General features: G+C 38.6%; 1 protein-coding gene and 1 long non-coding RNA gene across 6 annotated transcripts; one reads left to right on the forward strand and one right to left on the reverse strand.

Moving 5' to 3' along the window:
- Window positions 1-5,197: 5,197 nt before the first annotated feature.
- Window positions 5,198-27,215, reverse strand: FBXO33 (F-box protein 33). Its single transcript, XM_070358783.1, has 4 exons — window positions 26,446-27,215; window positions 10,439-10,549; window positions 9,125-9,810; window positions 5,198-7,255 (listed from the first exon to the last, which is right to left on the reverse strand). The coding sequence occupies exons 1-4, from the start codon at window positions 27,054-27,056 to the stop codon at window positions 6,984-6,986; spliced, it is 1,680 nt and encodes a 559-aa protein (XP_070214884.1). The 5' UTR covers window positions 27,057-27,215; the 3' UTR covers window positions 5,198-6,983.
- Window positions 27,216-27,340: 125 nt separating this feature from the next.
- On the forward strand, window positions 27,341-98,224 carry LOC138984438 (uncharacterized). 5 transcript variants are annotated; one of them, XR_011461731.1, is made up of 9 exons: window positions 27,341-27,607; window positions 38,792-38,868; window positions 40,621-40,748; window positions 40,926-41,017; window positions 62,531-62,800; window positions 69,065-69,360; window positions 71,658-71,762; window positions 77,950-78,034; window positions 98,021-98,207. It is a non-coding gene; the product is annotated as an uncharacterized lncRNA (long non-coding RNA). The 5 variants fall into 5 exon arrangements; XR_011461729.1 differs by having other exon boundaries at window positions 71,658-78,034; window positions 98,021-98,224; XR_011461728.1 differs by lacking the exon at window positions 98,021-98,207 and having other exon boundaries at window positions 71,658-81,104.
- The last annotated feature ends 45,955 nt before the right edge of the window (window positions 98,225-144,179 follow it).

Consider the following 144,179-nt stretch of genomic DNA (forward strand, 5'->3'; position numbering starts at 1 on the left):
ATAAACAACTGGGAAGAAATAAAATAATAGAATTTAAGGATCATTTTCAGTTTTCCCCATTTATTCCTTATGCCCAGTTATACATCCTAGACATTTTCTCTTTTGACTTTTTTTTTTCCTTTTTAATTATGGTGATTTTAGAATTTTAGAAGATATACATACAATCTATGAACTTTTATTAATTTGTATGTGTATTGATTCCTTGAGATGAAAAATTGGGACTTAATGTACTTGTACTATTCTCATCCCCATTTTCCTTTCTTCTTCATGTTTGATATTTATCCCAGTTAAAGTTTTCTATTGTTGCTTTTGTAATTTTTAATGTATTTAAACCTCTATTAGTATATCTCTCTTTTTAAAATTATTTATTTTTGGCCATCCTGGGTCTTTGTTGTTGTGTGGGCTTTTCTCTATATTTTAGGAATATATCCCTAAAGAATTATCCTTTCTCCCCTGTCCCCAAATACTGTGTCTTATAGGGTTGTTATGAGGACTATATAAAATACTTTATTGTGAAGTAGTTAAAATTATGCTTGGTACACAGTAAATATTCACTTTCTATCAGTCATAATATTTCTTAGCTAATAACTGTGTTTTCTTAGAAAATTTCACTTATTTCTTGATTATAATCCATTCTTTTAAACACAAATATTTATTTTAACCATCTTGTGTGAAAAGATTTCCAAGGTATATTAAGTGTTCTATTAACTCACTACAGAGATATTTTGAATATATTTTTATATTGTTTCAGGGTCATTGCATTTATCATTACATTGTATTTAGAGCTTGTTACGGGTTTGTTCAGGTCTATTTCAAGTTCCTTCACAATGACTTATCATTAGTTATATTGTTTTTGAGGATTGTAAACTTCTGCCTTCCACACTCATTTGTTCTCTCCACTTCTAATCTACTGGAGACCAAGAAACAGACAGACTTATCAGAATTATGCTGAACAGAAGAACAAATGAGCTGGAAGGAAACACGTGGCTCTACTGAATGTGATGCCTTTTAGTACAGGGAATAATCTCCCAGAAACCTTTTCTATTCCCTTGTGGATTCTTGGCCATACTCCAAATAGCTGAGGTTGTTTTCTGTAACAATTATGTAAAGAATACTCCTTTACCTAGAGAGCAAATTTAACATTTGCCTTAATTTTTTTCAAGAAAAAAAAAAAAATGTTCCCGATACAGTTGTCCTCATGCTGTAGAGGTAAGTACTCTTATGAAAAGAGTGTGAATGGTGTTTTGTTTTTCTGGTTAAATGTGTTTATGTATAGTATATAGGTTTATTTTTCCTGCCTTTCAAAAATGTACATCAATAACATCTTTATACATATACACACACACACACACACATATATCCTTTAGAAGCTGGATTTTTTGAGATCCATCATGTTAATAAATGTAGGTCAAGTTAGTTCATTCTGACCACTGTGTGGTTTTCCACTGTGTGGCTTTGCCACAGTAACTCTATTCTGTTATTAATGGTCATTAGGTTGCTGCTGCTTTTTCATTGTAAGTAATGTGGAAATAAGCCTGTTAATATTTCTTGTCACAGAAGCTATAGTTTGCAGACTGGGATACACCCCCTGAGGGGCTTCCCTGGTAGTAAAGAATCTGCCTGTGAATGCAGGAGACACAGGTTTAATTCCTGGGTCAGGAAGACCCTTTGAAGGGAATGATAACCCACTCCAGTATTTTTGCCTAGGAAATCCCATGGACAGAGAGAGGGCCCTGGCGGTCTACAATCCATGGGGTGGCAAGAGTCAGACACAACTTAGTGAGTAAGCACCAGCACCAGCCCCCTGGAGTACGGTAAAATATCTCCAAGTGTTCTGCGGGTATGCTTCTAGGAAAATTCACAGAGTTCACCTGTGTATTCTGCCTAGAAAGAACTTGTCAACAGGGTGCAGCTTCTCCTTTCCTTTTCTTCGTTTTGCAGGTAACCCTTCTCCCATGTATGAAATGAGCACATACCTTTAACCTTCTAGTCTTATGATGATGCATCAAACTAAGATGTGCAAACCTATGGAGCTAAAGACACAGTTTGAGATATTGGTGATATTGGTGTCAGTGATGAGAATAATTAATGATTGTTTTCAACTGTTGACCTATATAAAATAACTTTTGATAATAGGACAGTGCTTTCTTTGGTCCTGAAAACTCAGAAGTTGAATGAGTGACATTGTTGTAACAAAACTTTCTTCTCAGCTACTTATATATGTGAAACAAATTTTTTACCACTTGTGTTTATAAAAATGAAAGTAGAAATAGAATGGATGATGGACCAGACTCATTTTCAGGAACAAGTAATAATATTTGTATTTTTGATCAATTATATTTAATAGGTATAAAATCTAGGACAAAAAATGTAATGGCTTTTAAGGAAAAAAAAATCACATTTTAAACTCTGTTTTTTGTTGCAGAAAATATGTAAGTAATCAATTAAAAACTAACAAAAGTACTAGATTTGCATAAAAAGCTGTGGCATAGTTGAAAAGGATATATGTAGCAGTCTGGATCAAATCAGAAGACAAAGCACACAGTAGTTTGAGCAGGAAAAGCTTAATATAAAGAATTATTACTATGATAATAATTGTAAAATGTGAGGAAACTGCATGTGGCCCCTTAAAGCTGAGGGGACAGTCATGGTAGGACGGACTCGGGAGGGTTTCAGTCGTCTTTGGTGGAGGTGTGTTTCAGCCTCCAGGACAGCAGGGATCACTGGTTCCACAAGGCCTGAGCCAGTCTGGAGATGCTCAGCAAGCAATAGGCTGAGCAGGGTGCAGGTGGGGAGGAGGCCGACAGCAACTGCTGGCACTGCGTGTGCAGTGGGAGTGTGGACACCAGGGATGGAGAGGCCTGCAGAGCCAGTGTGGGCCACATGTGACATGCAGGGCAGGGAATGGGAGTCCAGTGCATGCAGGAAGCACGTGCTTCACAGCCTATGAGCTGTACAGCAACTCTGGCTTCTGTGTGAAGGACAAGGCAGGCTGAGGCTGCAAGGTAGCAGAGGGACCACGGCTGGGGGAGGCTACACCGGAAGTCTTACATCCAGGCTGCCTACCCTGGAACCTACACGATAAACTTTGCCTTCTACCACGTCCCCCATGGCGCTTACTGAACAACACTGTTCTGACTTTAAAGGTGTGTTACTCATAGGAGCTCCATTATTGGAGAGCATACATTGAAGGGTGCATTCAGAGCTGAGGCAACAAATTAATAACTGATTTATAGGGTTAAGGGCGAAAATGATGTAAATTTCCAAATGAGCAAGAGCTTATTGCATTTTAAAATAGATGAATGGTAGTAGGTATGGAATCAATCACCCTGGTATTGTATTTACCAGAGTGGTGTGTACTTGTAATTGTACCCAGGCACCCACTTCTCCCTTGCCAGATGCAGTGTTCCACTGTTCACACACAGACGATGGGGATCTATGAAGCTGGGAAAGAAGTATGCTCCAGGTGTTCGAAGAGCAGGTAGGAAGTCCAGATATGAAATTCCATATGTAGCTGGTGGGTGTGAGGAGCGGGGTGTTGGGAGCTGGAAGTGGGAGCAGGGCTTCCTGCAGGCCTTGAATTGCTTCCATATAAATCAGGTATTTCTGTGTGAACAGTGGCTCAACTAGCAGCAGAGTTACGTATGTACAAATTAGAGTTGCATTCATTATTTTGAAATACTTAATAGTGAAAAAAATCACTTGAATTTGAAAATTAACTTACATTATGTAAGAAAGCTCAACATTACACTTACCATTACATTTAGAGCTGTTAGATTTTGTAAGTATAATTTCAACTGCATACATGTTTGATATTGTGGATGGTAAGGTTTAAAAATTATCATCCATTTGTGGGGTGTTCCTCTTGGTGGGAACATTAAAATTTTTAATAGGTTATAAGTTAGAACAGTTGAAAAGATTTTACTTGAAAGTTCTATACAAATAATTATTTCCATCAACCTTCTGCATTTCTCTAATTATGTAATGAAAACAATGATTTTTTTTTTTTGGCTTCAATTCCTTCTGTTATATCAGTGTGCTGCATAATATTTTCTATGTGTCAGCATATGAAAAAGCTTAGGAAGCTTTGATACAGACAATGTAGTGTGACTGTTGGGTATTATTTACACCTACTGTATGTTACTCCATCCGTTTCATTTAATGTTACTAGCTTCATAACAACCCAGTCTGGTTCATGCTATTGGATAAGCCACAAGCAAGTTAGGTGCTGAATCTATGTGTTCAGTCGTAAGCACACTGTCCTTCCGAAGCCCCGCCCTACCAACTCCCTAACTTCTCTATTCCCAGGGTGGTGGAGGAAATAGGAAAGTAATTTTAGATATGCAAATTTCATATAGTTTAGTAAGTTGTGTTTTGAAAATAAATATTTGTCTATAAGCTGTCAGACTAACATCAGCTGAAACTTTCAATGAAGAATCAGTTTTAGGCAAATCCCTCATATCACAGATGAGGAAACTGAGGCTCAAGAATCTGTGCTCTGCTCATGTAGCATTAGTCAGAGCTTAGTGGAGAAAACAGGTTAACACCCCCCAGTTTAGTGCTTTACTACATACAACTTCACTTATGTATATATTCATTGACTTTCTTTTTTCATATATTTTAGGTATTGTTTTAGTCTTTTATATACACAGACATGTTGATTCATCCAAAGGAGTTGTATCCACGAAATGAGGGCGCAATAGATATAACAACAGTTCTTTGTGAACCCCAGATTATTCCATGATGAGGCAGTGCTTGGAAGAAGTGGTGTCTGGAATGATTAGAGAAGGAAGAAGGAATGACAGCTGTTTGTCTTAACAACCAAGAATGGAGATTACAAAGCTAAACTAAAGCAGTATAGAAGTTTAAGATCTATTTAGTACTGGCATACTGAAATGTTTTTTTTTTTTTTTTCCTTTTCATCCAGTAGAAGAATTTTTAAATGTAGGTTCCTATAGTCTATAAATAATGTATTCTAAATACATAATACACTTGGATTTGGTGGTAACCAGTCTGTTTTATATTTTGCCACAGTGAGTTAAAAAAAATCAAAACTCTCCAAATTGTTCAAATTTAAGCTTTGCTGCACCAGACTACCAATAGGAGCTAACATGATTATACACATTGTTAAGATTACTGTAGTTTATTTAACACTAAAGGTTTTTCATGCTTCATGAACAAGAAAATGTTACAATGATCACTTTTTAATGCTTTATTCATTGATTAAAAGAATATACATTTAACATAAACCATACAACATCAGTCATCAGGTCAAACATTCAGCTGGTTTCCTTACAGTTTCTGTCAGGAGTTATTTTATCTGATCACATTTATAAGATAAAATCTCACCACATCTGGCATTTACACACCCTGTGCCAGTGGATTCACACTACTGATGTACATAAAAAATCTGCATGGTATGTGCTCACTGGAGACAAAACAGTGCACACCTGTCAAAAGGTCATTTTAATATAAGATGGTAAAACCATTTGTAAAATACATATAAACTTTTTCCATAAATAGAATCATATCTGGACATCTGTTGCATAAATTGTGTTTCCAAAGCTTACAATAGAGCAGCCAGGTCTCAGCACTGCTGGGCACCCACGTTGGCTACTTACTTTATTATTGCAGACTGTCCTTTAACATTAAATGCACAACATTCGTACCACTTAAAACTGGGGTCAGGTGGAAGTCTCACAGAGACCACGTCTGTACCGCGGTTGCCCTGAAACAGTTAAGTCGGCTTTTAAAGCCTCTCAGATATAACAAGGTTTTAAAACATACTTCATGGAATGTTCTTCATTTATCATAGCAGCTCATACCTGTGATAGAACAAGCGTTCAGTTTTTCCGTTTTTTTCCTTTACATTCACTATTCACAGTGAAACAGGTGCATGGTTTTTTTTTTCTTTTTTTTTTTGTTTTGTGTTTTTTTTTTCAGAGATCTGAGGTTGCTGACTGAGCCACAGCACAGCTGTGTACCACAGGTCGAAATTCGACCTTAAATATTACAATCTAGCAGTATCTGGCTGGCCACAGTGGGCCAGCCCCTGCCAGCATGTGGGCACTTCTTCAGTTAAGTCTATTCTTTGGCAGCTGACACGCGCGCTGACAGAGAAAAATCCAGTGACTTGTTGCTAGGGATTTCACGACTAATGTTTGTTTGCAAGCATGTGTGTTTACAACTCTGTGATTTCATGATATTCTTTTAGGAGGTTTTACCCTGGAATATTATTTCTTTATTCCTCCACTATTTGAAATCTGGGCTAAAAAGCTAACTTGAATGTATAATGTAATTGATGAATTAAATTATGTCAGATACAGTTAGGAAAAATCCAATAATTTGAGTATTCATGTTTACACAAATGCATTTCAAAAAGGATTAAGCAATGTTCTAACCTGCTACTATATAAAATTCAGAGTGGTAATTAATGATAATTGACTATTATATATGTAATGAAAGTTAAAGTCTTGGCTTTTCTGTTAAAGATGACTCATTTGGGATCATAGTATCCTCCCTTCTTCCATTTCAAATAAAAATCAATGAAATGCTATCAGAATGAATGAATGCAGTGCATTGCATACAAATCCACCAGGCTATGGATATATATCTATATATGTATAAAAATATTTTGGCTCCTGAGCTCTGACACACAAAGAATAAAAACATCAAAAGGCAGAGTAACTCAGTGAAAAACAGTTAGCCAGCAACCTCAGACAACCTTCGGTTGTAGATTCTTAAGGTCTGGTAACAAGTCCATTAACCGTGAAAGCCCTATACAGTGTCACTTTGAACTTCTAAACCAATACCCGACTATGTTCTTTGATCAAGAAGTAGAATATACACATATAATTCTATAAAGCTAATACTGATTAAACACAGCACAAAGGGGTTAATTCACACTACTGGAAAAGAAAAAAAAAAACATAATAGGACCCTACTTGCAAATGTAACCACAGGAATTGTACGTTAAAAAAAAGCTAAACGTCTTCGCTGAAGCTCTGCATCTCTCTGTAAAAATGACGATTTGGTTCAGTGAAGACACTGAGTGATTCGATGTCCATGACTGCATGCCAAGGCTGACCGAGGCCCAGGGACACCTGCTCAATAAGATTATGCACTGGATCCACATCCTGGTCGGCCAGTTCACCTTGGTCAAAATCAATGCTTTCTTCGGTGACTTCAAGTACTTTTAGATCAGAGCCACGAAGACGAGCAATGGCTATGAGGTTGTGTGCCCACACTGTGTAACCTTAAAAATAAGCAGAAGACAAGCACTGTCATTTCCTTGTATTTTATTTTGTCTATTTTCTACATCTGTCTTTTCCACAAATTTGTATCTCACCACTTTGGGGTCCTTTTCCTTTAAAAATATGCTGAGATCTGTGGATTCTTTACCACTGCCAGGGAAGCCCCAGTAATTGTTTAGCTCAGAGAAAAAAAAAGTCTAGAAGTCTGATATTGTCTCCAAGAACATCACTGCAGCTGGTGAACAGATAGGTGCTGTAAGTGTATTCTGGTATCAGCACATTTAGTAAAAGTGAAGACATTTAAAGTGTAATTTTATAGCTTTTGATTAACAGTACATAGTAAGCTGGTATTTTTCATTAGTAAAAGGCATCTCCTACGGTGCTTCCCAGGTGGTGCAGTGGTAAAGAATCTGCCGTGTCAGTGCAGGAGACGCAGGTCCAATCCTTGGGTTAGGAAGAGCCCCTGGAGCAGGAAATGGCAACACACTTAAGTATTCCTGCCAGGAAAATTCCATGGACAGAGAAGCCTGGCAGCATACAGTCCACGGGGTCCCAAAGAGTTGAGATGTGACTGAGCACCCTGTGCGTGTGCGCGCGCATGCGCGCGCGCCACACACACACACACACACACACACACACACACACAGTACTTCACAGTCCAAAGTTATAAAGTGACACTTTAAAGATAAATTGTTAATTATCACTAGCAAATATAACGTTTTACTTAATAAGAGAAAAAAGCTTTAGCAAATTCTCTGTTGACCCAATGGTTAGGTTTCAGCTCTTTCACTGCTGGGGCCTGGGTTCGATATCTGGTTGGGTAACTAAGATCCCAGAAGCCTCTCAGCAGAGTCAAAAAAATAAAAGGAGCTTTAAAAAGACTAACTTAATTTTAAATATCTTGCTATTTCTTCATCCTATTAAAAAAATCCTAATTTATTAACTTCAATAGTGATCTATTCTTTGCTATTACTTCCAATGACTGGCCAAATTATAAAGCAAAACTTGAAAAGCAAGATACACTCCCACACTCAAATGCAGCTAAAAGATTAATTTCGGAAATAATGAAACATAATAAATTTAAGTTGTTCATGCAGACTTTCTAGTTTATATTCTCTATCTCACAAGTTTCAGAAAAGAAGTAATATATTCTTCTAACTTATAAAAGGAACTCTGTCCAAATGAAAAATAGTTCACATTCAGATGAAAGGCCTGCCAGAAAAGAGCACTTTTCAACCAACAGAACCATCATTTAAAAAATGTTGTACAAATTAAGATGTTGATACCAAGAATCTAGAAGATGAGGCAGTGAGCATGAAAGAAATCATACTTTCTTCTTCCTTCTGTGTTATGTTTTTAAGAAGAAGAAATACATCTGTTGTAGGTGAATATGTAAGTTTTCTTGGATAATTTCAAATGCCATTTTTGTGAAGTACTATTAATCACATGGTGAAAGAAAAACAGTAATACGGGAGCTGGAACAAAATAGGGTAGAAATGTGTCCTTCCACTTGAAAGTGGTATATGTTACACATGGTATACATTATACATGTTATACACATGTTTCTGCTGCTGCTGCTAAGTCGCTTCAGTTGTGTCCGAATCTGTGTGACCCCATAGACGGCAGCCCACCAGGCTCCCCCGTCCCTGGGATTCTCCAGGCAAGAATACTGGAGTGGGTTGCCATTTCCTTCTCCAATGCATGCATGCATGCTAAGTCGCTTCAGTCATGTTAGAAAGTATAAAAAATCTGCATATCAACTTGTTATAAGAGTTTTTGACAGTATAAATGTCAGTGCTATCTTTTTTATTGGTATAAAATATTTTAGCTGTAATAACAAATTCAAACTATAGCAAACAAAAGTTACCTACCATGAATTGCCAGAAGAGAGAGCTTTGTGCACCTCCATGCTAATAAAACCAACGGATCCTCATTTCGGTTGTCACTAAGATCTGGAAAACCAGACGTGTCAATCATATCATTCATTAATATAAAATGAGTGAGGAACTTGTCGTACTGCCTAGATATAAGATCAACAATAGCTCCTGAAACACAAGTGATGTAGCTGTCAAAATGAATCCTCTCTAGTGGTATACTGGGTTTCAGAATCTTTAACATATCTTCACTCTTGATATCAAAAGCCATAATATAGACCCGAAGGCTGGTGCTCTTTCTTGACAAGGCTTTCCAATGCTCATCATTTGGCATATTGTCCAGAGACTTGTGCATCACGGAAACATTGTGAACCAGGAGAGAAAGTCGCTGCAAAGGCACATGGTTATTATCGGTTAAGACTCTAGCCATCTCAGCTGTAAAGTCACAGAAATCCAGGGCAAGTGAGCGCAGATTCACAAATCGCTCCAGTTCTGCTGCAGTGATAAGGGTGCTGCTACCAGGAGTATTGTTGTCCAGTAAACTCAGGTGCTCCATGGTGTTGGCAATAGAGTTTGAGAGAGATGACAGTGACGTTGGGGTTACTATTTCCAGCATAAACCCGCAAGACAGCCATTTCAGTTGCCTACTATTACTCAGTATTTCTTCAAACAGTTGCTGAATTCTGTAAGGAAAGCACATGCCACACAATCCTGTTAAGACTTAGCTCTAGGTGGCTCAGATGGTAAAGAATCCACAGAATCCACCTGCAATGCAGGAGACATGGGTTCAATCCCTGGGTCGGGAAGATCCCCTGGAGAAGGGAATGGTAACACACTCCAGTATTCTTGCCTGGGAAATCCCATGGACAGAGGAACCTGGCAAGCTACATTCCATGCAGTTGCAAAGAGTTGGACATGACTGAGCAACTGAGTACACTCATTTGACCCACAAGTAGTAATATCATTAAAATTCACATAAAAATGTAATACATATTACACATATAGAAATATGTTTTTCAAGTAAAGGAGCATTTTATATCAGTAGAGAAGAAAAGACTGATGACTTACAATTCATGTTATAGCAAAGTAAAGTAGAGAAGTTAAGTTTTAAATAGCAATAATTACACAGCAAATTCTTTGTCTTAAAGATTGGAATGGTATGTATTGATCACTATTTCATTGTTAAGGCATTTCCAGGGTACATGTTCTTTTCAGAAAAAAATATCATTACTCTTTGGACAGTATCTTAAAATTTCTCAGAAAAATATTTTTATTATTACAGAGTCCCTTTCCATTAGCTATATAACTTACTGTTTAATTTTTTTGCCATCAGGGTCCACCTTGCTGAGGTATGTATTTGACAAACTTCCTTGCTGTTGTAGAATGCTTATGTCTCCAAAAAGGCTAAACTTCTGGAGGTTCCTATAAGAAAAGTAATTTAAAATGACTGTCTAAATAATTAACATAAAAGTATAAATATTAAAAGTAAACATATGCAGAAGAGATATTCTACAGAAGTTTCTACCTTAATAACTTATTTAGAATCCAACTAAGTACCTTCAGATTGCTTTTAACATACAATGAAAAACAATGCGATATAGGAGAAAACAGCATAAGCTTTAAAGACTAGAGCATAACAAGTAGTTCAGAACTCAAGGTTTTAGTGACTATGGAAAAGTATTCTTAAAGTTGCTGGAATTCAACTTTTTATCAGTAATAATAATACCTACCTTAAAGGTTTAGGGATGAATAAATCACAAAATGACATATGAAAGAACATTCAAGCTTCATATATATATATTGAAACACTGAAGCATTCAAGTTTCATATATATATATTTTTCATATACATTTTAACTATAATATAAAATTTTTCCAAACCAGTTAAAATTTCCCAAACCAGTTAACTTAATGCATTAAATGTTCTAAGTGGGGCACTGCCCTGGAGATATCTTCTCAGTAAGAAATATTCTTTAAAATATAGAGAACCTTCTCCAGTTTTGTGATCAAACAGAGGTTACCATTAAGAGGTAAATTAAAAAAAAAAAAAAACTATGTAAAAAATCTGTAAATAACTTTAGCTACCAAACACACTTTTCTATATAGTAAAATTCTAAATACAGTAGGAGAAAGGATAAAGATTAAAAATACCTAAATGCTAATAATAATGGTTAAACAACAAAAATTCAACCGAGTAAATTTAAAGATCAAATTAGCTTTATTAAAAGAGTCGTTAATTGGGCAGCATCCTATGTAGCAAACAGAAAGGAGCTCTGCAGAGATATAGAAAAGGAAAGGCTTTTAAAGTAGAAAGGAAGTAGAAAAAGTAAATTATTAGTAAATAATGCACTGTTCCAGGCAATAGTCACCCTCCTAAAGGGAACTGAGAAGGCAATGGTACCCCACTCCAGTACTCTTGCCTGGAAACTCCCATGGACAGAGGAGCCTGGTAGGCTGCAGTCCATGGGGTCGCTAAGAGTCTGACACGACTGAGCGACTTCCCTTTCACTTTTCACGTTCATGCACTGGAGAAGGCAATGGCACCCCACTCCAGTACTCTTGCCTGGAAAATCCCAGGGACAGAGGAGCCTGGTGGGCTGCCGTCTATAGCACAGAGTCGGACATGACTGAAGCAACTTAGCAAAGGGAACTGAAGGGACTATATGGCAGATTGCCTCACTAATGCTGACCTGGTAATTTCAGGCTCACTGATTAAAGGTTACCATCCTGAGGCAGATTGAAACCACAGCTGTGCTAGGTATTAAGTCTTAGTTTGGTGACATGGGGTTTAGCATAACTGACCATTTTGGGTCTGCTGTTTCCTTTTTAACATAACCATTAGAGAATTACATCTGTAACTAGAAGTTTGGGATAACTATAATAAGAAATGTATAACCCACAAAAATGATAAAAAGATTTAAGTAAATGAAAAATAACATTTCTTAATATTATGACATATTTTCCCAAATTAGTAACCTTAGTTTCACTAAAAAGTCTGATTATTCTAAAACTTAGCTTGAAGAAATCTTAAGAAAGAAGAACACAGCTGGAAGAATCAGGTTCCCTAACTTCAGACTATACTACAAGGTTGTAACAATCAAAACAGCATGGTACTGGCACAAGAATATAAATATAGATCAATGAAACAGGACAGACAGTCCAGAGATAAACATAGGCACCTATGGTGATCTAACTGATGACAAAGGAGGCAAGAATATACAATGAATAAATGGACAGTCTCTTCAGTAAGTGATGCTGGGAAAAAATGAAAATGGACAGCTACATGTAAAAGAATGAAATTAGAACATTCTCTAATACCATATACAAAAATAAACTCAAAACAGATTAAAGACCTAGACATAAGACCAAATAATGTAAAACTTAAGAGGAAAACAGGCACAACATTCTTGGACATAAATTGCAGCAATATTTTTTGGATTCAGTTCCTAGAGTAATGGAAATAAAAACAAAAATAAATGGGACTTAATTAAACTTAAAAGATTCTGTACAGCAAAGGAAGTCATAAACAAAATGAAAAGACAGTCCACAGAATGGGAGAAAATATTTGCAAATGATGCAATCCACAAGGGTGCAGATAGCTCATACAGCTCAACATTTTCCTAAGAAGACATATAGATGGCCAAGAGCACATGAAAAGATGCTCAACATTGCTAATTATTAGAAACATGCAAATCAAAACTACAATGATTTATCACCTCACACCAGTCAGAATAGCCATCATCAAAAAAATCTACAAGTAATAATGCTGGACAGGCTGTGCAGAAAAGGGAACCCTCCTATACCTGTTGATGGGGATGTAAATTGGTGGAACCACTGTGGAGAACAGCATGGAGGTTAATTAAAAAACTAGAAAATAGAGCTACCATATGATCCAGCAATCCCACTCCTGGGCATAATCTGGAGAAAACCATACTTCCAAAATATACATGAACCCCAGTGTTCACTGCAGTACCATTTATAATAGCCAAAACATGGAAGGAACCTAAATGTCTTATCAACAGATGAATGGATAAAGAAGATAAAGTATACATATACAACAGAATATTACTCAGCCATAAAAAAGAATGAAATAATATCATTTGCAGCAGCATGGATGGATGTAGCTTATCATACTAAATGAAGACAGAAAGACAAATATCATATGCTATTACTATATGTGGAATCTAATTTAAAATGATACAAATGAACTTATTTACAAAACAGAAACAGACTAAGATTTTGAAAACAAACTTATGGTTCAGTTCAGTTCAGTCGCTCAGTTGTGTCTGACTCTTTGCAACTCCATGAATCGCAGCACACCAGGCCTCCCTGTCCATCACCAACTCCCGGAGTTCATCCAGACTCACGTCCATCGAGTCAGTGATGCCATCCAGCCATTTCATCCTCTGGCGTCCCCTTCTCCTCCTGCCCCCAATCCCTCCCAGCATCAGTCTTTTCCAATGAGTCAACTCCAACACCACAGTTCAAAAGCATCAATTCTTCAGTGCTCAGCCTTCTTCATAGTCCAACTCTCACATTCATACATGACCACAGGAAAAACCATAGCCTTGACTAGACAGACCTTTGTTGGCAAAGTAATGTCTCTGCTTTTGAATATGCTATCTAGGTTGGTCATAACTTTCCTTCCAAGGAGTAAGCGTCTTTTAATTTCATGGCTGCAGTCACCATCTGCAGTGATTCTGGAGCCCAAAAAAATAAAGTCTGACACTGTTTCCACTGTTTCCCCATCTATTTCCCATGAAGTGATGGGACCGGATGCCATGATCTTCGTTTTCTGAATGTTGAGCTTTAAGCCAACTTTTTCACTCTCCACTTTCACTTTCATCAAGAGGCTTTTTAGTTCCTCTTCAATGTTGGGAGTAAGGATAAATTATCAACCTGAGATAAATAAACACACATTATTATATATAAAATAACCAATAAGGATCTATGGTATAGTACAGGGAACTCTACTCAATATTCTGCAATAATATTATTAATAATATTCTTCAACTAATTGCATTCTTTTTTAATCCTATTTTACAAAGTCATCATCCAGATCCAGAGTGAAGTCAGACTGTTAAGTACTTATAATTTAGAAACTGAGGCTACAGACTGCTCTCCTACGCTCTACTCGTTCAATTATCAGATATGTACTGTATCAGTTACATGAAAAGTTATTGTGGTTAAGTTACAAAGGTACATGAGTTTAGATTCTTGGCGTGGAAATAAAGGTTTTATTTTAAAAAGGCTAATTAAAAAATCAGAAGAGACTAAAGAAGTATTGACAGTTTTGTTAAGTGTATTAATGTTATTTTGGTTGTATGTATTGCTTGCTCAGTCACTTCAGTCGTATCTGACTCTCTGCAGCACTATGGACTGCAGCCTGCCAGGCTCCTCTGTACATGGGGATTTTCCAGGCAAGAATACTGGAGTGGGTTGTCGGGCCCTCCTCCAGGGGATCTTCGCAACTCAGGGACTGAACCTGCATCTCACACACACCTGCACTGGCAGGTGGGTTCTTTATCATTAGTGCCATCTGGGAAGTCCTAAATGTATATGTTCAGTTCAGTCGCTCAGTCGTGTCCGACTCTTTGCGACCCCATGAATCGCAGCACGCCAGGCCTCCCTGTCCATCACCAACTCCAGGAGTTCACTCAGACTCATGTCCATTGAGTCAGTGATGCCATCCAGCCATCTCATCCTCTGTCGCCCCCTTCTCCTCCTGCCCCCAATCCCTCCCAGCATCAGAGTCTTTTCCAATGAGTCAACTCTTCACATGAGGTGGCCAAAGTACTGGAGCTTCAGCTTTAGAATCATTCCCTCCAGAGAAATTCCAGGGCTGATCTCCTTCAGAATGGACTGGTTGGATCTCCTTGCAGTCCAAGGGACTCTCAGGAGTCTTCTCCAACACCGCAGTTCAAAAGCATCAATTCTTCGCTCAGCTTTCTTCACATGTATGTCCATAATTTTCAGAATTTTATATTGAAATGTGTAGTATAAAATGAATGACATCTATATATTGGATTTCCTTTCAAATACTTTAGTAAAGATAAATGGTTGCTGAATACTGCTCTTTCTCTAGGAAAACTAGTTTAGGATTTCAAGACTATCAAGAACACAAATACTCCTCTGCTCTCTGCAGTACTGGCAACATGACTGGGGCTCACCCAGCCCCATGATCATGGTGGTAACTCTTCTGCGACTTTGGTATGGAGAAGGTGTGTGGCTTGGGAAGGTGGATCTAAGCTATAGATCAAAGTTTTTTGCCTCAGGTGAGTGCTTTTCTCCTTTGCCTTGAACCAAAGTTGATTTTTTGAGGTTTCTAAGAATGAGATTATTTTTGGAAGTTATCAGCAATATGTGAATAACAAACCAGGTTAAAAGATGGCTCAAGTGTCACCCCAGTTTCCTTCCTTTTCCTTGCCCATTTCAGAGATGTAACAGAAGAGTACACAAGACAAGTTCCTGGACAGAAAAACTGATTTACCTGACCTAGTATTAACAGTGATAAGACCAGTGATTTGGAGCAAACGAAAGGAAGAAGCCTTATGCAGAGTACTATGCGATTGGTGCAAAAGTAATAGCAGTTTTTCATTGCTGAATTTTGCCATTTGCTATTCCAATGCGTTCTTAAATAAATGTGGTTATGTTATACATTAATGTGCACTTCTCGCTTTATGTTTTTTGCTTACGACTAATTATTTGCTGTGTATTTTATATTTATTTTAGACTAGGGAAATGATGTTAGACAAAAAGCAAATTCAAGTAATTTTCTTATTTGAGTTTAAAATGGGTCATAAAGCAGTGGAGACAACTCACAATATCAACAATGAATGCACTTGGCCCAGGAATTGATAATCAACATACAGTGCAGTGGTGGTTCAAGAAGTTTTGCAAAGGAGACCAGAGCCCTGAAGATGAGGAGCATAGTGGCTGGCCATTGGAATGACGATGACCAGTTGAGAACAATCATCAAAGCTGATCCTCTTACAACTATATGAGAAGCTGCTGAAGAACTCAATGTCAACCATTCTACAGTTGTTTGGCATTTGAAGCAAACTGGAAAGGTGAAAAAGCTACATAGGCTGACTGAAAAAAAAAATCATTGTTTTTGAAATGTCATCTTCTCTTTTTTTTTTTTCACACAACAGAAGGAACCACTTCTTGATCGGATTGTGACATGTGACGAAAAGCGGATTTTCTAGGACAACTGGCCAATGACCAACTCAGTGGCTGGACGCAGAAGTTAACAAAGCACTTCCCAAAGCCAAATTTGCACCAAAAAAAGGTCATGGTCACTGTTTGGTGGTCAGCTGCTAGTCTGATCCCAATTGTTTTCCACGACAATGCCTGACCACATGTTGTACAACCAATGCTTTAAAAGTTTAATGAACTGGTTTATGAAGTTTTGCCTCATCTGCCAATTCACCTGACGTCTAGCCAAGTGACTACCACTTCTTCAAGTAGCTCAACAACTTTTTGTAGGGAAAATGCTTCCACAACCAGCAGAAGGCAGAAAATGCTTTCCGAGAGTTCACTGAATCCCAGAAGCATGGATTTTTATGCTACAGGAATAAACAAATTGATTTCTCATTGTCAAAGACATGTTGATTGTAATGGTTCCTATTTTGATTAATAAAGATGTGTTTGAGTCTAGTTATAATGACTTAAAATTCATGGTCCAAAACCGCAATTATGCTTGCACCAATATAATACTTGCTTCTTCTTTTCACTTAGTCTTACCATCTTGAACCTACAGCTTTTATGTGGGTCAGACTTAAGCAAATTTCAAGGAGTAATGGGTTTACATGAAACAGGAAAGCGAAGGAGGAGAAAAAAATCCAAGTGACTGCAGTGAGGAAGGCCAGGAAGTTTTTGGGGAAATTCGACAAATTGATTCTAATTTATGTAAGGCCTATATGAGCAGAGCACTGGTTAAAGACAAGCCATGCTTTCAATTTCTTAAATAAATGTGGTTATGTTATACGTTAGTTCCACTTCACGAAATTAAACACACAAACAAACAACAACTATCAAAATACTCATGACACTTTTCACAGAACCAGAACAAATTATCCTAAAATTTTTATGGACATAAATCTAAGACAAAGGAGAGAAAAATATATTGATACAATGGAGAAAAGACAGTCTCTTCGATAAGTGGTCCTGAGCAAAATGGACAGCTACATGTAAACTGAAGTCAGAACACTCCCTCACACCATACATAAAAATAAATCCCAAATGATTTAAAGACTGAAGTATAAGACATGACCGGAGAAGGCGATGGCACCCCACTCCAGTACTTTTGCCTGGAAAATCCCATGGATGGAGGAGCCTGGTGGGCTGCAGTCCATGGGGTCGCTACGAGTTGGACACGACTGAGCAACTTCACTTTCACTTTTCACTTTCATGCATTGGAGAAGGAAATGGCAACCCACTCCAGTGTTCTTGCCTGGAGAATCCCAGGGGCGGGGGAGCCTGGTGGGCTGCCGTCTATGGGGTCGCACAGAGTCGGACACGACTGAAGCGACTTAGCAGCAGCAGCAGCAGCAGCATAAGACATGACACCATACAACTTTTAGAAGGGAACATAAGCAAAACATTCTCAGACATAAACTGTAGCAATACTTTCTTAGCTATGTCTCCTAAGGCAAAAGAAATATGGCCATCATCAAAAAATCTACAAACAATAAACGCTGGAGAGGATTTGGAGAAAAGGGAACGTTCTAGCACTGCTGGTGGGAATGTAAATTGACACAGCTACTATGGAGAACAACACGGAGACTCCTTTAAAAACTAGGAATAAAACTACCATATGACCCTGCAATCCCACTACTGGGTGTATACCCTAAGAAAGCCATAACTGAAAAAAACAAATGTACCCCAATGTCCATAGAAGCACTATTTTCAATAGCTAGGATACGGAAGCAACCTAGATGTCCGATGACAGATGAATGGATAAAGAAGATGCAGTACTATACACAATGGAGTATTACTCAGACATAAAAAAGAACAAATCTGAATCAGTTCTAGTGAACTGGTTATAACCTAGAGCCTGTTATACAGACTGAGGGCGTCCCTGGTGGCTCAGCGGTAAGAGAGTCTGCCTGCAATGGGTCCATGGGTTCAATTACTGGCTTGGGAAGATCCCCTGGAGAAGGAAATGGCAACCCGCTCCAGCACTCTTTCCTGGGAAATCCCATGGACAGAGGAGCCTGGCAGGCTACAGTCTATAGGATGGCAAGAGTTGACACAACTTAGCAAGTAAACCACCACCATCATACAGAGTAAGTCAGAAAGAGAAAAACAAGTATCGTATTTAATGCATGTATACAGAATCTAGAAAAATGAAACTGATGAACCTATTTTCAGGGAAGGAATGGAGACTCAGAAAATGGAATTGTGGACACAGTAGGGGAAGGACAGAGAGACGAATTAAGAAAGCAGCGTCGACATATATAAGCTACCATGTACAAAACAGAGAGCTGGGGAGAAGCTGCTATGTAACACAGGGAGCCCAGCCTGGCCTCTGTGATGACCAAGATGGGTGGGACAGGGGAAGGGGAGGGAGGAGATATATGTATAATAATGGCTCATGTGCACTGTTGTATGGCAGAAACCAACAGAACTTTGTAAAGCAATTTTCCCCCTATTAAAAAGAAATAAAAATTAAAAAGATAATCTATGGAATGGGAGAAAATATTCATAAATGATGTGACTGACAAAGGGGTTACTCTCCAAAATAAACAAATAGTTCATATAACTCAACATCAGAAAAACAAATCAATCAAAAAAATGGTCACTTATCTGTGAAATCTAAAAAATAATACAAATATATCTATATAGAAAACAGAAACAAACTCACAGACATAGAAAAAAATTTTTGGCTACAAAAGCAGAAAAGGAGAATGGAGAGGGATAAATTAGGGGCATGAAATTAATAAACTATTATACATAAAATAGATAGGCAACAAAGATTTACTGTATAACACAGGCAACTATATTCAATATCTTGTAAAAACCTACAGTGGAAAATAATCTGAAAAAAAATATGTAAGTGAATCACTTTGCTGCATACCTGAAAACTAATAATAATATTCTAAATCAACTATACTTCAATAAAAAATTTTTAAAAAGAAATTAAACCACCACATACAACTTTTCACTGAAAAGAGCGATCTTATTTTGTTCTTAGGGTAAAAATTTCCCTATGAATCAAACAATAATGCAATTTTTGATAGCTTTATTATAAAAACCTATACATACATATTCAGTGTGTTAGTTTGGGCAATTCTTTGAAAACAATATTAACCACCCGTGAGCTTAAGAAATACTCCCCAAGGTCTAACTGAAGAGTGCTGAAAACTCTTCATTTTTCTCTGAGATTTCTTTGGATTATTTAGTATAACCTTTAAACTAGAGTTAATACAGCTAAGTCTAATTAACTATGAAAAAGGAAACTACATACAAACTTGATTCTTTAAAAAGATGCAATTGTTAACAAGGTTAAGTCTTTCTCAATGATGCATTGCTGCTGCTGCTGCTGCTAAGTCGATTCAGTCGTGTCCGACTCTGTGCGACCCCATAGACGGCAGCCAACCAGGCTCCGCCATCCCTGGGATTCTCCAGGCAAGAACACTGGAGTGGGTTGCCATTTCCTTCTCAGTGATGCACAGGAGGTCACAAAATGCAATTTTTTCCTTTTCTAACCTAATAAGCTAATCGGTATCATTGCATGAAATTTTTTAAGATCAATTCTAATCTTCTTCGTCCATGTTTGATATCAAATGTCTGCATTTACTTAATACTTTTTAATAACATATTTCCTCCTCTCAGAAATGTTAATAAATGACCACAGCCAAATCAAACAAAGAAGACAAATACTTTAGAGAAATGCTGACTAACAGAACTTTCTGCCATGATGGAAATGCTCTATTCTATGGTGTCCAAAATGGTAGTCACTAGCCACATATGGAGCATTTGAAATGTGTCTAGTACAGCAAACTAAATCTTTAATTTTAGCCAAGTAATTTAAAATTTGATTAGCTATATGTGGCTATTGGTACAGCTTCAGAGATTCCACAACTAAGTCATAGTGAAGTGAAGTTGCTCAGTCGTGTCCAACTCTTTCAGACCCGATGGACTGTAGCCTACCAGGCTCCTCCCTCCATGGGATTCTCCAGGCAAGAGTACTGGAGTGGGTTGCCATTTCCTTCTCCAGGGGATCTTCCTGACCCAGGGATCGAACCCAGGTCTCCCACATTCCAGGCATAACTAAGTCATAGGCCTATAGTAGTATTCCTTATCAACTTTCTTAGGCTCCATTAACTAAAAGCAATTTTCCAGAATTTGTTTTATGAATTCACTTACTGAATTGTTGTTGTTGCTTAGTCACTAAGTTGCGTCCGACTCTTTGTGACCCCATGGACTGTAGCCTGCCAGGCTCTCTATGTCCATGGGATTTTCCAAGCAAGAGTATTAGAGTGGGTTCCCGACCCAGGGACCAAACATGCATTTCCTGCATTGACAGGAGGATTCTTTACCTTTGAGCCACCAGGGAAGCCCCCACTTATTGAATTACCATCATCCTCAAATCCCAGGGGTTACGAAATAAAAAAAGGTTTATTTAAATAAGACTGACATTTAAAACTGTTATTTATGGAGAAGGAAATAGCAACCCACTCCAGTATTCTTGCCTGGTAAATCCCATGGACGGAGGAGCCTGGTAGGCCACAGTCCATGGGGTCGCAAGGAGTCAGAAAAAACAAAAACAAAAACAAAAAAAAACTGTTATTTAACATATTATTAAAAGACAATTTTAACAGTACTAAGGAAGAAAGAAAGAAAACTGAGTGAGTTTTAAAGACAAATGGTAAAAAAACATTTGATTCTTCCTTTCCTCTACATCCTAGTAGCATGTCTTCTTGGCTCTACTTCCAAACATATATATTCCATATCCATCCACTTTTAAAAAATCTTTTCTTCCATCATACTCTAGGCTATCATCACCTCTTACGAGGATTATTCATTCATTACACAGTAACCAGAATGATTGCCTTAAAATGCAAATTAGATCACCTTATGCTTGTCCTTAACATTTTTTCAGTAACTTCTATTCTTAGAATATAGTCCAAACTTTATTCCACAAGTGCTCATAAAAAATCAACATTCCTTCCTCCTCCTACACTCAAGAGCTCACTGTGACACTGCTCTCACCCTTCACATGGTCCTGCCTTACTTTCTCTCCTGCTGTTGCAAGAAGCCAAAACTTTGGCTGGCTGAAAGCCTTGCTGCTTAGTCTTTTTTCTGCTTGGAATGCTGTTTGCTCAAATCTTCAGATGGGTAACTTGTCATTCACGTAGCAGCTTAAATGTCCTTTACAGAAAAAGTTTCTCCCTCACCAATCTATCTCAAGTTGCCACCTAGTCACTATTACATAGTCCTCTTACTTTCACAATCGGAATAATCTTTCATTTGTTTACTTGCTTCTGCCTATCTTTTCCCTCCGGAATGTCGAATCCATGGGAACAGGGAGTTTGTCTTCACTGCTTGGCACATAGTATACTCTCAATATTTGGAGGGGAAAAAAAAACATATTTTAACAATTATCTTCTTAAATCAGCTATAAATTTAACAACTTGGGTGAACTCTTCCGAGGCTGCCTCAGAACTAAAACATTAAAATGGAGATCACTTAATCCCTTCACTCAAAAGCTGCTCAGTCACTTCTTGTAACACAGGAAAAATATTTTACTTGGATGACCTTTTTGTTGAGTTTTATCTCCTATCCTCTATCTTCAGTTCTCAGTCACTGGAAGAATGTATCTAAGGACTAGCTGCTGCTGCTAAGTCACTTGAGTCGTGTCCGACTCTGTGCGACCCCATGGACGGCAGCCCACCAGGCCCCGCAGTCCCTGGGGTTCTCTAGGCAAGAACACTGGAGTGGGTTGCCATTTCCTCCTCCAATGCATGAAAGTGAAAGTGAAGGTGAAGTCGCTCAGTCATGTCTGACTCTTAGCGACCCCATGGACTGCAGCCTTCCAGGCTCCTCCGTCCATGGATTTTCCAGGCAAGAGTACTGGAGTGGGGTGCCATTGCCTTCTCCGCCTATGGACTAGAGAGAGCTCTAATTCCTCTTAGCAGCCCTCCAAGGAGATTAGTTTCTTCATCAGGTTAGTCTCCTTTCTGCTCCATGACCTTGAAGCTATCCCCATGGAGTCACTTTAATCTGTCCGTTTTAAGGTGAGGAGTCTGTTGGGTAAAGTATCTCTTCTCTAAAAGCAACCATCTCTTGGGCAGGAAGGACTGGTCAGAGTCCCAATATATTTTAATACACATATTCTCCAAATGGGCTTTTTAAAACAAATAAGAAAAGTTAGCTCTCAAAAGTGAAATATTATTATTGCATGTATTTATTGCCCCGTGATGGGAAAAATATTTCAAGAAAAATAAGGCTCAGGGTTGTTGGAGATAATACCTTCAAGAATTTCCTACCTTCTTGGATAGTAATAGGAAATGTCCAAAATATTTTTAATCTATTTTAAGATGTATTTTTAGATTGCCTTATCAGTTGCTGAGTCTTGGCATACTGATGTTGAAAAAAATATTAAGATAAGATTCTCTGTGACTGCATGTGCCAAGTCAGCAGACCACATCTAAGAATTATTGATAGGTGTTCTACTACTACTGCTGCTGCTGCTAAGTCGCTTCAGTCGTGTCCGACTCTGTGCGACCCCATAGACAGCAGCCCACCAGGCTCCCTTGTCCCTGGGATTCTCCAGGCAAGAACACTGGAGAGGGTTGCCATTTCCTTCTCCAATGCATGAAAGTGAAAAGTGAAAGTGAAGTCGTTCAGTCGTGTCCGACTCTTAGCGATCCCATGGACTGTAGCCTACTAGGCTCCTCTGTCCATGGGATTTTCCAGGCAAGAATACTGGAGTGGGGTGCCATTGGGGTATATAAGCAGGCACAGTAAAAAAAAAAACTGGTCAATCTAGATATTTAGATTTTTTTTAAATTGTAGGATAATTGCTTTACAATGTTGTGTTAGTTTCTGCCATAAATTAATGTGAATTAGCCATAAATATACATATGTCCCCTCCCTCCTGAACCTCCCCTCCATCCCATGTAGTTAGAATTTTAACAAGAAAATCACGCTTGTACAAAGTCTCTCTGGCTTGCATCTTTTAGAAAAGTACTGCCCTCAATCCAAAAAAGCCTCATGCAAAATATTTATATAGTCCAGGAAAGTGTAAATCAGATGTTGACAATGTACCTATGCTTACTGATTAAGTATTTTTAGTGACTGAGTCTATTAGCTATTATCATAATCTTATTGTCCCTGAAGTCTCATTTTTCCTAAGGAGTATGAAATACAGCATTTTTAATAGGTAGTACTCAACTTGACAACCACGTTAAAGTCTAAAAATGCATATTTATATTTGTTGTTTTGAACTTCTAAGTACAATTTCCTATAGAAGAAATTCAGCCAATTTAACCTACAATACGGTTGAATGTGTACTTATTTTTTTTCTTTTTTAGTATTTTGAATAATAATTTTTTATTTACGTTCTTACTGTTGATCAAGAAGGCAGGTATCCTAGCCCTCTCTGGAGAAGTGAACTCTGAAGACAGAAGACTGTATTTTACCCTCTGGGAGGCATTTCTGTACCTCTTTGATACTCATCAGTTGTCCCTAACACCTAAGAAATTGGTAAGGTGGCTACAATCACTCTGAGAGTACATGTGCATACCCAGGAATTAAGCAAAATGCCAATTATTCTCTCAGAATAGTACCCTTGAAAAGTTCCCACAATTCAAGGTTATGGTTTTAGTTCTTTAACTCAGAGACAAGAAAATAACTGAAACACAGCAAAATAAAAGTTTGAATTGTATAAAATTCAACATAAAGGCAGGAAGCATAAAGCTTGTGACTTGGTAGGTTCATATCCTCCTCTTCTACCTATAAACTGGTAGAAATAATAAGGCAAAAGCACTGTAAAATTTACCTTGGAAATGTAAAGAACAATGTCAAATATTGATTTTTCTCATTAGTTACTGAATTTTTTGGTTTTATAAAATCAAAGAATACTGAACACTAAAGCATTTGAGTTACTCTTCATTGAGCCTGAGTCTGATGTTTAAGTGATTATGAAGGAAATAAGAATAGGCTTTATCAGAGTTATCAAATAAACATCTTGGTTTAAAACATTTTCAAATTTCTCTAAAGAAAACTAGTTTCACTTAAATTTTTAACATCCATATTAGTACTTCCAATATTAGTAAAGTATCTCAAAATATTTTCAAAAATAAAGCCGAGATCTTCCTTCCAAATATATAAAGATTTTTTTAGAGGGCAGTCTTATAGACAAGTAGATTGAGATGCTAAAGAGGTAGGTTCACTTTTATTTGTCAACTTTACCTCAACACACACAGCTAAAAAAATAAAAATTGACAGGGGTGAGGAAGGGAGCCGGAGAAAAACTAAACAACGAAGGGAAGAAGTGACATCACTCTTTTGCCTTATAACCTTTACCTGTCCAACCAACCAATCGGTTAAAAGGAACTAGATAGAAACTTTGTAAAGTGGGTTCTTACTTGGACAAAAGACGTGCATTTTTAAATGACTGCTCAGAACTGCTATCTAACCTCAAGAAAAATATAACTGATACTGGCAAATCACTTGACCCTGTTACGTTTCAGTTTCCTTTCTATAAAGAATCCACCCCACTTCTACCCTCCACTGAATCATCAGTAATAAGTGCTCACTACTGACTCTAACCTCTGGGTCACCTGGGCCTTCAGCCACACATCCAACTCTGACAGAAAGTCTCCAACATGATCAAGACCAACTTATAGCCTTAAACAGCCTCTTTTGCCACATAAAATCAAAGTGAGGAAATAAAATGGCTTGGTGTGAAAAGCTAGGAAAATACACAGTATACTGGGATGATGCAGCCATGCTCCGGATACAACTTGCAGCTAATGCTTATTCTCCACCCTTGTGATTCAAACAGAGAATTAAGAATACAGATGTATCTATCTCACTTAGCATAACCAGGACCTTCACTCCATCCTGTTCAACATAATGTATTTACTGCAAAAGGAAGTACACTGCTGTCAGAGAAAAACAATACTGTATGATAATGCTGTATGATAATTTGCTGTATGATAAAATGCTGTATGATAATTTGCAAATTATTTGACCCTGTTAGGTTTCAGTTTCCTTTCTATAAAGCAGGGATAATAGCAGCTGTCCTAACTCCCAGGTTCGGCTGGAAGGATCAAATAAGATCCTGAATGTGAAACTACTTGCAAACTGCTAAACTCTTACTGCTATCTAAGTTGCTCCTTTTTTGAACTTATGAACTTTCCTCTACCTCACAGTTTAATTTTAAGCTTAGAATATGCAGATAGAGAAAATCTACGTTAAGAGGATTCTGGAGAGGGCGGTAGATAAATAATGGAAGACACTGACTAGGACGACGGGCCAGAACACAGGAAGTTAGCCCCAGAATTACAGTAAAGTCTTGATGCACAATCAGGACAGTTTGGGCTTACCCTTTGCAGACACTGGCCAGTTCCCTCAACACACGCAAACACCAAGCTGTACTGTGCTACTTTTAGGTGAATCACTGGGGACAAGTTGAGTCTGGAGGTGCAAAAGGGAGGGACCTTCTAATCCTGATGATTAGGCAGTTCCCCGATCCCTTAAAAAAAAAAAAAATTTCTCCTACTCTGTGCCTGGCCTAGTTAAAACCATTTTCGGTAAGAAAATGGCTGTAAAAGATTTCTTTTTTTGCCGGGAGAGTCTCCAACCTATGCGAAACCTGTGGCATACCTACTCCCTCCGCCACCACGAACTATTTTGATCGGATAGGTTCAGAATGAAACAACAACAATAACAACAACAACAAAAACAGATTAGTTTTCTCCCCAGACTCATTCACAGGCCTCACCCTCCAAGCTTCAGCTCTGTCATCCGTAAAATGAAGAATGACCGCGCCTGTACTCCATCCCACTGCTGCCGAAAGGATGAATGAGACAGTGCCTGGAAGGCGCCAGGAGTGCTGTCTGATAAACACCAAGTCCATTACTGTTTATAAAGTATTAGGATGAGTCCTGTTATGTCCTCCTGCCTCAAGGAAATCGCCGGATTAGAACTGACACCCCCAGTCACCGAAAAAAGCAACGCTGAAGCGGGCGGGGCGTTTCCACACTGAATCTATTTCGAGGTGAGAGGAAGCAGACGACCCTGCGTCCCGGGAAGTGGAGGCGGTGGGGAGGAGGAGGAATGGAGGGGCTGCGAAGAGCCTACCTGTTGTTCCGGATGCTGACTAGCACGCACAGGACCAGCTCTAAGTAGGTGCGCAGCACTTCCAGCCAACGGGTTGAGAGCTGCAGGGCTTCGACTTCTTCCCCGCCAGTCCCGGCGTCCGCGCTGCCTCCTCCATCGCCCGGGCCGCCGCCGCCGCCGCCGCTCAGGTAGTTCTCCGCGGCGAATTCAACACGCAGCTCTCGCACGAACCAGCCGCACTTGCGCATGAGGAATTCGAGCCGTGGCTGCTCCGCGGGCGAGACGCGGAGGCAGATGCGGAGCTGGGGCCAGAGAGCCGGGTAGAAGAGGCACTCGCGCCAGTGCGAGCAGGAGGCCGAGGCCCGGAGCCGGTCGGACGCGGACAGGAAGGAGAAGATGTGCACGATCAGCTCGCTAGGCAGCGACGCGGCGCCTGCCGCCTGCCCGCACAGAGCCATCCGGCCCCGCCGCCGGCTGCCGGTCCCCGGCCGCCCCCGCAGACCCCGGAGCAGCCCCCGCAGCCGTCGCAGCTGCTGCAGCCGCAGCCGCCGCCACCGCGCCACCCGGGCGGCCCCGGCTCGGGTTCGGGCTCCCGGTGGTCGGGGCTGCGGCACTGACAAGAACAACAACATCAATGACAAGGAAGAAGGGGCGGAACCGTCGTGGGTCTCGGCGGAACCAAGTGCGGCACAACTTGCGGAGAGGGGGAAAGGCCTCTGCGGGGGTGGCCTCCAGATAGCCAGCCTCTGGCCTCTCCAACTTTACTCACGCGCGTCCGAGGCCTGCGCTCCCGAGAACTTAAAAACCCTCCCTTGTACTGGTTAGGAGCCCGGAAGCGGCAGGATTTATTTTAAGGAACCGGGAGCCCTCCCCGCGCCTGGAGGCGGAGGCAGAGCAGTGGTAGGCGCTGAGTTTGACGTCACCGGTGGTAGGCGGAGACTGGGCGTGACTGGGCGCGACTTCCGGAAGAAGGGCGCGCCCGCTTGCCGGTAGGAAAGAGAGACGAGGCACGTGATTCCTGACGCACGTAGGCCGGTGGGGCGGGGCGGGAAGCGCTGGCGGTGCCGGCAGATGGGCGCCCTCTCCCGTCGTTCAGAGACCACTCAGTCCAGTCAAGTCTGCAAGTCGGTTATCTTGGGGGCTCTGGCGGTCGAAGTGGCGTTAACTCGCGTTGGTGCGAGAGGTCGCGACGCTTTTCATTATACGCTTCTCTCTTTCTGGGCTGAGGGCTCAGAGCCAGAGTGCTGGCTTGTGTCTTTCCTAGCCGTCCCGCCTGCCCCTAGTGTTGTGGAGAGTTTCTGAGAGAGAGCCCCTGAGAAGGGGAGCGGGCGCTTTCGCGGGCTCACTCGGAGGGGCTGGGTAGGGAGAGGAGCCGCGCGGGCCGGGGCGGCGGAGAAGCCGGACCGAGGTCGTCAGTGGACGCCGCCACCCCTCGGTCGGACCTCGAAGTGGACCTGCGCGCACACCTGGTGTGCGGGGAAGGAATGACGACAGCGCCACCCTTTGGATTTAGAGAGACAGGCGAAAACAAGGCAAATGAGTTAGATCTGCTGGTTGATAATCGGCGTCTTCTCTGGTCTCCGAGGGAGGAGGCTCCGCGTTCCCTGTTTTGAGGCCCTAGGTGTAAAGAAGCTGGTTGTTACGGTGAAGGTTTTCTTTAGCTTGGCTGCCCTCGCTTGAGAGAGGGATTTTCGAAAGAGTGTCCGTTAACTTCACCACATCTTGAAAAGTAGTAAACTGGTTGTACAGGGCAGTGAAGTCAGAAGGGAATAGGTAATTTTATGTAACAATTGAGGATTGCATTAGTGGGCTGCCGCTTCAGAGCCTTAACTATGATCTTGAAACAGCCTAGTTCTCTTGTAATTAACTTCACGAAACTGTTCTATAAGATATTTTTAGCTCTTTGAGGGCAAAATTCTCCATTCGTGATGCTTTGATGCCTTTTGGTGTCTTGTTGCCTGTGATACTGAGTTGTTACCTCTGAGTTACGTGTCTTTCGGTGGCTGTAAAAACAACAAAAAACCAACAACAAAAAAATGCGTTCCTTCGTGGTAGATCACGTCTCTGAACCTCTTGTCTGCAAGAGATTTTTCTATGTAATTCTTCTTATAATAATTTTATGAATGAATTAATGAGCGGTAATGGAAACAGCAATGAATTAGGAAGTTGAGACTTGGATTTGAATTTTTTATTTTTTAAATTCATTGAAATATTTTGAAGTGGACCATGGGTATCTGAATCTCCCACTTGTAAGTACTTCAATATGTATTTCTGAAAACATAATAGTATATTACAAAAATAGTGTTATCACACTTAAGATAACTTCTGTTATCTTCAAGTTTATCTAGTTATCTCCCAAATATTCTTTATAGCCATCTTGTCCAAACCAGGATCCAGTTAAGGACCACATTTGTTTTTGTTTATATTTCAAAATCTCAATCTAGTCACCCCTACTTTTTTTTTTTCTCTCTGATTAGCTAAGAGGAGGCATATTATCCTGGAGAATATCTTCCCTTCTGTAATTGTTTGACTACTTTCTCTTGGTGTTTAGCTTATAACTCTAGTACCTGAAGTTCTAATAAACCTGGACATTTAATGCTAATGGCTTGAATAGGTTGGTGAAGTCTCCATAAAGCAAAGTAATCTGTGAGGTATGATGTTTTCTGTAAATGTTCAACTTTCCCTTCAACTATTCACTTAATGGCCTTAATAATAATTGATAATTCTTGCCTGAATCATAATTTTATTATAGGCTTCAAAATGATAATTTGTGGTTTTTTTTTTCATTCCATCTACATTTATTAATTTGCATTCTTCCTCTCTATTGGAGAAGCTTTCTGTCATAAACTGGCAGCATTTCATTACCCTGAAATACAGCTTTTATCAGAAAGTAGAAAAAATGTTTAGTTATTTTTCTTTTATTACCAATTTTGAAAGTTATATGGCCTCAAAGAGTGACAAATGAGTTTTTCTAGCTTTTTAAAAATTTTTCTAAACATCACATTCTTAGGATTTTTATGTTTTAAACATTCTTTTAGGTTCTCAAATTTTAATACTTCTAGAACTCCTCACAAAGAAATCTGTGCAACTGTTATTGTAATTTTAAACAATTCCATGGCATTTTATTTTTTGCAGGAGGCTGAGGCTGAATTTTAGTCTTTTTTACTTTTGTCAGGATTACTGGATAACATTTAAACAAGTTATTTAACCCTTTGGGGCCTCACTTTCTTTATTTGTATAAGTTCTGGCAAGGTTCCCTGCAGCTCTAATGTTCTCTGACTTTAAAAAAGAAAACATCCTATTTTATTGAGGTATATTTTTCATATATAATTCATTCAAGTATACACATTAATAATTTATTTTATCAAGTGGTACAACCAACACTATAAATCAGTTTTAGAACATGTTCATCTCTTTAATAAGATTCCACATGCCCATTTACAGCTAATCCCCACTTCTACCTCCAGGCAACCATGAATGTACCTTCCTTTTCTGTAAATTTTACTTTTCTGAACATTTGATATGAATGGACTCATACAGTATATGATCTCTTATGTCTGTCTTCTTTGACTTAGCATAATGTTTTTGATCTTGTGTCATTAATTCCTTTTATTATTGCTAAATAGAATTTCATTTTATTTATGGTTTACTCATTTACCAGTTGATTATTGAATCCCAGCACTGGTAGTGAAAGCACCAAATCCTAACCACTGGACCCCCAGGGAATTCTCTGATGAACATTTAGGTTTCTAGTTTTTGGCTGTTTTGAATACCATTTCTTTAAATATTCATTTGCACGTCTTTTGTGGACATATGGTCTTGTTTTTCTTGAGTAGATACCTAGAAGTGAAAATGATAGGTTGTATGATAGTTCTATGTATAACTTTTGGAGAAACTTACAGCTGTTTTTATAGTGACTATCATTTTCCAGTCCTAACAGCTATGTATGAGGGTTCCCAGTCTCTGATTCTTTGATGATCTGGAGATATTCTCTGATTGATTTGAGAATGATATTTTTCCTTATTCTTAGTGTTTTACTAGCAACAAACTACCCTCTCGTTGTTGTTGTTTTGTCCTAGTGTTTTGCTTCCCCATGGCCTGTAAGCCCAGCAGACTCCTCTGTGTATGAGAGTCCTCAGGCAAGAATACTGGAATGGGTTTTCCTCCAAGGTATCTTCCTGACCCAGGGATTAAAACTGCATCTTCTGCATTCGCAGGCAGATACCTGCCTTAGATACCACTAATAATTTTTAATTATTAGGGATAGTTCCTAAAGGAAATAAAAATACAGATAGTCTCCAAAGTAGGTGATTCTGCTTATGATTTTTTAATTTCACAGTGATGTGAAACCGTGATGTGCATTCAGTAGAAACCTACGTTTGATTTTCTCCAGGCTTGTCATATATGGTATGATACTCTTTCGTGATGCTGGACAGTGGCAGTGAGCCACATATCCCAGTTGCACCACAATATTGAGGGTAAACAACCAAATACCCTAAAAAAATTATGTTTTTCACTTTTAGAACAATGTACAATCAATCACATGAGATATTAAACACTTTATTATAGAATAGGCTTGTGTCAGATGATTAGCCAACTAAATATAAGTGTTCTGAGCATGTTTAAGGTAGCCTAGGCTAAGCTGTGATATTTGGTAGGTTCAATTCAGTTCAGTCGCTCATTCGTGTCCGACTCCTTGTGACCCCATGAATTGCAGCACGCCAGGCTTCCCTGTCCATCATCAACTCCCGGAGTTCACCCAGACTCACGTCCATCGAGTCAGTGATGCCATCCAGCCATCTCATCCTCTGTCGTCCCCTTCTCCTCCTGCCCCCAATCCCTCCCAGATCAGAGTCTTTTCCGATGAGTCAACTCTTCGCATGAGGCGGCCAAAGTACTGCAGTTTCAGCTTTAGCACCATTCCTTCCAAAGAACACCCAGGGCTGATCTCCTTTAGAATGGACTGGCTGGATCTCCTTGCAGTCCAGGGGACTCTCAAGAGTCTTCTCCAACACCACAGTTCAAAAGCATCAATTCTTTGGTACTCAGCTTTCTTCACAGTCCAACTCTCACATCCATACATGACTACTAGAAAAACCATAGCCTTGACTAGACGGATCTTTGTTGGCAAAGTAATGTCTCTGCTTTTGAATATGCTATCTAGGTTGGTCATAACTTTCCTTCCAAGGAGTAAGCGTCTTTTAATTTCATGGCTGCAGTCACCATCTGCAGTGATTTTGGATCCCCCAAAAATAAAGTCTGAGACTATTTCCACTGTTTCCCCATCTATTTCCCATGAAGTGATGGGACCGGATGCCATGATCTTCGTTTTCTGAATGTTGAGCTTTAAGCCAACTTTTTCACTCTCCACTTTCACTTTCATCAAGAGGCTTTTGAGTTCCTCTTTCTGCCATAAGGGTGGTGTCATCTGCATATCTGAGGTTATTGATGTTTCTCCCAAGTATATTAAATTGTTTTTGACTTATGGTATTTTTGACTTATGATGGATTTATTGGAACAGAACCCCATTATAAGTCAAGGAGGACCTCTGTATCAATCTGCTATAAAATAAAATGCTGCTGCTTAGTGTTGTTTTTAAATTTTTAGTTTCATTTAGTATGAAAATCATTTAATTTTCATATTAAATGAACGATGGTAGGAATACTATTATTAATGACATTGAGCTAAGACATGAATTAATAAGATATGATTATGCTCAGTTACGATTGAAAAACAGTGTATTTCAGGGACTTCCCTGGTAGTCCCGTGCAAGGGGTGCTGGTTGGGGAGCTAATACTTCACATGCCTTGTGGCCAAAAATCCAAAACATTAAATAAAAAGAAACTATTGTAACATGTTCAATAAAGACTGGTCCACGTCTTTAAAAATGGTCCACATAAAAAATTCTTTAAAAAAGTACATTTCAATAATGGTGTACAATTTATTTTATTAAGCCAGAATCTTTAATATTAATCCATTAAGCATGTATTGAGTATGTATGTTCTTAACATGTAAAATGACTTAGGTTGTTTCTCTTGACATTTACTATACTACATAAACTATAAATTATTTTGGGGAAACTATTTTTGAGAAAGTAACAAATTGACTTCTTTAAAGGACAGAATGAAATCACATTTTGTGAAGTTTTAATGTCGGAATGTGTAATGTTGGATGTATAATTCAAAGTGTGGGAGGAAGTACTGACGTTATGAAGACCATAAGTACTCAGTAGTACTAAGCTTCTGGTTCCAAAAGTGACACATTGTCTCTATGGCAACTACCCATGCTTATTTGGATTTGAAACCCAGGCAACGAATAATGGATAAGAGTATAGCATCAAGATGGATATGGACCCTGGTGGGGTGGTATGTGTGCCTGCTGATGGTCAAGTGTTTGTCCTGTTTCTCTTGTTATGTTTATTATGATTGATTTTTTTGTAGAGATACCTTGATTCTTGTTAATGTGTTTTTCTGGAGAAAAACATTCAATGTTCTTATGTTCTTCCTTTTCTAACATGCTAAAGTTAATGCTTTTTCCAATTTGGTTATTAGGATATTAAATATATTTTCCCTCTGGCTTTCTCTGCATTGCCAAACAGTAGTTATAAAAATATACTGAATCATTTGAAATTTCAATACAGAAAAAATCTGTGACAAAAATTTTATGTTAATTACATTATGAAAAGATGTTCAAGGCTACCAGTAAACATGCAAGTTGCCTAAATTCAAACATTTTTTGAAAGAATTTTTTTTTTTTTTCCTGAGCAGGGTATGAGTTTCAGACACTGCTGGCTGGTAGAGATGATGTAACTTCCTTCCAGTTATCTATTAGCTGCATCCATAAGTTTACTTAGAGGCACAGGAGCCTCCTGGGAGATTAGAACTGATAATTTGATTCTTCCTCTCCACCCTTGTCTGAGGGATTGGGATGGTTCCTAGAGAGGTTGTATTACAGGAAAAAGAAACAAAGAACTGAAGGACACTTCTTTAGGGTAGGAAGAGCCTGCACTGCTAAGCTGGATGCAGGACAAAGGACCAAGTGTTTTTTTTTTTTTCTGTTAATAGTTGCACCGTGTTGTTGATGTCAGAACTGATCTTAACCAAGCCACTCACAAGTTGGTTGTGCAAGTTTGTGAACTGGAAGATCTATATCAATGGAGAGATTGATAGCTCATATCCTAAAGGCTTATATCCACCTGCAATGCAGGAAACTCCAGTTCTATTCATGGGTCGGGAAGATTCCCCTGGGGAAGGCGTAGGCTACCCATTCCAGTGTTCTTGGGCTTCCCTGGTGGCTCAGATGGTAAAGAATACACCTGCAATGTGGGAGACCTGGGTTTGATCCCTGGGTTGGGAAGATTCCCTGAAGGAGGGCATGGCGACCCACTCCAGTATTCTTGGGGGGGAATCCCCATGGACAGAGGAGCTTGGTGGGCTACTCTGTAGCAAAGAGTCTGACATGACTGAGTGACCACGTACAGCACATCCTCATGGAGTCAGGAGCAACAGGGGAAGAATTGGGTTCTCAGCAACATAATAGGTGGTGGGGAGGACTGTGGCTTACCAGAGGATGCTTTTCCCAATGGGAAACTGGGCTCTGTGTTTCCAAGTTTACTAATTTATCAGGAGAAACTAAAAGTCTAACTTTTTAAAAGATGAAATGTCTTGATTTTCAGCTTTCACATAAAAAATATTCTGTAGGGCAAACATAACCAGATTCAAGCAAAACCAGAAATCTGGCAGGATGCCGGATTACAACTTCTTAACCAAAGAACTTTCATGTGTGTGGGCTGGAGCCACTTTGTGTTCCAAGAGCAGGGCCTGCTAGCTAATTCCTGTGTTTCAGTTCCACTCCTTCAACTATTTTATATATATGTATTTTCATTCATTCCTTTCAGAGTTTAAAGAAAAAAGAAAAAGAGGTTTAACTTGAATGTCTTATTTTTATAGCATTACTATTTTCTTGCTTTTAATTCAAGAGATTGAATGTTTCTATAGGTACCTTTTGTAGTTAAAAGCTGAATATTGCTATCTTTAATGCAAGTTGATACCTTGACTTCTAGTCAACATCAGTAATTGACTGATTTTAATTATCTTGGTTTGAGTTGTACAGCTTATATTGTGTATGGGCAGTATCCCACAGTTACTCCAAGGGTGCTGTCTCTAAGTAGTCATTTTAATTGGGTTCCTTTAGTTTCTTTACTAGTTTATGTAATGCGGGGATTTTTTTTTTTCATTTTCTTTTTTTAGAGATACTTTAGGGAGTTTTGAGGACATCCATACGCATACATTAGAACACACCTGAGCCTCCCCGGAACTAGGTGGGGAACTAAAAACAGTAATTAATTGTTCCATGGAAGTGGAAGTGAAAGTCGCTCAGTCGTGTCCAACTCTTTGCGACCCTATGGACTATACAGTCCATGCAATTCTCCTGGCCAGAATACTGGAGTGGATAGCCTTTCCCTTCTCTAGGGGATCCTCCCAACCCAGGGAATCGAATTCAGGTCTCCCACATTGTGGGATTCTTTACCAGCTGAGCCACAAGGGAAGCCCAGTTGTTCCGTAGTCTCTCCTTTTCAGCAGGCGTCCTTTGCTCTTTTCTTTTGCATAGGGCCCAGCTGCTGGCCCTGACTAGTTTACATGGTCTTCTAGTTCAAGTATCTACTTTCATTTGCAAGTTTATTCTTTGTCTCCAGTTGAAGTTCGTGTGAAGATCTCACTGGATTATTCTGGAAGATATGCCACAAAAAAGTTGATCATATTCCTCTTGATTGGCTTACTTTAAGGTGAAGTGTCCTGCCCTAGTCCATTTAGCTGAGTTAAGGAGGATGTAGTAATGTGCGGAGTGCTTTAGGCAGAGGGATGTGGGGATTTGGGTGAAGAGAGGAAGGAACTTTGTTCAGAACAGGATGTGGGCCAGCATCTATCTGCTCATCTGCTCGATACCATGGCTCAGTAATAACCTTTGATCCAGAGATGCCTGGAACTCTGTATTGAACAAAATTGGTCTAAGCTGTCAACAGATCTTTTAAATAGTTGTTGAAAAGTGTTTGGACAGTCTTTTTGCCTTTCCTTACTGCTTGAATATCCAGCAGACTTCCAGGTTATATGAGTTGAGTAGCTACGAGACTCTGCCATGAAGAAATACATTCTTAATGTTCAATTACGGCAAGATTCTCAATGTAATATCTAACCTTTGGAAAAATCTGTTAAGCTTTTTAATTGCTGAAAAGGTGAAATGAAGTAAATATTTTCATGTAGTAAACTTTAATTGAAGTGTTGCTTTGCTCTAAGATAAAGAAGTTTCACTTGATTTGCTAACTCTGATCAGTTTTGGAGGGTGAGGAGTACTGTATTGAGATGAATTTTGGAATTTGAGATTGTTCCCTTGTGTTACTGGGCAGAGTGCCATGTTTGATTTGTGATGTCCGCCATGGATGGAAAGAATTGTTGACCTGAATGACCTGTGTTTTATTTGTAGTTTGGGTTAATTATTGTTTAAATAATCTATTAGTGTTGGTTTTCTATCTTCCTTTTGTTGTACCTATATACTTTTTGGTGGGTAGTATTCATATCAATTCTCTATATTGTGAGTAACAGCAGATCACTTAAGTCTTTAAGTTTTATAAGTAAATTTTTCCATATTAAGAATTCTTTATGGCAAAAGTGATGTTAAGTAAATTTCTAAATATTAAATTTATTAGCCCCTAACTGCATTCTCTAGGAATGTGAACTACTTCTGCATTTGTACTGAATATAAAGGGGAGACTCATACTTTTGTACCACAATGAAAGTATAAGTTTCCTTTCACTTACACAGTTTTTTCCATGGTATTCAGTTTATATATAGGAATATTCTCTCATCTCTAAAGTCTAGCATTTAAGGGAGAAGTTTCTAGTAGAAATTCGTTACTTTTTTTCTTAGAGTAATACGTGAACATGTCAACAAAAAAATGTAGTACAGCAGTACTTTTGATGTAAAGCAACAGTATTCCTTGCCACTAGTTGTTAGGCCTACCCCCATAAACAAACATTTGAACTAATTTATTGTTTGTTCTTCAGGAAACTTTAAATTATTATGCTTTTACCTACACTCCTTGGTTGATTAAACACCATCTATTTCCTCCACTTTATAAAAGATGAAGATTTAGTTCAGTTACTTCCTTTTCCCTCCCCCAATTCCTACCAGTGTTTGGTAGTTAATTGTAATTTTAAGTTTTTTTCGTGTGTGTGTGTATATACACACATACAGTTACATATATATTTATTGAGGTAACATTGACTTATTATAATATGTTGTAATATTGGCTTATAATATGTGTACAGCATAATAAATTGACAACTTTATGCACAGCAAAGTGCTCACTACCAAAAAGTCTAGTTTCCATCCATCACCATACACCCTCTTTATCCATTTGTTTTCTCCCCAATCCCCTTTTCCTCTGGTAACCACCAGTCTGTTCTCTGTATCCATGTGTGTGTGTGTGTTCTGTTTATTTTTAAAAATATTCCACATGTGGGTGAAATCATACAGTATTTGTCTTTTTCTCTTTGGCGTGTTCATTTGGCATAATACCTTCAGGTTCCCTCCATGTTGTACCAGATTGCAAAATTTAATCTTTAATGTCTTGGTTCTTATATTAATCATCTTTGACTGCACAGTAGTCACAATCTTTGTGTGCAGGAGAGTGAATTGTGACAGATTAGGTAACTGTTCAGCAGATATTTACTTCTTGGCCAGAAGAACTTGGGAAGAAGTGACTGCACCAGTTCTGAGCCTAGGCTTTAGGAGCTATTAAATGTTTCCACTTGCCACTCTGGGAGTTGCCAATCTTTGCATAATAAAACAGGTCCCAGGCATCTGCTGGCCACTGTATAGCCCTAGATAGAAACACATGGGAAAGATGTCAACTTGATCTACAGCCTGAAACAGAACTGCCCCAATTGACTTAAATAATTTATTTCTCGAAGTGAGAAATACATGCTTATTTTTGTATGTTATTGATATTTTGTGTTTGCTTATTTTGCCTGAAAAGGTGATTAATTTAAAAATGGGTACCTCAGAGTGGGGTGCAGCTATAACAGAAACTTCAATTACATACCATTGGCTTTGAAACTGGTTGGTGGTTAGCAAGGAAACCACTACAGGAGGCTGGGAAAATGGTGAATTGTGTTACGTAGTAGCAAAACTTTTGATAAACTGTTGTCTGTGGTATCATGGAAGGCAGTTTAACTAATGAAGTTGCAGTTTTGGACAAGGAAATTTGTTGGCTGAAAGTTGAAAGCATGTGCTAGTTGCTATTGGCCACACAGGGTAAGGTACTACAAGAATAGTTCAATCTACCACATCTGACCTCTTGGTGATAATCATTCATGTCCCTCCCATTCCAGTGACCTAGTTCTTTGTCTTAATATGCATGTGTGATGGAACATGCCAGCTGTCAGGCTCTCCTTTAGTGTGGGTGGATAGAAAGCCGACTGTTAGGATGCTGATATTCCAAATGCCACAAAGAGGAAGGCCTGCCTCTGGGTTACTAAAACCGAAGCTTAATTTTTCTGTTGATGTTTTCCCCTTCCTCCTTTTCCTATTTCCTTTTTAAAAAAGAGGCTATCGTTAGTAAGTGTGCTATTTGCCGAAACCAGTAAACCTGAAAATTCAATGGCTTAACAAAAAAGCATTTTAGTTTTTTGCTTCTTTAGTCGTCCAATGAGGGTCTTCTCAGCAGGCGACTTTCCTTCCTGTGATTTAGTGTACTGAATTTCTTTTGTGATTCTGCTATCCTTAAAATTCCTTGTGGTTCTCTGTCTCCTTCTAGAGGAAGGGAAGGAGAGAATGGAGAAGACACTTCATTGCCTGGCAGGGAAATGACCCATTACTTCTATTTCATTCCATTGGCTAAAACTAGTCATATGGTAGTACCTAGGTACAAGAGGGCTCTGAGAAGGGGTGGGTGGTTTGGCTAAGCAGTTCCTTCTTGGAGACAACTCTATCTTATAGAAGGAGGTGTGTTAATTTAGGTTGATAGTTGAACATCTTTGCCACAAAGGAGAGTTATCTTCTTGTTATTTTTGGTTAGGGATAAATATTAGGCTTCCATGTATGCTTTGTGAGTAGAGGTGGAAGAGGAAGATAAATGTGGAGTATTTGACTGGGTACAGTTTTTCTATATTCAGGTATTCTGTTGTCTCTGTCCTTAGCTACTCCCTTCTTTAATGACCCTTTGAGACAGCTCCTCGGGTATCCCTGAGCCTAGAATCCCTCTGGGGTTCCAGGGGGCAGGTCAGCTTTCATCTCAGTTGCAGCTTCCTCCTATTGTAGTCTGTTCTGTTTAATTTGTTAATACACTCCTGTCTGTTTTTGTCTTTCAGAAATTCGTTGCTGGCCAAATCTCTTGCTGGCCAATGATCAACTCTTTCCAAGCTGAGTTTTCTTTACTGTTATACAGGTGAAGTATCTGTACATTGTTTTTTATTTTAAATTTTAGAAGTCAGGTGTAGTAAATATAGAATATTTTCAATTAGTACCTCTAACAGAATTTCAAGTATTTTTTAACACCTGCTACTTAATGAAGATGCTTTCCATCCATCATCTACTGAGCACTTTTCCAGGCTCTGGAGGACATGAAAAAAGGTCTAATATATAACACTGTAAGTGTAAAGTCCCTCCTCAGCCGGGCCACTCCCAGCTTACTTTTTCAAAGACACTGATTCTATCATGGTACTTCTTTAGAAATATTTGGGACTTTTTCCTCACTTATCTTTCCCTCTGTAAGCCCTACCTGGCTCTTAGTTCCCTCTCTCGCAGTACATGCCCCTCAAGTAAGAGCGATTCAGTTCATTGTGTCAGCAACATGCCATGTCATTTCTCACATCTGTGCCTTTGTACATACATGTAGTGTCCACTTTCCAGAGTTACTGTCCCTTTCATATCTGAGTCCTGCTTAAACAAATGATGAATTCAAGTTTCAGTTTTTTTCCAAATAAATGAATATTCATTAATTTAAACCCTGAGTTGTTTAGATATATGCTGTTCAAAGGGCATTCTGTAAATTCTTTTCCCATTTAGGTTATTGCAGAATATTGAGCAGAATAACCGAATCACCTTGCTAAACACCTGCAATTAACGCAACATTGTTAGTCAACTATGCTCCAGTACAAAATAAAAATTTAAAAACAAAATGAAAAAACCCAAAGTGCAGTCTGCAGACTGATAGCAGTGTGTGGACTATTACCACTGTGCTGAAATATAAGTACAGAAATTAAGAATAAGCTTTAGAAACTTTTATAGGAATTTGACAGAGAAATTATATGCCTGTCAAATTTATAATAAAATTTGGTTTCTATTTGACATGTTTAAAAAATTCTGGTAATTCATTTAAATTTCATTTTATAAAAGGCTCGGTCCACAAAGGATTAGAAAAATTTTTTAAATGGCATTTTACCACAGATAGTTCAAGAAGCATTTATTGGGGCTACCTTAGTGGCTCAGTGGTAAAGAATCCACCTGCCAATGTAGGAGATTGTTTCAATCCCTGGTCCTGCAAGATCACACATGTGGCAGAGCAGCTAAGCCCATGAGTCACAACTATTGAGCCATATGCTGCCACTGCTGAAGCCTGTGCTTAGAGCCTATGCTAGTGCACTGCAACTGGAGAGTAGCCCCCATTTGCCACAAGTAGAGAGAAAAAAAAGAAACATTTATTTTAGGCATCTTGTGGGATATTAGTTCCCTACCAGGGACTGAACCCAGGTCATAGCTGTGAAAGTGCTGTGGACCACCAGGGAATTTCCAAGAAGCACTAATTTAGACTGCAAAGATTATGAGTATTTAGCGATGAAGAGATTAGAAGAGGATTTCACAAAGGGCACAAAGGAGATGAGATCTCTTTTTGAAAGGTGACTGAGATTCAGATGGTTGTAAAGCTCTGTGGCATTTCTAGCAGGAATAACGAGGTTTTGGATTACAAATGAAGAGAGTTGTGCTATTAATAATATGATCTGTGGTGACGAAGGAGAAAAAGGGTCCTAGCAGAGTATATGAGACTAGTTTATAGTTTTAATCACACAGAATCCTAAGGTGGTAAGTTTGGAACTCACAGCTTCAGTAAGGGAATTTGTACTTATTCTTTTGGTGGAAATTGCTGCATCTGAAGAGAAGCCTTAGCATCTTACTTGACTCTGCTCTGATTATATTTCAGGACTATCATGAAGATGCATTGAAAGTTACACACACTGGAGGAGTGTGATATCCCTTTCAGTTGGTAATCTTCCTGTCGTGAAAGTTGCTTGCCAGCTTTACTTTTGAATGAACACAGTAAACACCAAGGTGAAAATATCAATGAAAAAAATCTACTCTCCATACTATGTATATTTCCCTGTATGTTCTGAACCTGCTTATAGCCACCTACCACAGTAGTCTGTAGTTTCTGTTTGCCAAACTATTAAAAGTCTTAGTTACAATCATATTTTTTTTTCTACTGTTCTACCTTGACTTTCCCTTCAGCTCTTCTCAGGATTGAGATATGGAAAGATCCTTCTGTCCTTTACCACACAGTTCCTTTGTCAGGAATTCCAGGATTTCCTCCAAGTTTGCAAGTATGTATTTGACTTAATTCCTTAATTTCAACACTGACTGTTTCATTTTATGTTTTCCTACTTTTGTAATTAGGTTGACTCAAATAATAAATAAAGATTTTATTTATTTTTTACTTGAAATATAGTTGACATCAATATTACCTTAGTTTTAAGTGAAAACAGTGATTTGACATTTATATACATTATGGGCTTCCCCAGTGGCTCACATGGTAAAGAATCTGCCTGCAATGCAGGAGACACAGGTTTGATCCCTGGGTAGGGAAGATCCCCTGGAGAAGGAAATGTCAACCCACTCCAGCATTCTTGCGTGGAAAATTCCAAGGACAGAGTAGCCTGGCAGGCTACAGTCTTTGGGGTTGCAAAGAGTCACACATGACTGAGCGACTAACACACACATACATTATGAATTGATTACAACTGTAAGTTTTTTAACCAAATGTCACCATACATATTTATTACAGTATTATCAACTGTGTTGCTTGTGGTGAACATTACGTCTTGGTTACTCATTTGTTCAGTAGCTGGAGGTTTGTATTTCTGAATCCCCTTTACCTATTTTACCCAGCCCCCACCCAGTTCCCCTCTGGTGTGCACCAGTTTGTTATCTGTGTCTCTGACTCTGTTTCTCTTTTGATTTCCTTTGTCTTGTTTTGTAGAGTCCATATATAAGTGAAATTGCATGGTATTTGTGATTTCTCTGACTTATTTCACTTAGCATAATACTCTGTAAATCCATCCTTCTTGTGAAGGTTTGTCTTCCCAGTTCTAGTGCCACAAGCTAGGAAGCCTGACAAGGGGCTCAGACGCCTTACTCTCTAGGGTTAATGTCTGCGGTTGTGATACCCCTCCTAGTTGTGGGTTGCTGCACTAGGGTGAGGGTTCTGTGCCCCTCGTACCCATTTTCTTTTATATCTTTAATTGTAGAAAATGTATTCTGCTAGTCTTTAAGTCATTTTCAGAGATAATTATTCTATATGTAGTTCTATGTGTGTGTCCGTTGGAGAAGATGAGCTTGGGATTTTCCTACTCTGTCCACCATCTTGATCTTCTAGATCCAATCTGATAAAAATTATTTTCAATTAAAAAAACTTGTTTTTATCTTGTTCTCTATTTTCCTTTGTCAGTTTTATCTTGGATCACAGCTTTTTTTCTTACTGAATTACAGTGATAGGAATTCAGAGACATGGAATTAAAAAGAATATTGATATAATCATTGCTTCTGGAGAATTAGCATTACAGTACATATATGAGCTGAATTAGTTTTTTTTTGTTTTGTAGTAAAATATACATAACAAATTCAGACTTAAATTGAAGAAAGTGGGGAAAACCACTAGACCATTCAGCTATGACCTAAATCAAATCCCTTATTATTATACAATGGAAGTGAGAAATAGATTTAAGGGACTAGATGTGATAGAGTGCCTGATGAACTATGGATGGAGGTTTGTGATGTTATACAGGAGACAGGGATCAAGACCATCCCCAAGAAAAAGAAATGCAAAAAAGCAAAATGGCTGTCTGAGGAGGTCTTACAAATAGCTGTGAAAAGAAAAGAAGGAAAAAGCAAAGGTGGAAAGGAAAGATATACCCATTTGAATGCAGAGTTCCAAAGGATAGCAAGGAGAGATAAGAAAGCCTTCCACAGCGATCAATGCAAAGAAATAGAGGAAAACAGTAGAATGGGAGAGACGAGAGATCTCTTCAAGAAAATTAGAGATACCAAGGGAACATTTCATGCAAAGATGAGCTCGATAAAGGACAGAAATGGTATGACCTAACAGAAGCAGAAGATATTAAGAAGAGGTGGCAAGAATACACAGAAGAACTGTACAAAAATGATCTTCACGACCCAGATAATCAAGATGGTGTGATCTCTCACCTAGAGCCAGACATCCTGGAATGTGAAGTCAAGTGGGCCTTAGGAAGCATCGCTACAAACAAAGCTGGTGGAAGTGATGAAATTCCAGTTGAGCTCTTTCAAATCCTGAAAGATGATGCTGTGAAAGTGCTGCACTCAATATGCCAGCAAATTTGGAAAACTCAGCAGTGGCCACAGGACTGGAAAAGGTCAGTTTTCATTCCAATCCCAAAGAAAGGCAATGCCAAAGAATGTTCAAACTACTGCACAGTTGCACTCATCTCACATACTAGTAAAGTCATGCTCAAAATTCTCCAAGTCAGGCTTCAGCGATACATGAACCATGAATTTCCAGATGTTCAAGCTGGTTTTGGAAAGGCAGAGGAACCAGAGATCAAATTGCCAACATCCGCTGGATCGTGGAAAAAGCAAGAGAGTTCCAGAAAAACATCTATTTCTGCTTTATTGACTATGCCAAAGCCTTTGACTGTGTGGATCACAATCAACTGTGGAAAATTCTGAAAGAGGTGGGAATACCAGACCACCTGACTTGCTTCCTGAGAAACCTGTATGCAGGTCAGGAAGCAACAGTTAGAACTGGACACGGAACAACAGACTGGTTCCAAATAGGATAAGGAGTACGTCAAGGCTGTATGTTGTCACCCTGCTTATTTAACTTCTATGCAGAGTACATCATGAGAAATGCTGGGCTGGAAGAAACACAAGCTGGAATCAAGATTGCCGGGAGAAATATCAATAACCTCAGATATGCAGATAACACCACCCTTATGGCAGAAAGTGAAGAGGAACTAAAAAGGGTCTTGATGAAAGTGAAAGAGGAGAGTGAAAAAATTGGCTTAAAGCTCACATTCAGAAAACGAAGATCATGGCATCTGGTCCCATCACTTATGGGAAATAGATGGGGAAACAGTGGAAACAGTGTCAGACTTTATTTTTTTGGGCTCCAAAATCACGACAGATGGTGACTGCAGCCATGAAATTAAAAGACGCTTACTCCTTGGAAGGAAAGTTATGACCAACCTGGACAGCATATTCAAAAGCAGAGACATTACTTTGTCAAGAAGGATCCGTCTAGTCAAGGCTATGGTTTTTCCAGTGGTCATGTATGGATGTGAAAGTTGGACTGTGAAGAAAACTGAGTGCCGAAGAATTGATGCTTTTGAACTGTGGTGTTGGAGAAGACTCTTGAGAGTCCCTTGGACTGCAAGGAGATCTAACCAGTCCATCCTAAAGGAGATCAGTCTTGAGTGTTCATTGGAAGGACTGATGTTGAAGCTGAAACTCCAATACTTTGGCCACCTGATGCAAAGAGCTGACTCATTTGAAAAGACCGTGATGCTGGGAAAGATTAAAGGCAGGAGGAGAAGTGGACGACAGAGGATGAGATGGTTGGATGGCATCACCGACTCAATGGACATGAGTTTGGGTAAACTCTGGGAATTGGTGATGGATGGGGAGGCCTGGCATGCTGCAGTTCATGGAGTCACAAAGAGTGGGACACGACTGAGCGACTGAACTGAACCGAACTGATACATAAAAATTTATCATTAAGCATACAGTTCAGTGGCCTTAAGTGTATCCACATTGTTGTGTGACTGTTAACCACCATCCATCTCAGAACTTTTTCATTTTTCCAAACTAAAACTCTATACCCATTAAAAAATTCCTTATTTCCCCTCCCTACCCTAAACTAATTATTTTAATTTTACGTATTTTTGCATGTGTTTACTTGTTTTGCTTGCTGTTTTTGTAAATGAATATATGTTGAATACTACATATATGTATGGAACTGGCCAGATCAGGGTGAAGTTAACATTTATAAAGAAGGCTGAGCAATTTGCCATTAGGTGGTTTCCTGGGTGACAGAGACTTGTATCATATTCTTTATCTTACATCTGCACTCCAGTCCGTGAAATGTGAAGAAGTACATAAGCTATTTTTTGTTTCAGAGTTTACCAGCAAAATGCCTAATTTTACCAGTCTGACAATTCTAAGCCAAGATTGAACTGAAATATTGCTTTGATTTCATCTGGTATCTTGAGTACTTGAATGAACATATTGGCAAAATTGCTAAATGCAAAATGAATGGTAGCTTGATTATTTTTTTAAAGCCTGGAGAAATTTTTTATATATGTATATATATATATATATTTTTTGAGGTGTCCTCTTTTTCTTTCTTTCTTTTTCTTTTTCTTTGTTATGTTCAGTTGCACCTCTTCCTTCTCCTGCCCTGTAGGTCACCTATTTCTCATGTTTTTTACCTTTAGTCTTTTGCTTAGAAATCTCACTTTTTTCAGTTCACGGATATCTTTGTGAGAAAATAACTCCTAAGTCTATATAGTTGCCTCTTGAACAGTATGTGTTTGAACTGCGTGGATCCACTTATATGTCGAGTGTTTAATAATACTACACAATTTGTGACTGGTTGAATCTGCAGGTACAAAACTACAGATACCAAGGGCTGACTATAAAGTTGTACATGGGTTTTTGACTGGATGGAGGATTGGTACCCATAACTCTGTGTTGTTTAAGGGTCAAGCTAAGCTAAGTCACTTCAGTCGTGTCCGACTCTGTGCGACCCCATAGACAGCAGCCCACCAGGCTCCGCCGTCCCTGGGATTCTCCAGGCAAGAACGCTGGAGTGGGTTGCCATTTCCTTCTCCAATGCGTGAAAGTGAAAAGTGAAAGTGAAGTCGCTTAGTCGTGTCTGACTCTTAGCGACCCCATGGACTGCAGCCCACCAGGCTCCTCCGTCCATGGGATTTTCCAGGCAAGAGTACTGGAGTGGGGTGCCGTTGCCTTCTCTGGAGTTGGGCACTACTTGCCACTCAACAACAACTGGACAGCATGGTGCTAGGTACTGCTGCTGCTGCTAAGTCGCTTCAGTCGTGTTCGACTCTGTGTGACCCCATAGACGGCAGCCCACCAGGCTCCCCCGTCCCTGGGATTCTCCAGGCAAGAACACTGGAGTGGGTTGCCATGTCCTTCTCCAATGCATGAAAGTGAAAAGTGAAAGTGAAGTCAATCAGTCTTGTCCGACCCTCAGCGACCCCATGGACTGGCAGCCTATAAGGCTCCTCTGTACTGGAGTGGGTTGTACTGGAGTGGGTTGCCATTGCCTTCTGCAGTTTAAGGGTCAACTACATTCTTAACCCTAAGTCATAGTTCTAAATCTAGAACTGTCCTGAAATTTTCTCTTACATGATCTGGTATCACCTCAAACATATCTAATATTGGACTTAACATTTTTCCTGCCACTTTAATCCTCCTCTTTTCTCTCTCTCTCTCTTTTTTTTTTTTTTTCCAAAAATAGCACTGCTGTTTTTGTCATTACCTAAGTTTGACATTTAGCAGTGATTTGCTGCTTCTTTCTGAATTCAACTAGTCACCAAATCCTACCAACTGTTTCTATTATTATGATCATTGTAACATATGACCCTTTCCATTTTTATTGTACTCTAGCCAATATAGGGCCTAATCAGCTGATACCTAGGTTACTGCAGTTGTCCCCTACTGATAGAGTTTTTCTCTTGAGTCCCTTATACCACTTTTTTTTCTGTAATTCTCACATAAAAGTTGTGAATGTCTATTTTGGATTATATTTAATTATGTCCCACTTCTCTTTTTCATCGTTGTACTCCCCAGAAGCCTTGCAACAACTGAGCGACTGAACTGAACTGAAATGTTTTTAAGAATATGGTGTTCTAACTATAATTATGTATTTTGAACAGCAACGCCATGTTCTTTCATTCATTTAACAAATATTTATTGAGTGCTTATTATGTGCCAAGGATGTGTAGCTAAGGGTATAATAATCATTATAGCAATTAACAAACAAAAACTTATGACTCTGGTGGCTTATATTCCAGTGAGGTCATGCAATGACAAAGGAGCAAAATGCATAATGTCTTAGATGGTGATAACTAAAAAGGAGAAACAAGTAAATGAAGTGGGAAAACAGGGAGTATAGAGGGTGAAAGGTCCTAGGAAGGCCCTTCTGTAAAGGTGGCATATCAGTAAAGACTTGAAGAAAATGAGTGGGAAAGGCAGCAAATATCTGAGGAAAAGAGGTTTCCAAAAGGGAGCAGCAAGTGCAAAGGACCTTGGATGCAAGCATGTCTGGCATGATTGAATATTAGGGAGGAGTAGAGTGAGCTGGAAGATGGGTAATATTAATATAAATCAAAGGTCTATATTAGGAAGATAGGTATAGAGTGGAAAAATACAGATTGAGTGGGGCCTTGTAGGACACAATTAGGAGTGTGTTGTTTTTTTTTTTTTTCTTTGAATGAAATGTTTAGCCTTGGGAAGATTTTGAAGTTACAAGTGACACGATCCTTCTTGTTAATAGAATCATTCTGGCAACTATAATTGAAAAGAGAGAGGAAGCAGGGAGATCAGATAGGAGCTTTGACACAGATCTCAGTGAGATATCATAGAGGCTCAGACTTCGGTGATTGCAGTGGGAGTAGTGAGAGGTATTCTGGTTTGGGATATAGTTGAAATAGAACCAATAGAATTTTCTGGTGGGTTGGATGTGAAGAATGAGGGGAAGTGGACAGTCAAGAATTATTTGAAGTTCTTTTGGCCTGAGCAGCTGAAGAATGGAGTTACTATTAACTGAGATAGAGGTGCATCTGAGAGGAGCAGGTTTGGTAGTAGGTTTGATAGGAGTTAAGCTTTGTACATGCTAAGTTTGTGATCCCAGCTTGACATCCAAGCAGAGCAAAACTGTCCAGGTGAGTATGAGTCAAAGTCAAAGTCACTCAGTCATGTCCAAATCTTTGCGACTCCATGGACTATACAGTCCATGGTATTCTCCAGGCCAGAATACTGGAGTGGGTAGCCTTTCTCTTCTCCAAGGGATCTTCCCAACCCAGGGATTGAACCCAGGTCTCCTGCAATGAAGGCAGATTCTTTACCAGACCCAGGTCTCCCACAGTGCAGGCGGATTCTTTACCAGCTGGGCCACAAGGGAAGCCCAGGAATACTTGAGTGGGTAACTTATCCCTTCTCCAGTGGATCTTCCTGACCCAGGAATTGAACCTGGGTCTCCTGAATTGCAGACAGATTCTTTACCAACTGAGCTATCAGGGAAGTCCTATTAGGCTGAAATTTAGGAAGCAGTTCTGGGAGTCATCAGAATTGAGATAGTGTTTAAAACTATGAGACTGAGTCATCTGAAAATGTAGTAACAAAAGATTAAACTTTTGGTCTTTTTGTAGACAACATATGTGGGGGTCTTGTTTTTGTAAACTTTTTGAAATACTCTGTATCTCTGCTTAGTACATACCTCGAAAGGCTCCAGGTTCTCGTGGCCTTTCACAGTTAGTCTTGTATAAATCTCTTTTGTCAGTCACACTGGATCCTGTCACCACAGAATGATCTATTTCTTTAACAAACACCAATTATTCTTTCATTTTGTGAAAGTCTGCATATTTATTCCACTCCCCCTTTATCTTATCTGTGTTGTGAAGTTCATTATATTTTTATATGTGTCGTTTTTTCCCCTAATAAGCTAATGAAATCTGTAGCAGGAGTCATGATTTTTAATATTTTCTACAATGATCAGAAGCCCAGATCTCCTCCTCAGGGGATATCTTTGGAGAAAGCCTTTACAAACATTAGAAACCTGGGGGAAGCAAGGCTGTTTAGAAGCATCTGGACATTAATTTTGGTTCCTCTCATTACATAAAAATTTGTAACTGATTGTGATCCTCAGATATACACTGTTGATACTATGTATAAAATAGATAACTAATGAGAACCTACTGAGAGAGTCAAGTCCTAGGCAGGTTGGTAAGAAGTCTGGGGTCCCCGAGGAGGGGAGAGGGGCCTGGGGTTCTCAAGGAGGAGGTAGAGGTCTGGAATTCTCAGTGAGGAAGAAAGAACAATTCTTTGTTTTTTTTTCTCTACATTCCTTAGTCTTAGTCACATAAAATGTTTTTTTAAGCCTGGAATTGATGATTCACACAACAAACAACTCAGTTTAAACTGGGTACTAAGGGTGATACAACAACAATGTATTCTGCTTGAGGACAGTTTCCTGAAAACCTTCTGACTAATCTTGTTATTGTAAAATGTTTATTATGGGAGTGGGTCAGGTAGGATCTTTCTTTTGTTAAGTTCTAATCCTGTTATCCTAAAATATAAATTGTGGGAGTGGGTCTGGTAAAATTTTTACAACCTTGAGACATTCTTTTTTTTTTTTTTTTTTTTTTTCTTTTTTTTATTTATTTTTTAATTTTTACATAATTGTATTAGTTTTGCCAAATATCAAAATGAATCTGCCACAGGTATACATGTGTTCCCCATCCCGAACCCTCCTCCCTCCTCCCTTACCATCCCTCTGGGCCGTCCCAGTGCACCAAGCATCCAGCATCATGCATCGAACCTGGTTGTTTCCTACATGATATTTTACATGTTTCATTGCCATTCTCCCAAATCTTCCCACCCTCTCCCTCTCCCACAGAGTCCATAAGACTGTTCTATACATCAGTGTCTCTTTTGCTGTCTCGTACACCGGGTTATTGTTACCATCTTTCTAAATTCCATATATGTGCGTTAGTATACTGTATTTATGTTTTTCCTTCTGGCTTACTTCACTCTGTATAATAGGCTCCAGTTTCATCCACCTCATTAGAACTGAGACATTCTTTTGATTTATCATAATAGCTAATTTTAAAAGTGTATGATTCCCTTGCTAAAGACTAGCGAGTGGGGCACTCTCCACCCACCTCCACTGTCTAATGTCAGAAGGTTTCTCTGTCCTTTTTCACTGTAGTAAAACTCCTGCCACACAAGAGCCCTGAGTGGTCCACCCTGGTCTCTGGTCCTGAAGCTGAATCTTCTTCGGAGATCACAAATCCGACATCGTTCACTGTAAGCTATCACTACTACAGAGCACAGGGAGTTCTACTCAGTGTTCTTTGTTGACTTAAATGGGAAGGAAATCCAAAAAAGAGGAGATACATGTATGTATAAAGCTGATTCACTTTGCTGTACAGCAGAAACTAATACAACATTGGAAAGCAATTATACTCCAATAAAAATTTTTTAAACAGTGACCTCATTAGCACTGAGTTTGGCTCAGGAACCAGCAGGAACCCAGATGTTTGTAATATCTTCCCATTAAAGGGCATAACTTGTTAGAGATTGTTTTGCACAAAGTGGTGATGTAAGCCCTAAGCATAAAAGAGAGTTGGAACCAAGAGAATTGAGCTGGCCAAATATCGCAAGACCCTACCTTGTCCTCTCACTGGTAGTGCCTGACTCTACAGGCCAACGGAAGGTCTGCTGAGATATGCTACATTTGTCCCTGCTTTTAGTGGTACCCTCACTGCTGAGATTTGAATCTTTGGCTAAGTAAGTCAGGAGGTAAATATAAACTGATCTTGTGTGTGTTCCCTCTAATTCATAGCTGATAGCTAACATTTATTTAGGGTTTACTGCTCTGAACCACTCACAGTTCTAATGCTCTATTTGTATTAACTCTCAATCTTCATAAGATCATATGAATTAGCTATTTTTAGTATATAGCTATTTTTAGGTAAGAAAATTGAAGAAAAGAAGACCAAGTAACTTTACTTAATAGCACTATTAATACTAAATGGAGGAATGGAATTTGATCCCAGGAAGTTTTGATCCAGAACTTTAATTTTTAACTGCTGAAATACTAAAAGCCAATTTTAATTATTTCTTTTTGTCTTCTATTAGATGCCTCTATAATTTATAATATGCCACTATTTTTCTTGATCAGCTAAGGCAGTAAGTGTTGATGACCTGTCATTAAAGATTAGGCTTTAGGGAATTCCCTGGTGATCCAGTGGTTAGGATTCCCTGACTGCAGGGGAACTCTGTTTGACCCCTGGTCAGGGAACCAGATCCCACAAGCTGTGTGATGTGGCTTAAAAAAAAAAAAAAAAAAAAGATGAGGCTTTAGTTTATTTACACTACTCTTGTTCTACCCTAGTTTCCTTCAAATTTTATATGCTTAATTGATGTTATTTCCTCTGTTTCTGCAGCTCCAGTATACGTAAGCCTCTATTTTGTGTTCCATTAATTGTCAGCAGTATCTCTTATTTTCCTTTTTATAAAGCGAGACTATTATCAGTCATATCCTTTAACCTTTTTTCTGTCTTTTAACTTCTGTTAAATATGTTTACTTTAAAATGATCAAAGTTGATAATTATATTGTATTTAAAGAAGGCTAGAATATAAATATTATCAATTTTGATAATTTTAAAGTAGATATTTAACAGAACATTTATAATATTTAGATAAATGTAGATAATATTTATATTCTATTTAAATAAGGTGGACTTCCCGGTTAGCTTAGTTGGTGAAGAATCTGCCTGCAATGCAGGAGACCCCAGTTCAATTCCTGGGCCAGGAAGATCTGCTGGAGAAGGGATAGGCTATCCACTCCAGTATTCTTGGGCTTCCCTTGTGGCTCAGCTGGTAAAGAATCACCTGCAATGTGGGAGACCTTGGTCTGGTAAAGAATCTGCCTGTGATGCAGGAGACCCTTGTTCAGTCCCTGGGTTGGAAAGATCTGGGAAGGGAAAGGCTACCCACTCCAGTACTCTGGCCTGCAGAATTCCATGGACTGTATAGTCCATGGGGTCGCAAAGAGTTGGACACGACTGAGTGACTTTCACTAAAGAAGGCACTATAACATTATGGTTAAGAATGTAGATGTTGGAGCCAGGCCTCCTGGGTTCACATCCGACCTCTACCACATCCTGACTTTGTGATGTTGGCAAATTATTTCATCTTTTGTACCTCACTTTCCTCAACTGTGAAATGGGGATAATAATGATATTATTTCACAGGATTAGTGTTACGACTAACTGACTTATTATATGTAAAGTATTTAAAACAAGGCCTGGTACCTACTAAGTACTATATGAATGATTGCTATCAGTGTTATCATTATTCTGAAATCATAATGAACTCTTGCATGCTTTCAATTTATTCTAAAAGTTACAAATAGTACATCATGATTATATTTCTTTGTTTCTTGGTCCAAAATCATAACCTTAGCAATAAGGTTTTTAAGATCAAAGTCAAATGGGTTATATTTTCTTGTACACCATATATTTTAAAAATTATGTATATTTTAATTTTATTTATAATTGGATAATGAGTTTCTTTTGGAGCCCTTCCCAACCCCACTGAGTTTTGAATTATTTTTTTTCCTTCTTATTGACAAAAAGAATATTTTATCATATTCTCAAAATTACCTGACTTTTCTGTTATACTTGATGATAAAAACTCACTTCCTTCTTGGAGATGGTCCTTTCATAGTCTGTGAAAGATAAAATTGATAAATTGGACTTTATCAAAATTAACAACTTTTGCTTTATAGGAGATACGTTAAGACAATGAAAAGTCTGATTATACCTAGGAGAAAATGTTTGCAAATCACATATCTAAAAAAAAAATGTATGTCTTGGATATATAACAGATTTTTAAAGCTCACCAGTGAAACAGTCAATTATTTTAAAACTGGACAGAAGATCTGAGTAGACACTTTAAACAAGATTTATGGATGCCAAAAACCATATGAAGATAGTCAATATTATTTTTCACTAGGGAAGTGAGTGAAACAGTGAGGAGCTACATTGATTAGAATGGTTAAAATCCAAAAAATTGGGAGTACCAAATGCTGGTGCTCTCATGTGTGCTGGTAGAATGCACAAGGGTGTAGCCGCTTTGGAAGACATTCAGCAATTTCTTATAAAATTAAACACAGACTTGTCATATGACCTAGCATTGCACTCCTAGGTATTTAGCAAGTGGATTTGAAAATGTATTTACATACAAAAACCTATGTGTGCTTTATTCACAACTGCTGTCTTTTTTTCATAATCATCAAAAAAGTGGAAGCAACCAAGAAATTCTTCAGTAATAGGTAAACAGATAATTAAAGGATGGTACAGCTATACAATGGGTATGAAAAGCAGGAATAACTATAGATTAATGCTGCAACTTATTTTGTATATTCAACAAGTATGGAATATGAATATGAATACTCATTCAGTGAGTATGTAAAACTCCAATACTTTGGCCACCTAATGTGAAGAACTGACTCATTGGAAAAGACCCTGATGCTGGGAAAGATTGAAGGCAGGAGGAGAAAGGGACGACAGAGGAGGAGATGGTTGGATGGCATCACAGACTCAGTGGACGTGAGTTTGAGTTGGTGTAAGCTGTAAGAGTTGGTGATGGACAGTGAAGCCTGGCCTGCTGCAGTCCATGAGGTCGCAAGAAGTTGGACATGACTGAGTGACTGAACTGTACTGAATGCTACAATATGAATGCATCTTAAATGCATTTTGCTGAATTAAAGAAGCTGGAGACTGAAAAGGCTACATACGAAATGATACCATTCACATGGCCTTTTAGAAAGGGCAAAACTATAGGGATGGAAAGCAGATCAGTGGCTGTCAGAGGTTTGAGGAAGGGGGAGTGTTTGACTTGGGGAAACGGGAGTTTTTAGGGTGATGAACTAAACTGTTGTGGTGGACATACGATGGTACATATTCTTTAAAATTCATAGAACTCTATAGCATAAAAAGTTAATGTATGCAGATTAAAAAAATCAACCAGGAGTTTGAGGGATCCCAAAATGGAATGCAGAGTAATAAAAGAATCTAACAAATATTTTAGAAATGTATATGACATAGTCTCACTGAAGGAATGGGTAAAAAAATGCTTGATGTGAATAACTTTGGAAAAGAATGTTTTGACTCAGAATATGTAACATTAAAGACAAAAGTATACATAAACACTGTGCTGTCATTGATAAAGTTGTTTCTCACAGGGGTGCAAATAATTCTGAAACCACTATACAAGTGTACTGGGAATGAATGAGTGTGTAAAAGTATGGTGGCTGATAGCCAGGTTTCTCACCATTGGAAAGGGAGATTGGAGATAAGCATGGGGAAATGCTACAATGAACATAGTAGCTGACTGTTAAGATCATCAAAAGTAAGGTCTTTAGAAACTGTCTCCAGAAAAAGGTGGGAAAACATGATCACTAAATATGATATCCTGAATGGGATCTGGAACAGAAAGGACATTAGGGAGAAATTAGTGAAATCCACGTTAAATGTGTAGTGTGAAGAAATGAAAGTATTAGTTGCTCAGTCATGTCTGTTTGCAACCTGATGGACTGTAGCCTGCCAGGCTTATAAAGTAAGATGTTAATAATATGGGAAACTGGTATATGGGAACTCTGTACTATCTTGATAACTTTTCTATAAATCAAGCTTTAAATTAAAAGCTTGTTTAAAAGTTAGTTTAAATTAAAAAACCTCAGTAAACAACGTTTAACTTACTATGATTATATAATGCAGAACCAAATAGCTTATACTATTATTACATTTTTTTTGTCTCTGTGTCCAAAATCATGACCCTAAAGAGAATATTTCTAGGATCACGGTCAAATAGATTACTTTTTTTCTTCTACTACATACATTTCTCAAAATTATATAATAGTTCAGTTTTCTTTATAGCTGCATCTTTGACTTTCATATATAGCTTTTTTTCCTCTCTAGAATTTAGAATTACTGTTTTTTTCTTCTAAATGATATAAGAATAAAATACCTTCATTATATTCTCAAAATAATCTGGTTTCTCTGTCATACTTAGTTTTAAGAATCCACTTTCTTCTTGGAGACAGTCTTTTTAGAGGCTTTTGTTTTAGTGTGAGATTTGTTATTCTCTAGGTCTGCCACGTGGTTGTCATTCTGGATCTTTCCTTTCTGTGTCATTGGACTAGATATTCTATTTCTTAGATCCTATGTTTTGTCTCTCACTTCATTTTGCTGAACTGCATCCTTGATGTCTTCAGAACATTGCTTAATAACAAATTTTAGGGTTGATCTGTGTGTGAGAGTGTTTTTGCCTGATCTTTATAGTTGATGGAGCTGTGGGTATAGAATTTTAAGTTCAAAGTTACAAACATTTTTTCTTCAGAACTTTGAAGGCGAAGCACATTGCCTTCAAGCAGTTTGTGTTGTTACCAAGAAGCCTGAATGCTGCTTATTTCTTACCTTCCAGAAGCTTTTAAAATATTTTTCATATATGCCTTATACTAAAGAATAAGTTTCAAGAATGTATCTAAATAAGGATCTTATTTTTATTCATTTGATTGGTGTTTGGTATATAGCTTTTCAATATAAAGACTTGCATTTTACTTAAGTTCTCTGAAATTTGCTTCTATTTAATTATTTCCTCCTCTATATTTTCTTGATTTTCTCTGTCTGGAACTTCTGTTTATCTGACATTGAATCTTTTAGATTTATATTCCATTTTTTATATCATTTGTTCCATATTTTCCTCTTTCTTTTTGCTGTATGTTCTAGGAAATACCTTTGCCTTTATTTTCTAGTCCTTTCAGAATGTTTTCAGCATTCTTTATAAGGATGATGAACTCTTGACTGAGGTCATGGGGGCAGTGAGCCTTGTGTGTCTCTCATCCTATCATCAGGCTAACCTAGACTTGTTTACATGACAGATGCAAGGATCTAAGTGAGGTAAGCAGTACTGGAAACACTTCTGAACTATACACTTTGAACTGGCTGAGAAATTAACACTGTCACTCTGTTGGACCCTTTTGACCAAAATAAGTCATAAAACCAGCCCAGATTCAAGAAATATTTGGTAAATATTTTGTTTATATTTTTTCTTTCACTGTGAAGGAGCTTTTTAGTTTGATGTAATCCCATTTATTCTTGCTTTTGTTGCTTATGCTTTTGGTATCATATCCATAAAATCATGGTCACATCCAATATCAAGGAGCTGTTACCCTATGTTTTCTTCTAGGACTTGTATAGTTTCAGGTCTTAAGTTTAGCATCCTTTTTGTCATCAGACCACTTGAGTCTGAAATGAATGTTGCAGTTCTGTAAGGTGTCTTATGGAAGTTTTGCAGAAAATTTGGAGAATCTTTAATCTGTATAATGGAGAGTGGCCTTTATCACCAGTCACCAGTGTCATATTTTGCAGTGTTCTCTTCTTTCCCCCTAACTCCTATCTGGATCACTACCCAGACACAATTGCCTTTATTTATTTATTTATTCATTTTTTGCATATGTCTCCTTTTGGCAATAGCCAAATAAATACATTTGCTCACTCTTGAGAATATTATACAAGATTCTAATCTACTTGTCCAAATGGTACCTGTTGTAGATACAAGACCTTCCAGTGTTTTCTGAACAAAGGAAAATTACCTTGACTTATTTTCTTTTCAGTAGAATGGGGAAATTTTTTGTGTGTGTGTGAAGTCTTTTGGGTGCATTGAGGTTTCTCTGGGAACAATTTTGGGATAAAGAAACTACTGCATAATCAAAAGAACATGAATATTTCTGCTGTCCAACTGTCTATAAGATTTTGCCTAAAGATTTTTCTTTGAAAAGGGCTATTAAATAGAGCTGCTAAAATAAATAATTAAAAGATAATGTAAATTTCAAAGTAGACTGCAGTAGCAAATTGATAAATAGGACTTTGGGCTGAGTTCTCAGAGCTGAGAACAGAGCATATTAGTGCCTATAGGTTTTAGAGCACGATATTACCTGATCTGTGTAGAGCTTGTTATGGTCACAGTTCTTGCTGGGGAAGCAGTTCTAGGCAGTCCTTGCAGATGTGGCTCAATGCAGTGCCACGGGACTTGTCCAGCTCATCAACAGCTGACTGGTGATGGTTGGACTTAGTACTCCATCCCTCCAGCTGTAGCCAGCCAGGGCCTATGAGGTGCTGCCACGAAGGCACTGCTGGCATAAGGGAAATGGTCATTTGCTGGTTAATGAAACTTTTTCTTTTTTTTTTTTAATTTAAGCAGAAGTTACATTGATATAGGCAGTTGGTTATAGGAGCAAGAATCAGGAAATGCAAGTAAATAACTGAGTCATATCAGTGTTGAAATAATAAAAAAGAGATCCACCAACTCCTGCTACAACTGCCTGAATCTAAATCTTAAAAAATGTTTTTTTCATCTGATCAGGTTCTATTTAAGTTTGATGTACGCTTGTTTTCAAGCATAAGTGAGATTTAGGATACTAGAAGTAATGCTCATGTTTTGTCAGTTTATAGGAGACATTATTTCCTACCTCATTCTTCATACATATCTACTTATCTGAGTGGCTCCAGTTGTTGCACTAGTGATTCTGTTTGAAATTTCCACTATAATCCTTGTCCACTTGAGCTGTAAGAACTGACAGCATCTTCAGTTGTCATCATGACTCCTTTAGGCATAGAAAGCGCAGTTAAGATTTTGTATCTGTTAGGAAAGGAAGGCTTGGTAAGATAGTGTTTATTTTACAGAGTAATAATCTTTTATCTGAATGTTGTTCTCAATTCTGTTCCAGAAAGTGTCACTGGCAAATAAAAACTTCACTTCTTTTAAAAATATTCTTCTAAAGAGAAAACATATAATAGGGAGTCAGGATTCCATAGAGTTCATGCTATTGGTTTCTAGTGGGCTTGAAATAAGAGATTTACCTGTGGTTATATAGAAATCTAGTAGGTGAAGTTGGAGAGAGAGAGAGAAGAGAGGGGAGGGAAAGGGAAACAGACCGGGAGAGGGAGGAAGAGCAGAAGAGAGGAGAGAGCATCTGAGAGAACACAGTCTTCTTTTCCAGGTTTATGCTTTTCCCATGAACCTGAGAGAATAATCTGGCCTGTATTAACAACCGCAGGCCCTCACTGAGTTTCTGAAGATTTTCTGGAGAGAAATTGTGTTGATATTCTCATGATCACTACCACCTCTGACTGTCAAGTAGATACTGGGGAAAACCTTCTCTCTCCCCAAGGTAAAGGTGGGGTGTGTAAATTAGAAATATAGAATGTGCAGGGAACCCCAGCCTGACCTTTTCTTGCTTTTCTTCCTGGTAGCTTTTCTCTCAGATACCACTGAAGTGACACCTTCTGACAACCTCTCTGTGACAGTGCCTCTTGGATGACTTCTTGTTGGCTGTCATCATAGGGGCCTGCCTTTAGCAGTTGTAGTTCTTTAGAGTCCCCAGTAATTCCCAGCTGCAGCTGTTCCCCGTGGTAGTGTTACACCTGGTTTGACCCTAGGCCTCTTGCTTACTCCTGTAGAAACATCGGGTGTTCTCAGCCTTGCTTTTAGCCTCAACTCTCACTAATTACTTCCTTCCTGCTCTCCTACCTTAATGGACTTACTCATACCAATATAGTGGTTTCCCAAATATAACCCACTGTTTGATACCTGCTCCTCTTCATGTCAGTGCCCAACTTTGGTTCAGGGGTTACTTATTTCTGTGATTTCCCAGGTAGAATTAACTACTGCCTCCTTTGTGCTCCGGACAAGGCAATGGCACCCCACTCCAGTACACTTGCCTGGAAAATCCCATGGATGGAGGAGCCTGGTAGGCTGCAGTCCATGGGGTCACTAGGAGTCGGACACGACTGAGCGACTTCACTTTCTCTTTTCACTTTCATGCATTGGAGAAGGAAATGGCAACCCACTCCAGTGTTCTTGCCTGGAGAATCCCAGGGACGGGGGAGCCTGGTGTGCTGCCGTCTATGGGGTCACACAGAGTCGGACACGACTGAAGCGACTTAGCATAGCATTCTTTGTGCTCCTCATCTGTTCTTTACAACATCTATCATAGCATCTGTAGTTCTTTGTCGTTTATGTCTCCCTTGAATGGAGCAGAAATGAATTATCCCCACCAAGCCCTGCACAAATTTCAGATTCTTGAGCAAATGTTGTTCTTTTAAGCTACTAAATTTGGGGGTAATTTGTTTTGCAGTCATAGAAACTGAGTTAGATTTTGGTATTTGGAGGTGGTTGCCATGTGACAGAAACCTCAAAATGTAGTGGTGACTGAAGCTAAACTAGATAGGACTAGACAGTGGGCAGAAGGTGGGAGGACATTGAAGAGAGTGTTAGTGGAAGCCGAACGGTCAAGGAGGATTTCAGTGAAGGTTTAAAGGAAAGTGAGGAAGTGTCATTGAGAGCAGGAGAAAAGATCCTTGTTACGTAATAGCAGAAGGTTTAGCAACATTGTCACTTATGGTAATGTGGAAAAGAGAAAATGGTTATAATGAATTACACAAATTCACAGGTGTTGTCTGGCTGTTTCTTGCTGCTTATAGTAAACTTGACAGGAGGAAGTGCTGTGGTGTGATGGCTTGTATCCCTCAAAATTCATGTGCTGATGACCAGTGTGAAGGTGTTAGGAAACGGGGAGGTACTTAGGGAAGTCCTTAATTCTGAATGGTGGAGCCCTCAAGAATAAGAGACCATGCAGAGCTCCCTAGCCCTTTCCACCATGAGATAACACAGTGAGAAGGTGGCAGTCTGCCCCCCGGAACGTTCTGGCCTTCACCAGAACCTAACCATGCTGGCACACTGATCTTGGACTTCCAGCCTCCACAGCTGTGAGAAATTAATTTTTGTGGTTTATGAGCCACCAAGCCTCTGGCCATTTCATTAATAGTAGTCCAATTAGACTAAGAGAGAGAAGCTAAGGAAAGAATTGTTAAAGGAACCAGAACTTCCTGAGTTTGAAAATAAAACTCTTTTTTTTCTAGTTTCTCCAGGTGGCAGACAATTTCCAAATTAAGAAAAATCTTATGGAAAGAGATTAAATCTAGAGTATTGTGATTTACTCTAGATTCACATGGTTTAACTATGAAACCAAGGAGTGATTGTGACACTCTTTGATAAGGCCTCAGGAAATTTAATGTCATGCCTCACCAAGGCAAGAAGTCTATCTTGAGGATATACCATGCCTCATACATCTTTACTAAACGAAAATGTCCTCTAAGAATTTTAACAGAATTGTCTCTCAGGATACCTAGAGAAAGCTCAAGGACATATACTGCAATTTATGAGTGTGATTTTTGTCTGATGGAGTGGATTATAAATTGATTCACAAGAAATCTACACAGTTAAAAGATTTTATTTTTAGAGAAGTTTTAGGTTCACAACAAAATTCAGCAGAGAGCACAGAGAATTCCCACATACCCCCTGTCCCTCTCGTATACACCTGAATAGCACCTTTGGTAAAATCGATGAACCTGAACATTGATGCATCATTATCACCCCTGGTTTATAGTTTACAGAAGGTTTCACTCTTTTGTATATTCTATGTTGTTGTTCAGTTGCAAATTGTGTCTCACTCTCTGCAATCCTACGAATTGACATGTATCCACTATTGAAGCCCTTAAAAATCCTCTGTGCTTTGTCTTTTCACCTGCCCTATCCCAATCCCTTGTTGTTGTTCAGTCACCAAGTCATGTCCGACTCTTTTTGACCCCATGAATTGCAGCATGCTAGGCTTCTCTATCCATCACTATTGCCCTCAGTTTGCTCAAACTCATGTCCATTGAGACAGTGATGCCATCCAGCCATCTCATCCTCTGTCGCCCCCTTCTCTTCTTGCCCTCAATTTTCCCCAGCATCAAGGTCTTTTCCAATGAGTCAGCTCTTTGCATCAGGTGGCCAAATTATTGAAGCTTCAGTTTCAGCATCAGTCCTTCCAATGAGTATTTAGGGTTGATTTCCTTTAGGATTGACTAGTTTGATCTCCCTGCTGTACAAGGGACTCTCAAAGGTCTTCTCCAACACCACAGTTCGAAAGTGTCAATTCTTTGGCACTCAGCCTTCTTTATGGTCCAACTCTCACATCCATCCATATATGACTACTGGAAAATAGCTTTGACCATAGCTTTGACTATACAGACCTTTGTTGGCAAAGTAATGTCTGCTTTTTAATACACTGCCTAAGTTTGTCATAGCTGTTCTTCCAAGGAGTAGGCATCTTTTAATTTCATGGCTGCAGTCATCATCCACATTGATTTTGGAGCCCAAGAAATTAAAATCTGTCACTGTTTCCACATTTCCCCCATCTTATTTGCCTTGAAGTGCTGTCATCTGCATATGTGAAGTTCTTGATATTTCTCTGAGCAGTTTTGATTCCAGCTTGTGATTCATCCATCCTGACATTTCACATGATGTACTCTGCATATAAGTTAAATAAGCAGGGTGACAATATACAGCCTTGATGTACTCCTTTTCCTATTTGGAACCAGTCCGTTGTTCCATGACAGTTCTAACTATTGCTTCCTGACATGCATACAGATTTCTCAAGAGGCAGATCAGTGGTCTGGTATTCCCATCTCTTTCAGAATTTTCCACAGTTGGTTGTGATCTACACAGTTAAAGACTGGCATAGTCAATAAAACGGAAGTAGATGTTTTTCTGGAACTCTTCTTGGTTGTTTGATGATCCAGCGGATGTTGGCAATTTGATCTTTGGTTCCTCTGCATTTTCTAAAACCAGCTTGAACATCTGGAAGTTCATGGTTCACGTACTGCTGAAGCCTGGCTTGGAGAATTTTGAACAGTACTTTACTAGCGTGTGAGATGAGTCAATTGTGTTGTAGTTTGAACATTCTATGGCATTGCCTTTCTTTGGGATTGGAATGAAAACTGACCTTTTCCAGTCCTGTGGCCACTGCTGAGTTTTCCAAATTTGCTGGCATATTGAGTGCAGCACTTTCACAGAATCATCTTTCAGGATTTGAAAGAGCTCAACTGGAATTGCATCACCTCCACTAGCTTGGTTCATAGTGATGCTTTCTAAGGCCCACTTGACTTCACATCCAGGATGTCTGGCTCTAGGTCAGTGATCACACCATCGTGATTATCTGGGTCATGAAGATCTTTTTTGTACAGTTCTTCTGTGTATTCTTGCCACCTCTTCTTAATATCTTCTGCTTCTGTAAGGTCCATACCATTTCTGTCCTTTATTGAGCCCATCTTTGCAAGAAATATTCCCTTGATATCTCTAATTTTCTTGAAGAGATCTCTAGTCTTTCCCATTCTATTTTTTTCCTCTATTTCTTTGCACTTAGGTCAATAATTACTAGGGTCATTTTTTAATGCAGTCTTAGTAGCTGAAATAATTAGAATGGTTTATCATTTTGAATTTTTTTAATTAAGTTCTGGTAATAAAGTTATGCTGGCTTCATGAAATGAATTAAGGCACATTTCATCTTTATGTTTGATATGAAATAATTTAAATAATATTGTAATTATTTGTTCCTAAAAGATAGACTAAGATTTAAAGCTTTTTTGGATGTGTTATTATTATCTAAAATAATAGTCACCTTTCGAATCCCTTCTTTGGTAATTCATCAAGTTGGTTTTCTACCTGGTTTTCTCTGGTTTATTTGTATTTTCTAGGAAATCACACATTTCTTCTATTTCTACTCTTGCTAATATTTGTTTTGTCCTCACATTTTTAAGCAGGATCATAAATGGTGTATGTGTTTGTGTGTGTATATATCTTGTTTGTTAGTCTTTAAAACAGCATCTTTTGGAATTATTTAGTAACTCTTCTACTGTTTTTCTGTATCATAGATTATTTCTGTTATCTTTATCTGTTGACTCCTCAAATTTTCTTTTAGTTAACTTTGTGCTTTTTAAAAAAATACTTAGGATAAACATGTTTCTGAACTTGTGCTCATTTGTCTTCATAATGAAAGGATTTAGGGACATCAGTTTTTATCTAATTATGGCTTTTTCTGTGTTCTGTAGATTTTTATGGAGTTACTTTTTCATTAATTTCTAAAGTGTTTGTGGGCTTACCAGGTGGCGCTAGTGGATAAAGAACCTGCTTGCCAATGCAGAAGACGCAAGAGACGCAAGTTCTGTCCCTAAGTCAGGAAGATCCCCTGGAGGAAGAAATGGCAATCTACTCCAGTATTCTTGCCCTGAGAATACCATGGACATAGGAGCCTAATGGGCTACACTCCCTGGGATTGCAGAGAGTTGGACAGACTGAAGTGACTTAGCATGCATGCAATCACGAGTGTTTGTGATTTTTCTCCTTAATCAGGAGTTAATTTTCAAATCGTTAAGGTATTTCAAACTTTTAAAAATTATTTCTTATATTATTAAATTATGATCAGTGACTGTGACTTGTAATATATTTACTTTTAAGTATATCTTATGGTTTGCTTTGTGGACTTTATTGTACTTTTAGTATTCTCTTCAAGGAATGCTTTTGTATTTTGCCATATATGTAGGCTGAGAATTTTCCAAATCTTTAAGTTATAGTTCCTTTTTGCTTAAGAATTCCATCTTCAAATCATTTCTCTCTTTTCACATTTTGCCATAAGTAGTCAGGAGGAGCCAGGCCACTCCTTCAGTATTTTGCATAGAGATATCCTCAGCTAAATATCCAATTTAATTACTTGCAAGTTCCACCTTCCACAGAACACTAGAACATGAATTCAGTTCAGTCAAGTTCCTTGCCACTTTATAAGGATCACTTTTTCTCCAGTTTCCAATGACATGTTCCTCATTTCCTTCTGAGACCTATCATAATGGCTTTTGTGGTCCATACTTCTACCAACATTCTCCTCAGGGTTACTTAAATATTCTCTAAGAAGACTGAGGTTTTCTTTCCTCTCTTATTTTCTTTCTGAACCCTTAGCATAAATAGCCTTAATGCTCATATTTCTAGTGTGTACCTCTAAACTCTTCCAGCTGCTACCAGTAAACCAGTTGCAAAGTCACTTCCACTTTTTAAGTTATTTGTTATGGCAGCATCCCACTCTCAGTACCAGAATCTGTAGCAGTCAAGGTTCTCCAGAGAAACAGAACTTCTAGGACCTGAGGAATCCCATGATCTACTCTCTATAAACTGGAGACCTGAGAATGGCAGTGGTGTAATTCAGTCTGAGCCTAAAGGCCTGAGAACCAGAGGAGCCAGTGAGGTAAATTCCACTTCAAGGGCAGAAGATGAGATGAGGTGTCTCAGCTCAGTGAAGCTGGAAAAAGAAGCAAATACGTCCTTCCTCCACCTTTTGTTCCATTTAGACCCTCAACGAATCAGATGGTGCCCATCCACAACTGGGCAAGGCATTCCAGTGAGTCTACCAATTCAAATGCTAATCTTATCCAGAAACTCCCTCATAAACCCCAGAAATAATGTTTAATGTGAGTACTTCTTGGCCAATCAAGTTTATGCATGAAATTAACCATCATGCATATAAACATAGGAAAAAAATCACTGAAATTAAACTTTAGAAGATGAATTTAAGGAGAGTCACTCTGGAGATCAATCCAAATTAGTGGATTGGAAAAATCAAGAGGAAGAATATCTAAAAACTATGAACAAATTCATACAGAGAAATAAATTATAACAAAAACATTCAGAGGTTGATTTTCCACATATCATTTCTGTGGACATTATTGGAGCCTGTGCATCATTAAAATACTGGTGTAAATCAAGGAAGAAGAAAACAAAATTGAGGGAACAGGATCCAACATAAAAGAGACAAAGGAATTTGCTGAGTGTGGGTAAAGAGACACATCAAATGATAGCTTTGTAGCAGGCCTGAAAATGAGTTGATATAGATTGTGACAGGTCAGAAAGCTCAAGGAGAGACTTCTTCAAGAAGATGAAATTAATAAAATAACCAGTGGATTTGACTCTATTGGGAAGAGATTTACACAAGCTCTGGAGAATATAGGAGGAAAAATTAATGTTAAAACATAGAAAAGTAAAAAAAATAATTCTTAATTAGAGAAAATAATCATAGTAAACATGATTCAGCTATCATAGTATTTACATGGTCAACATAAACAAGATTAATCTAAACAATAGATATGGGTCCTGCAGTATTATCCTATGGTATTGATACCACAGACCTTTAGAAGAGCTGGCTAGGGGAGCTGTGTGAGGGAGAGAGACTAAGAGAAAATGGATATTGATTTATCATAACTTTATAAGATTTTGAAAGAATGTGGGAACCCAGGTGTGTGTGTGGGGGGGTGGGGTGGGGTGAGAATGGTGGTTATATGTGAAAGAGCTAAATTCTCATCATCTGTATTAATAATATTATCGGTAGATAGTAAAGCCAGTAACTGATAGTAAGAACGTGACTGTAAACATGTTATGTAGAGACTAGGGATAAATACCGGAAACCAACAGGAAGAACTGAAAGTAGTTGCCTTCTAGGGTGAGAAATTTGAAATGTGTGGGATTGTGAAGTGAACTGAAAGTTGCTCAATCATGTTTGACTCTTTGCACCCCATGGACTGTTGCCTGCCAGGCTCCTCTGTCCATGGAATTCTCATGGGTTGCCATTCCCTTCTCCAGGGGATTTTCTCAACCCAGGGATCGAACCCAGGTTTCCTGCATTGCAGGCAGATTCTTTACTGTCTGAGCCACCAGGGAAGCCCCTGAAATGTGTGAGGCCTAATGTTTTTCATAACAAGTCTTATAAAATTTTAAATGATGCACATGTGTGGCTTTGCCAAAAATACCTTCCCACCAACCCTAGATTAAAAACAAAATGAAATAACAAAAGAAGACATAAATTTAATAGATTCAGGAGATACAAGGAGGAGTTCTACAAGGTTAAAAAAAAAAAGAAAATTGTAAGAACTCATATTAGAAAGAAGATCTGCATTTTTAAGAATTACCCTATTCCTTTCCCTCAGTCCAAATTTCAATTAGCATTGATAAGGAAAACTAATAGATGTATTCCTGCACATTTTTTAAGTTTCAGGGATAACAAAATCTTGCTGGGTTCCAGAAAGAAAAAAAAAGTTACTTGTGAAGAAAAAAAAAAAAACAGAGAGTGAGACTAAATTTCTTGCATCGAACTTTGGAGACTAGAAGATGGTAGGATAATGTCACTGAACTAGTGATAGAATTACATCGGTGAATCCTATACTGGACTAAGTTATCAGTCACCTGTCAGGGAGAGAGATGTGCAGATGTTTGAGGAGTCAAATATTAGAGGTCTTGAGAAAATACACTAACCAACAAAAGGATTTGAACAGTGACTATGGGAAATGGAAAGATAAGAGAGGAAATGGTGCTAAGTAATGAAGTTGTCAGTATACACATGGTCCAGCTTTAGTGGTTAGAGGCCAGCTTAGAAAATGTTTACTATAAGCTCTGAAGAAATATTCTTTTTTTTCAACCTTTCAGCTTGAAAATTTTCAAAATAAAAATCTGAAAGACTTTTACTTAGATTAACCAGTTTTTTTTTGCAGTAGAGTGCTTCCTATTCTTTAGAAATGGCTGATTCTAGGGCAGGAAAAATAGGTGAGCCTGCATTTTTTTTTTAACATGACAAAGAAATGTGCCGTGATAAAAGGGCAGAGAGTGCATACAAAAAGATTTATTGCTGAGTGCCTTTTGAAAAACCACCTGTCAGGGAGTGAACAAAGCGGGATTGGAAGAGGAGGAAGTTCAGTTGTGATGCATTTTATCTTCAGCACTGTGAGCTCTAGACCTGATATGGTCCAGCTCTGACTGTTGTATTTGTCCATTTGTCAAAATTGGACAAAGGAATATGAAGAGATAGATCCCTTTCATATATGCCCATCATATGACAAACATACGTTTGTCATCTGGCAATAAAAAATACCCTGCACTTTTGTGACAGAAGCCCTACCTCTTTCTGATGACCAAGATCAATTACTCCTGCCAGATTTGTTTCTTGGCTCAAGATACTTGGAGTGACCAGGCGACAGTTGTAACTTAAAGTTTAATGGGCTCTGTCCCTTGGTGAGAACAGGACTTCCAGATTCATAGAACCTAGCATTGCAGGGAAAGGAAATATAAATTTCTAAATGGGCGCTGGGACTGAGGAGGCCACTCCTGCTTCTTCCCCTTGTTTCTTGCCTACATGTATGTTACTTCTTACAGATGCGATAGCATAATGTTTACTGATTTAGGGCATAACTACAACCCAGAGGAGGGTGTCCTATCTTCACATGGTATCATCACCTCAGCCATGCCTTCAGAATGCTTTTTGAGCATTCCAGATCACCATCTCCGATTGGCAGCTTCTGAACGTTGTGGTATGTAATAGGAATAGTGCACCAAGCAATCTGTATTGACATCTCCCTTGCTTTAGTACATCTGTTTGGTCAGTAGCAAAGCTCTGTAGGATATAAAGTGAACCAGAAACATTGTTAAATCTCAGGTACTGGTGTTAAGTCTCTGTCTTCTTTCCTTATTCCATTTTATTTTTAATTTAGGTTTGGGAGTTTATTTTTGGCAAAGTCATAAATGTGCATCATTTAAAATTTTTAAGTCACAAGTTCACATTTATACTTGTGGTCAGGAAAGGCAAATCCATACCTTTAATAGGTGTTGATTCTGGTCAAAGTGAATCACTGCCCCTTTCAGAGTGGAAAAGGGTCCAGTGTAATCAGTTTACCCTGTCTGATGGTCTCCTGGGGGAAATGTTCTATACTGGGGGTTCAGCTTTGGTCTCTTTCAGATTATATAATCTGTTTTAGGACTTAGCTAGATCAGCCTTGGTAAGAGGGAGCCCAGACTGTTGGGCCCATTCATAGTCGCTGTTTCTGCCACCCTGGCAGCTTAGCCCATTATGCCAGCACTAAGGTGGTCAGTGACATGCTGGATGATGTCAGCTGGTTAGTATTCTGTATACTTGGTTGGTTAGTGCCTCTTCCATGGTGGAGTACTTTCTGATGGGTGTTAATAATATGTTAATACAAAGATTCTCAGTTTATTTCCATTCCCACAGGACTATCCTCATGCCCTGTTCCCAGGAAAACCAGTCAAGAGACTTTAATCTTTTAGATGAAATTAAAGAGGCCCTGAGCTAGCAGAGTGGCAGAGACTATAAATAAACGTTATATCTGAACAGTATTCAGGTTAGGCTTGTGATACTTTAGAGACTCCAAAATTTTCAATCTGATTAATTATGAGGATCAGAAATTCATCTTAACTGAGGCAAAGGATTTAGGAAAAAAGTTGGTCTGTAGGTGAGACAGATACATTTTATTTATTTTTATTGGCGGATACTTGCTTTACAATGTTTTTAGTTTCTGCTGTACAACAGCACTAATCAGCTGTAAGTATACATCTGTCCCCTCCCTCATGAGCCTCCCTCCCTCCCATCCCCCTGTCCTACCCTCTAGGTCGCTGTGGAGCAGCAAGCTGCGTTACACAGCAGCTTCACACTAGCTGTTTTATACATGGTAGTGTGTTTATGTCGATGCCACTCTCTTAATTCATTCCACCTTCTCCTTCCTCTGCTGTGTCTGCACGTCTGTTCTCTACATCTGTGTGTCTGTTCCTGGTCTGGAACTCAAGAAAGAGATCAGAATTAGAGACACACATAGCCATGTCATAGGGCTACCCATTTCACAACTCAGAACTGCAGGGAAAAGTTTATTTGCTATCACTGCTCTGATTCACCCTCTACAAGTCTCAATTTGCTGGTTATTGGGGGATTGGTAGTACGAGGGAACAAACAACAGTAACAAAAACTACAAGGAAATTGCCAGGTTTTAAACTTAGGCTTGTGTAAGCATTTAAACATTTCCTTTCAGGTTTCAGTAGTGTTTAATGTCTTAGTAGAACTGCTCTTAAGCGTTTCTCTCTAAGATGTTATCTGAGTATATGATGGAGAGGTGGCTTCTGTGATCTTCTGGCTTGAAGAAGGCAGGATTCTCAGATTTCTGTATTGTCCCAAGGTTCCTCTGGTCACCATGGTGATATCCTCTGTCAGTTGCTGCTCTTCTTTTTGGATTCCTGTCCTTTAGTTTGGTCAGAGCCTAGTGATGCTTCTTGGCTCTCAAGACCTCTGGTGTTAGAGACCCCTCTGAAATCTGGCAGTGAGTTGGGGTCAGTTCAGCTTGGGTGGCTCACTTCGAGCCATGACCCTCAGCCTCACACAGAAACCTCAACTGGCAATCTCCCTAGCTAGATAGTCTGGGGTTAACCTATACCAGCCTTGGGGAAACTAAGCTCAGAGTGCCTCTCTAACAAGACTCAATTGCAAAGTTTTTGTTACCATATTTTGATACTTTCCTATTTATTTGCTGTTTAATTTGTTTAGTATTTGTCACTACCTACCCTTCCCTTACAGTATACATGTACACAAGAATATCAACTCATGATAATGGGGACCTTCTCAGTCTTGTTCATCACTGAATCGCAAACTCCAAGGATAAGTACCTGTCACATGGTTGGCCCTTAATAGATTTTTGTTAATGAAGGACAGAAATAATAGGTGAAATCCCTAAGTAAGAGTATATCAAGTGAGACCAAGATGAGGACTAAACTGTTTAGTCCTAAACAGTTCTAGAAGAACTAAACTGTTCTTCTACCTTCTCTTTTAGAGGTAAGAAGAAGAGGTTCCAGGGAAGAAAACTGAGAACTGATTGAGAAGTATGAAGAGGATAGAGTGCAGAAGATGGGGAGAAGCATGTTCAGTCGAGTGTGATAATCCCTATTGCCCAAAATGTCAGGAGTTGAGTCGGAGTAACTGAAGCTGACAAGTCTGTTGATGATTGGTAATCTGGGGGAGGAAAGCAGTATCAAGATACAAGTCTGAGAAAACTCAGGTCTCAAGAAATTGTGCCACCAAAGGGAGAAGAGAACTGTGGCAGCAAGTAAAATCTTTTATGAAGATAAGGTAAGAAGGACTTAGGATTTGTCGCTGGGCTGTTCAGAAACAGGACTCAATGGAGGGCTCTTTTCCCCCCAAGACAGAAGAAGCTTGGTGTTTTGATACGTAGGGAGGAAGGTGAGGAAAAGAGGAGGAAGACTGAAGAAAGATAATTTATGAGTTAAGGTCTCAGAACTTAACTGGAAAAGGATGAGATCAACCTTGGAATGGAAGGCAAGAAGGAAAGAGGAATGAGTGGGAAATAGAAGGTGTGAGGCAAATGGGAAGAACATACAGGAATTTCCATCAGCTTTTGCTTAATGAAATAGAGGTATCCAGATTATCTGCTAAGGGTACTTGTATATAGACCCCTGTAAGAATTGGTCTCCTACCTCCCACACTTCATTTGCATGTTCTTTGACTATCTCCTGACTGAGGGTAAACAGCCAGGCTCCCTGGAAGTGCCTTTCCAAAGAGTTCTGAAGAAGAGAACTCTAGTTCTTGTTCAAACTTAGGGGACTTGGGTGCCCTGGAGTTCCACAGAATTCATATGCAGATCTCAATAGATCTCAAACTCAGCTCTGTTTGTGATCCTGGGTTATGTAACTAACATGGATAATTCAAATATCACAACTTTCAGTTTCTTTTGTACCTCAACAATGGTGACTCATTATCAAATAGATAAAATTTATTTACTCTGAATGTTTTGTCTTCGTTGGTGCTCTTAACTGATGAGAGAGTCCATCAGTATCTTGTTTTGGATTACCTTATAAAAATGAAGAGTTTATGGATTATATGCTGATGGAAAAATTACCTACTGAGGTAGCTTCATATTTGTTCTTTACTGATTTCATGTATATGAATTTTGCAAAATGTGAGTTTTTTGAATGAGCACACACACACACACACACACACACACACACATATATAAGGAAGTACATAATGTGCATATCTGAAGCCAGAATATTTAAAGTTATTTTGAATTAATAAAAGTTTATATGTAATAATATTTACTTTGCTTGTGCCTTTTTGACTGTCATTCATTTATTCATTTACCAAATACTTACTGGCTACAATGTGTAGGTTCTGTTCCAGGTACTAGGAGTATAAATGCACCAAAGATACAGTCCCTGAGTTTCAAGGAATTTATGGTCTGGTTATAGGAGACAGATGTTGTAATAAAACAAGTACTGTGGTGTATTGTGTGTGCTAAGAAAGAAATATGTACAGGATGAACTAGGGCCTGAGGGAGGGAGCAGTCAATTTCTGTTTCAGAAGGGTGAGAACTTGCTGTCAAAAAGTTTTGAAGTAGGAGGCAGATAGCCCTGCAACCGGGGTAAAGCAATTGGAGATTCATTCCCTATGAACTGAAACTCTCAAGAAGAGAAAAGCAGGATAATTACGGGAGGAGGCTGGACCCTGCCCAAACTCCCCGACCACAGATGCACAGAAAAGTCTCCTTGGATGTTAAAGGAGGAGTTATGTCAAAGGATGTTCTGTACCCGTACTCCTTTTTGGTCAAATCCATCTTGGCTAAGAGATGTGTGTGCACACATGGGAGGACCCTAAGATATACCAAATATGGACATAACCAGCCAGTCAAAACCACTGGCTGAAGGAAACCTGTAAGAAATATCCCATAAAGTTAATCCAAACTGCCATGACAGTGCAACTTAGGGACTGTCTCTCTGAGTGCTCGTGTCTATTCACACGTACTATACTCTTTTCCCTCTTAATAAATACTTCACATGCTTCACTACTTTCTGTATCTTTGTGGAAATTCTTTTCTGCAAAGCCAAAAGGCCCATGTCATGGACCACTGGTCTAGTGGGTAGGAACTGATGTTTTCACTGCCGTGACCCGCCTCAATCTCTCCTTGGGAACCCACCCCCTGCCCCAGTCCCCACCCCCAAGCCACTGCAGGCCAAGGCCACCCACCTTAGGTAGGTTTTACTGATGAAATGGTGCCTGAATCTTGAAAAGTAAGAAAGTGTTTTTGTTAAGTTTGCCATTAGATAATACGAAGTCTTTGAGGACAAAGAACTTCCTTTTATACAAGTTTGTATTCTAGCACAAAGGAAGAATTTGCCAATAAATGAAAGTCTCTTAAGGTTTCTAAACAATTTCAAATTTAAAACTACTGAATGTTATAAAGGTATTTCTGTTTTCAAATACCAGCAGGTGGCAATATTACCCCATGAAAAAAGACTGATCGCCGAAAGCTGAAAATGTCTTTCCTGCATTTCTGTATCTGGTAATGAGGGTGTTCTGAATTAAAAATGGATGAGAAAAACTAAGTTTGAATTTTTTTATTTTCTCAACAGGCTAATTGAAAATGCCAGTGTTGGAACCCCACCTCCCTCCTCCTTCCTATTCATCCTGAGCCCAAGAGATCTCCATAAAATTGACCTGGATACCTTTCATTCAAGGTTTGTGGGAGTCTGAAGCCCGTCTCAAGATTTCTCCACTACACTGACCCAAGAAGAAAAACCGAGCTCCCTGTCTGATGTCCAGTAAAAGCCAATTCACAGAAAATATTCATGAATCTAAGAGATGTTAGTGACGATTTGGGGAAAGGATAAAGGATAGAGTTTACACACCAGCAGTGTAAACAAGCACAAGTGAATTGGCCTCCCAGGTCTCAAAATGTCCTTCAGCTGTGCAACATCTTGGAGTTTCACTGAATTCTTTTGTTTCAGCCCTTCATCTGGTTGGCTCCTCTTTTACCCTTCTAGGCCTTGGAACTTCGATTTCTTTTCCTTTTCTCCTCTCCCCCTCTCTCCATCTCCTTCCTATTTCCCTGTTTCCTCTCCCTGCCTCTGCCTCTCCTCTTCCCTTTTTCTTTCTCCTGGTCTTGCACCCCCAAAACCCACGAAGATTGCCTACAGTAAAGGGCTCTTCCCTCTGTGTGATCCCCACTTCCTTAAAGGCATTAGCAGCAGTTTATTACCTTGAAACAGAAGGCAGACCAATTTTTCAGTTTTCAGTGTAATAAAAATACTTGAAATATATGCCCTGCAGATATTAAAAAGAATCCCCAAGGTTGTGATTTTGGTTTTCAGCTGGTGTTTGCAGGTTTTTCTTTAGTAGGGTAATGTTAAATGAGCTTGTTAGGGTCCTCTGCACCTCTCTGCATCTTCCATGTGCCTACAAAATAAACTGCCCTTGTAGCGCAGCTGGTAAAGAATCCACCTGCAATGTGGGAGACCTGGATTCTTTCCCTGGGTTGGGAAGATCCCTTGGAAAAGGGAAAGGCTACCCATTTCAGTATTCTGGCCTGGAGAACTGTATAGTCCATGAGGTCACAAAGAGTTGGACATGACTGAGCAACTTTCACTTTCGTCCATGATCTATCATGCTTGCATTATTTGCCATGGATTTTTTTTGAAGGCGATGGCACCCCACTCCAGTACTCTTGCCTGGAAAATCCCATGGATGGAGGAGCCTGGTGGGCTGCAGTCCATGGGGTTGCTGAGGGTCGGACACAACTGAGCGACTTACTTTCACTTTTCACTTTCATGCATTGGAGAAGGAAATGGCAACCCACTCCAGTGTTCTTGCCTGGAGAATCCCAGGGATGGGGAGCCTGGTGGGCTGCCGTCTATGGGGTCGCACAGAGTTGGACATGACTGAAGCGACTTAGCAGCAGCAGCAGCAGCAATACAAAGAGTATTGGAATCTGTCACCTAGAATCTATGATTGTTAACATTTTGTTATATTTGCCTTCTGTGCATCTAAGTTTCTGATGCATTTCAGACTGAGTTGCAGACATAGGTACTTTTCACTCCTAGACATTTTAGCGTTCATGTGATTTTTTTTTCAGGTTTTTTTTTCTAGGTAAAATTTATATAACTGTGATATTCAGATTTTAAGTATACTATTAGATAAGTTTTGAGCAATGCAAAAGCCTGGGTTATCTAAACCCCTATTGAAATATAGAAAATTTCCATAAAGGATTTATTTGTTTGTTAGTTTTTCCATACACAAGTAGTGTAAAATGGTTAACTTCTGGACATTTCCAGGTCCGAGTACACTATTGGTAAGAAATTGCTTATTATAGTGCAATGGATTTAAAGTGAGTTGTATAGGTATAGAAGCCCAGTTCAAATTAAGCTCTGCATCTGTGCTTTTTGCTGTTTCAGTTGAGCTCTGACTTTACAAGCAAGCAGAAACACTCAAGCAAAGTGGGCACTGCCTGTCAGTTAAGAGCAGGAGCTAGGTCTGTTTTTTGATACGCATCTCAACTATCCAGGATGCTTTATACCTTTGACACTCAAATATTTCCTGTCGCCACACTATCTGTTACAAAAATTTATTGTCTATTCTATGGCGGCTGTTTGTGCACCTAGGAAATAATCACGGGACTATAGAAGTCAAAACCACGGAGAATGTCACATATCCTTCTTAGGCGGTCATCAGTCAGTACTTGAAGTAGGGTTAAAAGAATAGGATCTGTAAAGCTTCTCCACAGCCCAGAGGTAAAGAAAGACGGATAACTAAATTCTGACAGAACGGCTTTGAGGCTCCAGGAGTAATAGACCTGGATTCTGAGTTTTCTTATGCTTCCTATTGGAGTTAAATCAATGCTTGACCTTCCCTGGGCCTGTAGGTTCATGCAGATGAGTAGTTACTGCTTCTTGAAGGTGTTTATATGGAAAAGTCCTGATGCATGTTTATAGAAAGAAATATATAGGACAACAGTACATGTTACTTTCTTAAGTTTTAGTAAAGATATTCGGATATCTTTTTAAATGCTACATCCAAATTTCAACACGTCAAATGCCCACTGAGGACCATAACACATCATTGCTTGCCATTCTTTTTTTAAAATTGAAGAATAGTTGATTTACAATGTTGTGTTAGATTTTGTTTACAGCCAAGTGATTCAGTTTAATATATATGTAAATATGTATATTATTTTTCAGATTATTTTCCATTATGGGTATTGAATATTGATACAAGATATTGAATATCACTTATATGTAGAATCTAAAAAAATGATACAAATGAACTTATTTACAAAGCAGAAACAGACTGACAGACATAGAAAACAAATTTATGGTTACTAAGGGAAAAGCAGGGTGAGGGATAAATTAGGAGTTTGGGATTAACAGATACACATTATATATAAAGTAGATAATAAGGACCTACTATAGCACAGGGTAATTGCCATTCTTTGTTTTTTAGGTGGTTCCTGCTTTACTGACTTAAGAGTCTAATATGCAGAGTGAAATCTGTGTCTGAATTGCTGTCTTGGTCACAAATCTCTTTCTTCACAGATGGAAATTTTCTCCAGAATAAATAAGTAGTGTTTTGGTCAGTGTTCAGTTTTGGAGATTAAAACTCACTATAGTCAGTTTGAACACAAAGAGATTCTTCAGAGTATTAAATGGCTCACAGATTCTAGGTTGAGCTTCCAGGAAGGGTTCCCAACTTACACTGGCTGTCAGGAGATTATTGCTTTTAACCCAAGCAGGACACTATAGTATCAGAAAGAAATGGCTAAGTTATTAGCTCCTGAACCTCTGCTATGAGCAGAAAATAGTCTGCCAATTTAGGAAGCTGCTGTCCCAGCTGGTGCCATTGCTGTCCCAAACCACACCAACAAAGTGAGTGCCAAAGTCCAGTTTAACATCTGATGGTAGGAACTTAAATTCTAGAACCCTAGGTACAAGGGATTGTGAAATAGTTTTTAGCTGGTTAGCCTCAGCATGTCAGAAGAAGTTAAGACATGTAGTGAGTGAGCCATTTCAATGTCTTCCAGTATCTTCTAGGAATAGCGAAAGTTTGGAGACTTTATCAAGATGTTGACATAGGAGGCTCCTGAATATTCTTCCTCTCATGGAAGCATCATGTATATAGGTACATTCTGAGAAATTCCCTCTGAAAAAACAATTGAGAAACTAGCTAAGCAATTTCTATATATCAGACATATGAAAAAACACAAAATGGGTAGGAAAGGCAGAGACACATGCTCACTATAAACTCTGCACCCAGGAGTGAAATACTATTGAGAGAGAATGCCTATTCCCAGCTTCTCCCTGAGAAGCAGAGTTTGGACTGTACATCTAGCACCTCAGCTTTTGACTCCCACATGAGGGATGGGTTTCCAAGATACCAAGCCCACAGCTACTTCAGTTCAGTCACTCAGTCGTGTCTGACTCTTTGCAACCCCATAAACCACAGCACCCCAGGCCTCCCTGTCCATCACCAACTCCCAGAGTTCACCAAAACCCATGTCCATTGAGTTGGTGATGCCAGCCCATAGCTAACATCATACTTAATGGTGAAAAGCTGAAAACTACCTTTAACATTAGGAACAAGGCAAAGATGCCACTTCTGTCACTTTTATTCAGCATAGTACTGTAAGTTATAGCCAGAACAATTAGACAAAAAAATAAAATAATCCAAATAAACAAGGAACAGAAGTCTCTTTTTGCAGATGATATGATATTAGATACAGAAAACCATAGGACTTCTCTATAAAACTGTTAGGACTAATAAAAATTCAGTAAATTTGCAGGATACAAAATCAGTATACAAAATTAGTTGCTCTTCTATATATTAACAATGAACTATCAGAAAAATTAATAATCATTTATAATTGTATCAAAATAATAAAATATTAATACTTACTTAGCAAATATAACCAAGGAGGTGAGAGATCTGTACACTGAAAAGTGTAAGACATTGATGATTAAAATGAAGACAAAATGGAAAGATATTCCATATTCATAGATTAAAAATATTGCTGAAATGTTCATTCAGTATAATCTCTATAAAAGTTCCAATGAAATTTTTCGTAGAAATAGAACAAACAATTCTAAAATTTGATCCATAAAAGACCCCCAAATTTGAAATCAGTCTTGAGTAAAAACAGCAAAGCTGGAGGCATCACACTGCCTAACTTCAAACCAAATTACAAATCTGTAGTAATCAAAACAGTATGATGCTGGTATAAAAACACACTCAGAGGTCAATGTAACAGAACAGAGAGTCTTGAAACAAACCATATAAGGTCAGTTATTTTTTACAAAAGAGGCAAGAATATGCAATGGAGAAATGAAAGTCTCTTCAGTAAATGTTGGGAGTACTGGATATCCGCAAGCAAAAAAATGAACTGTATTATACCATACATTGAAATTAACTCAAAATAGATTAGGGAATAGGCCTTAATTGAAGGTGTTGGTGAAGTTGTGTTCCTTTATGAAGGCTCCAGGGAAGAATTCATTTCCTTGCCTTTTCCATTTTCTAGAGGCTTTTTAGGAGAAGGCAACGGCACCCCCTCCAGTACTCTTGCCTGGAAAATCCCATGGACAGAGGAGCCTGGTGGGCTGCAGTCCATGGGGTCACTAAGAGTCGGACGCGACTGAGCGACTTCACTTCCACTTTTCACTTTCAAGCATTGGAGAAGGAAATGGTAACCCACTCCAGTGTTCTTGCCTGGAGAATCCCAGGGACAGGGGAGCCTGGTGGGCTGCCGTCTATGGGGTCGCACAGAGTCGGACACAACTGAAGCAACTTAGCAGCAGCAGCAGCAGCAGCAGCAGCAGAGGCTTTTTATATTCCTTGCCTTGTGATCTCTTTCCTCTATACTCAAAACCAGCAAGGGAGACTGAGTGAATAATCCTTATTTAAAATTGTTTCTTCAATTACAAGCATATTTTGAACAAATATTTTCCATTTGTTTTTCTCATATCACATTTATTTAATTCATTTAGTAATAGTTTTTCACAGGCTCTGTATTCAAGTTTTTCTGTTATTCATCTATAGAGGCCTGCTGTTTGCCTAGAGAATTATGGGTGCACTCTCCTTGACTTGACTTCCTACTCTACTTTAATCTGGTACTTTCTCATCCATACTCTTAGAATTTATGCTGGATTTGAGTTGGAGGCCTGGAAACATTTGTCCTATAATCTTTCTTTAAGGCCTTTAGCTACCCAAAAGTGAAGGGAAAGTAAGCTGAGTTTGCTATCAACTGGCGTCTGCAGTTTGGGTGTGATGAATCACATCCCCTGAGCACACATCGTTTCTGGGGATGCTTTCTCTGAATCTTGGTCGTCCAGAGAAGCAGCCAGCCTCAGGAAGAGGGGGGACAAGTGTGTGACTCTGTGGCTCATGGGCATTTTATTTGGTGGCATCACCGTGATTCTTTCTGTTTAGCAGTTATTTACCATATACTTCATTCTTAAGATATTGCTTCCTATCCCTCATGGATATCCTTTTTAAGTAATTTAATGATGAAGAGACAAGTTGCAACTGACAACTCTTTTTGGAGATGCATGAAGTGAAGTGAAGTCGCTCAGTCGTGTCCGACTCTTTGCAACCCCATGGTCCTCTGGGACAGAGGTCCTTACCAGGCTGCTCTGTCCATGGGATTTTCCAGGCAAGAATACTGGAGTGGGGTGCCATTTCCTTCTCCAGGAGATCTTCCCAACCCAGGGATTGAACCTGGGTCTACCACATTGTAGGCAGACGCTTTACCGTCTGGTGGGTATATAAGGTGAATTTGATTATTTAAAGAAGATCTAAGGCACATGGACCAGTAGAGAGGCTAAAATGTAAGGGCAAGGATATTTGTTTTGTCCACTTACGTATCCAGTTTCCCTCAAACAGGTTCTAACACCTAGTAGATGCTCATGAATATTTGTTGAATGAAGGACTGAAGATAGAAGAGAGACAGATGAAATGAGATCATGAGGTAAGAAAGAAGGGGTTGAGTCAAGGCAATCTCCTTCCTTTGAGACTGGTGACAAAAAATAAGCACACTTCGATAAAACTGGAGCTCAAGGAGAGGGAAATTATGCTTTATGATGTCTATATTCTTCATAAAGTGGAAGTTCAGGCCATAGGTTGAGAGTGAGGGTGAGAATAGAATAGAGTTGAGTAGAGTAGCAGAAGAGAACATAAAATGCAGCTTGAACAGAGTGTTAAAGCTTTGGAACTCTTTCGTAAAAGTGGCAAAGGAATTTAACTTGGGGTGCATATGGGGCTACTGAATAATGCTGGAGTCTTAGCTTAGGAACTTGAACCAATCAATTTAATTATGCTGTTTTTTCTATAATTATGTGATTTCTTTTTTTGAAGTCTGAAAAAAAAAAGGATAAAATACGCCCACAGTTAGGTAGGCAAGTGTTGTACACTGTCAAAGGAAATTGAAGGCATGGCTAGAAAATGGTAGAAATAACTGTCTACAAGATTGTAGCGGCTTCTTCCTTGTAAGGTTGCTGTGAGAATGAAATGAGGTGATATTTATGCAGCACTTAGAGTAGGGCCTGGCAGAGTAAGCTCTCAATAAATGTTAATTATAACTCCTGATTAAGTTAGAAAGACAAAATTAAAGGGGCTGATAGTTTGGGAAAGTGGTTAGAGAGAGAAGCTTTAAGGTAAGCCTTAGGTAAGCCTTAAGATGAGTGAAAGGACTAGAGAATTCAGGTGGATTTAGTTTCAGAGTTCAGTAGTCCAGAAATTAGTGATTATAATTAAGGTTGATGTTTTGGTTATTTCCTGAGACAGTATTGCTGAAGTGCTGCAGAAGCCAAGTGTGTTGTAGGGGTCTGGATCAGACAACTGTGCAGTTACTATTTAATGTTTCCTTCACGTGTATGATTGAATCAGGCTGAACATGGCAGGATTCAGGGTGTGAAGGAGTATCTTGAGCCAGATGCTTCAGATCTTAATGAACATGGTGGAGTGGTTTGGAGGCTGGTAACAAAAGTGTTAATTAAGCATGGGAAGAGAAGAGTGGTTCTATATAGTGGTGGGAGCTTCAAAGGCAAGGGCACAGTTGAAGAGCATCAAAAGAGAAAAGTTCTGAAGTTGGTAGCACAAAGTCTGGAGAGCAACTCGACTTTGAGAGTGCCCCCAGTGTCCCCCTCTCCAATACAAGGCTACAAAGGTGAGAGATGGCAAGTTTGCTTTCTCCCAGGGTCTCACAACAACGTGAATCAGCAGTAAGTATACATGTATTCCCCTCCCTCTTGAGCTTCCCTCACCCCATCCCAACCCTCTAGGTCATCACAGGGCACCAGGCCGAGCTCCCTGTGTTATACAGCAAATTCCCACTAGCTATCTGTTTTACACATGGTAGTGTACATGTTTCAGTGCTATTGTCTCAATTCCTCCCGTCTTCTCCTTTCCCGGCTGAGTCCACCACATGCCCATTTTCTACGTCTGCATCTCTATTCCTGCCCTGCAGATTGGTTCATCAGTACCATTTTTTCTAGATCCCATATTTATATGCATTAATATATATTTGTTTTTCTCTTTCTGACTTACTTCACTCTGCATAACAGGCTCTTGGTTCCTCTACCTCACTTTCACTGACTTGACTTATAAAGTTGCTATTGATAAAATTATGTCACTAAGTGGTATTTATATATAAGTGAAAATTTAGTAAGTAAAAGCCAGCAGTATTGTACCAGTTTACTTCTTAAGCCCTTTTGTACCCCGCTTTGTGATGCTTGGACTCTGTAAACTCCACTTTGACTCTGTTAAGCTGGCTCCCTGTTAGGCTCTTCCACTAGGGAGTGTTAGAGGAGACTGGGAGGTGGCAGGAGAAAGGAGGGACTTGGTGCAGCCTGTCAGCTTCCAGTTTTCTTTCTGCCTTCTTCCTGTTCCTGTGAGCATTAGCTCAGCAGCCCTTCACCAGGCAGCTGCAGTTCCCTCCCTCCTACAGCATTAAGTGGGAGTGGTTTGCCAGTTTTCCAATACTTGCAGAAAGAAATTCCTTGTGCACAACTCCCTCCACCCCAACCCTCAACATAAGCATCAGGCATGCAGCGTCACCTCGGATGTTTGAGTCCATATGGGCTCCCTCCTCTACTTTTCTAGTTTCTAAGTTTTAACAACCTCTTTCCTTGTTCCTCCAACCCTACAGGTGGAGATAGCTACTTTCTGCAGTTGCTATTTCTGGTATCTTAAGAATGTTTTTTATTTCTCCAGTTTCCAATTTTTAAAATTCTCTTCATTCAAATAACTGTGTGATTGCTGCCTCCTCACTGTAACCCTACTGATATAATTGTCTTCTTTAATTTTTAATTCATGGACAATTTAGGATTATATCTTAATCACATGCAATATGCATTTATTATATGGTGTTATTATTTAATGTATGACATATTTTCCCAAGAATTAATTATAAAATAAATATTATAGATAGAAATAAAAATTAAATCAGTTTAGTTTTATGAAAAACTTTCTGCATTGCTCTTATTTTTCTCAATTTCACTATAAATAATGAAACCTTAATCAGAGCCTCATTTGCCTGTGGACAGCCATTTGGGTACTCCGTATTTAGTACAAATGACTGGATTTTAAATTAAAAATACTTCACTTTGGTCAAGACTCACACGTTTAGGTAATATAATTAACATTTCTGAGCTCTGAATCAAACCAGATTGAGTTCTAAATTTACTTTGGAAAGATAGGATGTAAATGCCAATCATAAAAATTTGGTTTGAGGTGGTTAATTGGAAAATCTTTGAGAGCAGATAAAAATCTTCAGTTTGGTCTCAGTAAAGTACTTTCTTCCTTTATCATTTACAAGCCCATAAAGTTAAAGATGAATGAGTTATTACATGCAAAAACCTTGTGGGGTGGATATTCTGAATTGTTACTCTTTCCTGGGACTGAACCTGTGCTGAGGATTCTGCTTTTAGCTGTAAAATCAAAGTGGATCAATTTTTCATTGTCAAGGAAGTCATTTGTTAGTCTATCTATCTACCTACCTACCTATCCATCTACCATCCATTTACCTATCCATCCATCCATCCATCCATCCTATCACCTATTTATCAGAAAAGTATAGGACTGAATAAAATAATGAATAAAAAAGCACATCTACACCAGTCTTTTCATTCTATTTGCTTAACTAATTTAGAGTATAACCTAGTTTCCCTTGTGGCTCAGACAGTAAAGAATCCGCCTGCAGTGCAGGAGACACAGGTTTGATCCCTGGGTTGGGAAGATTCCCCGGAGAAGGAAATGGCTACCCACTCCAGTATTCTTGCCAGGAAAATTTCATGGATAGAGAAACCTGGTGGGCTCTAATCCATGGGGTGGCAAACAGTCAGACACAACTGAGAGACTTTCATTCATTCGTTCATGCACACATGTTCTTTTCCTTTTACCTCACCACACATCTTAGTGACCCAGAGCTTCTTATCTTATATAATATTCTTTATCAATAATTTTTCAGGCTTCCCTCATAGCTCAGTTGGTTAAGAATCTGCCTGCAATGCAAGAGACCCAGGTTTGATTCCTGGGTCAGGAAGATCCCCTGGAGAAAGAAATGGCAACTCACTCCAGTATTCTTGCCTGGAGAATCGCATGGACAGAGGAGCCTAGCAGGCTACAGTCCATGGGGTTGCAAGAATCGGACATGACTTAGAGATTAAACCACCACACTATCATAATTTTGTATTTGCCTTTGAACTTCCAAAATAACTAACCTTAACTCTTAAAGCATATATTATGTGGTCTTGTGAGTCCATCTAGTCTAGGTGTGGTCTCACAATAACCTAATTTACTGGACAGGGGTTATTGGTTTTAATACCAATATTTAAATTTATATGGATGTGGGTAATGATGAGAGAACCACTAATGACTTTATTTTGTTCTTTCTATTGGATATCTGTTTTTTGACTAGATATGAATACTTCAGAAATGTATTCAATGATCATAAAATTGGTTTGGTGAACACAGATTTAGGTATATGGGGATGATATGATCCTAAAGCATGTTTAGGCTAAACTGTTCAAATGGTCTGATTCATTCTTCTAATTTTGGGGACATGTTATTTTATTAAATATTATATTGACTTTATTTAGAGATGAGTAATATTTAAAGTTTTTAAATGACCATTTCTTTGCTGGAACTTGTCATTTCGAATTATGTTTCGGGAGCTGGGTCAGATCAATGGCAATGTTCTTAAATAGAGTCTGTGAACTTCTATGTTTGAGATATCCAGTTGCTCTTGCCCTTTCTGCGGTGTGTATATATGCTTGGGCTTCCCAAGAGGTGTAGTTGGTAAAGAATCTGCATGCCAATGCAGGAGATGCAGGAGATTCGGGTTTGATCCCTGGTTTGGGAAGATCCCCTAGAGTAGGAAATGCAACCCACTACAGTATTCTTGCCATATGTTTTCAAATTCTTGAATTCTGTGAGTTATCCTAGTATCCTATTAATAAGTTTATATTTTGTCATAGGCTAACCAGAATTGACTTCAGCATCTCCCAAAAGTAAACCAGAAGAAAAAGGGGCGAACATTGCATGAAGAAAGGATGTTTTAATATTACCAAAAATTGGAAAGTAAAAATATACTAATTAAAACAAGGTTGATAATAAAATTTTAGGTTGTTTAGACTTTAAGGAGTTCATTCTATATATATTGCCTTTAACAAACTCTTGTAAATAGTAAATGCTATTCTGCTTTGATTTAAACATTTCATTCCTGCAATGACAGCACATAATTAACCTAGAAAATGTCTTGTAAGCCAGTTCATGATTATTAGAACTGTTAAAAAACAGGGGAAACATTTTATTTGGCAAATATATTACAGATAAACAATTTTACATTCTCCCAATGAAGAGAGGAATAACTTTAGTAACTTTCTGTGTTTCACAATAAGATCAATCCAGATTTAGGGAAATTGCTTTTATTTATAATAAACAGTTTGCTATGTTTGACCCACATAACACCTAACTTTCCAAGTTATCAAACCTGAGCACTATTGCCTCAATTAGAGAATGTGGAAAAAAACTCGCATAGGTAAATTTTGGTTGTATATGTCACAAAGATAGTTCCTTACCTTTATTCATACATTCAGTTATTCTACAACAATCTAATGCATGCCTTTTATATATTAGGCTTTTACTAATGCCTAGGAATCACCAGTTAAGAAATGGACAGAGACCTAATATTCTTGAGATGCTTACCTTCTAGTTTTCAAATGGGTTTGCTTTTTGTATTTGTTAATTCAGGAATCTTTCTATTAGCTTCCTTTTTTGGCAATACAATATGTGCTTTTTTTTTTAATGTATTTTATTGGAATATAGTTGATTTACAGTGTTGATTTCTGATGTATAGCCAAGTGAGTCATATATATATATTATCTCCAAGTGATTCATTTACATATATATATATATATATTCTTTTTCATATTCTTTTCCATTATATTTTATCACAGGATATTGAATATAGTTCCCTGGGTTTTACAGTAGAACCATGTCCTTTATTCAGTCTACATGTAGTGGTTTGCATCTACTAATCCCCAAATCCAATCCATTTCTCCCCCAATCCCCTCCCCATTGGCAACTACAAGCCTATTCTTTATGTCTATGATTCTGCTTTATAGATAAGTTCATTTATGTCCTATTTTAGATTCCATAGACAAGTGCTATCATATTGCATTTGTCTTTCTCTTTCTCATTTGCTTCACTTAGTATGATAATCTCTAGGTCCATCCAAGTTGCTGAAAATGGCATTATTTCATTCTTTTTTATGGCCGAGTAGTATTCCATTGTATATATGTACCACATCTTTGTCCATTCATCTGTTGATGGACATTTAGGTTGTTTCCATGTATTGGCAAAGAGTCAGACAGGACTGAGGGACTAAGTGCATGTGTCTTGGCTATTGTGAATAGTGCTGCTATGAATATAGGGGTGCATATATCTTTTTGAATTATAGTTTTATCTAGATATATTCCCAGGAGTGGGACTGCTGGATCATATAGAAACTATTTTTAGTTTTTTGAGGAATTTCCATACCATTTTCCATAGTGATTGCTTCAGTTTACATTTCCACCAACAGTGTAGGAGGGTTCCCTTTTCTCTACACTCTCTCCAGCGTTTGTATATTTTCTAATGACGGCCGTTCTGACCAGTGTGAGGTGGTACCTCATTGTCACTGTGATTTACATTTCTCTAATAATTAGCAATGTTGAGCATCTTTTCATGTGCCTGTTGGCCATCTGTATGTTTTCTTGGGAGAAGTGTCTATGTAGTTCTTCTTGCCCAGTTTTTGATTGGGTTCTTTGTTTTTTTTGGGTGGAGTTGCATGAGCTGTTTGTGTATTTTGGAAATTAGGCCCTTGTTGGTTGCATCATTTGCAGATATTTTCTTCTAGTCCACAGGTTGCCTTTTCATTTTGTTTATGGTTTCCTTGGGTCACCTTTGCTGTAAAAAGCTTGTAAGTTTAATTAGGTCCCATGTGTTCATTTTTGCTTTTATTTCTATTGCCTTGGGACACTGACCTAAGAAAACTGGTACAATTTGTGTCAGAGAGTATTTTACCTACATTGTCTTCTAGGAGTTTTATAGAGTCCTGTTTTAATTTGTGTTTAAGCCATGTTAAGTTTATCTTTATATATGACGTGAGGGTGTGTTCTAACCTCATTGATTTATATGTGGCTGTGCAACCCTCCCACTTGCTGAAGAGATCTTTTTTTTTTTTTTCCATTGTGTATTCTGTTGGCTTTTAATCAATTTGAAGCCCACTCAGATTATAATAATTAGGATCATTTAGGGTACATTTAGTGTGTCGGGGGAGAGAATAATTGTGGACAAACAAAATATCTACTATATAGACACCTAAAAATTATTTTAAAATATTTGTAATTTTATCTTGAAATTCATTGAGTTGTAGAAAAATGTTCATATTTTGGTTTTGCTTTAAAAAGGAAATTAATGTGGTAAATTCCCTGATAGCTTAGTTGGTAAAGAATCCGCCTGCAATGCAGGAGGCCCCGGTTTGATTCCTGGGTCGGGAAGATCCCCTGGAGAAGGGCTAGGCTACCCACTCCAGTATTCTTGGACTTCCCTTGTGGCTCAGCTGGTAAAGAATCCGCCTGCAATGTGGGAGACCTGGGTTTGATCCCTGAGTTGGGAAGATCCCTTGGAGAAGGGAAAGGCTACCCTCTCCAGTATTCTGGCCTGGAGAATTCCATGGACTCTATAGTCCATGGGGTCGCAAAGAGTCGGACACGACTGAGCAACTTTCACTTCACTTTCACTTTTCACATGCATGTTTATGCATGCCAAATAAATATAAACATTTGCCACTCACACATGCACTGTATTACACAGATGTTCTTCATTAGTTCTTTTGTCAGCTCCAGCTCAAAGAATTATTTATCTATCCTTAGGAGCTTTAGCACACAGAAGATGTTTTAGACAACAGAAGAGAAACAGAAGCACAGTTTATCATTTTTATAAGTTAACTGCAGTATTGATATGTAATTAACTCTAATGAATTAAACAGTCATAAAGAAATCATTAAGTTAATTTTTAGACTTAGAGCATTGTCACAGTTAACTCACTGCTGATGGCTATGTGTATTTCAAAGCATTACTGCTGTCTATGCGTATATCTAGCCTCTGCTGTTATTGGCTAAGGCTGAGGACTTGAACTTTGTGTAAAGTTAGAAGTTAATGTTCTTATCTTAGTCACTGGACTTGGGCTGTTTCTTAAAACTCTAAGAACTGGCTTGGTTGCTATTAGTTCTCCCTTCTGAAAACAGCATTTTCATGTGACCTAGTAGACAAATTCAACTTTTCCTACTGATAAACTAAAGATTTAGAGCAGCAGTTCTCAAAGCAATTCTCTTCTTCAGGGAGTCTGCAAGGTTAAAACTGTTTCCTTAATGATAAATTTTTTATTTTATTTTTATTCTTTATTGAAAAACTCAGACTTTTCTTTCTTCCTTTCATGTCCAGAGGTTACAGAACAAGATAGCATAGTTGCTCTGATATTAACATGGGGTGTTTATTATGATTTTAAAAGATTTCCTAAATAAGTAAATACCTATTTAAATATTTTCTCTGTTTTAATTTCTTATAAGGTAATAAACCATTGATTGAACTCACATAAAAACTTTTTGGGGCTGTCTATAATCTTTAAAGGTAAAGGGATCCTGAGACCAAAAAGTTGAGTACTATTATTGGGTTAGCATAAAGTAAGCAGCTGTTTGAGGATATTAGTGTTCTTATTCTAAATGTTCTCCATGGGTATTTAGACATTATATTCTGGATTCTATATAGTTGCCAGAAGGCTCTACTGCATTAGCATGGTAATAAAATGCTGTTCAAGATTTCTTTCATTGTTTCTACTAAAACATGATCCTTGTGACACATATTTACAACTGACATAACTTGCCATTCATTATGGAATAATTGATTTGCCACCTTGAGGCTTTAGATAATTGTGGATTCTCCACTGCAGATTCCAATGCATCTTATAACAAATAACTATGGGTCATTATAGACAATTGATAAAAAATACCCTTTCAACTCTTAAAATTACTACAGATCTTTTCCGAAAACATTTATCTTGGCTTATTTGGATTATGATACTTTGTATCTATATATTATCTATCTTTTAAAGTTAATAGTTACATTTTCCTTACTTAGGGAATCTGCAACTAAGATTCTTCAAAACATGCTGGTGAAAGTAATTTTAGTTAGGTTTAGGTAACAAAAATAGCAACATATAAAACTTCTTTAATGTGTATAGCCTCAAGGTTTAAAAATTTTTTAAATGTCCAGTGTTTCCAATATTTACACCAATATGAAGTTTTTCAGTAATGCTATTGTTTATCTTAAAAAGCAATTTAGAATAATTGTATAAATGTGGAAATTCATGTATGAGTTTATTTGTATTATAAAATATTAACAACATATTAATAATATTTATTGAACTAGGTTGTATGCTTCAAGTATGCTTGAAGAAAAATATGAAGTATTATATGAATCCTCTTCTTATTTATTCATTTTTATTTATTTTTTATACTTTTTATTTATTTTTATTATGAATCCTTCTTTATTTGACTGCATCAGGATTTCTTTATTTCTTTATTAAGCTGCTGGTTACGGGATCTTCATTGCATCATGCTGGATCTTTTGCTGTGACACACGGATTCTCTAGTTGTGGCCCATGTGCTTAGTAGTTGCTGCACTTGTGCTCTCTAATTGTGGCGCACGGGCTCCAGAGAGTGTGGGTTCATGGACTTAATGTTCTATTACATGTGGGATCTTAGTTCCCTGATCAGGGATCAAACCCATGTCCCCTGCATTGCCAGGCAGATTCTTAATCACTGGACTACCATACCAGAGAAGTCCCATGAATCCTCTTTTGAGATAAGCAGTATAGATGAGAGAAAAGGGATACTTTCGGGAAGATTATTGCAAGTTTTCAAGAGTTCAATTATTCATTTGCATTATCATGGGAAAAAATATAGTGAAACTTATATTTAAGAATTACTTCCAAGTATAATACCATTTTGGTATGTTGGAAGATGTGGCAAAAGCCATTTAGTATTCTAAAAATTAATCTGATTATATGAAGTAAAACTTTAGTTAACTATCATGATAAGGTATTCTTTTGGCTTATAGATGATAGAAAATGATTGCCATTGAAAAGATAGTATTTTATAGTTTTCAGGAGGAAGTATGCCACGCCATGCAGGGCCAGATGGGGAAGCAGAGGGACGGTAGGTCAGGATGCAGGAGTGAGGGGAAAGCATGGACCAGAGCCTTTATTGTGGTTTTGGTGGGAAGGATTGAGAAAGGCAGAGTAAGTAGTAGAACAAGTTTAGGATTGGATAGTTTGAGTTACTTCTGCAGCCTCTAAAATATAAGGGTGGTTCCTAGTTGTCTGGTATCCTGCCCTGGTGTGATTTAGGCCCTGGGAGATAGTGTATCAGACTTCAGGAGACTCATAAAAGGAGATGTCAAAATATCATAAAATACACATAGTAAAAAACATGATTAATATACTGACATGCCCTGTGTTTATCTTTTTTTTTAATTTTATTTTATTTTTAAACTTTACAAAATTGTATTAGTTTTGCCAAATATCAAAATGAGTCTGCCACAGGTATACATGTGTTCCCCATCCTGAACCGTCCTCCCTCCCCATACCATCCCTCTGGGTCGACCCAGTGCACTAGCCCCAAGCATCCAGTATCGTGCATCGAACCTGGACTGGCAACTCGTTTCATGCATGATATTATACATGTTTCAATGCCCTTCTCCCAAATCTTCCCACCCTCTCCCCTCCAACAGAGTCCATAAGACTGTTCTATACATCAGTGTCTCTTTTGCTGTCTCGTACACAGGGTTATTGTTACCATCTTTCTGAATTCCATATATATGCGTTAGTATACTGTATCGGTGTTTTTCCTTCTGGCTTACTTCACTCTGTATAATAGGCTCCAGTTTCATCCACCTCATTAGAACTGATTCAAATGTATTCTTTTTAATGGCTGAGTAATCTCCATTGTGTATATGTACCACCGCTTTCTTATCCATTCATCTGCTGATGGACATCTAGGTTGCTTCCATGTCCTGGCTATTATAAACAGTGCTGTGATGAACATTGGGGTACACGTTTCTCTTTCCCTTCTGGTTTCCTCAGTGTGTATGTCCAGCAGTGGGATTGCTGGATCATAAGGCGGTTCTATTTCCAGTTTTTTAAGGAATCTCCACACTGTTCTCCATAGTGGCTGTACTAGTTTGCATTCCCACCAACAGTGTAAGAGGGTTCCCTTTTCTCCACACCCTCTCTAGCATTTATTGCTTGTAGACTTTTGGATCACAGCCATTCTGACTGGTGTGAAATGGTACCTCATAGCATTTCTCTGATAATGAGTGATGTTGAGCATCTTTTCATGTGTTTGTTAGCCATCTGTATGTCTTCTTTGGAGAAATGTCTATTTAGTTCTTTGGCCCATTTTTTGATTGGGTCATTTATCTTTCTGGAGTTGAGCTGTAGGAGTTGCTTGTATACTTTTGAGATTAGTTGTTTGTCAGTTGCTTCATTTGCTATTATTTTCTCCCATTCTGAAGGCTGTCTTTTCACCTTGCTAATAGTTTCCTTTGATGTGCAGCTTTTAAGTTTAATTAGGTCCCATTTGTTTATTTTTGCTTTTATTTCCAATATTCTGGGAGGTGGGTCATAGAAGATCCTGCTGTGATGTATGTCAGAGAGTGTTTTGCCTATGTTCTCCTCTAGGAGTTTTATAGTTTCTGGTCTTACATTTAGATCTTTAATCCATTTTGAGTTTATTTTTGTGTATGGTGTTAGAAAGTGTTCTAGTTTCATTCTTTCACAAGTGGTTGACCAGATTTCCCAGCACCACTTGTTAAAGAGATTGTCTTTAATCCATTGTATATTCTTGCCTCCTTTGTCAAAGATAAGGTGTCCATATGTGTGTGGATTTATCTCTGGGCTTTCTATTTTGTTCCATTTATCTGTATTTCTGTCTTTGTGCCAGTACCATACTGTCTTGATGACTGTGGCTTTGTTGTAGAGCCTGAAGTCAGGTAGGTTGATTCCTCTAGTTCCATTCTTCTTTCTCAAGATAGCTTTGGCTATTCGAGGTTTTTTGTATTTCCACACAAATTGTGAAATTATTTGTTGTAGCTCTGTGAAGAATACCGTTGGTAGCTTGATAGGGATTGCATTGAATCTATAAATTGCTTTGGGTAGTATACTCATTTTCACTATATTGATTCTTCCAATCCATGAACATGGTATATTTCTCCATCTATTAGTGTCCTCTTTGATTTCTTTCACCAGTGTTTTATAGTTTTCTATATATAGGTCTTTAGTTTCTTTAGGTAGATATATTCCTAAGTATTTTATTCTTCCCATTGCAATGGTGAATGGAATTGTTTCCTTAATTTCTGTTTCTGTTTTCTCATTATTAGTGTATAGGAATGCAAGGGATTTCTGTGTGTTGATTTTATATCCTGCAACTTTACTATAGTCATTGATTAGTTATAGTAATTTTCTGGTCGAGTCTTTAGGGTTTTATATGTAGAGGATCATGTCATCTGCAAATAGTGAGAGTTTTACTTCTTCTTTTCCAATTTGGATTCCTTTTATTTCTTTTTCTGCTCTGATTGCTGTGGCCAAAACTTCCAAAACTATGTTGAATAGTAATGGTGAAAGTGGGCACCCTTGTCTTGTTCCTGACTTTAGAGGAAATGCTTTCAATTTTTCACCATTGAGGATAATGTTTGCTGTGGGTTTGTCATATATAGCTTTTATTATGTTGAGGTATGTTCCTTCTATTCCTGCTTTCTGGAGAGTTTTTATCATAAATGGATGTTGAATTTTGTCAAAGGCTTTCTCTGCATCTATTGAGATAATCATATGGTTTTTGTTTTTCAATTTGTTAATGTGGTGTATTACATTGATTGATTTGCAGATATTGAAGAATCCTTGCATCCCTGGGAAAAAGCGCACTTGGTCATGGTGTATGATCTTTTTAATGTGTTGTTGGATTCTGATTGCTAGAATTTTGTTAAGGATTCTTGCATCTATGTTCATCAGTGATATTGGCCTGTAGTTTTTTTTTTTTGTGGGATCTTTGTCAGGTTTTGGTATTAGGGTGATGGTGGCCTCATAGAATGAGTTTGAAGTTTACCTTCCTCTGCAATTTTCTGGAAGAGTTTGAGCAGGATAGGTGTCAGCTCTTCTCTAAATTTTTGGTAGAATTCAGCTGTGAAGCCGTCTGGACCGGGGCTTTTGTTTGCTGGAAGATTTTTGATTACAGTTTCAATTTCCATGCTTGTGATGGGCCTGTTAAGATTTTCTATTTCTTCCTGGTCCAGTTTTGGAAAGTTGTACTTTTCTAAGAATTTGTCCATTTCTTCCACGTTGTCCATTTTATTGGCATATAATTGCTGATAGTAGTCTCTTATGATCCTTTGTATTTCTGTGTTGTCTGTTGTGATCTCTCCATTTTCATTTCTAATTTTATTGATTTGATTTTTCTGCCTTTGTTTCTTGATGAGTCTGGCTAATGGTTTGTCAATTTTATTTATCCTTTCAAAGAACGAGCTTTTCGCTTTGTTGATTTTTGCTATGGTCTCTTTTGTTTCTTTTGCATTTATTTCTGCTCTAATTTTTAAGATTTCTTTCCTTTTACTAACCCTGGGGTTCTTCATTTCTTCCTTTTCTAGTTGCTTTAGGTGTAGAGTTAGGTTATTTATTTGACTTTTTTCTTGTTTCTTGAGGTATGCCTGTATTGCTATGAACTTTCCTCTTAGGACTGCTTTTACAGTGTCCCACAGGTTTTGGGTTGTTGTGTTTTCATTTTCATTCATTTCTATGCAAATTTTGATTTCTTTTTTGATTTCTTCTGTGATTTGTTGGTTATTCAGCAGCGTGTTGTTCAGCCTCCATATGTTGGAATTTTTAATAGTTTTTCTCCTGTAATTGAGATCTAATCTTACTGCATTGTGGTCAGAAAAGATGCTTGGAATGATTTCTATTTTTTTTGAATTTACCAAGGCTAGATTTATGGCCCAGGATGTGATCTATCCTGGAGAAGGTTCCATGTGTGCTTGAGAAAAAGGTGAAATTCATTGTTTTGGGATGAAATGTCCTATAGATATCAATTAGGTCTAACTGGTCTATTGTATCATTTAAAGTTGTGTTTCCTTGTTAATTTTCTGTTTAGTTGATCTATCCATAGGTGTGAGTGGGGTATTAAAGTCTCCCACTATTATTGTGTTATTGTTAATTTCTCCTTTCATACTTATTAGCATTTGTCTTACATATTGCAGTGCTCCCGTGTTGGGTGCATATATATTTATAATTGTTATATCTTCTTCTTGGATTGATCCTTTGATCATTATGTAGTGACCTTCTTTGTCTCTTTTCACAGCCTTTGTTTTAAAGTCTATTTTATCTGATATGAGTATTGCTACTCCTGCTTTCTTTTGGTCCCTGTTTGCATGGAAAATCTTTTTCCAGCCCTTCACTTTCAGTCTGTATGTGTCCCCTGTTTTGAGGTGGGTCTCTTGTAGACAACATATGTAGGGGTCTTGTTTTTGTATCCATTCAGCCAGTCTTTGTCTTTTGGTTGGGGCATTCAACCCATTTACGTTTAAGGTAATTACTGATAAGTATGATCCCGTTGCCATTTACTTTATTGTTTGGGGTTCGAATTTATACACCATTTTTGTGTTTCCTGTCTAGAGAATATCCTTTAGTATTTGTTGGAGAGCTGGTTTGGTGGTGCTGAATTCTCTCAGCTTTTGCTTGTCTGAAAAGCTTTTGGTTTCTCCTTCATACTTGAATGAGATCCTTTCTGGGTACAATAATCTGGGCTGTAGATTATTTTCTTTCATCATTTTAAGTATGTCTTGCCATTCCCTCCTGCCTTGAAGAGTTTCTATTGAAAGATCAGCTGTTATCCTTATGGGAATTCCCTTGTGTGTTATTTGTTGTTTTTCCCTTGCTGCTTTTAATATTTGTTCTTTGTGTTTGATCTTTGTTAATTTGAGTAATATGTGTCTTGGGGTGTTTTGCCTTGGGTTTATCCTTGTTTGGGACTCTCTGGGTTTCTTGAACTTGGGTGATTATTTCCTTCCCCATTTTAGGGAAGTTTTCAAGTATTATCTCCTCAAGTATTTTCTCATGGTCTTTCTTTTTGTCTTCTTCTTCTGGGACCCCTATGATTCAAATGTTGTAGCGTTTAATATTGTCCTGGAGGTCTCTGAGATTGTCCTCATTTCTTTTAATTCGTTTTTCTTTTATCCTCTCTGATTCATTTATTTCTACCATTCTATCTTCTAATTCACTAATCCTATCTTCTGCCTCTGTTATTCTACTATTTGTTGCCTCCAAAGTGTTTTTAATTTCATTTATTGCATTATTCATTATATATTGACTCTTTTTTATTTCTTCTAGGTCCTTGTTAAACCTTTCTTGCATCTTCTCAATCCTTGTCTCCAGGCTATTTATCTGTGATTCCATTTTGATTTCAAGATTTTGGATCAATTTCACTATCATTATTCGGAATTCTTTATCAGGTAGATTCCCTATCTCTTCCTCTTTGGTTTGGTTTGGTGGGCATTTATCCTGTTCCTTTATCTGCTGGGTATTCCTCTGTCTCTTCATCTTGTTTAAATTGCTGCTTTTGGGGTGTCCTTTCTTATTCTGGCAGTTTGTGAAGTTCTCTTTATTGTGGCGTTTCCTCGCTGTGTGTGGGTTTGTACAGGTGGCTTGTCAAGGTTTCCTGGTTAGGGAAGCTTGTGTCGGTGTTCTGGTGGGTGGAGCTGTATTTTTTCTCTCTGGAGTGCAATGAAGTGTCCAGTAATGAGTTATGAGATGTCTATGGTTTTGGGTTGACTTTGGGCAGCCTGTATCTTGAAGCTCAGGGCTGTGTTCCTTTGTTGCTGGAGAATTTGCTTGGTATGTCTTGCCCTGGAACTTGTTGGCCCTTGTGTGGTGCTTGGTTTCAGTGTTGGTATGGAGGCATTTGATGAGCTCCTGTCAATTAACGTTCCTTGGAGTCAGGAGTTCCCTGGAGTCAGGGTTTGGACTTAAGCCTCCTGCTTCCAGTTATTGGTTTTATTTTTACAGTAGTTTCAAAACTTCTCCTTCTATACAGCACCATTGATAAAACATCTATGTTAAAGATGAAAAGTTTCTCTACCGTGAGGGTCACCCAGAGAGGTTCACAGCGTTACATGGAGAAGAGAAGAGGGAGGAGGGAGTTAGAGGTGACCCAAATGAGATGAGGTGGATCAATAGTGGAGAGGGTGGGCTAGCAAGTAATCACTTCCTTATGTGCACCCCACAACTGGACCGCTCAGAGATGTTCACGGAGTTATACAGAGAAGAGAAGAAGGAGGAAGGAGACAGAGGTGGCCAGGAGGATAAAAGGGGGGAATGAAAAGGAGGGAGACAGATCTAGCCAGTAATCAGTTCCCTAAGTGTTCTCCACCGTCTGGAACACACAGAAATTCACAGAGTTGGGTAAAGTAGAGAGGGGTTAGGGAGGAGACACAGGCGAGCTGGTAGAGAAAAAGGAGAGTCCAAAGGGAGAGAGAGCAGTCAAGGTAGTAATCTCGCTCCCTAGTGAAAAATGGGTCCTGAAGATTGGGTTCTTAAAGGTACAAAATTGGTAACAAATACATAAAAGCAAAAATTAAAAATCTAGAGTAGAGTTTGGAATTTCAAAAATACAATGTTAAAGAAAAGAAGAAGGAAAAGAAAGAGAGAAAAAATGAATAAACAAAAACAAACAAGGTCACAAAAATTATAAAGAAAATATAGGTACAAAATTGATAACTAATACCAAAAAGCAAAAGTTAAAAATCTAGAGTAGAGTTTGGAATTTCAAAAATACAATGTTAAAAAAAAAAGAAGAAGAAAAAGAGAAAAAACAAACAAACAAACAAAAACAAACAATGTCGCAAAAATTATAAAGAAGATACAGGTACAAAATTGATATCAAATACCAAAAAGCATAAATTAAAAATCTAGAGTAGAATTTGGAATTTCAGATATACAATGTTATATATAAAAGAAGAAGAAAAAAAAAAAAAAAGAAAGAGAAAAAAAGTCACAGAAATTATAAAAAAACTATAGGTACAAAATTGATAACAAATACCAAAAAGCTAAAATTAAAAATCTAGAGTAGAGTTTGGAATTTCAAAAATGCAATGTTAAAGAAAAAGAAAAAAAAAACAAGGTCAAAAAATTATAAAAATACATATATATGAAGTTTGCTGAAAAAAAAAAAATAGGGTCTTTTTTTTTTTTTTTTTGCAAAGTAATAGGTTATAAAAGTGAAAATTAAAGGAATAATAGAGGACTTAAATTTTTTTAAAAAATTAAAAAAAGAATGATCATAAAAATAGTAAAAATATATCTAGGACTTTCTCTAGTTTTGTTGTGAGTATTGTGGGTTCAGTTCATTTTTGGCTAGTTCCTTGGTCCGAATTATATTTCTCAAGATGTATAGGCCCCTTCCTATGTAGTCGGTAGTAATCACAGGGTTTTAATCTATTGCCTGTAGCTTCCAAGGCGGTTCCCTCTGTTATAGCTTCTTCTGTTTGCTGGTCTCTTCAGTGTCTGGTTTCCGCCCTGACACAGAGGGGATGGTGGTGGAGGACACTTTTTTTTTTTTTTTAGGCTCACTTGTTCAGTCACGCTGTGGGGAGGGAGGGAGGGATGCTGCAAACAAGTAACACTGGTGTGTGCTTGCAGTGCCTGAACCACACTGGGTCTGCCCCCACTCACGGCACGTGTAGCCTCCCTGCCCACACTGCTCAGGCTCTAGGTTGTTCCGCCGAGAACCATCCGTGGCCGGCCCTGGGCTGCCTGCACCTCCCAGGTCCAAGCTGCTCAGGTTCAGGCACTTGGGTAGTCCTCAGAGGTGCAGACTTGGTTGGGCCTGCATTTTGTGCCTTTCCCAGGTCTGAGCAGCTCAGGTGATGAGGTGTTTGGCAAGCGCGGTTGCTGCAACTTATTGCCTCCCCGCCGCTCGGTACAACCAGCGCACCTTCTCAGGCAGATGTTGACCGTCCAGACCCCCAAGAAGTTCTAGTTAGCAAAGAAGCCTGCTTACAGTTTTATAGATAATGTCTCTCTGGGGCTGTGATTGCCCCTTTCCAGCTCTGGCTGCCTGTCACCAGAGGAGGAAGGTCTGCAGCCAGCTATTTCTGTTCAGTCCTTTGTTCCATGCGCGGGCCTGGTGGTGTCTTAGGTTAGGGGTGGCTGTTCGTGTGGTAGATATCCCACAGTCTGGTTTGCTAGCCCAAATTATTTCGCTCAGATAGCGCTCAGGGTATTCAGGCCAGATTCTTACTCTCAGCGATGCAGCCCGCGCCGCGCCTCCCTGCCCAGCCCCCGCTTGCTAATGGCGTGTGCAGGCATCTGCGCTGCTTCTCCGCTGGGGGAGTTACCGTAGGGCTTGCAATCTGCAAGTTTTAGTTGTTTATTTTTTCTCCCTGTTATGTTGCCCTCTGTGCTTCCAAAGCTTGGCACAGATTCGGCAGTGAGAAGGTTTCCTGGTGTTTGGAAACTTCTCTCTTTTTAAGACTCCCTTCCCGGGACTGATCTCCGTCCCTCCCTCTTTTGTCTCTTTTTTTGTCTTTTATATTTTTTCCTACCTCCTTTCGAAGACTTGGGTTGCTTTTCTGGGTGCCTGATGTCCTCTGCCGGCATTCAGAAGTTGTTTTGTGGAATTTACTCAGCTTTTAAATGCTCTTTTGATGAATTTGTGGGGGAGAAAGTGTTCTCCCCGTCCTAGTCCTCCGCCATCTTGGCTCCTCCCCCCTTTGTGTTTATCTTTAAATGCCTGTGTCCCTTCACAGAATACAAGTTCCATGAGGCAGCTCTTTGTCTACTTTATTCTCTGTAGCAGTCCCAGCACTTAAAATGTTGTCTGCAAATGACAATTATTTGTTGAGTGAAGGAGAAGTCCAGTGAACCATAAGCCTACTTTTCTTTTTATGCCTCCATTCTTTTTGTCATCTAAGGTTAAGGTCTCTCAGTCCTTGTTCCCTGCAGCTCCGTCCGCACTATATCAGTTGCTGAGTCTGTTAGGTCTACTGCTGTAATATCTCTGGTATCTCTTCTTTGATTCAGATTACCAATGCATACTTCAGGCCCTCATTAACTCTTGCCTGGATTATGAATGCAAGTGCGTGCTCTGTATTTTATACCTTTTACTTACCTTGTTTTAAAGTTTATACAATATTGTTAAATTCCATATTTATTTTTGACCCTCACAGCAATCTTATGAGGTCATTTCAGTTAATTCCATTTATAGAAATAAAGTCTGAGATCCAGGAAAACAAGTAATTTCCTTGAGATTAGCATAGGTGGCTGAGCCAGAACCTGATTCACTTTCACTAGTCTTCTTTCCCTAGCCCCTTTTCCTATTATACCTTGCTCAATTGATTTCTCAGTCTTATCACTCCTTTGCTTTACACTTCTTGTGGGTTTTCATGGCCTATAGACAAGTCCAACCTTCTTAGCCTGACTTTTACTATTTTGTTTCCAATCGATTACAAACCCCAGCCAAAGTCATCTTTGTACAATAAATTGGACACATGATACTTTATCAATTGAAATGTTCATCTTGGCACATTAGATCATTCAAGGCCAGTTTTCTCCATGAGCTATTTTCATCACTTTCACCCTCTTCCCACCCTAGCTATATGGAAATTTCTCCTTTTTCTGAACTCTAACCTTTTACCTATAACTCTCTTGTTATATATATAACTTAGAGAGGCAGTCTTATAGCTATTTATGTTCATTTTATCTTTCTGTAGGTCTGTACCTTATTGCTTGTAGGTCCTGTACAGCAGAAGTCAGCACTGAAAAGATTTTGTTTTCTATGGCTTACTCCTCCACCTTCCAACATCAGCAACTAGCACATTGCTTTGTATATTTGTACCTGACAAGTATGCACTGAAGAAACTATTAATCTTTTGGGTGAATTGGGACATATTCACTGAGAATACAATATGCTAAAATTAGCTCAAGCATTCACTGAGGATAAGTGGATTAATGAATTACCATAAAGCACTTAGGTTTTATTTGAGAACCGTCTGAGATCTCAATATATCCCTATATATTTGCATTTTAAACAATCCTTAATGAATTAAATTCTTTTTATACTCTCATTTGAGTTTTTGAGTTAGTAGGCTTACATTCTATGTTTAACACCACTTGAAGTGGTGAATAACTAGTGAATATTAAAGCCCAGCCCTTAGTAGACAAAAGATAACTTGAGAGTAAAAAAATCACAACAGACTTGTATGTTTTAAGGTCTCCATGATGAACCACATAAATTATGTTCTAATATTTGTTTTATCTTTTCACTTTCTGTGAATATTTCTGTGTCCTATAAAATGCCACTGCTGCTGTGAAGTTGCTTCAGTCATGTCCGACTCTGTGTGACCCCAGAGACGACAGCCCACCAGGCTCCCCCATCCCTGGGATTCTCCAGGCAAGAACACTGGAGTGGGTTGCCATTTCCTTCTCCAATGCATGAAAGTGAAAAGTGAAAGTGAAGTTGCTCAGTCATGTCCGACTCTTAGCGACCCCATGGACTGCAGCCTACCAGGCTCCTCCGTCCATGGGATTTTCCAGGTAAGAGTACTGGAGTGGGGTGCCATTGCCTTCTCCAATAAAATGCCACTGCTGCTGCTGCTGCTGCTAAGTCGCTTCAGTCGTGTCCGACTCTGTGCGACCGCATAGACAGCAGCCCACCAGGCTCCCCCATCCCTGGGATTCTCCAGGCAAGAACACTGGAGTGAGTTGCCATTTCCTTCTCCAATGCATGAAAGTGAAAAGTGAAAGTGAAGTTGCTCAGTCATGTCCGACTCTTAGCCACCCCATGGACTGCAGCCTACCAGGCTCCTCCATCCATGGGATTTTCCAGGCAAGAGTACTGGAGTGGGGTACCATCGCCTTCTCCAATAAAATGCCACAATCCATATCAATTTGGAAAATAACTTACTATACAAGTTTAAAAAGGGGTATTATTTTGAGAGATATTAAACAATTTTCAGTATTAGACAAGTTCTGTAATGTAGACAAGGTTGACATTTATTACCTGTCTCCTGTCAGTTCAGTTCAGTTGCTCAGTTGTGTCCCACTCTTTGCAACCCCATGGACTGCAGCACACCAGACTTCCCTGTCCATCACCAACTCCTAGAGTTTACTCAAACTCATGTCCATCGAGTTGGTGATGCCCTCCAACTATCTCATCCTCTGTCATCCCCTTCTCCTCCCACCTTCAGTCTTTCCCAGCATTAGGGTCTTTTCCAGTGAGTCACTTCTTCACATCAGGTGGCCAAAGTATTGGAGTTTAAGCTTCAGCATCAGTCCATCCAATGATTATTCAGGACTGATTTCCTTAGGTCTTTTCCAATATCACAGTTCAAAAGCATCAATTCTTTGGCACTCAGCTTTCTTTATAGTCCAACTCTCACATCCATACATGACTACTAGAAAAACCATAGCCTTGACTAGACAGACCTTTATTGGCAAGTAATGTCTCCTGTAGCTGCTGTAACAAATAATGACAAACTTTGTGGCTTAACACATCAGAAATGTTATTCTCTTACAGTTCTGGAGGCTGGAAGTACAGGCTGTTTGTCACCGTACTGAAATCAACATGTTGGCAGGGTGACATGCCCTTTGGACACTTTAGGGGAAAATGCATTTCTTGTCTCTCTAGCTTCAGGTGGTTATCAACATTCCTTGGCGTCTGGCCACTTCATTCCATTCTTTAAGGTCAGCATCTTTATATCTCTGCTCTGTCTTTATATTGCTTTTTCTTCTGTGTGTCGTTAAGTCTTTTTATAAGGATACATATAATTACATTTAAAGCCCACCTAGATAATCGATGATCTTTCCATCTCAAGGTCCTTAACTTTATCACATCTGTGAAGACCTTTTTTTCTTGTAAGGTAACATTTACAAGTTCCTGGGATTACAACCTGATATATTTGGGGGACCATTATCAGCCAATCATAGTAACTGAACACAACTTTCTAAAGGAAAATACAGAGAAGACTGATTTTTTTTGACAATGACAATCAGCACTTTCATTTGGAAACTTCCTAGTGAAGCTCAAATTTTGTCCTTTGAAAAATTAACAAGTTAAGGGGATATTCAAGTGTAATAGGCTTCTATAATGCTTTCAAATCATTTAACATGCTGGGATAATGATCTCAGTTCAGAAACTGGTTCTAGGAAATAGTAACATGGTAACATGCTATTCCCTTTCTTATTGGTTGTAGAAATTACAGTCCAACCAGCAGATCATCAATACTGCAGAACATAAGAGCAGTGCAAATTAATTTTTAAGTAAACTTTTATTGAAGTATAACATACATAGAGAAAACTGAAAATCATAAATGTGCATACAACTCGATGAATTTTCACAAAATGAGCAAGCCCATGTCAACAGCACCCAGATAGGGATACAGTATTACCAGCACCCCAAGAGGAGTGCCTTGTGCTCCGTCCTGGCCATTACACCCAGCTCTGACTTCTATTGCTATAGAGAAGTTTCACCTGTTTCTTGAAGCTTATGTAAGTAGAATCCATGTAGTATGTACTCTTTTGTGTCCAGCTTCTTTTGTTCATCATTTTGTGAATTTACCAATGTTTTTGCATGTAGCAGTAGTTCTTTCATTTTTGTTAGTGTGTAATTTATATTTTATAAATAGACCACAATTTACCTATTTAATAGTAGGTGACATTTGTGTTGTTTCCATTTGGGGGCTATTACAAATAGTGCTTTTGTGAACATTCTTGTTAATTTTGTTTTATAAAACATTTATTGAACATATAGTTTGTGCTAGGAATTGTGTTTGGTACTAATAATATAGATACAAATAATAGAGATTCTCTCCTGAAAATGTCCTTGAGTGGGGAAAATAATAAGTGAGATGAAAATGAAAAATGCAGTTATCATGTTGTAAGGTAAAGAAATGAACTCTTTGTGAGGGGGATGAGGAAGTCTCTGCTAAAGGAGGCAACATTTGAACTGGATCTTCAAAAATAAGTAGGAATTTGATGAATGTATTCTATATATAGAGAAAAAAAATGTGTGAATAGACAGAGTGTTGAAGAGCAGATGTATTCATAAAACGACTAGAGGTTTGCTGTAGGAATGAGCAGTGTGCAAGAAGGTGAGAGAGAGAATGATCAGGGAGGAGACAAGAGGGATGGATATGAAGCTAGAACATTTTAGAAAGAGGGGACTGCATGTGTAAAATTCAGTAATTATAAAGAGACAGCATATTTATCAAACTGTGAGAAATTCAGCATGGCTAGAAGATGGACTGTGTTTGCATGGGAGAAGTAAGAACAGAGGAGTGATGAGGAACAAATGGAGATAAGGATTAGATTTGGGTTGGACTTATCTCTAAGGAAATTGGGGAGAGGGAGAGTTTAAACAGGGAGTGGCATAATCACATTTGATTTTTAGGAAAATGATCCTTAGGAGCCTGGAGGGTAGATTAGTAGGTGGAAGGTTGGTATTTGGAAATCAGTTAAAAGAAATGAGGCTTAGCTATGGTGTGGCAGTGGTGATAGGAGATAGTCGGATGTGGAACTAGTCTGATTGTACACAAGAAGACTTGCTGACCAGGAATGATAGGCAGATATGACAGACAACTCTAAAATTTATAGTTTGAGAGACTGAATAGTTACGCTATCAGCCGATATAGGAAATATAAGAAGGAGAAGGTATGGTGGCAGCAAATAATAAAATTTGGACTTATTATGTTTGAGATGCTGGTTAGTTAAGTAGTTGGAGGTATGTAGGAAGAATTAAAACTGTGTGTAGAATTCAAAAGAGAGGTCAGGAATATAAATATATATTTGATACTCATCAGTGTTTAGACTATCATTGAAGCCACAGGAATGGGTGAAATCATCCAGGAAGAGTATAAAGAAAGAAGAGAGTAGGTCCACAGAATCAACACAAAGTAACTTGATCACTTAAGAGAAGAATAGGAAAGTGAGTCTGTGAATGTGAGATTTTTCCATCCCCTATCTGTGATTTCTAATTTTTTTTTACTGTAACATTATTCTTGTGTAATATAAAACAATAACACTGAAATAGTACATAAAAGCAAATGATGAAAAGTCTCTCTCCCTGCTTAGTCCATCCCTCAAAAACAATATATGTTTCATTGTATATTTTAGTTGTTAAAAGTCTATATCTAAGTTTGAATAGTATGCTTGTTCCTCTGATGTTTGATCTACCTACTTTAGATCATGATGTGTGCTAATCAGAAGTCTAAGATGACCGCCAAGACTCCCTCACTGGGGGCTTCCCTGGCAGTCAAGTGGCTGGGATTCTGCGTTTTGACTTCAGGGGGCAGGGGTTTGATCTCTGGGTTAGGGAACTAAGACCCCGCATGCTGCCTGGCCAAAAAAAACAAAAAGGAAAGAAAATTAAAAAACTATTTCTTGAACTGAATAAAAATGAAAATACAAAATATCAACTTAGAAACTTAAAAAAATTTCCTCCTCATGGTGTGCATGCCCTGTATATAATCTTCTCCCTTTGAGGGCTGTTGGAGACCTGTGAATATTATCAGCTATAACTAACAATTGGGCTTCCCTGGTGGCTCAGACAGTAAAAATCCGTCTGCAATGTGGAGACCTGGGTTTGATACCTGGTTTGGGAAGATCCCGTGGAGAAGGGAATGGCTATTCACTCCAATATTCTTGCCTGGAGGATCCGCATGGACAGAGGAGCCTGGCAGGCTACAGTCCATGGGTCGCAAAGAGTCGGACACGACTGAATGACTAAGCACAGCACGTGACTCTAACAATTAGCTTATTAATCAATTGACTTTTAGTTAATACATTGGATATTATCTTGGGTGGACCTGACCTGTTCAGATGAGCCCTTAATAGAGGGACTAGGTCTTTTCAAAACTGGATCTTTTCTGCAGGCTTGAGGAAGGAAGCTGCTGTATTTTGAGAAAAGAGAATCGTATGGCTAGGACCTGACGGTGACCTCTAGGAGTGGAAAGCGATTCCTTGCTGACGGCAGCAGGAAATCAAGGACATCAGTCATACGGTTGCAAGGTGATAACTTCAGCAATTACAGAGTTCTGAAGAGAACTACAAACCTCATATGTGACTACAACTGTGACTTACACCCATATTTCTATATTTCAACTTGGTGAGATCCTGAACAGAGCATCTGGCTAACCCAGACTCTGACCCACAGAAAACTGAGAGGTAATAAATGTGTTTTGTTTTAAGCTGATAAACATATAATAACTTATCATGCAGAATTAGAAAACTAATCCAACTCTTAACTGCAAATAGAAAGAGATATAATTTATTTACTTTATCTCTACCTCTCATTATTTAAATGTTAGATTAATTTTTAATTTTTCAACTGCTTAATTTTGTTTAATTCCTTTTGCTCCCATTTTTGTTCTGTTTAAACTTTAGCTAGTGTCTTGATTTCCATTAATGTGAAAGAAGGAACCTGGATTTAGTCTGGGGCAGTTTGAAATGATGAAAATATTATGTAATAAAAACACACTGCACCTGTTCAGGGTGAATTATTATTAGATGAAAGTCCCTAAGCAATGTGAGATACTTGAAATAGGGTGGATGCACTTGCAAGTTGACAAAACTCAGCTGGACCTTTTAGGAAGGCTCTGCCCTGCTTATGAAACCATCCCCTGAGATGCCCAGGAAAGACAAGTAAAAGCTGCCAGGAAAAGGCTAAGGGAAATTAAGTATAGGAGCTCCATCTTGGCAGCTAAGGGATAATTTAAGTTTATCTGATAGAGACTTAGTGAAGTATAATTTAATGCTGGGAAGATAAGCAACAATGCCATCTAATTGGGAACCCCCAGCATCATTGGATTTTCTGATGCTCTTCAATCTGCTTGAATTCTTTGCTGTTAAAGAAGTTACATTTTATGGAGTTCTTTGTAAGTGTAGTAATAATGTCCTACAACACTATCTGCTTTGTATTTCAAGTCATGACCATGAAAAGTCTCTTCTATAACCAAAATTGTGTTCTCAGGGCTTGGTTTAGATTGATTCTCAAAGTTAAAAAACCCATAAATAGTGTTTATGATGACATCAAAGTGCCACTGTTTTTGAATTATGTGTAGAAGACTTTTTTTTTTTTTTGGTGGGAGGATCTCAAGAAGTCTCTGGAATTGATGGAAAGTATAGAGAAGGAGGTTCAGAAACATGGTGCTATCACTACCATAAAGGTATGGTAGATTTAAATCCTAGGATAGGGAATCTGATAGTTTCCACTTCCAGAATCTGAACTCTCAGAGGGACTCTTCAGGGACCTGTTTGACTTTCATCAAGAATTAAGGGCAGGGAACCTGGATCACAACTGCACCAATACTGTGCCCTATGATAGAGCCAAACGGAGTAATTGTTCAGAAGCATACCTGGATGCCAGGCAGGGGGAAAAAGGTGCTGAGGATTGTAGGTTGTCTAGCATTTACAGCCTGAGGGCAATCTGTGTCCTTTTCAGGGGCTACAATAGGCTAAACTGAAAAGGTTATGGGGGAAAGCAGGGATGTCATTAAACCTAAATTAGGCTGAAAAAAACCAATGTTCCCATCACTAAGCTAGAACAAAAAAGTACCTCTAAATCTGGAAATTGATACCTTTCTGCTTTAAATTATCTCCAAATAGTGAAGGGAAATGAGAGAAGATTTCCAAGTGTTTTTGCTTGCCTGCAAAGCTTTCCTCCAATTTGTCTGATTAATTTCAGATTCTGTGTCTACAATATTATTAAAATATGATTTCTTTCAACTTGTGCCTACTGTAATGTTTCTATGTTATTTTCTATCTCCAAATAAATAGACTATGGGAAACATTCTGTTTTATTCCTGATTGCTCTCTGACCAGAAACCAGGCAGAGGGCAGATTGCCCTAATTATTTGCTGTTATATTGTTCTCCCTAACTTTCTTGTGCTTCTCTGCTTTAGGGTTTGCAAAAAGTGCTACTTAAATTGCAAAGTCCTTTTCTTCAAGTTACAGCATGTTCAGAAAACTTATTTTCTGAATTTCTTAGAGCATGCTTTTTTCAGACCAGTTCTTCCCTGGGACAATTAAAGCTGAGAATTGGTAATTATCTTGATACTTCAGGAGGAAAACCCTCTTGTCTCAAAGTGGATTACTTGGCTGTAATTTGAATAGCTGTATTTGTTCTTCTCTTCACTTAGCCTTTCAGGGCTTTTAGAGTGAGTTCTTTTTTTAAAAGATTTTTTTTTTAATGTGGACCATTTTTTAAAAGTCTCTATTTAATTTGTTACAATATTGCTTCTATTATTTATGCTCTGTTTTTTTTTTTTTTTTTTCTTCTTGGCCACAAGCATGGGGAATCTTAACTCTCTGACCAGGGACCAAACCCATACCCCTGCATTACAAGAGGAGTCTTAACCATTGGATTGCCAGGGAATTCCCTACATAAGGTTCTTTTGAAGGAAGGTAGATGCTGAAGAAGGCAGCTTCTTTTCAGAGATTGTGAACATCTAGTCATGATATAGTTGTGCTGTATGATCTGAAAAATGATTAGGGATAATGTGATCGAGTTTTCTACCATCACTTTAAAATGTAATTATGTAGTCAACTGCCACTGGAGAAAAGAAAATATTGTCAAATTAGATTTTTCTTCTCATTACAAAATGAAAACATCTTCCAATTGCTTGAGAAAAAGAAAGCCTGTACGATTCCTTTAGGCACATGTAAGTCTAAAGTTGGAAGCCTAAGGAGTTTCATCTTACTGTGCTCATTTAAAAATAAGTAAAAGCTTAGTAAAGTTATATCTGACTACATATTAACATTCTAGGTCTTTCTGCTTTATAAATCAATTTGAAGTGCCTGCATAGAAATTGTTTCAGTGAGTTAAAAGAGAAAGTTCTCTTAGGGGTAAAACAAGAGAATCCATTCCATCTTTAGTGTATCTCTTTCGGTCAAGAAAGACTGAGCCCGACGAGATAAAAACGAGTCCCTTGGGCAGTCTTTATACAAGCCAGAAAATTGGATGCAAAGTCCACTTTGTAGTTCCATGCTGAGGGAAGAGCCCTGGCATGGAGTTTGCTCCTGGATACTCTACTATGCAGGACAGGGTGAGGGACAAGAACCGGTGTGCCAGACACTATACTTTTCTACCCCTTTCACTGGAGCCTCTTCTTGGCTTTACAGTGGCCTGGGTGCTATAGCTCCTCAGCTGGTCTCTAGAGTTTTCACAAAGGTATTCTGATTCATATATTGCTATTTATTCAGTGTCTCTGTGAAGGAAAGAATGTCTGTAGCTACATAGTCCACCATCTTTGCAGAAACATTTTAAAGGAAAAACATTTTTAGGGTACAGTATCTGTTGTCAGTAAATAATGGTCTCTTATTCTAGTCTAGGCTTCCCTTGTGGCTCAGCTGGTAAAGAATCTGCCTGCAATGCGGGAGACCTGCATTCGATCCCTGGATTGGGAAGACCCCTTGAAGAAGGGAAAGGCTACCCATGTTAGTATTCTGGCCTGGAGAATTCCAATGGACTTTACAGTCCATGGGGTTGCAAAGAGTTGGACATGACTGAGCAACTTTCACTTTCATTCTAGTTTACTATGAAATGAAACATTCTGAAATTATTTTCACGTTCAGTTTATCCTGAACTACTCTTTTGCTATATCAATTTATCTAGGGAAAGACAGTCTCATTTGTGAGTTTTTTAAGTTCAAGTTAACTATTGGTTTGCACAATCCCGTCTAGTCAAGGCTATGGTTTTTCCTGTGGTCATGTATGGATGTGAGAATTGGACTGTGAAGAAGGCTGAGCACCGAAGAACTGATGCTTTTGAACTGTGGTGTTGGAGAGGACTCTTGAGAGTCCCTTGGACTGCAAGGAGATCCAACCAGTCCATTCTGAAGGAGATTAGCCCTGGGATTTCTTTGGAGGGAATTATGCTGAAGCTGAAACTCCAGTACTCTGGCCACCTCATGTGAAGAGTTGACTCATTGGAAAAGACTCTGATGCTGGGAGGGATTGGGGGAGGGAGGAGAAGGGGACGACAGAGGATGAGATGGCTGGATGGCATCACTGACTCGATGGACGTGAGTCTGAGTGAACTCCGGGAGTTGGTGATGGACAGGGAGGCCTGGCGTGCTGCAATTCATGGGGTTGCGAAGAGTCGGACACGACTGAGCGACTGAACTGAACTGAACCTCATATTTTTTGTATGCTTAAGTTAAAAAAATAAAATAGATTATTTTTGTTAAGGATAGTAGGCTACTGACTAGGTTTGCTCTCTGTGTGTGTGTGTGTGTGTGTGTGTGTGTGTGTATTAGTGGTGTGTGTGTGTATCAAGGAAACCAAGGGAAGAGCTTGGGTATTTCCTCTAGACTTATAAGAAGTAGGATGCCTGACTTTCAGAATAGTGGGAAGTAGAATGTCTGTGTTAGCTGGAATTCATTATGGATGCATTAAAGTCAGGAAAGAGGTCAATTTATATGGAATGACCATTTCGCATTAGTAAACTACAAAGTTATTGATTGCTACTGATTCCAAGGGTAGTTGTGTGATTATGCTAATAAATTTGTATCTACTGCTTACCTTAAGGTAATTTACCGTTTGAATTGTGTCATTTTCAAAAAGATACATTGGAGTCCTAACCTCTAGTACCTCTGACTGTGACCTTATTTGGAAATAGGCTGTTTATAGAGGTAATCAAATTAAAACAAAGTCATTAGGGTGGCTCCTAACCCAGTGTGACTGGTATCTTCATATAAAGTGGAAATTTGGACACAGAGATAGACATATACACAGGGAGAATGCCATAGGAAAATTAAAGCAGAGATTGAGATGATACCTCTTCAAGCAAAGAAACACCAAAGATTGTCCGCCAACCACCAGAAACGAGAGAGGCATGAGATAGATTCTTTAAAGTTTTCAGAAGAAAGCAACTATGCCAACACCAAATCTTAGACTTCTGGCTTCCAGAATCATGAGACAATAAATTGCCATTGTTTGAAACCACTTTTGTGGTATTTTGCTAAAGCAACCCCAAGAAACAATACAATAACCTCTTATATTATATTACAGAATTTTTTTCTAAACTCTTTACAAATGATTATCAAAGATATTCAATATCTGCTACTGTAAACACATCCTGGGGTATATAGGTTTGTGTTGTTGCCTGTCAACGTGTGGTTGAGCCACACACTCCATTTTGAAGGCTCCATGTAAGACCTGTCCCCTGCTCTTCCTGTGTGACTCAGCTTTAGCCTCCTCACAAGAAATGTGCCCAAGCCAGATAAATTTCCTAACAGCTTTTACCATTGTCTTCATCTGATACAAAAACTGGAAGAATGCCTTTGCTGACACAGATAGTTGATGGTCTTCAGACCCCTGGGTTTCACTGGTTCTCATCTCTCATAGGTGTGGAGGTGCTTCTCACTATGTAGTCAGATTCTGGTTTTAGCCTTGGCCCCTGAAAGTCTTGTGCCCATTTAGGCATCACAGAGTACAACTTCAAATGCCTCTCCATCACCATCTGCCCAATCCTGCCTGTAGGTAAGTTACCTGCAATAAACTTCCTAATTGCACTTTATAGAGTTTCCTGCTTTGTTTTTTCATTTCAAAGCTCCTGAGTTTGGAGGATGGTAATCAGATATCAGAAAAAGCAAGAGACTTCCAGAAAAACATCTATTTCTGCTTTATTGACTATGCCAAAGCCTTTGACTGTGTGGATCACAATAAACTGTGGAAAATTCTGAAAGAGATGGGAATACCAGACCACCTGACCTGCCTCTTGAGAAACCTGTACACAGGTCAGGAAGCAACAGTTAGAACTGGACATGGAATAACAGACTGGTTCCAAATAGGAAAAGGAGTATGTCAAGGCTGTATACTGTCACCCTGCTTATTTAACTTATATGCAGAGTACATCACGAGAAACGTTGGGCTGGAAGAAGCACAAGCTGGAATCAAGATTGCTGGGAGAAGTATCAATAACCTCAGATATGCAAATGACACCACCCTTATGGCAGAAAGTGAAGAGGAACTAAAGAGCCTCTTGAGGAAAGTGAAAAAGTTGGCTTAAAGCTCAACATTCAGAAAATGAAGATCATGGCATCTGGTCCCATCACTTCATGGCAAATAGATGGGGAAACAGTGGAACAGTGTCAGACTTTATTTTTCTGGGCTCCAAAATCACTACAGATGGTGACTGCAGCCATGAAATTAAAAGACGCTTGCTTCTTAGAAGGAAAGTTATGACCAACCTAGATAGCATATTAAAAAGCAGAGACAATACTTTGCCAACAAATGTCTGTCTAGTCAAGGCTATGGTTTTTCCAGTGGTCATGTATGGATGTGAGAGTTGGATTACAAAGAAAGCTGAGTGCCGAAGAATTGATGCTTTTGAACTATGTTGTTGGAGAAGACTCTTGAGAGTCCCTTGGACTGCAAGGAGATCCAACCAGTCCATCTTAAAGGAGATCAGTCCTGGGTGTTCATTGGAGGGACTGATGTTGAAGCTGAAACTCCAATACTTTGGCCACCTGATGTGGAGAGCTGACTCATTGGAAAAGACCCTGATGCTGGGAAAGATTGAGGGCAGGAGGAGAAGGGGATGACAGAGGATGAGATGGTTGGATGGCATCACTGTCACAATGGACATGGGTTTGGGTGGACTCCGAGAGTTGGTGATGGACAGGGAGGCCTGGTGTGCTGTGGTTCATGGGGTTGCAAAGAGTCGGACATGACTGAGCGACTGAACTGAACTGAATCGGATATCTTCACCTACCAACACAATGCTGGAGAATCATCTTTTCAACCTAAAATTTCTCTATTCTTACCTCATTCGGATGTTCATTGTGTTGACATGCACTATACAAGGTTATTTTGTGATTTGGGTGACAGTATTTGGCAGAATGAATTAATGATTGTATGAAATCTTTTACAGTCACCATCATCTTTGCTTTTCCCTAAAGACATGTTTGGGTAGGATTCACCTCACAATTGTGTCAAGGACAGTTTTGGAAGGTAATTGATTATGGTCAAATAAGAAATACTAGCAATTTCAACATGTCTAGTTCTATTGAAAGTTGTTTTTTCTCTCTTAAAAGGGTTTTACTGGTCAAATCAGACTTTTTCCTTCAGGTATTATTTTGTCATGTGAATCATTATCACTTTAACTCACTCAACTTTGGGTTAAATCAAATTTGCTGAGCAAGATAATACAGTTATTTGTGTGCACAACAGTAAGGGAAAGAAGAATGAATGACTTGTAACAGATGCTGTGCTTACAAATGTCAAAGTTTTCAATGAGCTCCTGACTTTAAAAGGTCATACCATCTTACAGTTACACTTTTTAAACTCAGTAATAAATACACGATATGTGCTATACTTCCTACTCTAAATGCATTGGTTTCCCAGTTTTCTATGTCAAAAAATGGCTTTACCATCTGCCGCTGTTTGATAGCATTCCTTCCAACCCAGGCTTTTCTTCTTTTCTGATGTGTTTGTTAACTTTCAGGCATTGTTACCACTGAGTCCTCACACTGGGGAGTTGTTTTATAGTATCAGGCCAATAGTGATATGAGTGATTGGTTTGGAGCAAATTTTAATGTCAGAAATAAATTTGGAGAAGAATTATGTGAACCCTAAGATCATTGGTGAAATTCAGGTCAGCATGATTTAATAAGAAAATTATACTATATTCCTTCTCTGCATGTCAATTAGATCAAACCTTGGTTGTTTTGTTTTAAAAATTCTATACTCCTATTTATATTTGTGTTCTTGATTTTTCCTGAACTGAGAAAATATTATAATCTCTTACTGTGATTGTAGATTTATTTTTCACATTTCTATCAGATTTTATGTATTTTAAGCCTATGTTTAAAATTTCATATTTCAAATTCATATTCATATATCACATTTACCATATAGTTTACCATATGAAACACCTAACTACATGTGCATGTGTGCTAAGTCGTTTCACTCATGTCCGACTCTTTGTGACCCTATGGACTGTAGCCCGCCAGGCTCCTCTGTCCATGGGATTCTGCAAGCAGGAATACTGGAGTGGGTTGCCATTTCCTGCTCCAGGGGATCTTCCCAAGGTCCAGGGATCAAATCTGCATCTCTTAATGTCTCCTGCATTGGCAGGCGGGTTCTTTACCTCTCAGTTCAGTTCAGTTCAGTCGCTCAGTCCTGTCCGATTCTTTGCGACCCCATGAATCACAGCATGCCAGGCCTCCCTGTCCATCACCATCTCCCCGAGTTCACTCAAACTCATGTCCATCGAGTCGGTGATGCCATCCAGCCATCTCATCCTCTGTCATCCCCTCTTCCTCCTGCCCCCAATCCCTCCCAGCATCAGAGTCTTTTCCAATGAGTCAACTCTTCACATGAGGTGGCCAAAGTACTGGAGTTTCAGCTTCAGCATCATTCCTTCCAAAGAACACCAGGGCTGATACCCTTTAGAATGGACTGGTTGGATCTCCTTGCAGTCCAAGGGATTTTCAAGAGTCTTCTCCAACACCACAGTTCAAAAGCATCAATTCTTCAGCGCTCAGCTTTCTTCACAGTCCAACACTCACATCCATACATGACCACTGGAAAAACCATAGCCTTGACTAGACAGACCTTTATTGGCAAAGTAATGTCTCTGCTTTTCAATGCTATCTAGGTTGGTCATCATAACTTTTCTTCCAAGGAGTAAGCATCTTTTAATTTCATGGCTGCAAGTCACCATCTGCACTGATTTTTTTTTTTTTACCTCTAGAGCCACCTATGTTTTGACCTTTAATTAACTTACTATACTTAACTTTAAAATGTTAATTTACATTAAATATTACTTAATATTAAATATTATTTAATTTACTTTTTCATTTGCTTTATCATTCTCTTTCTCTTTGTACGTATATAATTTTTTTAGAACTATTTGAGAGTAAGTCACAGAGTTAGTTTCCTGTTTCCCTTAGACACTTCAGTGTGTAATTCATAAGAGCACAAGGGTATTCTCTTTTATAATCATATTACAGTGAATTAAAATCAGGAAAATTTAGCAATGATATATTAATACTAGTACTAGCTGGTTAAAATGTTTTACTATATTATAGCTTTTTGCTCTATTTTTGGTACAGTCTGAGTATCTTTAATTTTTATCTGTGTTCACTCTTTTTTTTTTCAGCCCGAATTTTGAGTTTTTATTTTGATGACTGCATTTTTCATAGGCAAGATCTCTAACTGTTTCTTTTTTATAGCCTGACAAGCAGTAGTGGTAAAGAAACCACCTGCCAATACAGAAGACATAAGATATGCGGGTTTGATACTTGGTTTGGGACGATCCCCTGGAGGATGGCATGGCAACCCACTCCAGTATTCTTGCCTTGAGAATCCCATGGACAGAGGAGCCTGTGGGCTACAGTTTGTAAAGTTGCAAAGAGTCAGAAATGACTGAAGCCACTAGCATATGCTTGTTTCATCATAGTTTTTGTCCTTTCTTATTTCATTAAGATTATTTAAATTTCTTTTAAATGTACTTTGTTTCCTCTAATATTTATTCTTACTTAGTTCATGTGTTCTCATTTCTTCTGTTGTTGAATTCTTCTGTTTTATTGTGTTATCTTCCTTAAATGCTTTGGTCATTTTTAGTTGTGTGTTCACCCTTTGTATTTGAGAATCCCTGTGATAAGACAGTGAATGTTATAATGTTATTTCTGTTTACCACAGCTTGGTTCAGTTGTTGTGGGGAAGGGTGAGCCCATTGACATTATTCTGATTCTGGATATTTCCTATTTCTCCTAGATGTTGCCAGGTACCAGGTATCAGCAAGATATGTATTCAGTCTAACTGCTGTTGCCAGAGATGGCTGACTTTCATGCATTGATTGGTTCAGTAGTAGAAGGGGAAGTTGCGTCAATTATCTATGGTTGTAACAATGTCAACAACAACAACAAAAAAACAAAACTAAGTGACTTAATAAAACTGTCAGTTATTAAATTGACAGTTTTGTGGGTCTGATGGTGATTCATCTGGTCTAGCTGCCCTGTTTTTTCTGCTGATCTTGTTCACACTTCTGCGACCAGCAGGTGGTTCTGTGACTTTTCTGTTCTGCTGTCAATTGGTTGGTTGGTTTTGAAACTGGTCTCAGATATTTGGTTTCACTCTGGCAGTAGGCTGAACATCTTGGTTCTGCTTCATGAGGCCTCTTATCCTTTAAGTCAGCTAGGGCTTGTTCAGATGGTTGTCTCAGGGTTCCAAGCACAAGAAAACAAGATTTTCAGTCATATTTGCTTGTATGATATTTGCTAATGTCTGCTGACTGAAGCAATCAAATGGTCAACTCAAAGTGTGGGGAAGTAGATTCTACTTCTAGAAGGGAGGAGCTGCAACATCACGTTGCAAGAGTGTGAATGAAGGGAGGGGAAAGATAAATGACCATCTTAACAGTCTGTCCCAGACTGGCAGACCCACCTGGATGCACGAGATCTGTTTCTCCTGATAATAACCTGAGCAGTTTCCCAGGTTCTCTTCTCCTACCAGTTTTTGCCACTATAGTGCTTGGAGTACTCCTGGCATTAGAGACTCCATTTCATTAGAGACTCCATCTTTTCTGTGTTTGGGGCATGCTTTCCTTCATACTTCTGAATCCACCTTCCCTCTGTTTTTTAGGGTTCTTTGTTATGTCTAACATACTGAGGTAGTTTGTTCTTATTCTCTAGAGTTCATATGGAGTTTTTCTTTTTTAAAAATAAAATATTAAAAAGTAATTCTAGGTATATTTTAGGCAGGAATAGGAATCAGAGGCATATTCTTGGTTTGCCTTCTTATGTATTACTTTCAAAAACAGAATCATAAATTTAAAGTATTAGACTAAAGTGCTTTCACTTTAATATCACTTATTTCTATATACTACTTCCTCTGGGACATCACCTATCGAGCTCACCTAAGATGACTATGTTACACTATGAAAATTTTATCCCAGCTAAGAAACTTTATTGGGATAAGTTGAGTTTCCTTTGTAAGAATAAAAGGGCAAAAGTTAACCACTTAAAAATGATCCTATTTTATGGAATTGATGAGAGACTTGAAACTAATGAACATAGAAAGACTTTCAACTTTAACTGTTACCTAAAGTAGGTATTTTACAGGAGGAAACAATTATTATTTCTTTTTATTCATCAAATTAGTTATTGTAGTCTTCTCAGTCCCAAGGTGTAATATTAAAAGTCACTTCCTTAGCTAATGCCTAGCTTTCTAAAACTCTTTCAAAAAATTGCAGAGGAAGGAACACTTCCAAACTCATTCTATGAGGGCACCATCACCCTGATACCAAAATCAGAAAAAGACAACACAAAAATAGAAAACTATAGTTTTCTAAAATATCACTGATGAACATAGATGCAAAAATCCTCAACAAAATTTTAGAAAACAGAATTCAGCAACACATCAAAAAGCTCATACACCATGATCAAGTTGGGTTTATTCTAGGAATGCAAGGATTCTTCAATATATGCAAATAAATCAATGTGATACACCATATTAACAAATTGAAAGGTAAAAACCATATGATAATCTCAATAGATTAAGAAAAAACCTTTGACAAAACTCAGCACCCATTTATGATTAAAACTCTTAAAAAATGGGCATAGAAGAAACCTACCTCAACATAGTAAAATAGTTCTGGAAGTCCTAGCTACAGCAATCAGGGAAGAAAAAGAAATAAAGGAATCCAGATCAGAAAAGAAGAAGTAAAACTCTCACTGTTTGCAAATGACATGATACTGTACAGAAAAAACCCTAAAGACAGTATCAGAAAATTACTAGAGCTAATCAGTGAATTTAGCAAAGTTGCAGGATACAAAATCAATACACAGAAATCACTTGAATTTCTATATACCAACAATGAAAAATCAGAAAGAAAAATTAAGCAATCAATCCCATTCACCATTAGAACAAAAAGAATTAAATATCTAGGAATAAACTTATCTAAGGAGATAAATGGCAACCCACTCCAGTGTTCTTGCCTGGAGAATCCCAGGGATGGGGAAGCCTGGTGGGCTGCCATCTATGGGGTCGCACAGAGTTGGACATGACTGAAGTGACTTAGCAGCAGTAGCAGCAGCAAGGAGATAAAAGAAATATACACAGACACTTATAAGACACTGATGAAAGAAATCAAAGATGACATAAATAGATGGAGAGATATTCCATGTTCCTGGGTAGGAAGAATCAATATTGTGAAAATGACTATACTACCAAATGCAATCTACAGATTCAGTGTGATTCCTATCAAATTACCAGCAGCATTTTTCACAGAACTAGAACAAAAATTTTCACAATTCATATGGAAACACAAAAGACCCCAAATAGCCAAAGCAGTCTTGAGAAAGAAGAATGGAGCTGGAGGAATCAATCTTCCTGACTTCAGATTATACTACAAAGCTACAATCATCAAGACAGTATGGTACTGGCACAAAAACTGAAATATAAATCAATGGAACAAGATAGAAAGCCCAGAAAGAAACCCATGCACCTATGGGTACCTTATTTTTGACAGAGGAGGCAAGAATATACAGTGGGGAAAAGATAGCCTCTTAGATAAATGGTGCTGGGAAAACTGGACAGCTGCATGCAAAAGAATGAAATTAGAACACTTCCTAACACCATACACAAAGATAAACTCAAAGTGGATTAAAGACCTAAATGTAAGACCAGAAACTATAAAACTCTTAGAGGAAAACATAGGCAGAACACTTGATGACAGAAATCAAAGCAAGATCCTCTCTGACTCACCTCCTAGAGTAATGCAAATAAAAACAAAAGTAAACAAATGAGACCTGATTAAACCTAAAAACTTTTTCACATCAAAGGAAACTATAAGCAAGGTGAAAAGACAACCCTCAGAATGAGAGAAGGTAATAGCAAATGAAATAACTGACAAAGGATTAATTTCCAAAATATACAAGCAGCTCATACGACTCAATGCCAGAAAAACAAACAACCCAATCAAAAAGTGGGAAAAAGACCTAAGTAGACATTTCTCCAAAGGAGACATACAGGTGGCTAAAAAACACATGAAAAGATGCTCAATATCACTCATTGTTAGAGAAATGCAAATCAAAACTACAATGAGATATCAACTCACACCGATCAGAATAGCCATCATCAAAAAGTCTACAAACAATAAATGCTGGAGAGGATGTGTAGGAAAGGGGAACACTCTTTCACTGTTGGTGTCAATGTAAATTGATAAAGCCACTGTGGAAGACGGTATGGAGTTTCCTTAAAAAACTAGGAATAAAACCACCATAAGACCCAGCAATCTCACTCTTAGGCATATATGCTAAGGAAACCAAAATTGAAAAAGACACATGTATCCCATTGTTCACTGCAGCACTATTTACAATAGCTAGAACATGGAAGCAACCTAGATTCCATTGACAGATGAATGGATAAATAATTTGTGGTACATATACACAATGGAATATTACTCAACCATAAAAAGGGACACATTTGAGTCAGTTCTGATGAGGTGGATGAACCTAGAATCTTCTACAGTGAAGTGAGTCAGAAAGAAAAAGATAAATATCATATTCTAATGCACATATACGGAACCTAGAAAAATGGTACTAAAGAATTTACAGGGCAGCAGTGGAGAAACAGAGAATAGTCTTATGGACATGGGGAGAGGGGAGGAGAGGGTGAGATGTATGGAAAGAGTAACATGGAAACTTACATTACCGTATGTAAAATAGATAGCCAATGGGACTTTCCTGTATGTCTCAGGAAACTCAAACAGAGGCTCTGTATCAACCTAGAGGGGTGGGATGTGGAGGGAGATGGGATGGAGGTTCAAAAGGGAGGGTGTATATATATATACACACACCCCTATGGCTGATTCATGTTGAGGTTTGACAGAAGACAACAAAATTCTGTAAAGCAATTATCCCTCAATAAAAAAATGAAAAAAAAAGTCTCTTCATTGAACATAGAGTTTTCAACATAAAATTGTTCTTTCAGAGTCAGAAAAGATTGAATTTGTCTGGAAAACTGCTATCCTGTTGAAAGCTAATGACAACAAGTTCAGCTTGTTTATTCACTTCACTGCGTTCATAAATGGCACTGTCACACAAATATGTTGGTTATTGAAACTATTTCTCACAGCATGTGCTTTTTCTGAAGAGTGCATGGTAGTCATTTTATTAGTCTCTCTTGGTTTCCTAAACCCAGGGGAATGAGAGAGTGAATGGATGAGATTAGAATAACAGCAGTGAATCTTGACTTCTTTTCCTCCCATTAGCATTTAAATATCCTCATCTGCTCATCATTAAAAAGCCTCCCTATATCTACTTCACCCTTGCAGCAATCCCTCATCCACAGTTAAACTTCTCTGAAGAACTATACTCTCTCTGTTGATTTTTCTCACTTCCCATTCTCTCCAATTATACTTCTCCATTAGAACTCTACTGAAATAGTAAAGATCACTCATCATCTCTTTGCCACTAAACCAAATAGGAAAATTTCAATTTTCATTCATTTACAAAAACTTAGTAGATCTCCTGTTACATCCTGGAGCTTCCCTGGTGACTCTGATGGTAAAGAATCTACCTGCAATGCAGGAGACACCACTTTGATTGCTGGGTCAGGAAGGTCCCCTGGAGAAGAGAAGGGGTACCCACTCTAGTATTCTTGCCTGGAGAATTCCATGGACAGAGGACCCTGCAGTCCCTGGGTTCACAAAGAGTCAGACACAACTGAATGACTAACACTTTCATGTTCATGATTGTATCCTGAGCACTGTTCTTGATATTGGAATACAGTGGTGAACAAGACAGATGATAAAATTCCTGGTGTCATGGAGATCACATGAACAAGAATAATCAATTACTGGCAAGTGTTATGATGAAAATGAAAGAGAGGAGAGAGAGGAAGAGAGGAAATGAATGAATGTTTTGACACTTGGATGGCAAGGAGCCAGCCTAGCTTCACCTGAATTTAGAAGTAGTGAGAGGAGCCACTGTGGCCAGGGTTGTGGTATTGCTGAGGAGAGCCATGCTAAAGCTTGCCTGGGTGAGCCAGGCAGTGGTGTTAGATGAGGAGACAGGGGCCTGGTGGGGTGATTGGGTTCTCCTTGAATAAGAATCCTACACCCAGGAGATGGTGGACTGGAACAAATCTGGAAAGGTTTGATAGCTGAATTGAGTGACCATGAGACTAGTGACCTATTGTGGGTCTCAGACAGCAAAATGACTTTCTTCTCTGCTAACACCCCACACCCCCTCCAATGTATATGATAATAGTCCAAGTATTATTTTAAGTATTTGAATGGCCTTATCAAAAGGGTATGCTTGATCTATGGTTTTCACTGTCACACCAACTATGCCCTTTACTGGAAGTTTTAAGTCTTTGCCATAAATTTTCTAAGGGATTGTGGCTGTTTATCAGGCATTTAGTTTGTCACGGTGTTAGATTGACCAGGCAATTGCTCATGTTGGAATTTGTAGGTTATGATTTGATAAATTAGATGACTGCTGCTACATAGGGAGTAGTTTGTGTTTGCCTTTTCTGTGATAATCCACTGGAAAACTGTGAATAATAATATTGCATATAAAAGAGACAAGGATGGATAAAGGTGTAAGGGAATAAATTTTCTCTTTAAGTAGCAAACAGCCATGAATCTCTTATTAAATTTTCCAGGCAGGGAGCCTGTCACTCTAAGCATGAGTTCTTATTGTAAGGAAAATTTAAACTGGTTATGGACTTACTGTTCCAAAGCAATCAGAGTTGAAATGTTTTACATCTTGACCACATTTTTTTTTTTTGGGTGGGGAGGGCAGGGTCAAGGGTAAAATAAAGCATCATTGAAAAATGTAAGCATAACACCACTTAGTCATAAGCAGTGAAAACCAGTTTTGGCTGATTTAGAAAGAATATTATTTATTCAGAGGACAATAAGCTGGAGAACCAGTCTTGGGACTATGCAGATGAGAACAGCAGTCCAAATCCCGCTGTACAGCTAGCTCAGTGGGGACCTTGCTGTCACAAGAACCACAGCTCACACTGTTGGCACATCTAGCAACGGACTCTGGAAGCTGCCATTGACTCTGCTATCTGTGCTACCCAAGGAACCTGATTTTTGTGACAGCCCCTCCACTTTCATAGGTAATTTATTCCTCCTGTGACTCTCTTGACAAGGAGAGTGAGATTGTCTTCACCAGCAAGGGCTTGCCCTGGGATTTGGTGAGTTTGGGGAATTTATGACATCCAAATCCAACCATTCCCCTCCCCACCCCTCCTCCATATCTCAGTTTTGTTCTATTTTGATGCTTTTACTTTCACATAAGTGATCTCAGTGGGGTATGAATTCAGTTGACATTATAATTTAGAAACCTGCAGGATCAAAGTTTGAGTTTGATTTTCAGTTATCTCAGCCCTGTGGCTGAAAGTGATAAGAGATTCTTTTAGCAGTCGGAGAAACGTGGGATTTCACTTTATGCCTCTAGACAAGAATTTGTGATTTCAGCTTGTCATTCTTTTCCTTTAGGCACTGTTGCAGTGTTAGAAGCAAACTCCATGCCAATAGTTCTTGAATTCCTCACGCCTGTCATATACTTTTGTGGCAGTGGGTTATGTGGTCCTTGTTCAGTGAGGACTTCTGTAAGGTGATAATTTGATAATTTGTGCCATGAGCTTCCAGATTCCCATCTCTTAGTATGGGCTGGCTTTTCATTGTTTTTATTTTCAACCAGGCCAGACATCCAATTCCTTTTTTTGAGGGACTATTGGCTACAATTGTAACTGGTATTAATTGATGTTACTGTTCTTAGTTAAAGCAATTGTGTATAATGCAAGCAGAAAATGAACTAGTTCTTAGGACATTTAACTGCACAGAGTCTCCAGGGCTACAGAGCTAGGAACACTGCTCTAAATCATGTCCTCCAAGGATACCACTGTTGCCGCCGAGACTGGGTGCTGTGTTTTGCAACATAGACAACAGTAATAGTGGACTTCGGATTGGGGCCACCAGCACTGCTACAATTGCCATATTATCATGCTCTAGCTCTTGTCCTTGCAAGAGCAAATTGCTCATGGTCTCCTCTTCTTTGTGTCATTGTTCACAGTTAAAACTAGAGTGGAGGCATCCAAGACTGATAGAACTGAGGTCAAGGGCCAACGTGCCAGCTGTGAAGGCCACTAAGAAAGTGAGTATCTGGCATTTTTTCCCCATAGTGCATAGCAGGCTCTGCCACCTACAATACTCATCAGGTGGGAAATCCTTATAACTCATAAGGTGGTAGCAAATATTATAGGTCGGCTCACCCAACAACCATTCCACCCCTCCTCTAGACAGTCTTTGGAAAATGGTGGATTACATTCCCAGGCTCCATTGCCACATAGACAGAATTGAGATATAAAGCCAAGTCATGTGAGATGTTGGTTATACGCAGGGAGACTGGACCTTCTACAAGCATGGTTGTGAAGGTGATGAATTTTTTCAGAGTAGCTATGACACTTACTCCTTGGAAGGAAAGTTATGACCAACCTAGACAGCATATTAAAAAGCAGAGACATTACTTTGCCAACAAAGGTCCATCTAGTCAAGGCTATGGTTTTTCCAGTGGTCATGTATGGATGTGAGAGTTGGACTGTGAAGAAAGCTGAGTGCCGAAGAGTTGATGCTTTTGAACTGTGGTGTTGGAGAAGACTCTTGAGAGTCCCTTGGACTGTGAGGAGATCCAACCAGTCTGTCCTAAAGGAGACCAGTCCTGGGTGTTCATTGGAAGGACTGATGCGGAGGCTGAAACTCCAATACTTGGCCACCTGATGTGAAGAGTTGACTCATTGGAAAAGACCCTGATGCTGGGAGGGATTGGGGGCGGGAGGAGAAGGGGATGACAGAGGATGAGATGGCAGGATGGCATCACTGACTCGATGCACATGAGTTTGGGTGAACTCCAGGAGTTGGTGATGGACAGGGAGGCCTGGCGTGCTGCAATTCATGGGGTCGCAAAGAGTTGGACATGACTGAGCGACTGAACTGAACTGAACTGAATTGATGAAGACTTTGGGCATTCAGAACCAAGTGAACTAACTTGTGAGTAAGGATGTCAGTGGAGTTTCTTAGGACAGACCCACAGTGTAGCTATGCTTTTCTTCTCACTGTGTTCTTGGCTCATTGACTCTGTGAGCCTCTAAGCCTTGCTCTTTAGCCCTTTCAGGGATTCTATAAGTTAGCTAATATTCTCCTACAAATGCCTTTATGCTAAAACTAGCTCGTTCAGTTCTGTTGTTTGCAAGTAAAAGCCCTGATTAATAGAGTTTCAGACAGTAGGTTAATAAAATTGTATTATATATTTGAAAGCTGCAATGATAAATACAAAATTTTAAATACTCCATATGCCTGGAATATACATGTCAAGATTGCAGGTGTTATTCTTCACTTAGTATTTGGAAGGAAAATTTGATTAATATATCTACAGGATGGGCATTGCTGGTGGTTGTGAGAGTAACATATTCTACTAGGCTAAATCAACTTGTGAATTTCGAGTCTCAAATGCTATCAATAGAGATGTGAGTACAAATTAGAGCACTGTAGATGCTGTGACATTGTGTTAGGCAATATTAACAACTAGTACTTGTTGAGTTCTCACCAGGTAATACTACATGGATTATCCTATGTAGACTTCAGAGTAAACTTTGGAAGTACTATTGGCATCTCTGTTTTACAGATGAGGAGACTGAGGTTTAGATTGGTTACACTGCTTTCGCAAAGTCACTTGGCTAGGTAGGCAAGAGAAGGATTTGGGCCTATAGCTATCTGACTATAGATTCTTCATTTTCCTGCTATAGTCCAAAGGGTTGCAAAGAGCTGGACATGACTGAGCAACTAAGCACACAGCACACTACCTCTTATCACTGAATGTAGATTTAATTGATCTGCTCAAAATTGCATATAATTTGATGAGGAAGTTAAGATGCAGGATGTATATTTACCAAAGAAAGCCAGAGAAACAATATCAGCACCCCATAGAGGAACCACAGGCTAAGAGCTAGTGAGTCTTCTAGGTGGATCCCTTCTGTACAGGAATTAGGAAAATATTTCTTAGACAGGTGAGTTATGGTCATTATGCTTGAAAGCCTTGATACTCCAAGTATGTTCCTTGGACCAGCATCATTGTCATCACCTGGGAGCTTGTTAGAAATGGCTTTGTTTATGAAAGGCTGAAATAGGAAAAGCAAATGAAGGAAACTGAGGAACCTTCTGCATGAAGTCTTACATGGGAATGTATAGGAGAGGTTTTTGCGTCCTAATGGAAATATTTGTTTTCCTATGTGAGAGTAAAATGTAGAAGAGATATTCAGTAAAGTTCTTCGAATATATTTTCCTTCTATTATCTCCTTTTATTATAATTACATTATAAAGAATCAGAATCATATATGTATACTTATATAAGTGAAAGACACTAATGTATACTAAGGACCCAGCTGTGAGTCCATCTCACACTATTTCCTTAGTATTTACTGTGCTCTTTATTGTTCCAAGTTTTGATATTTCAAGTAGTATTATACAGTTTTGCTAGTAAAGTAATGCTCAAAATTCTCCAAGCCAGGCTTCAGCAATACGTGAACCGTGAACTTTCTGATGTTCAAGCTGGTTTTAGAAAAGGCAGAGGAACCAGAGATCAAATTGCCAACATCCGCTGGATCATGGAAAAGCAAGAGAGTTCCAGAAAAACATCTATTTTGCTTTATTGACTATGCCAAAGCCTTTGACTGTGTGGATCACAATAAACTGTGGAAAATTCTGAAAGAGATGGGAATACCAGACCACCTGACCTGCCTCCTGAGAAACCTGTATGCAGGTCAGGAAGCAACAGTTAGAACTGGACATGGAACAACAGGCTGGTTCCAAATAGGAAAAGGAGTATGTCAAGGCTGTGTATTGTCACCCTGCTTATTTAACTTGTATGCAGAGTACATCATGAGAAACACTGGGCTGGAAGAAGCACAAGCTGGAATCAAGATTGCTGGGAGAAATATCAATATCCTCAGATATACATATGACACCACCTTTATGGCAGAAAGTGAAGAGGAACTAAAAAGCCTCTTGATGAAAGTGAAAGAGGAGAGTGAAAAAGTTGGCTTAAAGCTCATCATTCAGAAAACGAAGATCATGGCATCCGGTCCCATCACTTCATGGGAAATAGATGGGGAAACAGTGGAAACAGTGTCAGACTTTATTTTTTGGGGCTCCAGAATCACTGCAGATGGTGACTGCAGCCATGAAATTAAAAGACGCTTACTCCTTGGAAGGAAAGTTATGACCAACCTAGATAGCATATTGAAAAGCAGAGACATTACTTTGCCAACAAAGGTCTGTCTAGTCAAGGCTATGGTTTTTCCAGTGGTCATGTATGGATGTGAGAGTTGGACTGTGAAGAAGGCTGAGCGCTGAAGAATTGATGCTTTTGAGCTGTGGTGTTGGAGAAGACTCTTGAGAGTCCCTTGGACTGTGAGGAGATCCAACCAGTCCATTCTGAAGGAGATCAACCCTGGAATTCCTTTGGAAGGACTGATGCTAAAGCTGAAACTCCAGTACTTTGGCCACCTCATGTCAAGAGTTGACTCATTGGAAAAGACTCTGATTCTGGGAGGGATTGGGGGCAGGAGGAGAAGGGGACGACAGAGGATGAGATGGCTGGATGGCATCACTGACTCGATGGATGTGAGTCTGGGTGGACTCCAGGAGTTGGGGATGAACAGGGAGGCCTGGCGTGCTGCGATTCACGGGGTCGCAAAGAGTTGGACACGACTGAGCGACTGAACTGAACTGAAGACATGTTGTCCCCAAAAGGTAATTCAATCATAGCAGTTGCTGACTTGGATCAACATCTTACACTCTTTGCTCTTGTCATGACTCCAGGAATGGACTTTCATTGCAGAGATCATTTAAATTCTCATTTCAGAAAGCCCCTACCTGTCACAGACACAGCTGTGGGGGACACAAAACCCCATAAGATTTCTGTGCTGGAACCAAAAAGCTTTCTGCAGTTCAGGTGGCTCTCATATCTCTAACCAGATGTCTGTCTAGACTCATTAAGTCCTAGAACATGTGCTTTTGGGAAAGGTATAATACTGTCTCATGCTCAGTGCTCAGTTGCTAAGTCGTGTCTGATTCTTTGCAACCCTGTGGATCGTAGCCAACCAGGCTTCTCTGTCCATGGGTTTCTGCAGGCAAGAATACTGGAGTGGGTTGCCATGCCCTCCTCCAAGGGATCTTCTGGACCCAGGGATTGAACCCATGTGTCCTGCATCTTCAACATTGCAGGTAGCTTCTTTACCCACTGAACCACCTGGGAAGACTGTCTCACCCATAAACAAATGCTGAATGAATGGAAAGTTTCTAGCTGTGTGCCCAGAAAGAATGTTTAATAAAGACAACTGGTATCACTGGGTAGTTTTTTATTCCATCTGTTCTTAAGGCTATAATTGACTAATAAACACTTCTGAGACACCAAGTATGCAAAAAAGGCATTTAAGATGATAAAACTTTACCATTTATTAGGTCATTGTCCTCATTTTCATGTTCTCACTTATTTTTATGTTAAATTTTGAGGAACAATTTATAAAGATTTATTTTTTTAATTTAAAAGACTTTAAAATTTATTTTTTAAAATTGAGGGACAATTGACATATAACATATTAGTTTCAGATTTACAAATACATTTTGAATGTTTGTATGCATTATGAAATGGTCACCACAATGTCTAGTTATCATGTCACCATATAATGTTACAAGATTTTTTTTCTTGTGATGAGAACTTATAGGACATACTTTCTATTTTCAAATATGCAATGCAATTTTATTAACTACAGTCATCATTCTGTGCATTATATCCCTATAACTTCTTTGTTTTATAACAAGAAGTTTGACCCCTTTCACCACTTCTCTCTGCCCCCAATGCCTCCTCTCTGGCAGCCACCAATCTGTTCTCTGTATTTATGTTTTGCTTTGTTTATTTTTTTAAAAATTGCACACGTAAATTGAATCATGCAGTATTTTTCTTTTGCTGTTTGACTCATTTTCATTAGTGTGATACCCTGAAGGTCCATCACATTGTCTCAAATGGAAAATTTCATTTCTTTTTAACGATGAGTATATTCAGTGGGCTTCCCTAATGGCTCAGTTGGTGAAGAATCTGCCTGCAATGCAAGAGACCCATATTCAATCCCTGGGTCCGGATGATCCCTTGGAGAAGGAAATGGCAAACCATTCCAGTGTTCTTGCCTGTAGAATTCTATGGACAAAGGAGCCTGGTGGGCTACAGTCCACGGGGTGGCAAATTGGACATGACTGAGCAACTAACACTCCATGTATATGTATACACACACACACACACACACACACTACATCTTTATCTTTTCATCCATTGATGAACACTTGATTGAGTGAGTGAAGTCGCTCAGTTCTGTCTGACTCTTTGTGACCCCATGGACGGTGGCTACCAGGCTCCTCCGTCCATGGGATTTTCCAGGCAAGACTACCTGAGTGGATTGCCATTTCCTTCTCCAGGGGATCTTCCTGACCCAGGGATCAAACCCAGGTCTCCCGCATTGCAGGCAGACGCTTTACCCACCAGGGAATAGCTCAAACACTTAGGTTGTTTCTATATATTGTCTATTACACATAATGTTGTAATGAACATAAGGGTGCATATATCTTTCCCCATTTCTGTTTTCATTTTCTTTGGATATTTACTCAGAAGTGGAATTGCTTTATCATACATTAGTTCTATTTTTAATTTTTTGAGGAACATCATTCTGTTTTCCATAATGATTGCACCAATGAACATCCTCACCAATGGCACATGAGGGTTCCCTATTCTTCACATTCTTGCCAGCAGTTGTTGTTTGTTGTCTTTTTTGATAATAGCCTTGTGTGAAGTAATATCTCATTGTGGTTTGATTTGCATTTGCCTGATGATTAGTGATACTGAGCATCTTTTCATGTGTCTGTTGGCCACCTGAATGTCTTCTTTGGGAAAATGCCTATTCAGATCCTCTGTTCATTTATGAAATCAGATTTTTTTTTTGTTATTGAATTGTGTGAGCTCTTTTTTGTAATATTTTTTACCTCCTTATCAGGTAGGATGTTTCACAAATATTTTCTCCCACTCAGTAGGTTGCCTTTTGATTTTGTTGATGATTTCCTTTGCTGCACAGAAGCTTTTATGTTTGATGTAGTCCCACCTTCTTATTTTTGCTTTTTATTACCTCTGCTTTTAAATTCAGATGCAAAAAACCATTGCCAACACTGATGTCAAGGAGTTTACTGCCTAGGTTTTTTTGTAGGAGACTTATAGTTTTGGTCTTATGTTGAAGCCTTTAATTCATTTTGAGTTAATTTTTGTGTGCAGCGTATGTTAATAGTCTTTTTTTTTTGGACATGTGGCTGTACAGTGTTCTCAACACATTTATCAAAGAGACTATCCTTTTGCTGTTATATATTCTTGAGTCTTTTGTCATAAATTAATTTACCATAGTGCGTGGGTTTACTTCTGGACTCTCTGATCTGTTCTGTTCTGTTTTTGTGCCATTACCATACTGTTTTGATTGGTATAACTTTGTAATTTAGCATGAAATCAGGAAGTGTGATGCCTCAAGCCTTCTTGTTCTTTCTCAAGATTGTTTTGGCTATTTGGCATCTTTTCAATAAACCAGCTTTTAATTTCATTGCACTTTTCTATTGTCCTTTTGGTCTTATTTTATTTATTAAGATTCACTCGAATCTTAATTTGTTTTCTTTTACTTACTGTGAGCTTCATTTGTTCTTTTTCTAGTTAATTTAGGTGTAAAGTTAGATTACTTTGAACTCTTTATCAGCAAATTACAAAATGCCCATTAAACAAAGTTTTACATGGACATTGAGTGTGGTGACAAAGAATGAGCCAACGAAAAGGAAAGAGTCAAGAAGATTCCTTAAACCAGTGACGCAGGACCAGAAAATCACAGACAAGAATAACTTTTTTCTTTTGCATATGTTTATGCATTATTTGTCTATTGAAAACTCTGTGGAGCAGAGTACATGACTCATGTATCTTTGTATTAATATATCCAGTGTATTCTCCAGTGATAATTTTGTTCATCTGCTTGATGATGCTGTTTTTAGACATTAAATTTCCAAATAATGATTTCATTAAAAAACATTTCTTCTTTGCCTTGGGATATTCATCATGACCTTAGATTCCTTAGGACTTCCTGGTGGCTCAGATGGTAAGTGTCTTCGTACAATTCAGGAGACCCAGGTTCAATCCCTGGGTGGGGAAGATCTCCTGGAGAAGGAAATGGCAACCCACTCCAGTATTCTTGCCTGGAAAATCCCATGGAGGGAGGAACCTGATAGGCTGCAGTCCATGGGGTCACGAAGGGTCAGACACAACTGAGTCACTTCACTTTCACTTAGATTCCTGAGCTATACTGCCTTTATTGAATATCTGAGATTTATTTTATGTAAAGTTTCTTTATAAATTTTCTTCAAATGTCAGGATTAAGAGAATAGAAATATTTGCTTCTGAATGTTTATCCTATCTAATATTTATCCTAATTGATGAGCATTGTAGAATGTTCAAACAATAATAAACAGAACAAATGATCTCTCTCCCTCATATAAGCCTTTGACTTTCTCTTTTCCCTAGAATGAAAACTGCTTCTTTTCCAGTAGAGGATCTTTGTATTGTCATCTAAAAAAGAATTTTATCAAACCAGTTACCTTTACATATGCATTGTTTTCTCTTATATGGAACTGTGAGATCAGCTTCCACAGATTCTGTTTTGTGGTGCGTGCTGTCAGTGGAAGGATGTCATTTGTCATATCTTAGATGAATAGCATCCCTTCCTTCTTATACTGAATAAGAAAAAACAAGTGCCTCTCTGCTCAGGTAAGATAAATGTACTCTGTACACACATTCTTTCCTGTGTTTTTTTGGTCTTGTATCACTGGTTTAAGAATTGAGGAATATTCTTGGTGCTTTATTTTTTATTGTTTCTCAGATCTTTGTTACTGCTTACTCAATATTCATGTAAAGATTGTTTTATTTTGTTAGATTGTTGTATTTTGGGAATTGAACAAAATTGCAATGCAGTTCAGATCTGTCTGTAGTGTTATTCTACCTCTCTTTTCTGTCAAGTTTTCCTTCCTTCTTACCCTCGACTAAGTACTTAGTGCCCTTACACTTTAATTAGTCAACTTTCCTCATAACTTGCCTACTCTCTTGGGCCAGTGTACCAACAACAAAACCATTCTCTTTTCTCCTTCAACTAAAACACTCAATAGTTGATTGTCAAACAGAAAATCAATTTCATTAACTCCCCCGGGAGCTAGGTAAACATTTATGGCCCAATGTCTTATTCTTCTAGGGTGAAGATGAATATTGTGGAATCCTATGCCATGAATAACTTCATAACAAATTCATTAACCAAGGAAGTGACTCCATGATTGTTGTGTTCAGCAGTCATGAGGTGGGATGCTGGGATGTTGCACATCTGGGAGAGATGTGTAAGCTTCTGCATACCCCTCCTATTGGTAAGACTGGTCCTGGTGGTGCCGCAAGCAACCTGGATTTTCAGTCCTAAAGTCATGCATCTCTATTCTGCGGAGGAATTTAATGTCATAGTAACTGCATTGTGCTCCATAGAATATCATAGAAATTAGAGGTAAAGTCATTTTATTTTTTATAAAAACATTACTGAGGAAATGCAAAGAATAGCAGTAGTAAGACTATTAGCTTCTCAGCAGTTTGTGTATAACATTATAACATGCTCCGTCACTCAGTCGTGTCTGACTCTTTGTGGCTCTATGAACAGTAGCCCTCCAGGCTCCTTTGTCCACGGGATTTCCCAGGCAAGAATACTGGAGCGGATTGCCATTTCCTCCTCCAGGGGATCTTCCCAACCCAGGGACTGCACCCATGTCTTTTGTGTCTCCTGACCTGGCAGGCAGATTCTTTACCACTGTGTCACCTGGGAAGCCCAACATCATTATATGTTCTAAATGTACTGGTTTACAGATACCTCTGATTTCAGTAAAGGTGTGTTTATTTAAAGGTCCATGAGACATACCATATATTTAAAAATAGTTTGCTTCAGATTATTTTATGGGAACAAGTCAGTGGAGTAGACAGAATGTGCCTAGTCAGCATAGCATTTCTTATGTTATAGATATAACACTGATAAATATAGAAGAAAATCAAAGCAAAAGATTTGAAATGTAAGGTAATTCTAAGGAAACCATAAAAACAGACAGCAGATGTCACTGTTGCTTTTCCATTTCCCTTAACCTTATTTTTGGGGGTTTTGTTCCTAGCTAATGACATTTTCTCTCTCATCTAAGAATTCTAATAGGTTAAACAAGTTCACCTATGCTAAACTTCTGTTTTGAATTTTGTATTTATTAAGATCATGACTATAAATCTTCCACATATAATTTGTAGAGAAGATATTTATTATAGTTTATATGTCTAGGTTTATTAACTCAATATTATAAATGGATAGAATAATACTTTTTACAATTATCATCTGATTCAGAATGGATTACTATTTAAATGAGATGTTATTCATCTCAGATGTTACTCAGATATAAACTTGTCCTAATCTTATTTTAAATGATCAATCATATTGTTTATTCTCTTTATGTAAGTACTCAAACACATGGGTGCTTATATGAAGTACTCAGTTCATTTCAGTCACTCAATTGTGTCCGACTCTTTGTGATCTCATGGACAGCAGCATGCCAGGCTTCCCTATCCATCACCAGATCCTAGAGCTTGCTCAAACTCATGTCCATTGAGTTGGTGATGCCATACGAAGTCCTACCTGATGATAATTTAAGAAAAGTTTTGCTGTGTCAATACATCCAGCCAGTTGCATTCAGAAAATATCCAGGGAAAATGTTCCATATCAGCTTTCAAAATACCCATATTTTCCCCATCCCATATTCTCTCCATCAATTCTACTCTAATTTTCTATTACAGTGTTTCCTCTTCAAGCTGCTGTCCAGGATGTATAAACCTCAATTTCTCATCTCCCCCACCTTATCAATTATCAGATCTTGTTGATTCTATCTTCTGTATATTTCTAAAATCAACTCCCTTCTTTATATTACAAACTTTAAACTTTATAGTACATAGCTAAAGTGTGTGTCACATACATATTTTTATAAGAACTTGGATAATTTTTCAGTTTTAATGGAGTCCCATTATATCATGAGAAAGAAATTGGGCATCCCTGGTTTTTATGTGAGAGGAAAGAAGCAAGAAGTAGTAGTAGTACAGTGAAAACTTAGGAAGATTTCTTTCTTACAAAATCTAATCTTAGTATCATCTTTTATGCAGAAGGTTGAAGCTTTATCATTATGTTCTTAGACTTGTTGAGCCTGTTGATTTTTTTTAATCTGTAAAAAGAAGCTTGGATAAACTATTTCTAATGTGCTTTCTATTAATAAAATTCAGTGATTCAGTAGGAAACGCTAAAAAATGATCCTTAAGAGACCATTACTTGACTTCCCAGGTGGCGCTAGTGGTAAAGGACCCACCTGCCAAAGCAGAAGACATAAGACACATGGGTTTGATCCCTGGGTCAGGAAGATCCCCTGGAGAAGGGCACTACAATATTGTTGTCTGGAGAATCCCATGGACAGAGGAGCCTGGCAGGCTACAGTCCATAGGATTGCAGAGTTGGACATGATTGAAGTGACTCAGTACCCACAGACCATCAATTTTTTTTCTCTTGAAAAAATCTTATCAGTTGGTAATTTTGGTAGCATTTATGGTTTGCATATATGTTTCATCACAGATAAACATTTTCTAGAACTAAAATGAAAGTATATACTGGAGCACTTATTGGAAAATTAAGATTTTTATAGTCAGTACAGTGATGAACCCAGGCTTCGTGGATGGAACTAGTAGTAAAGAATCCAACTGCTGAAGTAGGTGACTCAAGAGACCTGGGTTTGATACCTGGATCGGATCCCATGGAGAAGGAAATGACAACCTACTCCAGTATTCTTGCCTGCAGAACCCCATGGGTAGAGAAGCTTGGTGGGCTACTGTCCTTGGGGTTGCAAAGAATCCAACATGACTGAGCATCTGAGCACAGTAATGAAATGTGGTTCATCCCTCACTTAAAATCTGCTATAACTGACTAACAATTCAAAGAATTTAGTGACCTTAATTGAGGATAAGCCTGTGAATGTGTATATGATGGGACTGTTATAATAAATGATAAAAAGCAACTAATATTTTGGGATTTGTTATCTTAATCCTTTATTGAGAATATGATTAATGGTAATATTGACTTGGGTTGGAAAAGGAGGGAGTTCTGAGTTCTAATGAGTTAGCCCTGCAAACTGATGCCATGTTCAAATTAACTATAAGGAATATTTTCAAAGTTGCTAGGGTAAATATTCTTTATCACCAGTGAATTGGAATATGGTTCTCTGTGTCTGGTTTATGTACTATTTAACTCAGCAAGTGTTCTGTAAAGGAACTTAGAAAACAGAGCATTTTATTCACTGGTAGGAATTTTGGTGTTTAGAGAAACATTACTGTTGCTTGTTCCAGGATATTATGGTTTGCACACATTGCATTTTAAATATATACCTTGGTTTGAAACTTGGCCCTGCTACTTTTAATGTTTCACTTTGGTCAAGAAATTTACCCTCTCATAAATGCAGTTTCCTTAGATAGAAAGAATAATGCTACCTATATTTTTCAGGGTTGTTGTGAAGATCAGAGTTGATGTGTTTAAAGTACTCAAATATCAATACATGTGTAAGGTGTATTCATAAATTATTCACACATATACAATCATAATCACTAATGACAAATGTTTCTCAGTGGTCTATTGAATATAAGACTTTCTGTTAGTTCTGGCAAAATAAAAGGGTAAGATTTATGATTCCCAAACTCAGAAGCAATACCAAAGTAATGTACTAATTGGTACAGTAGTTCTTTACTGGATATCTTAATTAAAATTTTTTTAAAATTATATTTGAATTTCAAAGCCTTAATAAAGTTCTCTTAATAGCAACTCCCTAACTATCCATATTCTTTTACCAACCAATCTAGTAAAGTTGAACCACCAGATTTACTACCCTACTTACTTCTCGTCTTTAGATCTTGATACACAAATGATAAGGATTTGATGGAATTTCAGAGTTTCACTTCCTCTCTATTGCATATCTGGTTGGGGTGTGAAGTAGCCCAGGTGAGTGGATGGTGGGTACACCTCATGAAACATTAAGGTAGAAAGTAGACTATACCCTTGGTTCATCTTGGAATGACTGGCTTACAACTTTTATTCATGTAAAAAGGTAGAATTATGACATGGAGATCATTAGTCATAAATTTATAATATGGATCCCAGCTGTCAGACTGTTCCAAGAAACTGGATAAGCTCCTCATGGGTCCTGTGGCACCATCCCACCTTGTCTGTTCCCTGGGCCCCCAGTGCTTTTTATGACTACAGATGATTTGCTTTTAGTTCCGTCTCTGCCTCCCAACTCCTTCACAGTTTTAGCTAATACACTCTGTGCTATCATGTTTGAATTCGGAAATGAAGTTGTCATGTATGTCCATGTATGTATACACTGTTGTTGATAATATATTTTCATATTTTCACTAACTGCTTGAATAATAGTCCATACTCTTCAATTTTCTTAGCAGTCCTGAACTGGAGGTAAAGTCATTATCAACTGTCATGTATTGTGTGTTTCATCCAATGGCTGAAATGTGGAAATATTCCCCAAATCACTCCCAACCACAATATTGTTGTTTCCAGCAAATTTGCTGAGTATTTACAATGTGCTAAATACTGATTTAAGTGATTTACATATAACAACATACCTATATTTTATGAAAATCTAGGTGAGTACTATTATTATTTTCAGGATGAGAAAACTAAGGCACAGACAGTCCTAAAGTTAGTCCTACCTGTGGCCCAAGTTCTCACTTCTAGGCAGAGCTGGAACTACTCCCAAGTTTTCTAGGTGTAGAGTCTACACACTTGGCACTTACACTGCCAGTCTTCTGGGAAGGCTTATTTTTCTTATTTAGAATGGCTGGAAGAGAGGAGGATGGAAAAGGTAACTTTTGCAGGAACATGCCAGGCTTTCAGAGCCAGAAAAATTTTTCCCAGGGCATAGTTGTGAAAAGGGCTTCTGGATCAAGAAATGATGATTTCATTAATGTATTAATGATTTTATCATCAAGTAATGATGATTCAATAGCCCCAGGATGAACTCTATATTTTGGTTTAATGCTTTTCTTGTGATCTAACCTCTGGCTGGAAAATGAGTTGACACTATCAAGCATTATAAGCTCTCCATTGAAGATTAGGAAAATAAAGTCAAACCTGAAATTCTTTCTCTTGTTCAAGTTTCTAATGCAAATAAGAATTCAGTTTATGTATGTAATAAATATTAGGAGTAATCCATACTATTATTTACTTTTAACTAAAGTCTCAAGGCAACAACTCTTTGTTTTTCTGCAACACTTTGGGAAGATTCTGATCTCCTCATTGAATGTCATGAAATTATAACATTAAAAAGTTCCTGCTATTTATATAAAATGCCTATGATGTATATGATGGCACTTATCAGTGGGTGGTTGTGATATAATTCCACAAAGAATGTCAATAACTATGTAAGAATATACAGAATATTTTTGCTTACTTTGCTATGCACCTATCTTCCATAATGCCAAGTGTGAATAGATAACATTATGAAAATTGAAGAGAAAGACAGGGCTGAAAAGTTGAATGGGCTGGGTGAGGACACTGGTGCAGACAGCAAGAGGGAAAGACTGATTTTTCCAACAGTTTTCTGGGCTGATGCGCATATTCTTGGGGGGCAGCAGGGAGAGAGGTTGCAGTATGAGGAGAGGCAAAGGAAGACAGAGAGTTTCCTCTTTAGAATCAGTGCCATTAGCAATGAAAGAACCATCCCGGTGTCTCAAAGCAGCAGCACGATGTCTTCTAGTACAGCAACTTGGGACAATTGGAGAAGGACTTTTGCTATGCGATTAAAAGAAAGGTGTCTGCCTTATAGAAGAACTAACTCATCTTCATGGAGGCAGCCATGTAGCTGTGGGGCAGAAGGGCATTTGGTGTTGTCCTGGAAGCAGTGAGCATCAAGCTGCAGCATCCAGGCTGGCCTCCCAGACTAACTGGGTATGACTGGCATTGTTAGAGGGCCCATTTCAAGTGCATGAGAAAATGGCAGCAGTTTGAGAGGCTTTTGGATTAGTGTTTTAATCCAAGTGACCATTAAGCCAAGAATCACACCATTTCTACCTCTTAGAATGGGAGGAAGGCAATTGCACGGGTGTGTAAAGGTTTCAGTAAATCAGACTGTGGACTGAGCTTTGTACCATGATCACTCTTCCCATCCCATAATTTCACTGATATAGTTTAGAGACATACCTGCTACCCTGTGGCAATGGCTAATGTTGTGACATCTTACCAGTCAGTACATTGGTAGTCACAGTAGTCTGAATAGTAATTCAAGTTAAGGTGGTTCAGACAGTATAAATAAAAGCTATAACACTTTGAGGCTTTAAAATGTGAGTATTTTTGGCATATATGATGGAAAGAACAAATATTTAGTGTATGACAAGGAACCAGAGTCTCCCTTGATACTAATAACAAGGTATTTTTTTTAATCCACAAAATTGTGGAGTGCTATTAGGTAATCCTTCAGGTTTCTTCCATACCTAGAGTTTTGGAGTACACCACACACTATGGGTTTTTTTTTTCCCCTATGTACTCTATGATTACCACTTCTTTTTACCCCTAGACATAAATTTTTATTGTTGCCTTTTGTAGTCTTTTTTGATATTGATAGTTTAGATTTAAATTTTGGCTTCTGGCATTTGGCTCACATACTAGTTTTTTTTTTTTTTTTTTTTTTTAATCTTGTGCCTTGAGAGCCTTCTTAAAATAAAATTCAGTTTCCCTTTTGTTTTCAGGATGATTGCATCTAATTATGTAATTAGGATAAATACATGCAATCAGAAGCAAGTAAAAAATATTAAATTTTAACTTTGTAAAGTTTATTTTTGATAGTAAATGCCCCATGGGGAGAGCTTTCTCATTTATACATGCTAATACCTTGTGCAGTGTTATGCATGTACCAGGAACTCAATAGTTATTTGTTGAATGAATGAAGTATTTTTTAAGATGGTGTACGAGTCTCATCAAAAATATGCAAATTCTCCTGGAGGCTAGAAACATATTCACGGTTATTTAAACCATATTGTGTTTAGACCAGGTATCAGCTTGGAATAAACAGATTGATCACGTTGCTTGCTTTGGCACAGTGGTGACTATGAGTGCATTGACTGTCTCTGGAAGAAAAATGATTTTTATAGGTGGTAAGTAAGGTCAGTCAGTCATCATAGATTTACTGTGTTTCTGAGGCTGCTTCTTTAGATTTGATCTGGCTTCTCTCTTGTACATTTGAAGCTTATTTAGGAATGTGTCAGAACAAACTGTCTCTTCAGCCTGAATTGTTAGCCTTGAGGGCAGGAACCACGTTGTTGTATTATGTTTAGAGCAGAGCACAGGAGAGAGCTGCCCAGATCTCAGGGGACCGTGCTGAGCTCAAGCGGGTGACCTGGTTCCTAGGCCTGGATACCATGGGCTGGAGAACCCACGTGCCATCTCTCCCAGGGTTTTTCCTTTACAATCCTTGAAGTCTTATTTTATTTTACTTTTAAAAAAGTTCGTGCCTGTAACAACTTGCCTCAGCATTTCAGTTTTATAAGCACTTAGAAGTCATACTTTGTCTTATTTGTGTTTTTATGTTTAATGCTTACCAGAATTCCTGGCACACACAGGCATTTGATAAATGTGTGCTAAATCAAATCGAGTTGGTACCTGTGAGAGTGGATAATCAGCCACTATATACGCTGAGAGCTGTTTAAGATCTAGATCCCGATTTCCTGTCTCCTTTCAGAGAACAGTGAATTCTGATGGTTCTTTGATCCTCACCCAGAATCCAGCCTGCTTTAGGGTTGCCATTAATCTCAAGGCCATGAAATTGAGAGAAACAACAGACTTGAAACAGGTAGTTAGGTTTATAATTGAGTTTGATGTCTCCTTAGGTTTGTAATGTAAGTAGTCTGGGGCAATGCCTGATTCTCCTCCACTTGGAGAAGTTTGTGCTGCTAAAAGGGGTCCAGAGAAGCTGGGGAACTGGGAGGAGGAAGACTTAAACTGCTTATTAAAACTGGACTTTCCTCAATGGCATGTTGAAACGCCTATTTTGGTGCTTTTACTGGAGTTGTTTAAATGGGTATTGCTCAATGCCAATATAACAGAAAGAGGAAACTGTGTTCTGACAGTAAAATGTTCATTTAAGAATGATGGTAAATTTATTGGGAACATTTCAGGGCTGGAGCATATTTATAACTGTGAGATATGGCCTCAATTATTAATCAACATGAGAAACCAAATAGAACTGACTCTGATATACTAGATTAATGGCACTTGATTTTGCTACCCCAAACTGAAATTATCATCCTCAGAGAAGTTCTCAGTCTTTTCAGTGAATCAGCCCTGGCTCTGTGATAGCCCCAGAACTGTGGCTTTTAATTACTCTGGCTTCATTTTACTTTCTCCTAGGGATGTCATTGTGAAGTGTGGTGAGAGAATTTGAATCATCCCCAATTTGACACTTTGAACTAAAATTAATCCAGAGCTGTGGTGTATTTCTTTGATTTTTTTTTTTTTTTTTAGATCTGTAGGAAATGAAGGAGGGAAGGTCTTTTTGATCACTTACTATATTTTAGGAATATTAGCCAAATGTAGGTATTATTCCCATTTTACAGTTGAGAAATCTGGGACCTAGCATAGTTAAATGTTTTACCCATGATTACACTATTTAAAAGAAGTCAGCCAGGATTCAAACAGCCTTAATGACTTCTAAGTCCATATGCTTCTCACTCCTCTAGAGATTTCCCCTTGAGTTTTACACTTGTTTAAATGCTTCCAACAATTTGTTCCTCATATGGCTCTTACACTGGTGTTGCAGTTATGACAAATTTAGTTTTATCTCATTAGTCTATGTTCTTCTTAATGAATAGGGTTATAGCTTTGTATTTTCTAAGCACTGGCACAGAGCTTCTTGCATGTAAATATTTTTTGAATAAAATTGTTTAATAATCTGAGACACTGTTTACTACTTGGTATAAATCTAGGCTTCAAAATTATTCTTTCCCAAATTTATGATAGTGGCTGGTAATTAAAAAGAGAAATCTCAGTTGAAAATTTTCACTTTTATCAATTTTTTTTAACAGAGTAAATAACAACTTACAAACAGTTATTTATTTTTCCTAAAGGGTAGGAGAAAATATTTAGAGGGGATACAAATAAGTTCACTGAGGTCTCTATCTTCTGGGAATTCATAGCCAAGTGGCAGTAATGAGAGATATTTATGGTATTTATAATATAGGATAGGATGCTCTAGTGCCTTAAGAAAAGATTCGAACAGGGTTGTAAAAGTTTAGAGGATAGATGACTTTTCATTTGCAGGGATCAGGGAGGGGTTAATGAAAGAGGGGACATTTGACCTGGAACTTAGAAGGATGAGTACATTCTGACAGAGAGATTTCAGGGGAAGGGACTTCAGGCAGAGGAAACAGTTTGAGAATAGCCGTTGAGGCATAAATGTCAAATAAGTGATAATAAGTTTAATCTGACTAGAGTATAGGGCATGTTAAAGGTAATTAAAAAGATAAGACAGGAAAGGATACTTTGGGATAGAACTTGGGGCCCTTGTACAAGATGATATTTAAGTTCCTTTTTTAACAATTTCATGATCCTGTAATTCTCTGAATGCTGTGACAAGGCACTTGAGTTTTATTCAGTAAGCAATTTTGAGTTTCAAAAATATTTTGAATTGTGCCATCTTATCTTCATTTGATATTCTTACAAGTGTCACAAAGTGACACAGTCAGAACTCTGCTTTGTAGGACAGATTTAAGAAGATTATTTTGGCAGCAATGTGTAGCATAGGATAAAGTGGAAAAGGATTGAAGATTAGAAGTTAGAAGGCTGTTGCAATAGTATAGGCTAGAAAATGATATAGATTATACTATTAGACAAGGCTATGGTTTTTCCAGTGGTCATGTATGGATGTGAGAGTTGGACTGTGAAGACAGCTGAGTGCCGAAGAATTGATGCTTTTGAAATGTGGTGTTGGAGAAGACTCCTGAGAGTCCCTTGGACTGCAAGGAGATCCAACCAGTCCATTCTGAAGGAGATCAGCCCTGGGATTTCTTTGGAAGGAATGATGCTAAAGCTGAAACTCCAGTACTTTGGCCACCTCATGCGAAGAGTTGACTCATTGGAAAAGGCTCTGATTCTGGGAGGGATTGGGGGCAGGAGGAAAAGGGGACAACAGAAGATGAGATGGCTGGATGGCATCACTGACTCGATGGATGTGAGTTTGAGTGAACTCTGGGAGTTGGTGATGGACAGGGAGGCCTGGCATGCTGCAATTCATGGGGTCGCAAAGAGTTGGACATGACTGAGTGACTGAACTGAACTGAACTTAACTGAACTGATACTATTAGACAATAATATAGATTAGGAAAAAGCATTGTGTAGATTAGAAAAAAATTGTACTGGTTAGAAATAAGGACATGAACTATGATGGCATCAATGAGAATAGAGAATTAGAGATAAATTTAAGATGAGCTTTAGAGTTATACTCGATAGGGCTTGGTAATTGACTGAACATGTATGTATGTTATTAAGCGTGTTGGAGAGGGAGAGGTTAAAGATGATTTGAGCTTGGAGCATAGGGAATTATAAGAAGGCTAAGAACATAATGGCTTCCCTGGTGGCTTAGGCACTAAAGAGTCTACCTGCAGTGCAGAAGACCCAGGTTCAATCCCTGGGTGGGGAAGATCCCTGGAGAAGGAAATGGCAACCCATTCCAGTCTTCTTGCCTGGATGATTCCATGGACAGAGGAGCCTGGTGGGCTATAGTCCTTGGGATTGCAAAGAGTTGGATACAACTGAGAGACTTCACCTAAGAACATAATAGAATTAGAGGATTCAGTTGGTGAAGTCTATTAAAGGAAGACAAGAAAGATGAGTTTATTTTAGTTGAGTTAATGGCATAGAAGTCAAGGCAATCTATTAAGTTGGAAATTGGGAATAAAATCAAAAGGCTGATATTATTTCTGTATGTGTAAACCCTTGGTAAGGAAGGTTGAGGACAAAGTACAAGAGGGAACATTACTAAATTTTCAACACATATGTTAATCATAGATCCTGAATGACTCTAATAAATAGACATATTCTAATAATAAAAAGACACACAGACACAGAGACATATACACTCACACAAATGTTCTTGTGTGAATAGCTCCTAATAATTACCACAATGAATGTAAAGTGGCTGTCTCTGGAATTAGTAAAGAATGAGACGGCCTTAACTTCAGAATTGATATGGGTAAAATGACCCCAAGAAGTTCCACTATAGTGCTTCTTCTTTTTCTTTTAATTCTAAGACCCTTCCTCAGGTCCCTTTGGTTGATTCGTTTTCTTATTGTTAACAATCTCCTATAAGGAGATGTGGCTGGGATAGACTTTGTGCTATCTTGGGGCTATTTTTATCAATTTTTGCTTGAAGGAGGCAGATGATTCTTCTAGAAGTTAGATTTCATTTTATTAATTGATGTCTACAAGACTCAGAATTTACTTAATTTAGGTGGGGGGTGAAAAGTGAAAGTGAAAGTGAAGTCGCTCAGTCGTGTCTGACTCTTTGTGACCCTGTGGACTGTAGCCTACCAGGCTCCTCTCTCCATGGGATTCTCCAGGCCAGATTATGGAGTGGGTTGCCATTTCCTTCTCCAGGGGATCTTCCCAACCCAGGGATTGAACCTGGGTCTCTCGCATTGCAGGCAGACGCTTTAACCTCTGAGCCACCAGGGAAGTAGGCCATTAACTCTCCAGCTACATTTGTCTTCCAATAATCAACCTGAAATTTAATTTCTAAGGTAGGTTTTTCAAATCTACCTTTGTCTCCTCCCTTTCTTTCCTTTTCCCCTTGATTTTAAAAAACATGTTTATTAAATGCCTGTTGAATGCTAGGAATGGATTGATGGATACTTTTCTGTTTTTAGGGATCTCATAGTCTAGTGGGGTGGAATTATAAATGCACTGCTGCTGCTGCTGCTAAGTCGCTTCAGTCGTGTCCAACTCTGTGCGACCCCATAGACGGCAGCCCACCAGGCTTCCCCGTCCCTGGGATTCTCCAGGCAAGAACACTGGAGTGGGTTGCCATTTCCTTCTCCAATGCATGAAAGTGAAAAGTGAAAGTGAAGTCACTTAGTCGTGTCTGACCCTAGCGACCCCATGGACTACAGCCTAACAGAGGAACACATAATGAAAGTGAAATTAGACCTGGAAGTAAAGGGGTGAATTAGAAGTGGTTTTTGCAAGTGGTGACATCTGAACAGAGTTTTGAAGATAAATAGGAAATAGCTAGACAAAAAATGGAGTTTTGGAATGGGAGAGCTCATTTTAAGGAGGTTTGAAGACATTCACAGATTTACAGCAGTCTATATAGCTGGAAAAAAAGGGGTGTATTTGGGGAATTCTAGGAGATGGAGTTGAAGTTTGTAGTAGGTAAATAATTATGAGTCTTGTTTTCTTTTTTTTGAAGTATAGTTGACCTACAACAGTATATTGGTTCCTGGTGCCATAACACAGTGATTTAGTATTTCTATATATTACAAAATTATCACTACAATAGATCACTACAATAGATCTACAATAAATCTGTCACCATACAGAGATATTGCATTATTATTAACTGTATTCCCCGTGCTAGACATACCATCCCCGTGACTCATTTATTTTGTAACTGGAAGTTTGCATCTCTTAATTTCTCTTACCTATTTCACTTATCCCCTTACCACCCTTATTACAGGGAAAAAACAGATTTTATTCTCTGTATCTAGGACACTGTTTCTATTTTGTTACTCTTATTCATTTTTTTTTTTTTTAAGATTCCACATCTAAGTGAAATAATATGTTTTGAGCAAGAAGTAAAGACCATAAAGGTATCCAATGAACTGATGCTATAGGCATGGATGTCATCCCTTATGGTGATGGGATGAAGACTGTTAGGGTTCTGAGGAAGACACTTAACTGGTAATCAGAGGAAAACATAGAGGAGAGAGATCAACAGGAGGAGTAAGAGGTAGGAGAAAAACTAGAAAGGAGCAATGTAATGGAAACAGAAAGTGTCATAAGTGTCAAACCGGCAAAGAGGTATACTAAGAACTACAGAAAAAATTTAATTGTATTTTCATTATGATGCAATTTTCATCTCATTTGACCTGAGAAGTTTCAGTAGAGCAATATGGGCATGGCTGAGTTTGGGGCAGAATCACATCCAATTATAAGGCGGATAGCTGAGTTAGGAACAAAAAATGAAATAGTAAGATGAGAACAGATCAAGAGTCCTAGGAGCAAAGCTGGGTGGGGGGCCAAAATGAACAGCAAGTGCTCCCAGACAGGAGCATGGAGGGAACAAAGATGAAGCTCAGAAAGGTTCAATCACAACATGATAGGAGTTTAGCTGGCACGGCTTTAGTTTGGATGCCTTACAGCCACTATGCAACTTCTCACACCACATTTCTGAGACATGTTTTCTACTAACCAACCACTTCACATCCAGGCTGCAGATCAGAAATCCTAACCGATTACATGCAACTGCTCATCTGGCATTAAACAGAACTATTCCAACACAATAAGGCAACGTGTCCGTGGGAAGAAGAGTCCTTTATCATTTACTACACAGACATAGGAATCAATAAGTGGGTGACAGTCTGGAAAGCATCATTTTGGTCATGGATCCAGTGCCGCTGGAAGTAGTTGCATGCCTCAGCAATGTTTGTCTTTCGTAAAAGAAAAACCTGGTTGTAAACTGCTTGCTCAAAGAAGGCTTGCTTTGTTTTCAGAGTGTGTTGGCCAAGGACATAAACCATGTTTTGAGGGATACTAATCCAGCAGCATTGCTGAGGTAGTTAATTTAGCAGGCAAGGCTACTGTCCAGCTGGGTAGGATGTTCTCTGACTAGGGTCTTGCTTAACCAAGGAAAACGAGCTCTGACTGACTCCATACTTGGTTCACATTTGAGTCTGATTCTTACCTACTTGCTCCCCTTAGGTACCCACTTTCTCTGGTTACTGATCTTTAGCTTTGGTCTTGGCTGCATTCTTAGATCTTCTGCCATCTGGGCTTGTTGAGTTTTCCTGTGAAATACTGAGAGCTGATTCTGGTTCACCTTCTTGGATCATACCATTTATGTCTTATAAAATAAACTTACCTGGGCAGAAACACACCTTGTTACTATAGACTTGAATAAAATGTTTTGCCTACTCTGACCACGAGAATGTTGGCTAAGAATCTTGAAAGCAAAAGTGTGAAAGTGTTCATTTCTCAGTTGTGTCTGACTCTTTGGGACCCCATGGGCTGTAGCCCATCAGGTTCCTCTGTCCATGGAATTTTCCAGGCAAGAATACTCCAGTGGGTGGCTATTCCCCTCTCCAGGGGATCTTCCCAACCTAGGGATAGAACTTGGGTCTCCTGCATTGCAGTTAGATTCTTTACCATTTGAGCCACCCCAATCCAGTTGTTCATCTAGAACAATATGAGGCGCTCTCTAATTTAGAACTTTATTAAGGAACAAATGGAGAAGGCAATGGCACCCCACTCCAGTACTCTTGCCTGGAAAATCCTATGGACAGAGGAGCCTGGTAGGCTGCAGTCCATGGGGTCTCGAAGAGTTGGACAGGACTGAGGGACTTCACTTTCACTTTTCACTTTCATGCATTGGAGAAGGAAATGACAACCCACTCCAGTGTTCTTGCCTGGAGAATCCCAGGGACGGGGGAGCCTGGTGGGCTGCTGTCTATGGGGTCGCACAGAGTCGGACACGACTGAAATGACTTAGCAGTAGCAGTAAGGAACAAAGGAATTTCTGGACAATCTGATTCCCCATTCTGGAAGGAGAACTTCAGTTCATACAGTTTAATACCACAAAGTATGAAACTGGACAATGGTTTTTGATATACATTTCCAGTTTCTTAGTGAAAACTCTTTACCAGAGAAATAGTTTTTGTTTTTATTTGGTTTGAACGTTCTTATAGTGGCCAAGTTTAGCTGACCTTCCTCTGATCCTCGTCTGTATGCTGCATATTATTTTTGCCCACTGTCTTCTGCCCAAGGGTATAACTTCTTCACTTAAAGGTAATTTTTAGAATTTTTTTTCCACTGATACTATGAAAAATGTGTAATTTATGTTGTTCTGCAAAATGCTGCTGCCTGCTTTCTTTTTACCTCAAAGTGGCTGGTTGTTTTTGCCCCATCTCTGTCTATATCTCTATCCTTTTGGTCTTTTATCACCTTTCCCACCTAGTGCTCTCTGTCTTGATCTTTATTATCCTCACCGAGGGGCTTCCCAGGTGGCGCTAGTGGTAAAGAACCTGTCTGCCAATGCAGTGAGATGTAAGAGACTCAGGTTTGATCCCTGGGTTGGAAAGATCCCCTGGAGAAGGAAATGGCAACTCACTCCAGTATTCTTGCCTGGAGAATCCCATGGACAAAGGAGCCTGGTGGGCTACGGTCCAGAGAGTGGCAAAGAGCTGGACGTGACTGAAGCTTAGCATGCACACGCCCTCACTGTGGTGAAGGTTAATAGCTAAGACTCAGAAAGAGACAGGCTGGAGTTTGATTTTAGTACTGTCTGTTACATGCTGTGAGGTCTTGGACAAATCACTTGGCATTGATCTGCTTTAATTTTCTCATCTCTGACATGGAGTCACAATGATACCTACTTCATAAGTTGTTGTTATGAGGATTAAATGAGACAGTACATGCAGAGTGCTCAGCAGAGCACTGGCCCATAATAGGGCTTCAGAATTATTGATGTTTACTGCTTGTGTTTACTGATGTTGAAGCTGAAACTCCGATACTTTGGCCACCTGATGCAAAGAGCTGACTCATTGAAAAGAGCCTGATGCTGGGAAAGATTGAGGGCAGGAGGAGAAGGGGATGACAGAGGATGAGATGGTTGGATGGCATCACCGACTTGATGGACATAGGTTTGGGTGAACTCCAGGAGTTGGTGAAGGACAGGGAGGCCTGGTGTGCTGCAGTTCATGGGGTTGCAAAGAGTCGGACACAACTGAGTGAGTGAACTGAACTGAACTGACTGCTTATGTGCTAAACTGAATATGTATGTACTCTTTGCTGCTGCTGCTGCTAAGTCACTTCAGTCGTGTCCGACTGTGCGACCCCACAGATGGCAGCCCACCAGGCTCCCCCGTCCCTGGGATTCTCCAGGCAAGAACACTGGAGTGGGTTGCCATTTCCTTCTCTAATGCATGAAAGTGAAAATTGAAAGTGAAGTCGCTCAGTCCCGTCCAACTCTTAGCAACCCCATGGACTGCAGCTTACCAGGCTCCTCCATCCATAGG

Source organism: Bos mutus, chromosome 21 (assembly GCF_027580195.1).
Source record: "Bos mutus isolate GX-2022 chromosome 21, NWIPB_WYAK_1.1, whole genome shotgun sequence".
Taxonomy (NCBI): Eukaryota; Metazoa; Chordata; class Mammalia; order Artiodactyla; family Bovidae; genus Bos; species Bos mutus.

Excerpts from the sequence above, each read along its gene's own strand:
- FBXO33 (XM_070358783.1), bottom strand. The coding sequence starts at position 27,056 with ATGTTGTTGTTCTTGTCAGTGCCGCAGCCCCGACCACCGGGAGCCCGA. Across the intron at positions 9,811-10,438 it reads GATGGCAAAAAAATTAAACA|AATTCAGCAACTGTTTGAAG; the intron begins GTAAGTTATATA and ends CTTTCCTTACAG. Across the intron at positions 7,256-9,124 it reads CTCTCTTCTGGCAATTCATG|GTTACACAGTGTGGGCACAC; the intron begins GTAGGTAACTTT and ends CTTATTTTTAAG.